Source organism: Capricornis sumatraensis, chromosome 9 (genome assembly GCF_032405125.1).
Source record: "Capricornis sumatraensis isolate serow.1 chromosome 9, serow.2, whole genome shotgun sequence".
Lineage (NCBI taxonomy): Eukaryota > Metazoa > Chordata > Mammalia > Artiodactyla > Bovidae > Capricornis > Capricornis sumatraensis.
Window position 1 is genome coordinate 79,957,299 of NC_091077.1, and position 144,179 is coordinate 80,101,477.

Genomic DNA, 144,179 nt, shown 5'->3' on the forward strand with positions numbered 1-144,179 from the left:
GAAGCCCACTTAGTCAAATCTAAATCTACTGAATCTATACAAGGTCAGCAATAAAAGTGCAGACTGTAATAAAATTGACAGTCCATCGCTGAGATGAAAACAGATTAAAAGTCACTGAAGAAAATTCTATTTAGGAAAAATAATAGTGTTAATTTAAGACAAAGGATACTGGTCAGGAGGCCTTGATGCTAAGAAGGAAATTAAGAATAGAAGTTTCCCATTTGCAGCAACATGGATGGACTTGGAGAGCATTATGCTAAAGCGAAATAAGTCAGATGGAGAAAGACAAATACTGTATGATATTATCTATATGTGGAACTTAAAATATACACGAACTAGTGAATACTACAAAAAAGAAGCAGACTCATATACAGAGAACAAACTAGTAGTTACTAGTAGGGGGGAACTGAGGTATGGGGGAGTGAAAGGCACAAACTGGTAGGTGCAAGATAGGCTACCGGATGTATTGAACAACACAAGGAATCAAGCCAGTATTTTCAAATAACTATAAATGAAGTGTAATGATTTTTTTCTAAGAAAGAAAAAAATTACAATTTTTAAGTTTTAGAAAATTAAAAAAAATATATAAAAATAAACTCGAAGTTGATTACAGATCTAATTGTTGATTACAGATACTATAAAACTGCTAGAGGAAAACACAGGCAGAACGATCTTTGACATAAATTGCAGCAATTTTTTTGCATCCGTCTCTTAAAGTAATGGAAATAAAAGCAAAGATAAACAAATGGGACTGAATTAAACTTCAAAGCTTTTGTACCAAAAAGGAAACCATAAAAAAACAAAAAGACAACCTGTGGAATGGGAGAAAATATTTGCAATCAATGCGACTGACAAGGGATAAATTTCTCAAATATAAAAACAGTTTGTACATCTCAATATCCAAAAAACAAACAATCCAATTAAAACATAGGCAGAAGACCTAAATAGACATTTCTCCAAAGAAGTCATACAGATGACCAACAGGCACATGAAAAGATGCTCAACATCACTATTGGAGAAATGCAAATCAAAACTACAATGAGGTATTCCTTCACATCAGTCAGAATGACCATCATTAAAAAGTCTACAAATAACAAATGCAGGAGAGGATGTGGAGAAAATGGAACCCTCCTACCCTGTTGACTGGAATGTAAATTGGTGAAGCCACTATGGAAAAGAGTATGGAGCTTCCTTAAGACTCTAAAAATAGAGTAACTATGTGAACCAGCAACCCCATTCCTGGGCATATATCTGAAAAAGACAAAAACACTAATTCAAAGAGATACATACATCCTGATGTTTATACCAGTACTATTTACAATAGTCAAGATATGGAAGCAACCTAAATGACTATCAACAGATGAATGGATAAAGAGGATGCAGTATATATATACACAATGGGATACTGCTCAGCCATTAAAAAGAATGAAATACCCCATTTGCAGCAACATGGACGGACCCAGAGATTTCATACGAAGTCAGTCAAAGTCAGCTATCATATGATATCATTTATATGTGGACTTTAAGAAAATGATACAAATGAACTTATTTACAAAAGAGAAATCGACTCACAGACATGGAAAACAAATTTATGGTTACCAAAGGGGAAAGGAGAGAAGATAAATAAAAAAGAAAATGAGAAGGAAATGGGAAATGACCTTAATAAGAAGAAAATGTCACATGAGGAAATGTGGTCTGATATTATCCAGTTTTCCAAATTTGCTGGCATATTGAGTGCAGCACTTTCACAGCATCATCTTTCAGGATTTGAAATAGCTCAACTGGAATTCCATCATCTCCACTAGCTTTGTTCATAGTGATGCTTCCTAAGGCCCACTTGATTTCGCATTCCAGGATGTCTGGCTCTAGGTGAGTGATCATACCATCGTGATTATCTGGATTGTGAAGATATTTTTCGTACAGTTCTTCTGTGTATTCTTGCCACCTCTTCTTAAAATCTTCTTCTGTTAGGTCCATACCATTTCTGTCCTTTATTGAGCCCATCTTTGCATGAAATGTTTCCTTGGTATCTCTAATTTTCTTGAACACCTCTCTAGTCTTTCCCATTCTATTTTCCTCTATTTCTTTGCATTGATCACTGAGGAAGGCTTTCTTATCTCTCCTTGCTATTCTTTGGAACTCTGCATTCAGATGCTTATATCTTTCCTTTTCTCCTTCGCTTTTGGCTTCTCTTCTTTTCACAGCTATTTGTAAGGCTTCCGCAGACAGTCATTTTGCTTTTTTGCATTTCTTTTTTTTGGAGATAATCTTGCTCCCTGTCTCCTGTACAATATCACGGACCTCTGTTCATAGTTCATAAGCACTCTGTCTAATACATCTAGTCCCTTAAATCTATTTCTCACTTCCACTGTATAATCATTAGATATTTGATTTAGGTCATATCTGAATGGTCTAGTGGTTTTCCCTACTTTCTTGAATTTAAGTCTGAATTTGGCAATAAGGAGTTCATGATCTGAGCTACAGTCAGCTCCTGGTCTTGTTTTTGCTGACTGTATAGAGCTTCTCCATCTGTGGCTGCAAAGAATATAATCAATCTCATTTTGGTGTTGACCATCTGGTGACGTCCATGTGTAGAGTCTTCTCTTGTGTTGTTGGAAGAGGGTGTTTGTTATGATCAGTGCGTTCTCTTGGCAGAACTCTACTAGCCTTTGCCCTGCTTCATTCTGTACTCCAAGGCCAAATTTGCCTGTTACTCCAGGTATTTCTTGATTTCCTACTTTTGCATTCCATTCCCCTAAAATTAAAAGGACATCCTTTTTAGGTGTTAGTTCTAGAAGGTCTTGTAGGTCTTCACAGAACTGTTCAACTTCAGCTTCTTCAGCGTTACTGGTCGGGGCACAGACTTGGATTACCATGATACTGAATGGTTTGCCTTGGAGATGAACAGAGATCATTCTGTCGTTTTTGAGACTGCATCCAGGTACTGCATTTCGGACTCTGTTGACTATGATGGCTACTCCATTTTTTCCAAGGGATTCCTGCTCGCAGTAGATAGAATGGTCATCTGAGTTAAATTCACCCATTCCAGTCCATTTTAGTTCACTGATTCCTAAAATGTTGACGTTCACTCTTGCCATCTCCTCTTTGATCACTTCCAATTTGCCTTGACTCATGGACCTAACATTCCAGGTTCCTATGCAATATTGCTCTTTACAGTATCGGAACTTGCTTCCATCACCAGTCACATCCACAACTGGGTGTTGTTTTTCCTTTGGCTCCATCCCTTCATTCTTTCTGGAGTTATTTCTCTGCTGATCTCCAGTAGCATAGTGGGTACCTACTGACCTGAGGAGTTCCTCTTTCAGTATCCTATCATTTTGCCTTTTCATACTGTTTATGGGAATGGCAAACCACTTCAGTATTCTTGCCTCGAGAACCCCTGCTGTTTACCTGGGGCCAAACTATGGTGGAGGTAATGAAGATAATGGTGAAAGTGAAAGTGAAGTCACTCAGTGACTCTTTGAGACCCCATGGACTATAGCTTATCAGGCTCCTCCATCCACGGGATTTTCCAGGCAAGAGTGCTAGAGTGGATTGCCATTTCCTTCTCCAGGGGATCTTCCCGACCCAGGAATCGAACCTGGGTCTCCCGCGTTGCAGGCAGATGCTTTATCGTCTGAGCCACCAGGGAAGCTTGATATATGGTAACCTCCCTCAGAAGATCCCAGGCATGTACTGCCACAGTTCACGCCCCCCAACCTGTAGCAGGCCACCACCGACCGACGCCTTTGCCACAGACTTTTGGACACCCGCAGGAAAGTCTGCTGTGGGGTCACTATTCCTTTCTCCTGGGTCCTGGTGTACAAGGTTCTGTTGTGCCCTCCAAGAGTCTATTGCCCAGTCCTATGTAAGTTCTGGCAGCTCTATAGTGGGGTTACTGGTGACCTCCTCCAAGAGGACTTATACCATACCCACATCCAGAGCCCCTGGAAAAGGTCAGTTTTCATTCGAATTCCAAAGAAAGGCAATGCCAAAGAATGCTCAATCTACCACACGATTGCACTTATCTCACACACCAGCAAAGAACAATACGTGAACTGTGAACTTCCAGATGTTCAAGATGATTTTAGAAAAGGCATGGGAACCAGAGATCAAATTGCCAACATCCGCTGGATCATGGAAAAAGAGAGTTCCAGAAAAACATCTACTTCTGCTTTATTGACTATGCCAAAGCCTTTGGCTATGTGGATCACAACAAACTGTGGAGAATTCTGAAAAAGATGGGAATACCAGACCACCTGACCTGCCTGTTGAGATAACTGAAGCAACAGTTAGAACAGGAGATGGAACAACAAACTGGTTCCAAATAGGAAAAGAGTATGTCAAGGCTGTATATTGTCACCCTGCTTATTTAACTTCTATGCAGAGTACATCATGAGAAATGCTGGGCTGGAGGAAGCACAAGCTGGAATCAAGATTGCCGGGAGAAATATCAATAACCTCAGATATGCAGATGACACCATCCTTATGGCAGACAGTGAAGAAGAACTAAAGAGCCTCTTGATGAAAGTGAAAGAGGAAAGTGGAAAAGTTGGCTTACAGCTCAACATTCAGAAAACTAAGATCATGACATCCGGCCCCATCACTTCATGGCAAATAGATGGAGGAAGAGTGGAAACAGTGGCAGACTTTATTTTCTTGGGCTCCAAAATCATTGCAGATGGTGACTGCAGCCATGAAAGAAAAAGACACTTGCTCCTTGGAAGAAAAGTTAAGTCCAGCCTAGACAGCATGTTAAAGAGCAGAGACATTGCTTTGCTGACAAAGGTCCCTCTAGTCAAGGCTATGGTTTTTCCAGTAGGCATGTATGGATGTGAGAGTTGGACTATAAAGAAAGCGGAGCACAGAAGAACTGATGCTTTTGAACTGAGGTGTTTGAGAAGACTCCTGAGAGTCCCTTGGACTGCAAGGAGATCCACCCAGTCCATCCTAAAGGAAGTCAATCCTGAATGTTCATTGGAAGGACTGATGCTGAAACTCCAATACTTTCGCCACCTGATGCAAAGAACTGAATCACTGGAAAAGACCCTGATGCTGGGAAAGACTGAAAGCAGGAGGAGAAGGGGACGACAGAGGATAAGATGATTGGATGGCATCACCGACTCAATGGACATGAGTTCACTGGCTTGGAGAATTTTGAGAATTACTTTGCTAGTGTGTGAGATGAGAGCAATTGAATGGTAGTTTGAGCATTCTTTGGCATTGCCTTTCTTTGGGATTGGAATGAAAACTGACCTTTTCCAGTCCTGTGGCCACTGCTGAGTTTTCCAAATTTGCTGGCATATTGAGTGCAGCACTTTCACAGCATCATCTTTTAGGATTTGAAATAACTCAGCTGGAATTCCATCACTTCCTCTAGCTTTGTTCTTAGTGATGCTTCCTAAGGCCCACTTGAATTCACATTCCAGGATGTCTGGCTCTAGGTGAGTGATCACACTGTCATGATTATCTGGGTTGTGAAGCTCTTTTTTGTATAGTTCTTCTGTGTATTCTTGCCACCTCTTCTTATATATCTTCTGCTTCTGTTAGGTCCATACCATCTCTGTCCTTTATTGTGCCCGTCTTTGCATGAAATGTTCCCTTGATATCTCTAATTTTCTTGAACACCTCTCTAGTCTTTCCCATTCTGTTGTTTTCCTCTATTTCTTTGCACTGAGCACTGAGGAAGGCTTTCTTATCTCTTCTTGCTATTCCTTGGAACTCTGCATTCAGATGGGTATATCTTTCCTTTTCTCCTTTGCCTTTTGCTGCTCTTCTTTTCACAGCTATTTGTAAGGCCTCCTCAGGCAACCATTTTGCCTTTTTGCATTTCTTTTTCTTGGGAATGGTCTTGATCCCTGCCTCCTGTATGATGTCACAAACCTCCATCCATAGTTCTTCAGGCTCTCTATCAGATCTAATCCCTTGAATCTATTTCTCACTTCCACTGTATAGTCATAAGGGATTTGATTTATGTCACTGAATGGTCTAGTGGTTTTCCCTACTTTCTTCAAGTTAAGTCTGAATTTGGCAATAAGGAGTTCATGATCTGAGCCACAGTCAGCTCCCACTCTTGTTTTTGCTGGCTGTATAGAGCTTCTTCATCTTTGGCTGCAAAGAATATAATCACTCTGATTTTGGTATTGACCATCTGGTGATGTCCATATGTGGAGTCGTCTCTTGGGTTGTTGGAGGAGGGTGTTTGCTATGACCAGTGTGTTCTCTTGGCAAAACTCTATTAAATCTATGCCCTGCTTCATTCTGTCCTCCAAGGCCAAATTTGCCTGTTATTCCAGGTATTTCTTGACTTCCTACTTTTGCATTCCAGTCCCCTCTAATGAAAAGCACATCTTTTTTGAGTGTTAGTTCTAGAAGGTTTGTAGGTCTTCATTGAACTGTTCAACTTCAGCTTCTTCAGCATTACTGTTCAGGGCATAGACTTGGATTACTGTCTTTTGAATGGTTTGCCTTGGAAACGAACAGAGGTCATTGTATCGTTTTTGAGATTGTATCAAAATACTGCATTTTGGACTGTTTTGTTGACTATGATGGCTACTCCATTTCTTCTAAGTGATTCTTGCCCATTGCTGCTGCTGCTAAGTCGCCTCAGTCATCCGACTCTGTGCAACCCCGTAGACAGCAGCCCACCCGGCTCCTCTGTCCCTGGGATTCTCCAGGCAAGAACATTGGAGTGGGTTGCCATTTCCTTCTCAAATGCATGCATGCATGCTAAGTCACTTCAGTCGTGTTTGACTCTGTGCAACCCTATGGACAGCAGCCCAGCAGGCTCCTCTGTCCACAGGATTCTCTAGGCAAGAATACTGGAGTGGGTTGCCATTTCCTTCTCCATTTCCTTGCCCACGGTAGTAGATATAATGGTCATCTGAGTTAAATGCACCTATTCCAGTCCATTTCAGTTCACTGATTACTAAAATGTCGATATTCAGTCTTGCCATCACCTGTTTGACCACACATTGGTGAGTAAAATATCCAGTCTAGGAAGACACATGTCATTTCACACAGTTCATCAGCCTGAATCAGTCACCCGGCCCTATTCAACCACAAGGGAACCAGAAGGTACTCTGCCATCACATGTCCAGAAGAGATAAGAACTAGAAATACTTGGCAAAGAATTCTGACCCCCACAACAGGAAAGCCTGTGTCATCATGTTGAAGCTGTATCAGACTTGAGCTCTGGGCATGACTGTACCATGTATCACCTCTAAGACAGTATCCAAATACAAGTGCTCATCAGTCATTTGGGGTATATTTCTCTCTGATGATTCACAGTCATGCAATATATTATATGCAGAGATTGCATAATGAATAGAAAGTAATTGGTTGGCTCAGTTATGAATTCAGCAATTCTTTTTAAAAGGAATGATTCCATTTTTCCTCTTGGATTATTAAAAAAAGAAACTTGGAAAATAATGGAATACTAGAAAGAAGAGGGAGAAATCACCAATAATTTCACCGTCCAAAAATAGAGTTAATGTTTTAGTGGAATTTCTTCCAAATTTTTTCTATGTATTTTTAAAAACTAGCTGGCATGGTCACCAAAATGACAACTATTTCTTCATTGGTTCCCTTGTTCTGAATAGCTGATCTAACTGGCCCTAACTAGCCGACAATTTTTTTTAAAGATGTTTCAGCTCTTTTCCTTGTAACACTGGTATTTTAGCATGGCAATACAGCACTTAAATGCTAATCAGTAACTAACCATTGCAGGTCACATTCTGTATTTTTGAGCAATGAATCCCTAGTTTAAAAATTGCTTGTTAGTCTCAGACCAGCCATACAACAAGTGAATAATTATAATAGTTATTTTTATATTTTTCTGGTATTTTCTCCACCCAGTTTACTTATGAAAAGGGAACAACTTTGGAAGTTCATATTACAATGAAATTTAAGCCACTAGATTCTAGTTACCTTTCAAAATAATAAAAACTGCTGATGATCCAAGGAATGACTAGTCTAAGGAATAAATTAACCAAATATGTTAGAACTAGGATGATGGCTTTTCCGGAGTCCATTTAAACTAGACTCTTTAGGTGAAAGACAATACATGAAAATATTTCAGTAATTATTACTCAACTTTTTCCAAGGACTCTTCTTCCTTAATATTTTTTCTGGCATTGCATTTGATGTGTAGATTTATTCAACCAACAAAGAAATGTTGGCCAAGCATCTACACACAGCTCTTGTAATTTTACTATACTGCAGCAATCTTTCAGCTGTTTATGTTAATAAATGAAAGAATAACACAATGGATTGTGAACTTCTTCAGGGAAAAAATCATAAATATCCATCTTTATAGTCCTTACAACTTGATAGAGGAAACACCCATAAAAAAATAAATGTGATACAAAGTACAATCTGTATGTGAAAGGTATTTGAGTTTTTGATATATTTTCCTTAGTGTTAGTCATCTAAATCTTTGTATTCTGAAACATATCCTTATAATTTCCAAAAGAAAAGCTACTTAATTAGGTCATGTGAAGATTTCTTGAAATGAGTTGACAAGTAACTTTACAAAATCTTTGTCCTCATTTATATCCCCAACAGGGCATGAGTGCTCATTTCATTCTACGCTCACCAATGGAGTTTACTTACAAAGTAAACAAACTAATTAGATCCACAGGACATGTCTCTTTTGTCTTCTCATTATTAATGAGTTTGAATATTAGTAAAATATGCAGTACACATTTCTTATTTTGTGAATTGACTGTTTATGTCCACACTTTTCCCATTTATCTGTTTGAGGTCTTAGTGTTCTCTATTTCTAGCCTTTGTCCTCACATTGTGCAATACACATACTTCTACCTCAAATAGGCACTTGTATACATGCATCTCCGCTCTAAGACTGTTTCTATAAGGGTTCAGTTTAGTTCAGCTCATTCGCTCAGTCGTGTCTGACTCTTTGCGACCCCATGAATCGCAGCATGCCAAGCCTCCCTGTCCATCACCAACTCCTGGAGTTCACTCAAACTCAGATCCATCGAGTCGGTGATGCCATCCAGCCATCTCATCCTCTGTCGTCCCCTTCTCCTCCTGCCCCCTATCCCTCCCCGCATCAGAGTCTTTTCCAGTGAGTCAACTCTTCGCATGAGGTGGCCAAAGTACTGGAGTTTCAGCTTTAGCATCGTTCCTTCCAAAGAAATCCCAGGGCTGATCTCCTTGCAGTCCAAGGGACTCTCAAGAGTCTTCTCCAATACCACAGTTCAAAAGCATCAATTCTTCAGCGCTCAGCCTTCTTCACAGTCTAACTCACACATCCATACATGACCACAGGAAAAACCATATTCTTGACTAGATGGACCTTTGTTGGCAAAGTAATGTCTCTGCTTTTCAATATGCAGTGACTTCTTTTTATTTATCTGGGAGCAACAGCATACACACAGTAGAGAAAATGCACACTGCACTTCCCAGATTTATTCTTAAAGATTAAATGAGATAATCTAAGCAAAGCACTTAAAGCAGTTTTTGTCACAGCAGATGCTCACTAAACTATTTTAAGAAATCAATAGTTTCACTGTTGAGCTAATCCCACACAATTTCATTTCAAAGTTTAGGAAAATCAAGATGAAGTAGCTTTGAAAGATCACAAACTATACGACCAGGTTGTAGATTTGGATCCTGATTCTCAAATCTTTCACCACAAATTTACATCAGACTGAAATACTCTTGAGATACTAAAGCTCTTGAAATTTCTGAAAGGCCAGTATGAATTGTGAAATTAAAAACCTTTTGGCCACCGATGGATTATTTTCCCTAGTCTGTAATACTCTGCACCCACATAGATGTCTTTTCTTCCATTTAAATTTATAGGAAATTGGTGGTGAAAATAGCAAAGCTCAAAGAAACCCAAATACACATCACATGATTGACGTTTACTTCTCCAGATTAGTTAGCTTTTGTTTTCAGACATTAGAGGCAGCTGCTCGCGTGGCCACTGTCAGAAAAGCAAAACTAAAGCAACTCAGAGGCAAAGACAGAGCCTTTGGGAATGGCCAGTCAGCTGGAGGGCTTAAGGCTTGGCAGTGGGTTAGGAGCGTTTCTGTTGCTGCCAGGAGGAGGCGGGTGGGGTGGTTGCAAAACTAGTCTAAAGCAAAAAAAAAAAAAGTGAGGTTTTCCGGGATAACAGCCGCGCCGGGGGCGGGGGGAGCAGGCCGGGTTGGCTGCCCAGCCGGCGGGTGTGTCCAGTACAGGCCGGAGGACGCAGGAGGCTGGGGGTGGGGGGCGGGGGGGAGCCGCGTCTAGGTCAGCGAAGGACGAAAGAAGCCGGACAATGACGCCGGTCGCCACCGGATCCCTGCTCGAAGGCCTCTAGTGAGAAACCGGCTCCCCACCTACGGCCGATTATCCCGGCATTCGCGAGACCCTAGGGCCTCCTCTGGCATTTCCGGTAAGAAGTCCGGGGCCCGGGGCTTAGACCCCTGCATCGCAGCGCGCAGGCGCCTTGCGATACTGGAGGCCGCGGACGCCGAAGGAGGGGGCGTGCGAGTCAGAGGAAAGCCTCTTCTGCGCCTGCGCTTTCTGTTTTACCCGGGTCGCGGAGGATAGGGGTTGGAAACAAACCTTGAGCCGACGTCTAGTACTCCCTGGACTCCCGGCCGGGGCCGCCCTCCACTCCTCCGCGCGGCGTCTCCGTAGGTCATCCGAGAGCTCCGCAGGGGTGTGGGGAGGTAAGAGTTCCCTCTTACAGGCGTCTTGGCTTCTCCTCACTCCTGTTGCCCTCACGGAGGGGGCGGGGTGGCCGCTGGTCGCGCTGCGCTGGGCGCTGGGTCTGGCCCTCCTGCGCCTCCAGGGTCCGAGCCTTGGGGCCCCAGGAGCCATTCCTTTTCCGAGTCCCCTGAAACTGGCTAGGAATTCAGCATCCTCAAACCCAGCGGCCCCCTCGGTAAAGCCTGGAGGGCCGGACCAGGCTAGGGTGGCAATCACTGCGACTGTTTGCCGGGTCCCACCCACCTGGGCCGCCCGGAGTGCTCGGCGCTGCCCCGGGGAGCGACCCCCTGGGGCCGCGGCGGGTGGAGGGAGAAGCGCCCCCCGTACCCCCGGGCCGCTTGTCCGGCCGGGGTTGGGGTGCAGCGCCTCCCGGAGAGGCTGCCGCTCCCCGGAAGAGAGTGGCAGCCTCAACGCCGAAAGGACTCGGCCCCCGCAGACCGATCTGTCATCGCCGCCCGAGCTCTAGCAAAGCCCGTTCCCGCACCCAGGCATTTTTTTCTCGTCGTTTTAGACCCGAAGGACGCGGCAGTTTTCCTTCCGTCTACGTTTTCTTTTGTATCTTTAAAAATTATAGAAGGTGATCTAACTTTTAAACTGTTAACTTCATTTGTACTACTGTGATTGCCTATTATTATATTCCAGACTGAGGGTGTTCTTCTAGCCCCCACATTTGATAACTATTTTTTTCTTTGACAAAATAGGCAGCTTGTTGATCGAATTAGGTTCCTTAATTTATTGTTTTGAGCTTGTCTTTTGAATTGGCAGAAGTTCAGTGGTTTGATCTAGTAGAACTGATTTTTCACCTAATTTTTTTCCCTTTTTTCTCCCCCGGATATTAAACTGCATGTTTGGTGTAAATTTTTTTAAATATTAAAATAAAGGAAAAGGGAAAATAATCAACTATGATTCCACAGTTAAGGGTAATCAACAATAGTTAATTTTTTACCTGAGTCTTTTCCCCATGGCATTTTCTTAATGAAGATATTTTATATACAGTTGGATTACCCACTTTTCTTGCTTAAAATTATATTTTGAGCATTTCCCCATATTTAAAACAAACTTCATAAATATAACTTTATGATTTTGATTACACTGCTGATAACATGAACCAACTATCTTTTGAAATAGTTATATTACAGGTGAAACTAAATTCCCTGTTAACTATCATCCCGTATGCTAGATGATATGAAAGTATCACAGTTTATTTAATCCAGTGGGTCTCAGGTTCCCTTTCTACACTTAAAAATTATCGAGGAGTAATAGAGTTTTGTTTTTCTAATGAAGTATATATACTACTTTAGAAATTGAAACTGAAAATTAAAATTTTTTATTCATTTAAAATTAACAATAAACCAGTTAAATATATATTAAAATAATGTTTAAAATAGCTATTTTTAAAAATGTATTTTTTTTTTTTCATTTTACATTTTTTATAGATCACTTTAACATCTGGTGTTATAGGAGACAGGTAGAATCTCATTTGGTGTGCTGCCTTATTTAAGCTGAAGCATATTAAGAAAATCCACCCTTGCACAGATAAATATTTGGACAGGAAGGCCCTCATCCCTCCAAAAGATTTGGGGTTTTTAGGGGCCCTCAGACCACAGTTTGAAAAAGCTGATTTAATCGTTCTCATATTGATGAGCTGTTAGGTTCTTTGCAGTTTTCACTATTACAAACACTGCAGCATTGAAAGTTGTTTGTAATTTTTTTTTTTTTGTAATGTATTCTTGAGCATAGTACTAGTGTTTCTCTAGAAGTAGAATTGCTAGGTCATAGAGTATGTACCTAAAAAATCTTGACATAAACATCACTTTTGATGTCTACATAATTTTTTGTGTTCTAATGTTGGTATCTAGATTGTTTTAATTAATGATCTGGCAAAATAGTTTTAGTTGTTTTGAATTATTTTCTTCAATTTATGAAATGAGAATTATTAGATCAAATCTTAGGAATCTTTCTTAGCTCTTTTGGTATATATTGTCATATTGTTCCCCTGACTGAGTATACCAGTTTATTTCTTATCATTAGGGTCTGTGATGCTCTTTTTATCAGACCCTTACCAACCATGTGTGCTTCTATTATTAGAAAGATTGTATTCGGATTTAGTAGGCAGCTAAAGGTATGTATTTTAATTTGTGTTACTTTGATAGTGCAGACTGTACACTGAATTTTTTTCAGAATTTTACTAGTTCATATATTTTGTCTGTTTATGGTCCAGTGTCCAAGTGTTTCTCTAAAAGATTGTAATATCTTTTTATATTATAAGGATACATGTTATCATTTTTTGAAGGAAAGGAACAAAATTAACTTGTTTCCTATTTATAGTAGTATATTTTTGTTAAATACTATAATGGCATATAATATAGATATGTAAAGCTTACATAATCTCAGACACCATTATTAATAGTTTGGTCTTTGCTCCTCTGTATTTTTTTTTCATTGTGCCTTTGCTAATACTATTATTATTATTTTTTACAACTTATTTATAAAAATGAGTTTGTACTATGCATGAGGTTTTATGATTTGATTTTTTCTTTTTTTGTCTTTTAACATTATATATTGGATATTTTTCTATAGAAGTACGTAGAACTCTGGGCAGAGTTCTCTCAGAGTGGCTTTAGGAACACCAGTTGTGACCTTTAGTTATCTGATGTCAGGCTCCTGTCCTCTTCTGTATTCTCTTCCTAGGTGATTTCATCTGTTAACAGCTATGTGCTGCCAATTTCCAAATCTTTATCTCAGACCTCCCTCCTGCATTCCAGATCCTTATATTCAACTACCCATTGGACATCTCCCCCAGGACATTCTCAAGGTACTTCAAACACCAGTCCAAATGTAAACTTGTTTTCCCTCAGTCCCGCTCCTCTTTGTATTGCCCGTTATGGTCAGTGGTACTGTCGGCCACCTAGCTGGTCTTACGGCTCAGAGGTTAAAGTGTCTGCCTGCAATGCGGCAGACCTGGGTTCGATGCCTGGGTCTGGAAGATCCCCTGGAGAAGGCAATGGCAACCCACTCCAGGATTCTTGCCTGGAGAATCCCACGGATGGAGGAGCCTGGTGGGCTACAGTCCACGGGGTCGCAAAGAGTTGGACACGACTGAGCGATTTCACTTCACTTCACTGCCAGCCACCTACTCACTTGTGGTAGCAACCTAGCTAATCCTACCTTTCTCCCTTGTTTTCACTCTCCAAAAGTCACCATTCTTTAGCCACTTTTATATGTTTCCTTTCTGTCTAATCTGTCTCAGTTCAGACTCTCATCATCTCTCACTTGAACCATTTTAGGAGCCTCCTTACTGTTGCTTTTTCGTTCTCTGACAATTCTTCCACGGTGTTGCCAATTTGGTTTCACTCATGAAGAGATTTTTTAAAATCATTTTTGTAAAACTAAATAGTGTAAGTACTTGTTTGTAAAACTATGTGTACTTAAATAGCCAAGTGAGTAAAGGTACTACTTACAACAGGTTATTATGCAAATGTAAATAAAATTCCTTAGAATAGGCAGTATATCTTGTATTTGTTTTGTGTCTTCTCTACAAGGTAGATTACTGGCACAATAAATAAATCTTGATTGAAATGCAAAGTATGTGCAGTTTAATAACATTTCATGTCAAAAGATTTCAGTATCACACTTCCTTTGTGGCTCAAATGGTAAAGAATCTGCCTGCAGTGCAGGAGACCAGGGTTCGATCCCTGGGTCGGGAAGATCTCCTGGAGAAGGAAATTACAACCCACTCTGGTATTTTGTCTGGAGAATTCTACAGACCGAGGAGCCTGGTCAGATACAGTCCATGGAGTGGCAAAGAGTTGGACATGATTGAGCAACTAAGCACACACCCGTCATACCTTTTATAAATTATTAGATTATGATTTAATTATCCTACTCTTTTTGTATCATTTAGGTGCTTTAAAGAACATGGTGCTTAGAAGTACAATGCTATTTAGATAGAAATACTTTGTAAGTAGAAACACTTCATTGAGTATTACTTAATAAATTCTATATTCTTTAAGAAAAATTATCTGGCTTTTTCTAATGAGAGTTGTTTCTTTCAGTTCTGCACTTTATTTTTTTTAATACATTTTGTATTCAAAGTTCCTTTATTACTTTTTGCTATGTTTATTTTTAATGTAATATTTATCAAAAGGATACCTGTACATAATTTAAAAAGTCAAGTAATACTACAAGACTTATAATGAAAAACAGCCCTCTGCCCTCATCCCCTCCCATAAATTCCACTCTGCAGAAGCAACTTTTCTAAGTGTTCCTCATCAGAATCATAAACAGAAAATAATTTGACTAACTGTTTTCTCAGTTCCTCCAAGGGTGGTTTATAACTACAATTGACCCTTGAACAACTCAAGTTTGAACTGCAGGTCCACTTATTCGTGGACCTTTATTTTTTTCAGTAGTAAATAAATACTACGGTACTACATGATCCTACTTGGTTGAATACGTGGATACAGAGGAATTTCAGACACTGAGGAACTGTGGATGTGGAGGGCCAACTGTAAGTTATATACAACTTCATGAAGAGTCAGCTCCTGTAGCCCACTGTTAAAGGGTCAACTGCAGTAACACTAGATGCATAGGAGAGGTGTTAATTCAGTACATAAAGTAGATACCTCAGGGCATTAAGGATTAATTATCTCACAGAACCTTTATCGAGAAATGTTGCCCCACAGGCAGCCATTATTCAACTCTCTTTTCACCTCTAGGTTTTTAAATAACATGCTTTCTTATACAGCTCTCTCTCTCCCCTACTTTGTCCTGCTGCTGCTGCTGCTAAGTCGCTTCAGTCGTGTCCCACAAAGTAAACAAAGAAGTTTTAGGTATTATTTACCAACTTCCTATTACAGAAGATGGGAGTTTAGTTTTGTTATACCAACCTCCACATTTAAACACCGCACTTCTCTCCTTTATGTTTGTATATTATATGTTAATTTTTAGGGGCTTCCCAGGTGGCTCAGTGGTAAAGAATCTGCCTGGCAGTGCGGGAGACAAGGAGCTGCAGGTTCCATCCCCAGGTTGGGATGATCCCTTGGAGGAGGGCATGGCAACCCACTCTAGTATTCTTGCCTGAAAAATCCCATGGACAGAGGAGCCTAGTGGGCTGTAATCCAAAGGGTCCCAAAGAGTTGGACACGACTGAGCACATCGTTTAGCCATGTGAATATTTTGTACAGCTGAGCTAGGTAGTATATTATAATGATATGTTCTTATATAATTTTGTGTTTTTCCTGTAGTTAAAATTATCTTACTTTTTTAATATATCTTTTTTTATCTTTAAAATGTTAACAAACTTTCAGACAAGACGTGATCTTTTGGTAGATTCACACGTATCAGATACTCTGTTTACTTTATATCGTCTCTTCTGTCACCCTGCCTCCATCTTGATGGGTAGCTCTCTAGACCTGTTGCACAGCTGTCTTCCTTTGATGGTCATCTGTGAATTTCTTTTGTCTCTCCCCTGTGGTGGATAGCTTGTCTCCAGGATGTCAGGTGTCTTTCTTCCCTGGTGTCTACTACCTTCATGTTGGCAAAGTACACTTTCTAGTAGTTCCTGAAAATGACCGAGTGGGAGGCACATGTTGACATACCTCCTGCATTGTTTGTGTGCAACGTCTGTGCACATGCATTGCCTTTCTGGCATTATAAGATACTCCATGCTCTTGTATATTTCCTGTCCCAGTCTTAGCGTCAGCCATTTCTGCAGGAACCTTGGTTCCTTTTGTTGAAGAAACACACTGGCACTAGTGTGTTTGTTGCCACTAGGATTGTCTTGGTTTTAGGCCCTTTTAGCTGATGGAGCAAGAGATAAATGGGTTTATGATAATATCTATAAATGTTGTAAGTAAAAAAATATTACAAATGTGTAACCACCTGTGTCCATATTAAGGTGAACATGAGTTTATTCTGATGTCTCCACCTCAAATTTGTTACCATATGGATCATATTCTAGCTTCTTCCCCTTAACTTATCTATAACCTTTAAGAAGAGATGGCAAGAATATACAGAAGAACTGTACAAAAAGGATCTTCACGACCCAGATAATCACAATGGTGTGATCACTCATCTAGAGCCAGACATGCTGGAATGTGAAGTCAAGTGGGCCTTAGAAAGCATCACTACGAACAAAGCTAGTGGAGGTGATGGAATTCCAGTAGAGCTGTTTCAAATACTAAAAGATGATGCTGTGAAAGGGCTGCACTCAATATGCCAGCAAATTTGGAAAACTCAGCAGTGGCCACAGAACTGGAAAAGGTCAGTTTTCGTTCCAATCCCAAAGAAAGGCAATGCCAAAGAATGCTCAAACTACCGCACAATTGCACTCATCTCCCACGCTAGTAAAGTAATGCACAAAATTCTCCAAGCCAGGCTTCAGCAATACGTGAACCGAGAACTTCCTGATGTTCAAGCTGGTTTTAGAAAAGGCAGAGGAACCAGAGATCAAATTGCCAACATCCGCTGGATCATGGAAAAAGCAAGAGAGTTCCAGAAAAACATATTTCTGCTTTCTTGACTATGCCAAAGCCTTTGACTGTGTGGATCACAATAAACTGTGGAAAATTCTTCAAGAGATGGGAATACCAGACCACCTAACCTGCCCCTTGAGAAATCTGTATGCAGGTCAGGAAGCACCAGTTAGAACTGGACATGGAACAACAGACTGGTTCCAAATAGGAAAAGGAGTACGTCAAGGCTGTATATTGTCGCCCTGCTTATTTAACTTATATGCAGAGTACATCATGAGAAATGCTGGACTGGAAGAAACAGAAGCTGGAATCAAGATTGCCAGGAGAAATATCAATAACCTCAGATATGCAGATGACACCGCCCTTATGGCAGAAAGTGAAGAGGAACTAAAAAGCCTCTTGATGAAAGTGAAAGAGGAGAGTGAAAAAGTTGACTTAAAGCTCAACATTCAGAAAACGAAGATCATGGCATCCGCTCTCATCACTTCATGGGAAGTAGATGGGGAAACAGTAGAAACAGTGTCAGACTTTATTTTTGGGGGCTCCAAAATCACTGCAGATGGTGATTGCAGCCATGAAATTAAAAGACGCTTACTCTTTGAAAGAAAAGTTATGACTAACCTAGATAGCAAATTCAAAAGCAGAGACATTACTTTGCCGACTAAGGTCCATCTAGTCAAGGCTATGGTTTTTCCAGTAGTCATGTATGGATGTGAGAGGTGGACTGTGAAGAAAGCTGAGCACCGAAGAATTGATGCTTTTGAACTGTGGTATTGGAGAAGACTCTTGAGAGTCCCTTGGACTGCAAGGAGATCCAACCAGTGCATTCTGAAGGAGATCAACCCTGGGATTTCTTTGGAAGGAATGATGCTAAAGCTGAAACTCCAGTACTTTGGCCACCTCATGCAAAGAGTTGACTCAGTGGAAAAGACTTTGATGCTGGGAGGGACTGGGGGCAGGAGGAGAAGGGGACGACCAAGGATGAGATGGCTGTATGGCATCACTGACTCGATGAACGCGAGTCTGAGTGAACTCCAGGAGTTGGTGATGGACAGGGAGGCCTGGCATGCTGCGATTCATGGGGTCGCAAAGAGTCGGACACGACTGAGCGACTGAACTGAACTGAACTTCCTTCTAAAGGTGGGAGACCTTGCTCCCACCATCAGCCATCCATTTATTTTATTTCATTTCTAGCATATGTGTATGTTGGTTTCAGAATTAACCCATACCCCCATGAGAAACAGTTTTAGAGCAGCAGTTCCCAACCTCTGGGTGGTTTGCCCCAGGGACCAGTTTTATGGAAGACAAGTCTTCCATGGACCAGGATGGGGAGGTTGCTTTCAGGGTGATTCTAGTGCATTACATTTATTCTGTACTTTATTATTATTATATCAGCTCTACCACAGAGGCATTAGATCCTGGAGGTTGGAAATCCCTGAGCTAGAGTATAATGCTTGTGTTGCTTTTAGACTCCACTCATTTCCCAAGGTAGAACTTTTATTTTTCCATCCTTTTCAGCATGTTTGTTTTATATATTCATAATGCATTTACACTTTTTTTTTTCCAAATTCTGTGTTCCATCTGAGTTCTCCAGCCTTCTAAATATTTTTTAAATACATTGAGATTGTTCTTTGTATTATAAAGTTGTATGGGTATTAACAAACACTTAATGTTTTGTATTCACTATTACAGTATTATACAGAATAATCTCACCACTCTAAAAATTCCACTTTGCTTTACCTGTTCAGTCCTCCCCTAGTCCAAAGCACTGGTTCTCACTGATGTATTTACTGTCTCTCTAGTTTTACCCTTTCCAGAATATCATAAAATTAGAAACCTATAGTAGTACATAGATTTTTTTAGACTGACTTCTTTTACTTAGCAATACCCATTTAAAATTCATCCATCTTTTTTGTGGCTTGATAGTATATTTCTTCATATCACTGAATAATATTCCATTGCATGGATGTACCAAGGTTTATTTATCCACTCATTGAAGGACATCTTGGATGCTTCCACGTTTTGGCAGTTATGAATAACATTGCTATAAACTTTCACATCTAAGTGCTTGTGTGGACATAAATCTTTAAATCAGTTGGATAAATACCTAGTATTACTGTTGCTGAATCATATGGTAAGACAATATTTAGTTTTATAAGAGACTGCTAAGGTGTCTTCAAAAGTGACTGTACATGTTACATTCCTAAGTGAAAGTTCTTGCTGCTTGGCATCCTTGGGGCGTTTGGTATTGTCAGGGTTTTTTTTTAAATTTCAGCCATTGTGATAGATACAAAATGATATCTTATTATTTTAATGTGTAGTTCTTTAAAGATAAATGATGTTCAGTGTTTTATCATATCCTTGTTTGCAATTTTTATATCTTTTTTTAAATTAAAAAATAGTTTTATTTATTTCCTTTTTGGCTGTGCCGGGTCCATTGCTGGGCAGGCTTTTCTCTAGTTACCGTGAGCGGGGCTCTTTTTTGTGGTGCGTGGGCTTCTCGTTGCAGTGGCTTCTCTGGTTTCAAAGTACGGGCCCAGGTCGCGTGGGCTTCAGTGGTTGCGGTGTGTGGGCTCAGTATTTGTGGTTCCTGGGCTCTAGAACATACCCTCAACGGTTGTGGCGCAAACTTCGTCGCTCCATGACATGTGGATCTTCCCAGACCAGGGGTCCATCGTGCGTCTCCTGCACTAGCAGGTGGATTCTTTACCACTGAGCCTCCAGGGAAGGCTTTTAACTTTTATTTTATATTGGAGTACAATTATTAACACAGTTGATAATTGTGTTTGTTTTGGGTGTACAGCAGAGTGATTCAGTTATACATATACATGTATCCATTCTTTTTAAAAATCTTTTCCCATTTAGGTTATTACAGAGAATTGAACAGAGTTCCCTGTGCTGTATGTTGTACAGTCACTCAATTGTGTCTGACTCTTTGTGACCCCATGGACTGCAGCATGCCAGGCCTCCTTGTCTTTCACCATCTCCCAGAGCTTGGTCATACTCATGTCCATTGAGTTAGTGATGCCATCCACCCCATGTTATCCTCTGTTGCCTCCTTCTCCTCTTGCCCTCAATCTTTCCCAGTAGCAGGGTCTTTTCCAATGAGTTGGCTCTTCGCATCAGGTGGCCGAAGCATTGGAGCTTCAGCATCATTCCTTCCAATGAATATTCAGGATTGATTTCCTTTCTTATTTGGAGACATATCTGTTCAGAACTCTTGCCCATTTTTAAATTGGATTGTGTATTATCTATTGGGTAAGCGAGAAAGCTCATTCTAGGGAAAAACCCGAATGAACTTTTTGGCCAACCCAGTAGTTATTGAATTTTAAGAGTTTTTGGAGGATTTTAGATACAAGTCCTTTATCAGTTATGTGTTTTGCAACTATTGTCACCCACTCTATGGCTGGTCTTCTCATTTTCTTAACAGTGTCCTTTTCAGAGCAGATATTTTTAACTTTAATAAGGTCCAATTACCAGTTTTTCTTTCATGTCTCATGTCATTGGTCATCACCAAACCCAGGGTTTGGGAAGTTTTCAGCTATTATGTCTTCAAATATGTTCTCTGCTCCATTCTCTCCTCCTCTCCTAAAACTCCTGTAATGTAAAGTTAGTACATTTAATGTCGTCTCAGAGGTCTCATAAGTTGTCTTTTTATTTTTTTTCCTTAATTCTTTTTTTTTCTCCCCTGTTCAGCTAGAGTGATTTCTACTACTCTGTCTTCCACTTCACAGATCTGTTCTTCAGTATCATCCTACTGCTGATTCCTTCCAGTGTATTTTTTTCTTTCAGTTATTATATTCTTCAACTCTGTTTGGTTCTTTATATTTTCTAATTCTTTGCTGGAAACTAATTTCTCACTGTTCATCTGTTCTTTTACCAAGTGCTTTGAGCATTTTCATGATCATTACCATGAACTCTTTATCAAGTGGGTTGCTTATCTCCACTTGGTTCTTCTTCTGGGGTTTTTATTCCTTCATTTGGGACATACTCCTCTGTTGCCTAATTCTGTGTTTTTGGTAGGTTGGTTACACTTCCTGATCTTAGACTAGTGAAACCTGATGTAGAAGATGTCCTGTGGTGTCCCGCACCCACTCCCCTCTCATCCCCAGACTTATGTGCTCTAGAGAGCGTACTCTAGGTGGACTGCAGGGGCCCTTCCTTTGTGGTGGGATGGCTGCTGTGGGCACCCTGGTAGGTGTGGCTGACCTCTTCTTTGGTTTGGTTGCCAAGCTCTAAGTAGTGTGAAGGCTGCCAGCTGCTGGTGGGAGGGGCAGGTCCTGGCATGGCTGGCTGTATGGCCTGGGGTGTTCCAATCATGATGCTGGGCTACTGGTGGACAGGGCTGGGTCATGAGCTGATTGGCCCAGAACTAGTACTGGCTCATTAGTGTGCAAAGCTGGGTCCTGAGGCTGGTGTTGGCCTGCTGGTAGGTGGGGCCGTTTCCTGACATGGGTGGCTTTGAGGTCTGGGATGTCCTGGAGCTGATGCTGGCCTGCTGTTGCTTGGGTCCAGATCTTGTGTCTAGTAAGCCAGAATGATGCTTATCATCACAAGTGTCCACATGGTAGAATGAGCTCCTCAAAATCACTGGTGCCAGCATCTGTGTCCCCAGGGTAAGTCCCAGTTGCCTCCTGAAATCAGCAGTGAGTCTGACACAACCTCCTTTCAAATTACTGCTTCTGCCCTGGATCTCAGAGCATGTGTGATTTTGTGTGAACTCGTAAGTCTCTTATTTCTCGCAGCCCTCTGGCTCTCCTGAGTGTAAGCCTAAAGCCTAATGTTTTAGAGGGCTTGTCCTCTGTTGCAGGACCTCCAGGCTTGGAAACTTGCTGTGAGGCTCAGGCTTCTCATTCCTTGGGCAGAACCTCTGCAATCGTTCATGCTGTTTATGGTTCATTCTCCCAGGGGTATGTGTCTTGACTATACCATGTCTCCACCTTTCCTGCCCGTCTTGTTGTGGGTCCTTCTTTATATTAAGTTATAGAAGATTTTTTCTGCAAGTTCTCATCAGTGGTTGCTCTTTAAATAGTAATCTTGGGACTTTCTTGGTGGTCCAGTGGCTAAGACCCTGCATTTCCAAAGCAGGGAGCCTGGGTTTGATCCTTGGTCAGGGAGCTAGATCCACATGCTGCAACCAAGTTTGCCTGCAACAACTAAAAGATCCTGCATGCCACAAGAGATCGAAGATAACCACATGCCACAGCTGAGACCTGGCACAGCCACAATAAATAAATAAATAAATATTTTAAAAATAAATAGAAATTTTGATGTGTCCATGGAAGGAGCTATAGGTATTTTGTAGATATTCTTTACCAAATTGAAGAAGTTCCCCTCTAATCATAATCTGCTGAGAGTTTTTATCATGAGTGTTGGGTTTTGTCAAATGGTTTTTCTTTTGCATCAGTCAGTATGATTGTTTGATAACTCTTCTTTAGTCTGTTGATGTGGTACATTACATTGATTAATCTTCAGATGTTGAACCCACCTTGTATACCTGGATAAATCCCATTTGGTGGTTGTGTATAATTCAGTTTATGCACTGTTGGGTTCAGTTTGGTAGTACCTTGTTGTAGATTTTTACTTCTATGTTCGTAAGCTACATTGGTCTGCAGTTTCCTTTCCTGTAATGTCTTTATGGTTTGGTGTTACAAGTCATGCTGGTCTTATAGAATGATTCAGGAAGTGTTCCCTCTGCTTCAGTTTTCTGGAGGAAACTTTGGAGAATTGGTATCATTTCTTCATGAAATGTTTGGTAAAATTCACAAGTGAAGCTATCTAGACTTGGTGACTTATTTTGTGGAAGGTTATTAATTATTAATTCAGTTTCATTAATATATGTAGGACTTTAGGTTATCTGTTTCTCCTTGTATGAATTTTGGTAGTTTGTGTTTTTTAAGAAATTGGTCCATTTCATTGAAATGATCAAGTTTGGAGGTATAGAGTTGTTCATAATATTCCTCTATTTTTAAGTGTCCATGATATCAGTAGTTATGACCCCTCTTTTATTTCTGATGTTGGTAATTTGTATTTCTCTCTTTTTAAGATTAGCCTAGTTTATCAACTTTACTTTTGTAAAGAGTTTTTGTTTTCAGTGATTTTCTTCATTTCTCTAAGTTTTCCTGTTTTTAACTTATTGATTTCTGCTCTAATGTATTTAATTTATCTTTTCTGCTGCCTACTTTGGCCTTAAATTGCTCTTTTTCTGATTTTCCAAGATGGAAGCTTAGCATATGGATTTTTAGATCATTCTCCTTTTTTAATATATACACTAAAACTATTAAAAACCCCTCTAAGCACTGCTTTTACTACAGCCTGTAATCCTCACTTGAATTTTTAGATTTCTGCTATCAATTTCCATGATTACTTTTTTCTTCATATATTCCTTATGTATGGCTTCCTATTGCTGTTTCATAGTTGCATTGCTTTTTTCTGAGAATGTAAGTTTCTTTGATGTTTTCTTCTTCCTATATTATCTCTTCCTCCAAGTTCTTTTTATTTCTTTTGGTGTCTGTGTGTTTTCATGTACTTTTGTATATGTATGGTATAACCACAATTTAAAAATGGAAATAGAAGTAATACACTTAAATGAATTAGGATGCCATACCATTGTTACTGAGAATTGTTCTGAAGTTTACCTTGTGCTAGCATAATTAATTGTTCCTTTGAAGATGATCCTTTCTTTCTGTCTCTTCTGTCTTCGGAATTCAAAGTTTCACTATAGAGTAACTGTGGATTCCTCTTTGCAGTCTGTTGAACCATGTGAGGGTTAGGGATGCTGACCTTCTCTTCTGTTAAAAATTCTTCCATAACCTACAGTCAGTCCTCCGTACCCATGGTTCTTCCATATCCATGATTCCACCAACCCTGATTGTGCAGTGTTGCAATATTTACTATTGAAAAAAATCTGCATGTAAGTGAACTATGCAGTTCAGACCCATGTGGTTCAAGGATCAACTGTATTTATGTTGCTTGGTAATGGGTTCCCTGCATCTGTTGTGTCTTTAATCAGTTCTGGAACTCCTGGCATTATCTTTACAAGCATACTTGTTCCATGCTCTCTAGTCTCCTTGTAGGGCTCCATTCTCATTCTGTCATCCGTGTTTCTTAACTTCTTTTTCATATTTTCTTCTTCCCTGTTTCTCTGGGCTTCGTTTGAGGTTATTTCTTCAGATAGGTCTTCAGCTCTTTGATTCTGTATTAAGCTCTGTCTAACCTTTTTAATTCTGTCTTTATGATTTTTTTGAGCCTCGTGTCCCCAGTTTGTGGTGACTATCATCGGTGGCTCTAGTAAAGCGCTCTCATTTGTTGATTGTCTTTTATCTTTCATTTCCCTCTCCTTTTCCTTATTCCAGGCCACCATTCACATGTGTTTAATAATATTTTATCTTTCTGTTTGTATATTATTGCAAAATTTGTATTGTGTTTTACAAAAGTAACAGTTTGTAACAGGCTGAAAGCTTAAAAACTCATTCACTATCAACTATTTGAGGAACATTGCTGGAAGTGTTCCTCCTTCTGCAGTTAGTCTTAATTGCTTTCTTAAGATGTCGTTTAACTTGTCCCTCTATGCTTGAATTTCCTGTAAACATGCAGTTAGTGCTAAAAGCTTGATTAGATTTGGAGTCAGTTACTGTTTTTGTTTTTGAAGGCAGGAATATTTTGTACGTGATTCTGTGTCTTCCACATGAAGCATATAATGTTTGGTTTTTTCACATTTATTGATGGTGAAACAGCTCAACTGGAATTCCATCACCTCTACTAGCTTTGTTCGTAGTGATGCTTTCTAAGGCCCACTTGACTTCACATTCCAAGATGTCTGGCTCTAGATGAGTGATCACATCATCATGATTATCTGGGTCATGAAGATCTTTTTTGTACAGTTCTTCCATGTATTCTTTGCCACCTCTTCTTAATATCTTCTGCTTCTGTTAGGTCCATACCATTTCTGTCCTTTATCGAGCCCATCTTTGCATGAAATGATCCCTTGGTATCTCTAATTTTCTTGAAGAGATCTCTAGTCTTTCCCAGTCTGTTGTTTTCCTCTATTTCTTTGCGTTGATTGCTGAAGAAGGCTTCTTACCTCTTCTTGCTATTCTTTGGAACTCTGCATTCAGATGCTTATATCTTTCCTTTTCTCTTTGCTTTTTGCCTCTCTTCTTTTCACAGCTATTTGTAAGGCCTCCCCAGACAGCCATTTTGCTTTTTTGCATTTCTTTTCCATGGGGATGGTCTTGATCCCTGTCTCCTGTACAATGTCACGAACCTCAATCCATAGTTCATCAGGCACTCTATCTATCAGATGTAGGCCCTTAAATCTATTTCTCACTTCCACTGTATAATCATAAGGGATTTGATTTAGGTCATACCTGAATGGTCTAGCGGTTTTCCCTACTTTCTTCAATTTGAGTCTGAATTTGGTAATAAAGAGTTCATGATCTGAGCCGCAGTCAGCTCCTGGTCTTGTTTTTGCAGACTGTATAGAGCTTCTCCATCTTTGGCTGCAAAGAATATAATCAGTCTGATTTCGGTGTTGACCATCTGGTGATGTCCATGTGTAGAGTCTTCACTTGTGTTGTTGAAGAGGGTGTTTGCTATGACCAGTGCATTATCTTGGCAAAATGCTATTGGTCTTTGCCCTGCTTCATTCCGTATTCCAAGGCCAAATTTGCCTGTTACTCCAGGTGTTTCTTGACTTCCTACTTTTGCATTCCAGTCCCCTATAATGAAAAGGACATCTTTTTTGGGTGTTAGTTCTAAAAGGTCTTGTACTCAATATGCCAGCAAATTTGGAAAACTCAACAGTGGCCACAGGACTGGAAAAGGTCAGTTTTCATTCCAATTTCAAAGAAAGGCAATGCCAAAGAATGCTCAAACTACCACACAATTGCACTCATCTCACATGCTGGTAAAGTAATGCTCAAAATTCTCCAAGCCAGGCTTCAGTAATACATGAGCCATGAACTCCCTGATGTTCTAGCTGGTTTTAGAAAAGGCAGAGGAAGCAGAGATCAAATTGCCAACATCCGCTGGATCATGGAAAAGGCAAGAGAGTTCCAGAAAAACATCTATTTCTGCTTTATTGCCTATGCCAAAGCCTTTGACTGTGTGGATCACAATCAACTGTGGAAAATTCTTCAAGAGGTGGGAATACCAGACCACCTAACCTGCCTCTTGAGAAATCTGTATGCAGGTCAGGAAGCACCAGTTAGAACTGGACATGGAACAACAGACTGGTTCCAAATAGGAAAAGGAGTACGTCAAGGCTGTATATTGTCACCCTGCTTATTTAACTTACATGCAGAGTACATCATGAGAAACGCTGGACTGGAAGAAACAGAAGCTGGAATCAAGATTGCCAGGAGAAATATCAATAACCTCAGATATGCAGATGACACCGCCCTTATGGCAGAAAGTGAAGAGGAACTAAAAAGCCTCTTGATGAAAGTGAAAGAGGAGAGTGAAAAAGTTGACTTAAAGCTCAACATTCAGAAAATGAAGATCATGGCATCTGGTCCCATCACTTCATGGGAAATAGATGGCGAAACAGTAGAAACAGTGTCAGACTTTATTTTGGGGGGCTCCAAAATCACTGCAGATGGTGACTGCAGCCATGAAATAAAAAGACGCTTACTCCTTGGAATAAAAGTTATGACCAATCTAGATAGTATATTCAAAAGCAGAGACATTACTTTGCTGACTAAGGTCCGTCTAGTCAAGGCTATGGTTTTTCCAGTGGTCATGTATGGATGTGAGAGTTGGACTGTGAAGAACGCTGAGCGCCAAAGAATTGATGCTTTTGAACTGTGGTGTTGGAGAAGACTCTTGAGAGTCCCTTGGACTGCAAGGAGATCCAACCAGTGCATTCTGAAGGAGATCAACTCTGGGATTTCTTTGGAAGGAATGATGCTGAAGCTGAAACTCCAGTACTTTGGCCACCTCATGGGAAGAGTTGACTCATTGGAAAAGACCCTGATGCTGGGAGGGATTGAGGGCAGGAGGAGAAGGGGACGACCGAGGATGAGATGGCTGGATGGCATCATGGACTCGATGGACGTGAGTCTGAGTGAACTCTAGGAGATGGTGATGGACAGGGAGGCCTGGCATGCTGCGATTCATGGGGTCGCAAAGAGTCGGACACGACTGAGCGACTGAACTGAACTGAACTGATGGTGAAATTGCTGGATTCATATATATTGGCCTGATCCCACATTATAAAGTTTCCCACCAGCCTTTCGTCCAACAATTTTAACATTCATTGATAGCCATTGCTTAGTACATTTATTGCATTAGGGACTATGAAGAGATGATTTTTAAAATGTTAATATCCTTCTGCATTTATCAACTGGAATTCTTATCTAAAGAACTCTTCCTTAGCAGCTATTTTGTTATCCTAAAATACATTTTGTAAATAAAGTGCAAAATAAATTCTTAGTTCTTTTCTCTTAATATATCAATTTTCAGAGTAATGAGTTACTGCCCTAGCATCCCTCTAGTGAATGGTGGTTTTTGTTTCTGTTTTTAGTATCATTATGATCTCTTGGTGTGTGTGTGTGTTTTAATCCATTTGATTTGTGGTCAGGCCTCATTTATTTGATGTTCACTTGTCCCATTGAAGCCAGTGGGATCACCTTCAACTTAGCCCCTGTGTTTTTATATTGTCTCATTAGTCATTGATAGATTCCTTCAATATCTCTCAGGCTTATTTGGTGGAGTTCCTGCCGCAAATCAAAGGTTCATCTACTTTATTCATAAAGTTAATTTTAGCTTTCTTGTACCTCTCTTGTATGCTTATTTTCTGTTTCTTTAATTTCTGCTCTTAGCTTATTTGTTTTCATTCTTTCTTTCCTAGTTTAAGCATCTAAGTCTCTTCGTATCTGTTGAAGTGCCGCTTTTACTGATTCTCACAAGTTTTTACATGCAGTATATTTTATATTATTTGATACATGGTACTTATAGCTATTTTTAGTTTTCAACTATGAATGCTTTGACCCATGAGTTATCTGGATGAGTGTTTTAAATTTGACAGTAGTTTATGTATACATGTTATATTGTTAAGAGTTTGTTTTCATGTCATTTTTGTATGTATAGAGGAATTTCCCCAAATATATCACAGATTCTTCAAAGCAATACTCTTAAATTTTATTTGTGTCTATTCCCTGACTATGTTTCTTGGCATGCAATACATGGAATTAAAGGAATATAATGAATTAAAGGAACTATCATACTTTGTATTTTTTAGCCACACAAGAATTAAATTCTGAATAAGTCTACAAGTAGAATGGACAGTTATTTTAAAGCAGCAGTCAGTGACTTGGACAGACTTCTCGATGATTTCGAACAGAATCCAGGTTTGTACTATTAATGTAATTTTAAAATGTCAGTAATTAGTACTCTTAGCAAAATATGGTTTCAATTTTGGTCACATGGTTATCTTCCTTAAAACATTCACATATCCCATTATAATGAATTAGTATATTCTTATACTGAATAGAACCAATAGCCAGACATAGAAATAAGAAAACTAGAAGTTTCTTTCCAGATATAAACTTAGGAAAAGAAAGACCTTTAAAACCAGCATATGAACCAGCTAAAAGCAACTTGAGAGTTCTTCATAAAGTTGGTATTTCATTACTATGAGAGTGTTTTCCCCATCTTAGGATGAAGATAAGGAAACTGGTGGGCAGCACAGATAAGTTAGATTGTTTTTCAGCTCTTCCTTAGTCTGGTTTTTATAGTGCAACAGAGTTATTTTAAGTAGAGTTTCTATCATATTATGACATCTACATAAATAAAGGTAAAAACCCCAAATAGTTTAAATCCAAATAAAAATAATTTCTGGAATTATTACCATTCTGCAAGAGAGTAATCTCTATCTCTGGTCTAAAAAAACAAGCTTAGAAGTTGTAGAAACCGTAACATCTTTGTAATAATTTTGATTTGGGTCTCATCACTAACATTGTATTCCTGTTTTAATTAGATGAACAAGATTATCTCCAAGATGCACAAAAGGCATATGATTCTAAGCACTATTCAGTCTCTTCAGAGCTGACTGCCTCACAAGGAACTTCATTGCTACCAAAGGATCAACAGTGCATTAATTGTGTCTCATCAGAAACAGGTTATGAGACAAATCAGATTGCCCTGAGTGAAAAAATACTTGAGGGACTAACTTCTTTACAAAATGAAAAAAATGTAACAGGGCTTGATCTCCTTTCTTCTGTGGATGGCGGCACTTCAGATGAAATCCAGCCTCTGTATTTGGGACGGTGTAGTAAACCTGTCTGTGATCTGATAAGTGACATGGGTAATTTAGTTCATGTAACTAATAGTGAAGAAGATATTAAAAAATTATTGCCAGATGACTCGAAGTCTAGTGCAGATTCCTTGACGGGACTGGATTTATCTTCCGTGTCAGAAACTTTCTGTGTGTCTTCAGCAGACCATGGTAATAATGTAGTCAGAGAGGAACAGAGTGATGTCAGCTCTGAATTACAAAACAGAGGAATCAGTGGAACTACAGAATTTGGTGTAAAAGTAGATACAGCACTTTCAGATTCATGTACTTACAATGAAAAAGAAAATTTAGAGGATAAAAAGATCTCTAATCAGTCAGAACCAGTTGTTGATTTTAACATGCCATCTGCTTTGACTCAACAAAGTTCCAAAGTGTTTGATGCCAAAGACCACCCACAGCACAAGAACCAGCCATGTGAATTGGTAAAAGCTGCTGGGTGTTTGGTAAAAGAGGAGGAAGAGGTGCCAGTTAAAGCTGCCACAGAATGTTTAAAAGAAGGAGGCAGCACAAGTGCTTTGTCTTGCAGTCTTCCAAAAAATGGAGGTTTATGCTTAAATGATTCAAACTTAAGAGATGAAAATTCCAAGTTACCTGACTTTTCCTTTGAGGAAGATAGGACTGCTGTATTTATAAAAGAATCTGCAAAAGAAGACTCAAGAAATTTAGATCTTAATGATAATAAAGATGTAACCCAAGATTCTGCTTCAGCTTTACATGTTTCAAGTGAAAATGCATATTCCTCATTGTCCTGTCTTCCAGTACCTGGGTCTTTGTGTGGATCTTTAATTGACAGTAAAGGTCATGGTGATTTTTTACCCCAGAATGAAAATGAAGACAATGCACAGAATGCAGTGACTGTACATGAAGAAATACAGAAGAAGGTTACTTCAGGTAGGGAATCTTTGAAGGAGACTGATCTTTTGAAACAGGATAAATGTAAAAACATACTTCATCAGCCATTAACTGAAAAGATGGGAGATAGAAAGGTAGATTCTAACCAGATGGTAATTAGAGTTGAATCTATGGATTACCCTGATAACAGCAGTTCTTACACAGCTGCAGAATCTCAAATAGAGCTTTCTGGTGCTAGTGCCCCAGAATCTCCTGATCATTGTGAAGGTCTTACTTTTTCAAGCAGTGATATTGATGGACAAGACTTAGATTACTTTAACATTGATGAAGGCATGAAAAGTGGCACACCAATTAGTGATGCTGAACTTGATGCCTTTCTCACTGAACAATATCTTCAGACGAGTAACATAAAATCATTTGAAGAAAATATAAGTGATGCAGAATCTCAAATGAATCAGGTAGATATGAAAGGCCTAGATGATGGAAATATTGATAATATATATTTTGATGCTGAAGCAGGAGCTACTGGGGAAAGTCCTGGTATTAATATGATTTGTGAAACAATTGATAAACAGAATACAGCTGAAAATGGTAGCCTTTCTTTAGGCGAAAAAAGTACAGTTACAGTTGAACAAGGTTTATCTAGCAGTAAGTCTGAGATTACAAATGAATTATCAGTCTCTGATAGTAACAGTCAATCTGTTCATGTTGGAGGGGCCAGGCCTAAGCAGTTGTTTAGTATTCCATCAAGAACAAGGAGTTCAAAGGAACCAAATAAACTGGATGTTCCAAATATGCCTGAAAGTAAACCCAGGACAGCAAATACCATTGTTCCAGCCACTTGTACTACAGATTCTGTGACTGATCCTCAGGTTAGCTTCGATTCTAATTACATTGATATAGAAAGTAATTTTGAAGGTGGGTCCAGTTTTGTAACTGCAAATGAAGACTCTCTTCCTGCAAACACTTGCAAAGATGGCCTTGTTTTGGGCCAGAAACAACCTACTTGGGTTCCTGATTCAGAAGCTCCGAATTGTATGAACTGCAAAGTCAAATTTACTTTTACGAAACGGAGACATCATTGCCGAGCATGTGGAAAAGTAAGCTATTAAAATGTTTGTCTTTTATTCTTTTGAGGCATTTTAAATGAAATATTATGTGACAGAATAACTGATTAATAGATGATTAAAAGATTCAGTTAATTTAAAATTGTTGTTTTTCATTTATGTGGAAATATATAAAGCCCTGCCATTTTTATAGATGAGGTTTGAATAAATATCACACAGTCATGGGTATTACATACCGGGAAATGAGGAACACTAATTTTTGTGAAATCAAACAATATGTGTCATTTTCTCCCTGACATTGACACATCAGATGTACGGAATTCAGTTAAATTCCAGTTTATCCTTGAATACTTAATTTCAGGACTATTCTGCAAGCTAGTGTTACGCTTGATACCTGAGGTAAACACTGAGAAAAAAAGCAGATTGACTTGCATGAGGTTCAGAACACTGAAGATTACTTCATTTGTGTTCTGTCTTGTCTGAATTCTAAGGCTTGCCTATAGAAATGACATTGCATTTTTTCCCCAGCATTTTCAGCTTTTCTTTAGTTGCAGCAAGTAGGGGCTACTCTTTAGTTGCAGTGTGCGGGCTTCTCACTGCAGTGATTTCTCTTGCTGTGGCTCGTGGGCTCCAGGGTACTCAGGCTTCAGTAGTTGCAGCCCATGGGCTTCATAGTTGCGACTCACAGGCTCTAGAGCACAGGCTTAAGAGTTGTAGCACATGGGGTTAGTAGCTCTGCAGCATGTGGGGTCCTCCTGGATCAGGGGTGGAACCTGTGTCTCCTGCATTGGCCAGCAGATTCTTTACCACTGAGCCACTGGTGTGTGTATGTGTGTTAGTCGCTCAGTTGTGTCCAACTCTGCGACCCGACGGACTATAGCCCCCCAGGCTTCTCTGTCCGTGGAATTCTCCAGGCAGGAATACTGGAGTGGACTGCCATTCCCTTCTCCAAATGTAAACCAGCTGCTGCTAAGTCACTTCAGTTGTGTCCGACTCTGTGCGACCCCATAGACGGCAGCCCACCAGGCTCCTTTGTCCCTGGGATTCTCCAGGCAAGAACACTGGAGTGGGTTGCCATTTCCTTCTCCACCAGGGAAGCCCTCTATTTTTGTTGTTTGTTACAGTTGATTTACAATATTATGAAAGTTTCAAGTATACAACATAGTGATTCCCAATTTTTAAAGATTATACTCCATTTGTAGTTATTATAAAATACTGGCTATATTCCCTGTGCTATACAGCATATCCTTGTAGTTTATTTTATACTTGTCAGTTTGTGCCTGTTAATCCTCTACCCCTGTCTTGCCCTTCCCCACTTTCCTCAGTGGTAGCCACTAGTTTATTCTCTATAAATCTGAGTCTGTTTCTCTTTTGAATAACATTCTACTTTTAAAAGTTAAAGGAAAAAAAAAAAGTTAAAGGAAGGAGACTTCCCTGACAATCCAGTGGTTAAAACTGTACTTCCACTGCATGGAGTTTGGGTTTGATCCCTGATTGGGATTCAGAGATCTCACATGCAATGCAGCACAGCCAAAAAGTTAAAAAAAAAAAAGGGTGGGGTGGGAGTTGTAAAGGATGACAGAAAGCTTTTAAAATTGTGAACTTATTAATTAAGAAAGTTTTTTTCCCTTCTAATTAGCGTAATTGATTTAAAGGAATTCTCATCAGTAATTTTAAATTTAGAAACCTCATTTAAGTAAGACAATAAAAATAAAAAGAATCATTTTAATAATTACCTATGATTACAATGACTAGAAAAATTGTCATGTAATCAGAAAACTGGTGTTTGCCTCAAGTAGGTATAACCATGCTTGAAACAAAATCAAATTTGCTGTTTTATTCTCTTCAGGTATTTTGCGGTGTCTGTTGTAATAGGAAGTGTAAATTAGAGTATCTAGAGAAGGAGGCAAGAGTATGTGTAGTCTGCTATGAGACTATTAGTAAAGGTGAGTATTAACCTGACATATCTTCTTCCAGTAATTGAATATATCTTAAAAACAACTAGATTGTGACAAAGATAAACTTCTTTATTTTCTTAAGGCGAGGACCTAGTGTTGACTTATCTGGCTTAGTTGGGACATCCTAAGGCTTGGTTTCTCTTCTTTTTGTTCCACTCTCACAATTATTACTACCAGTCTGGAAAGGAAGCATTCAGTTTCTGGAATGGCAGTTCATTAACTTTTAACAGGTACCAAGTCCCTAAATGCTGCATTTCATCTGCTGTTTGTTTTTGTCACCATCATTGTCATCCTCATCATCTTAATCTAAGCATTTATAGAATATCTAGCAGTAAGTACTATTCAATCTTATATATTAATAGCTTAAGGCAAGATAACAGTTCCCACCTTATAGAAAATTACAACCTACAGTGGGAATGAAAGATAAGGTAGTAATATTTATAATTTTTATATAAATTCATAGGACTGTTACACTATTTGTACAGTTTCATCTTTTACATGTTTCTTTCCTTTCTTAGTTTTATAATTTTGTTTGTACGTTTAGCTAGTTTACTATTATCAGCAAAAATCTTGGTGGTCTTACTTTAGCTCTCACAGTTGTGTATGTGTCTATATATGTGTATGTTTGTTTTTTTCTTCAAATACACTTTTGTTCTTTTGAGTACTTCTTGGCATTTTTAAAGATTTGTTGACAGTTTAATTCCCAGCAAATATTACTTGGGACTTTTAAGACCAGACCTGTGCACTAGCTCAGGTACTGCTTCCTGTTAGCCAGGAGAATAAATACCTGATAATAATTTGTTTTTCTCTTTTGAATGAAGATAAATTTTTTCAGCAATTCTTCAAAAAGCTCTGATGTGAGTCTGTTAGCCTGAGGTAAGCTGCTTTACTCCCTGCTGTTGACCTCTGCTCTGGAAGATAATAGAGTGTAACTACCAGTCTTTATGAAGAATTTAAGTACTTGTATCTTTTGCTTATGCCATTTCAGTAGCCTTTAAGACTACTGCTGGTAAAAAAAAAAAAAAAAAGACTACTGCTGGTGCTGTTAGCCAAGCAATCTGCTAGAATTAAGAAATCTTAGAGCAAGCTCCAACATGATTCTCTCTCCCCGGTTAAAAATAAAGCAGCCATGAAGATTTGAAACATTCTTTGAGTTGACAAGTCAGATATTTAGGTGAACATTAGAACATACTCTGACTCTAAGGATCCAGGAGAAAAGATACAGTCATTAAAGAAACCAGCTAGGAAACTGAGATCAAGCATTGGTTTATTAAAGAAAATATTTTGAATGGATTTGTTTATTTAGATATCTGTTTTATTTATTCTGTTTTGATATAACATGTAATTTCATTTGTAGCTCTGTTTATCATTAATTTATACACCACAAGAAAACATAAATAAATTACTTTAACACCAACGTTAGGGTTGAAAATAGTAGACATGATCATTTAAAATAATGTTACTAATAGGAGATAAATGACTCAAGGACTCTTTTAAGACAAATTCCAGGAAGAAGAAAAGATAGTTTTGTTATAGACTAGATAATGAGGAAGTGCTAAAACTGTAAGTTTTAAAGAAGCATGCGTGTGAGTGCCATTACATAAACTTAGGGCAGGTTGGAAATTACTTTGAAACTCTGGTATTATGTTTGGATTTTTTTGGTTAGTGGAAGTCATTGCATGAGGGTGCTAATTCAGTGGCGCTTGAAGAGGTTATTGCAGCAGTGGCAGCATTTGTAGCAGATCAGTTTGGAGAAACGCTTACGGGAGAGCTGCCAGTGCTCTTCCATGTTGTTGGGATGAAAAATCATTCAGCAGTGTTCAGGCACTGTTCTGTGCTTTAGAGATGCAGGTGAAAACAAAACACATTTCCTGTTCTTATGGAACTTTTTGATCTCATAGAGCTTATGAATGTGGGGAGTGATGGATAGGATAGCAAAGAGAATATCAGATGGTGATAATATTCTAAATAAAAATAAAAGAGTGTAAGAGGGATAGATGGTAACAGATTTAGGGGCAAGAGGTGGTTATTTTAAAAGGTGGTAAGAATAAGGGTTTATGATACTATGATATGTTAAGCAGAGACTTGAAGGAGATAAGAGAATAAAGCTATATGGAAAAATATGCCAGGCAGAGAGAACAGTAACAGCTAAGACCCTAACCTAGAAGAGTGCTTGCTTCACTGTTGAAGAACAAGGAGGCCTCAGTGGCTGTATCAGGATGAGTAAGTAGGATATTAGTGAGAAATGATATCAGCTAACTAGGAAAGCAGAGGCAGGATTAATAGAAATGTAGACTAAGACAGGGTCTTGTGGGCCACTGTAACAACTTAAATTTTCATTTTAGTAGGGAAGCCATTAAAGGATTTTAAGCAGAAGAATAATGTGATACGATTTATGTCTTAAAAGAATCACTAGGAATTGTACTGGAAATTGACTCTAAGGGTACAAGGGCAAAAACAGATGGTCATATTAAGTAACAGTGATTTTCTTCAGTAGATACCAAACATAAGCCAAAATTATATTGAATTAACTAATTGGTATCTTATACGGAAGTAGAATGCTGCCAACTAAAATAAGGAAGTAAGAATATTATCTTTCCCACATGCCACTTACTGTTCAGCCATTTGATTTCTTTCTCCTTACAACTTGAAAAACAGAATATTTATCTTAACTTACTTTGAAGTTTAAAAACATCTGAGATGAATTTTTTTCCCTTTATAGCTCAGGCATTTGAAAGGATGATGAGTCCAACTGGTTCTAATCTTAAATCTAATCATTCTGATGAGTGTGCCACCATCCAGCCTCTTCAGGAGACTCAAACATCAAGTATACCTTCACCTACAACTTTACCAATCTCAGCACTTAAACAACCATGTGTTGAAGGTAACTAGAAGAAAATTCTGTGTCTAATATTAAAGATAAATTATTAAAATAGAAGTTTTCTAGTATTCAGGAATCTAGTGAGAATAGAGAACCTAGACTAGCTGCCAGAAGGAGCTTAATACAGGGAACTGGTTAGAAGGGTATGTATGTTAGAAGGGTAGAAGAACAAAAGGGTATGCTCAAGTGACGCTCAAGGGTGGAAAAAAAGCTATGACAAACCTAGACATCATATTAAAAAGCAGAGACGGTACTTTGCCAGCAAAGATCCATCTAGTCAAAGCTGTGGTTTTTCCAGTAGTCATGTATGGATGTGAGAGTTGGACTATAAAGAAAGCTGAGCACCGAAGAACTGATGCTTTTGAATTGTGGTATTGGAGAAGACTCTTGAAAGTCCCTTGGACTGCAAGCAGATCAAAGCAGTCAATCCTAAAGGAAATCAGTCCTGAATATTCATTGGAAGGACTGATGCTGAAGCTGAAACTCCAATACTTTGTCCACCTGATGCGAAGAGCCAACTCATTGGAAAAGACTCTGATACTGGGAGGGATTGAAGGCGGGAGGAGAAAGGGATGACAGAAGATGAGATGGTTGGACGGCATCACCGACTCAATGGACATGAGTTTGGGCAAACTCATGGAGATGGTGAGGAACAGGGAGGCCTGGTGTGCTGCAGTCCATGGGGTCTCAAAGAGTCAGACACAACTGAATGACTGAACAAGTGACTCAGAGATTAGTAAGTGCAGGAAGCAGCTGCTATCCCTAGGGTTGGAAGAATGAAAGGGGAGAGTCTGTGTTACTAGAACTCAGTACAGGAATACCAGGAGGTGCTTGGTTCTCAGACTTGGTGTTCATGGATTAGGGTACCACATCATGTGGCTGCTGCTGTTGCTTCTAGAGGAACACCAAGTGGCAAATGCTGGGGCCATTGAGGAGCCTCAGGATTGATGTTAAGATGACTGAAGGAGTGTTCCCAGCTTGACTGATTGATTGATATAAGGAGTACTGAAACTCACGGGACATGTTAGGTATATCTGGTGGTGGTGCTGCTGCAGAGATCCTGGCAGAAACTAGAAACAGAAAGAATTCCCTTCTCTTCCCACCTTTCAGTCTTCAACCAGTGCCTGTCATTAGTACCTGTGACCAGAACCAACTAGCAAGGGGGTCTGGGAATTGCACTTTGCAGATGTCCAAAGAGTATCAAAGAGCGCCATATAGAAGGGTGGGCTTGGATTTGAAAGACAGTGGGTAAATAGTCAGCATGTCTCCCTTTCCTTAAAAATCTATTTTTAAATGTGTATTTCACCACAATAAAAAATGTTTCTTATATCTTCTAAAAAACTTTTAAAGATTTAAAAACCTTTGGGTCCTCTGTTCTTTTTTACAACCTATTGTAGTTTAGGATCTTGAGTAAAACTTGTATAGACTTTTATTTAATTTTCAAATTGAAGTATAGTTGATTTACAGTGTTGTGTTAGTTTCAGGTGTATGGTACAGTGATTCAGTTATATATGTGTATATATATTCTTTTTCAGATTCTTTTCCCTTCAGTTCAGTTCAGTTCAGTTCAGTCACTCAGTCGTGTCCGACTCTTTGTGACCCCATGAATCGCAGCATGCCAGGCCTCCCTGTCCATCACCAACTCCCGGAGTTCACTCAGATTCACATCCATCGAGTCAGTGATGCCATCCAGCCATCTCATCCTCGGTCGTCCCCTTCTCCTCCTGCCCCCAATCCCTCCCAGCATCAGGGTCTTTTCCAATGAGTCAACTCTTCGCATGAGGTGGCCAAAGTACTGGAGTTCCAGCTTTAGCATCATTCCTTCCAAAGAAATCCCAGGGTTGATCTCCTTCAGAATGGACTGGTTGGATCTCCTTGCAGTCCCAGGGACTCTCAAGAGTCTTCTCCAACACCACAGTTCAAAAGCATCAATTCTTCGGTGCTCAGCTTTCTTCACAGTCCAACTCTCACATCCATACATGACTACTGGAAAAACCATAGCCTTGACTAGACAGACCTTAGTCGGCGAATTAATGTCTCTGCTTTTGAATTTGCTATCTAGGTTGGTCATAACTTTTCTTCCAAGGAGTAAGTGTCTTTTAATTTCATGGCTGCAGTCACCATCTGCAGTGATTTTGGAGCCCCCCAAAATAAAGTCTGACACTGTTTCCACTGTTTCCCCATCTGTTTCCCAATATTGAGTGTAGTTCTCTGTGCTATTCAGTACTGTGTATGGTTTTTAACATAAACTATTAGTCTGTAACATGCTAGAAGATAACTGATTGTCAGACAAATTCAAGTATTTCTTTCAACTATTTTGAGTTTCACTTCTCTCTCACTTAACAGCTATTTTCTATTTATCATTGTAACTTACATAATGAGGTTTGGCATGTATGGTTATGTATTCTAACTCTAAAAATGATGAGTCCGCTTTTTAAAATATTTATATATTTTCCTATATTGACTTTAAAATTATTATATTATGAAGCATTGCAAATACAAGAAAGATGCCTTTTAAAATATATCCACCCATGTTGCAGAAATTATATATGAGTCCAATTTTTTCAGCGTTATTTGTATTATGCTATGGAAAGTTGGTGCTTTTGATGATTGTATGTTCTAAAATCTGGTAGGAATTTTCATAACCTTCCTCCATAGATGCTTTTTAACAAAAGAGAACAGATATTTTGCTGACATCTAGTTATTTCCTCCAAATCTGAGAGGAAAATATTAATTACTATTAAATATAAATTAATTATATTAAAAAATGTAAATATCCAACATTATAAGAACAAAACATGTGCTTCTGTTAGAAGTAGAAATTGACCTCCAATACACAAGTGATCCCATTTCTTTTTTTTTAGATTTTTTATGCTTCTTTCTTCTGTTCTTCATACTTTTTTTCCTTTGCTTATCTACCATGCTCTGATCTGTTCCATTTTCCCTCCCGGTGCCTTAGTCCCTAGATTTTATTTGGTCTCCATATCTCCTGTCTATTCTTTTTCTGACTTCAGGATTCCTAGGGCCAGCCCTGCCTTTGTAGGAATTAGGAAAAAAAGTATTCCAGGTAGATGAATCACAAAAAGCCATTTCTGTAGGCCTTGAAACCCTGAAATGCAGGGCTTGCCAAAAGTTATAAAAGGCTTTTGAAAACTTTTCCTGACCTATTTAATATTAAATCATTGCAATATCAAATTAAAATGCTTTACTTTTTTAAACTGATTCTAGGATTATGCTCCAAAGAACAGAAGAGAGTATGGTTTGCAGATGGTATACTGCCCAATGGTGAAGTTGCAGATACAACAAAATTATCATCTGGAAGTAAAAGATGTTCTGAAGACTTTAGTCCTCTCTTACCCGATATGCCGTTGGTAAGGAATCTAAAGAATGATTTGATAATTTAGTAAAATTTTATTTTATAGGTAATTCCTTGCATGATTATTAGAGTCATTTAGTTGCTAAGTCATATCTGACTCTTTGGTGACCCCACAGACTATCGCCTGCCAGGCTCCTCCGTCCATGGGATTTCCCAGGCAAGAATACTGGAGTGGGTTGCCATTTCCTTCTCCAGGGGATGTGCCTGACCCAGGGGTTGAACCTGTACCTTCTGCGTTGGTAGGTGGATATTTTACCACTGAGGCACCAGGGAAGCCCCTGATTTACTAGAGTACTTTTTAAAAAATTCTTTGAGCTTCATTAAATGAGAAACATATGATGTAGTGAATATATTTTAGATTTTATTTTTTAACGTCAGTTTAAGGCAGTGATTCTTAATTTTTTTTTTTTTTATCTTAGGACCCCTTTATGCTCTTAAAAATTATTGAGAACTCAAAAGAACTGTAGATTATGTGGGTTATGTTTATTGATAATTGCTGAATTAAAACTGACAAAAATTTTAAATTAATTAAAAATAAACTCATTAATAGAAATAATATTTTTATGAAAAGTTTTCAAAATAAAAGTGAGAGGAATAACATTGTTTTATATTTTGTGTGAATTTCTTTAACATCTGGCTTAATAGAAGATAGATTCTTACATCTACTTCTAAATTCAGTCTGTTGTGATATGTTGTTTTAGTTAAATTAAATGAAGAAAATCGTGGGACCTCACTGACTTCCTGAAAGGGTGTTGAGATCCCTGGACCACATTTTGAGAACCACTAGTATGGGGAAATAGAACTGAGATTTAGTAAGGCAATTTAGACTAATTTGTTTAATGATTTTCAAACATTCAGTGAAGTATCTGATGGTAGTATATATGTTTATATTTATACAGAGGTTACTAGGTGTTAAATAGAAGACATAGAATCCAAACCCACTAAGAACTCTTAATTGTAAAATAGTAATATACTTACAAAAGCAAGTATGAACATATGAAGTAGAAATCTTGTTTATTCATTAAACAGAGATTTATTGAGCATCTCCTCTGAGCCGGTTACCTGGTTTATCCAGGGTACATACATTAGACAAGATGCACATGTATCCTCTCTTCAAGTTCCCATACCATATAAACTTACGTCGTTTGTCAGTGAGAGTTCAGGAGCTAGGTTTTACAAGGAGCCGTAATTACCAAAAGTATGTTCCTTAGCTAGCACCTACCCTCAATCAGTATTTTAACAAAATGGAATTTTTACAGAGGCTAGTATTACTTGAGTTCTTAAACAGTTCTCTATTGACTCAGGTTTGGCCAGTCTTAAAAAAAAGGGGGAGGGGGGCTTAATTGAAGCAGATTTGATGTATAGTTTATTCCAGATGGCTACTGTTGTGGAATATATCTACCATTTTGCTTCCTAACCACTCCCCTGTCTGCCTTCTCCCCTTTTCCTCTCCCTTGCCACCTCCCAGCCAGGCTTTTTTGTCTATTAGGAGGAAGAATGCCTTGGGTTGAATTAATAAACATCCTGACTTTGTGGTATGGAATAGGATCCTGAAGTTCTCCTTGCCTCCTTTTTCCAGACTATAAAATTAAAGTCATACTTACCTGAGCATATAGTAAAGCTAAACCTGTGTACTTGAATTTAGAAGCAAGATGGTACTGTTTCTTGGGAAATTCGGCTTCTAAAGAATTTCTGAGCCCATTTTGATTTTATTTATTCTTTTTCAAAAGATATCTTTGACTGTCTACAATCAATATTTCACATTTGAGCAGAGACCCTGAACTGATTTGGGCTTTTTCCTCCATATTTCACAGATGGTAAACACAGTGGATCATGCCCATTCTACTCCAGTGGAAAAACCAAACAGTGAGACAGAAGATACAATAAATGAGATAATTCGAAGTCCTACTTCTCAGGTTCCACCTGTGGAAAAACTGCCCACAAACACAGGAACTGAGGGGTTCCCTACATCTGCTGCTTTTACACTAGATGATGATGTTTTTGCAGAAACTGAGGAACCATCAGGTCCCACTGATGTCTTGGTTAACAGCAGTTTACCTGTTGCTTGTAGTTCACATTATAGGCTATTATGTAGTATTGGTGATAATGTTTGCAGTAAGGTTAGTCTTCTACCTGATGATGAGGACAGCTTGCCCCCTCTTTTGGTTACATCTGGAGACAAGGGGTCAGGTAGGAGAGCAGTTATTTACATTTAAAAAGGAGTTTTATTGTTGTTGTTTTTAAAGAATATATCGATGAATTTTGTGTCTGATATATGAAATGTATTTTTTTAAACTTACTGTGGTTGAAATATGTATGATGGCATGGAACACTTAGTTTGCAAAAAGTCTTACTGTATAAAAACAATTCTAAAAATATCTGACCTCTTGAGTTGATTTGAATGTGATTGACGTATCTGAGTCCCTAATTTAAAGTCCGGTACAACAGAGAAATTCATAGCCTTTAAGTCTTGTATTAGTTTTGATTCCATATCATTTTTTGTTTTAAAGATGCATAGTGCCTAAAGAAAAGAATATTGGTTTGGATGACAGAAATTGTAGTTCCTCATCTGCTACATAATATACCTATGACTTGAAGCATGATTTAATCTTTTGGGCCTCAGCTTCCTTTGTAAAAGAAGATAATTTAGGTGGTCTCTAAGGACCTTTCTAAGCTGGAGATTCTGTGGCTATCTCCCACCTTGGAATAGTTCCCTAAGAATACATCTGTGTAACTCCAGGCATTATGCTACATCCCACATGAAATGATTACGTTCTGTGCCTGATAGTGTAGGAGAATGAAGTCTAGGATCTCTATTCTGTAAGAAGGAGCTATTTTCATGATCCTAGTGATAGTGGCAAAAAAATACCGTAAGCCCTGTTCTTTGCATGCCGTTGGTATATTTTCCTGTTGATTGTCAAGTTTTTTCTTAGCCACTTATCGCTGACCTAAGGCATGTCACAGCAAGCAGTATATACAGTTTGGGTCTAGACTACTTTTATAGTTGCAAGTTACAGAATTTATAATTGGAGTGGCTGGCAGATTGGAATCCACTTTAGAAAACTGTCTTAAAAGCTTAAAGGTGCTGAAATTACATCAGTATGCTGTTTAATCAACATATTTGTGCATAGACTATATATATAATTGATCAGAATTTATATGTATTCTAATATTAATATATTCACATAAATTGAAAAGTAAAAATTAGTGGTATATAACAGTTGTCTGGTTGTTGATTGATTTCATGAGATGTGTTTTTGCTTTTTAACTGAGATCAAGTCATTGGTGGATTTATAAATGTGGCTTTTTTGTGATAGGCATATTTAACAGGAGACATAATTATTCGAATTAATATGTTATTTTCATGTTTTAGTGCCTGTAGTAGAAGAACGCCCATCTCATGAACAGATCATTTTGCTTCTTGAAGGCGAAGGTTCTTGTCCTGTTACATTTGTCTTAAATGCTAATCTACTTGTGAATGTCAAGTTAGCATTTTGTAAGTAACGATTTATTTTTCTTTGCCTAATTGGTAAGCAGGATTTCTGAATAATTAATTTGTCAGGTTAAATTTTGATTGACAACTGTAAAAAATAGGCAGTATTGGATATTGATTTTTTAGTCAAATATTACATAAATAAATTTTTCAGTTTTACATGCAGTGATTTTTAAAGTAATAGTTTAAAGATTTTTACTCAGATCAGTCGCTCGGTCATGTCTGACTCTTTGTGACCCCAGGGACTGCAGCACACCAGGCCTCCCTGTCCATCACCAACTCCTGGAGCCTACTCAAACTCATGTCCATTGAGTCGTGATGCCATCCAACCATCTCATCCTCTGTCATCCCCTTCTCCTCCCACCATCAGTCTTTCCCAGCATTAGGGTCTTTTCAAAAGAATAAATTCTTCACATTAGGTGGCCAGAGTATTGGAATTTCAACTTCAGCATCAGTTCTTCCAATGAATATTCAGGACTGATTTCCTTTAGGATGGACTGGTTGGACTTCCTTGCTGTCCAAGGGACTCTCAAGAGTCTTCTCCAACACCACAGTTCAAAAGCATCAATTCTTCGGTGCTCAACTTTCTTTATACTCCAGCTCTTACATCCATACATGACTACTGGAAAAATCGTAGCTTTGACTAGACGGACATTTGTCAGAAAAGTAATGTCTCTGCTTTTTAATATGCCGTCTAGATTGGTCATAACTTTTCTTCCAAGAAGCAAGCGTCTTTTAATTTCATGGCTGGAATCACCATCTGCAGTGATTTTGGAGCCCAAAAACATAAAGTCTGTCACTGTTGGTATTGTCTTCCCATCTATTTGCCGTGAAGTGATAGGATGAGATGCCATGATCTTAGTTTTCTGAATGTTGAGTTTTAAGCCAACTTTTTCACTCTCCTCTTTCACTTCATGAAGAGGCTCCTTAGTTCTTCACTTTCTGCTATAAGGGTTGTGTCATCTGCGTATCTGAGGTTATTGATATTTCTCCCGGCAATCTTGATTCCAGCTTGTGCTTCTTCCAGCCCAGCATTTTGCATGACGTACTCTGCATATAAGTTAAATAAGCAGGGTGACAATATACAGCCTTGACGTACTCCTTTTCCTATTTGGAACCAGTCTATTGTTCCATCTCCAGTTCTAACTGTTGCTTCTTGACCTGTATGCAGATTTCCCAGAAGGCAGGTCAGGTGGTCTGGTATTCCTATCTCTTTCAGAATTTTCCAGTTTGTTGTGATCCACACAGTCAAAGGCTTTAGCATAGTCAATAAAGCAGAAATAGATGTTTTTTTTGAACTTTCCTGCTTTTTCGATGATCCAGCAGATGTTGGCAATTTGATCTCTGGTTCCTCTGCCTTTTCTAAAACCAGCTTGAACATCTGGAAGTTCTCAGTTCATGTACTGTTGAAGACTGTCTTGGAGAATTTTGAGCATTACTTTGCTAGTGTGTGAGATGAGAACAATTATGCGGTAGTTTAAGCATTCTTTGGTGTTGCATTTCTTTGGGATTGGAATGAAAACTGACCTTTTCCAGTCCTGTGGCCACTGCTGAGTTTTCCAAATTTGCTGGCATATTGAGTACAGCACTTTCACAGCATCATCTTTTAGGGTTTGAAATATCTCAACTGGAATTCCATCACCTCCACTAGCTTTGTTCTTAGTGATGCTTCCTCAGGCCCACGTGACTTCGCATTCCAGGATATCTGGCTCTAGGTGAGTGATCACACCATTGTGATTATCTGGGTCATGAAGATCTTTTTTTGTATAGTTCTTCTGTGTATTCTTGGCACCTCTTAATATCTTCTGCTTCTGTTGGGTCCATACCGTTTCTGTCCTTTATTGAACCCATCTTTGCATGAAATGTTCCCTTGGTAGCTCTAATTTTCTTGAAGCGATCTCTAGTCTTTCCTATTCTATTGTTTTCCTGTATTTCTTTGCAATGATCACTGAGGAAGGCTTTCTTATCTCTCCTTGGTGTTCTTTGGAACTCTGCATTCAAATGCTTATCTTTCCTTTTCTCCTTTGTCTTTTGCTGCTCTCCTTTTCTCAGGTATTTGTAAGGCCTCCTCAGACAACCATTTTGCCTTTTTGCATTTCTTTTTCTTGGGGATGGTCTTTATCACTGCCTCCTGTACAATGTCACAAACCTCCGTCCATAGTTCTTCAGGCACTCTGTCTGTCAGATCTAATCCCTTGAATCTGTTTGTCACTTCCACTGTATAATCATAAGGGATTTTATTTAGGTCATACCTGAATGGTTTAGTGATTTTCCCTACTTTCTTCAATTTGGCAATAAGTAGTTCATAATCTGAGCCACAGTCAGCTCCCAGTCTTGTTTTTGCTGGCTGTATAGAGCTTCTCCATCTTTGGCTGCAAAGAATATAATCAGTCTGATTTCAGTGTTGACCATCTGGTGATGTCCATGTGTAGAGTTGTCACTTGTATTGTTGGAAGAGGGTGTTTGCTATGACCAGTGTGTTCTCTTGGCAAAGCTCTATTAAATCTATGCCCTGCTTCATTCTGTCCTCCAAGGCCAAATTTGCCTGTTACTCCAGGTGTTTCTTGACTTCCTACTTTTGCATTCCAGTCCCCTCTAATGAAAAGGACATTTTTTATGGGTGTTAGTTCTAGAAGGTCTTGCAGGTTTTCATAGAACTGTTCAATTTCAGCTTCTTTAGCATTACTGCTCCAGTCATAGACTTGGATTACTGGGATATTGAATGGTTTGCCTTGAAAACAAACAGATCATTCTGTTGTTTTTGAGATTGCATCCAAGTACTGCATTTTGGATTTTTTTGTTGACTATGATGGCTACTCCATTTCTTCTAAGGGATTCTTGCCCACAGTAGTAGATGTAATGGTCATCTGAGTTAAATTCACCCATTTCAGTCCACTTCAGTTCACTGATTACTAAAATGTCAATGTTCACTCTTGCCATCTCCTGTTTGACCACTTCCAGTTTGCCTTGATTCATGGACCTAGCATTCCAGGTTCCTTGCAATATTGCTCTTTATAGCATAGGACTTTACTTCTATCACCAGTCACATCTACAACTGGATGTTGCTTTTGCTTTGGCTCCGTCTCTTCTTTTCTTTCTGGAGTTATTTCTCCACTGATCTCCAGTAGCGTATTGGGCACCTACCGACCGGGGGAGTTCCGGTGGACCACATTTTGTCAGACATCTCCACCATGACCTGTCCGTCTTGGGCAGCCCTAGAGGGCATGGCTTATAGTTTCATTGAGGTAGACAGGGCTGTTGTCCATGTGATCAGATTGGTTAATTTTCTGTGATTGTTGTTTTCATTCTGTCTGGCTCTGGTGGAGAAGGATAAGAGGCTTATGCCAGCTTCCTGATGGGAGAGACTGAGGGGGAAACTGGATCTTGTTCTGAGGGTGGGGCCATGCTCAGTAAATCTTTAATCCAATTTTCTGTTGATGGGCAGAGCTGTGTTCCTTCCCTATTATTTGACCTGAGGCCAAAACTATTGAAGTAATCTTGCACAGTTACACAAGTCATCTTACAGAGTTCAGTTTAAGTTTTGTGAGAACATTGGGGAAATAAGGAGTTTGAAAAGTTGTACTTCATGCAAAGGACAATTAGAAGTTGACATTTTAAAAAAAAAATTAAAAAAGAAGTTGACATTTATAGTTGTATGCTTTTGTCACTTAAGATTCCTCAGACAAATACTGGTACTTCTCAACCAATGGATTGCATGGCTTGGGACAGGCAGAAATTATTATTCTGTTGTTACGTTTGCCAAATGAAGATACTATTCCTAAGGACATCTTCAGACTGTTTATCACCATTTATAAGGATGCTCTGAAAGGTACAGTATTTTATTTTTAACTGTTCAGACCAGAGGATGGATAAATGAGGGGCATTTTTGCTTTTAGCAGTGCTAACTGTACTAAAGGTTTATTTTATGAAGAGATTACTGATTACTTAAAACAGCTTAGTCATCATTTTCAGTCTCCTTAAATTTAGCATTTTATGTAACTAGTGTCTTTATTTTTTTTTTTTCTATTTTAAAAGGTAAAATATATTTACTTTCTTGATCTTTTTATGCGTCTACACAGTAGTCCCCCTTTATCTGGAGGGGATAAGTTCCAAGACCCCAGTGGCTGCCTAAAACTGGAAATGGTACTGAACCCTATTGTACTATTTTTCTGTAGGATATATATACTATATGAAAAATAGCATATATGTATATATACTATAAATATATATATATGTGTGCTGTGCTTAGTTGCTCAGTTGTGTCTGACTCTTTACGACCCTGTGGACTGCAGCCTACCAGGCTCCTCTGTCCATGGAGATTGTCCAGGCAAGAATACTAGAGTGGGTTGTGATGCCTTCCTCCAGTGAATCTTCTCAACCCAGGGATCGAACTCAGGTCTTCTGTATTGCAGGTGGATTTTTTACTGTCTGAGCCACCAGAGACGTCCAAGAATACTGGAGTGGGTAGCCTATCCTGTCCCTTCACAGGAGGGCTTCCCGACCCAGGAATCGAACCAGGGACTCCTGCATTGCAGGCAGATTCTTTATCAGCTGAGCTACTGGGAAAGCCACACACACACCACACACATACTGTTTTTTCATACATACCTATATGAAATTTAATTTATAAATTAGGCAGAGTAAGAGAACATCTGAATTGCCAACATCACTTCTCTTGTGCCTTGGGGGCAATATTAAAAAAATAAGTGTTACCTGAACAGAAGCACAGTGACTGTAACAGTTGATCTAATAACAGAAACTACTGCTGAGTGACTAATGGCCTGTAGCATATACAGTGTGAACATGCTGGGCAGATGACCCAAGGTGTGGTTCACATCCCAGTGGGGCAGAGCAAGATAGCAAGAGATTTATGTAATTTTCCAGTTAATATTTTTGGACCACAGTTGACAAGAGGTAACTAAAACCATAGAAAGGCTGTATAAGATTTGGGGAACATGATGACTTTTCACTTGACCTTGAAGTAAGGAGAAAAATTTAAAAACACCTATGGTTAGAAACATTCTCAAATTTTTGTTCACAATTTCCAGTCCTCAGAAATAACTGAACTTTGTGCACACAAGGTATTTAATGCTTCTTCAAGAGTGAGAGTAAGGAAAATATATTGCTTTTCTTTATGAAAGTTTATATTGGGACATTCAGACTCAGACTGCCACTTGAAAACAATTTAAAGTCTTTTTATTAATGATTTTATTTCTAGGAAAATACATAGAAAACTTGGACAGTATTACCTTTACTGAGAGTTTTCTCAGCAGCAAGGATCATGGAGGATTTTTATTTATTACACCTACTTTTCAGAAACTTGATGATCTCCTATTACCAAGTAATCCTTTTCTTTGTGGAATTCTTATCCAGAAGCTAGAGATTCCCTGGGCAAAGGTTTTTCCTATGCGTTTAATGTTGAGATTGGGTGCAGAATATAAAGGTAAGTTTTAGAATAATAAATTATGTAGGTTCATATACTGACTGTAAATAAGAATTTAACATATCATTAAAATGAATTTTTAATGTATTAGTGGGACTACTTTTGTTTTGATGTACTTTTAAAATTCTAAAACAGTCCTCCTCTGGTATAAGATTAGTCTAGACAACCTTGATATGTTATGAGTTTCTAGATGTTCCTAATTATTATTAACTTACCTTAAAATTTTTTTTGAACTTCAAAACAAAACACAGAAAACCTTGAAAAGTTTTCTTGAAAGTATTTACTGTAAGGAGTTCATTTTGTTATGTTGCCTATATATTAAGAAGGTAAATCATTGTGCCCCACCCCAATTTGTACATACTATAAAGACAGACATAAATGGTTGTGAAGTAATGGTCAAGGCTTATGTATATTTCTAAGGTTCTCTCTAAGCTAAAATATTTCTGTGTTAAACTTTTTTGAATTCACACTTTTCTTTATCCCTCACAAAAAAGAATAATTTATTTATTGCATGTAAAGTATATCACATATAAGGAAAATTTAAGCATTTGCTTCTAATTTAATGGCTATTTTCTTGGAGGAAAATGAAATGTAGAGAAGTTATAAAAGTGACCATTACTATTTCAAAATGGACAAATTCCATGAAAGAGACATACATTTAAATCTATTTGGCAAACTTATTAAACTCTAATTTGAGGGGTGGTCCTTACCATTTAAGATTTAAATACATGATACTATTAAATTGTGTTATAAGAAGTAAAAAATTAACTTTCATCTCAGGTTTTGTACTGTGAACCAAAGAGCTTAAGAGAGAGCATTCTGAGCCACGTGTTTCATCCATTCAGGCTCATGTTTTGTCTCTGATACTAATATTTGAATGTTATTTTTATGGAAAGTTAGTTCAGAATGCTGGCTAATCTTACATCATTATGGAACATAATAATCTATAAATTTGGCCAGTATTTTTACCAGTATCACTTCTATATACTAAATCTGTTTTTCTTATACTGAAAATAGGAAAATCACAGAGTAATATTTTGAGAGACTTCTCAAAATACCAGGTTGGAACTGGAAAGCTATGATAGCTGTTTTGTGGTAATGAGAAAAATTACCAGTTATACACAGAAGTTAATTAGTCTCTGTTTTCTGAGTTCTTTGTGTCTTGCTGGATTTTAGATAGATCAGCATTTTGATGTTACTGGTGTTCATGCCACTTTAGACTAGAATTTGAAATTGTGGGGTGTGTGTGTATGTGTGTGATTATTTTGTTTTAGAAATAATATACCTATGGAGAAGTCCATGGCAAAAGTTAGAGTCCCAAGATTAAAGACTGAAAACTGTCTGAAATTAGTAATTTTCCAATGAGAATTTCCTGCACTTTTATGTTGACACTATTTGGAATATCATTAAATGTTGAATTAGATGATTTATAAAGTCCCTTTGTAACTGACAGAATGTCATTCTAAGTTATAACCTTTTGAAGATTAATTTTTTAGGAAAAATTACCTCTATCAAGTTGCAAAGGATGCTCCCTATTCATATAAAATGAAGTAAAAAAATCAGCCTTTACCTTAATCATATTGTTTCCTATTTTAATGTGTTTTACCACTAACTTACATTTTTTCTGTATTCTCTGTCATCCAAATAACTTAGTTGTCATTTTTTAAAACTAAAAAAATATGTTTGTATGTAGCAAAGATGTAAGTTGCCCTTAATTTTTTTTAAGTAGATAATGTCAGGTGTGTTTTCTTAGAATCTTAAGAAAGTACATTTATATAATAGGTATTAAAGAGGTTTATTTAAATCTGAGCTGAAGACTGAAATTCTCAGTTTAACATGTCTGATTTTTACCATCGTAGAAATAGTGTTATCTTCTTGTTCTTACTTTCCTTTTCTTCCAGAAGTCCTGCTGCATTGTCACCTAGGTACTTTTCTTTTTTGGTGTGCAGTGTTTACAGTGTCCTAGAGAAAGAGAAAAGTAGTTAGGTGACAGATTCGACGTCACTTCTTTGCACTGTCTTCCTACATGTTCCTTTTATCATGCTGATCCAAGAACTATATCATCCATAAATTAACACAATTGAACATTGATTACAATTGCCTTAAAAATCTTGAATTCTTCATACTTTGTTTTAAATTTTCAGAATGTTTCTTTTTAAATTATGAGAATTTTATAGAGGTCCAGCCAGTTATGGTAATTTTCCAGACATTATAATGTTTGTAAACAGCATGTATGATGAAAAGATTAAGTGCTTTGGAATTGGGCAATCCTGGTTACATATCACTTTTACTAGTTACTAGCTTAGAAACCACAAGCAGGGTTATTAACCTCTGTCTACTTCCCATTTGTAAAGTAAGTGTAGATATACTTGCCTGATTGGGTTGTTAATGTGATTTTTTTTTCTTTTTTCTTTTATTTTTAAATTTTATTTTTTTACTTTACAATACTGTATTGGTTTTGCCATACATTGACAGGAATCCACCACAGGTGTACATGAGTTCCCAACCCTGAACCCCCCACCCTCCTCCCTCCCCATATCATCTCTCTGGGTCATCCCCGTGCACCAGCCCCAAGCATCCTGCATCCTGTATCAAACCTAGACTAGCGATTCGTTTCTTACATGATAGTATACATGTTTCAGTGCCATTCTCCCAAATCATCCCACCCTCTCTCTCTCCCACAGAGTCCAAAAGTCTGTTCTTTACATCTGTGTTGTTAATGCGGTTTAAATAGGAATCTGTATATAGAGGTCCCAGTTCAATGTAGCATCTAGTACATCCACAGTATGTGTTAATGTTACCTCTCATTCTGCCCAGAGATCCAAATAAGTGGTATTTGTTCATAAATTTTGAAAAATGAGAATCAACGGTAATAAATTCAAGGCTTCTTTTGGTTTTTGTTGATGGTAACCTGTTTTCTATTCTTATATATAGCGTATCCTGCTCCTTTAACAAGCATCAGAGGCCGAAAACCTCTTTTTGGAGAAATAGGACACACTATTATGAACTTACTTGTTGTGAGTAATTGAACTATTTTATTAAGTATTCTTATATTGTTACTTAACAAATTAATTTAGCAATTTTATATATTTATTTTTTTCTCTTTTAATTTGGCATATTTGGTATAATGAAAGTTCATTTATAATAAATCCTAATTTATTTAACATAAATGAGCTTTTTTGATGAAGTGGTTTTAGAACACATTTCTTCATGTATACCTGATTTAGATTGCCTATGATTCATTCAGCTGCAGTGCTTACACATTTAGGTAATGTGAGATTTACACAGTTGTTGAAGTTTTAGCATGGACCTAACAGAAGCAGAAGATATTAAGAAGAAGTAGCAAGAATACACAGAAGAACTGTACAAAAAAGATCTTCACGACCCAGATAATCACGATGGTGTGATCACTCACCTAGAGCCAGATATCCTGGAATGTGAAGTCAAGTGGGCCTTAGAAAGCATCTCTACGAACAAAGCTAGTGGAGGTGATGAAATTCCAGTTGAGCTATTTCAAATCCTGAAAGATGATGCTGTGAAAGTGCTGCACTAATATGCCAGCAAATTTGGAAAACTCAGCAGTGGCCACAGAACTGGAAAAGGTCAGTTTTCATTCCAGTGCCAAAGAATGCTCAAACTACTGCACAGTTGCACTCATCTCACATGCTAGTAAGGTAATGCTCAAAATTCTCCAAGCCAGGCTTCAGCAATACGTGAACCGAGAACTTCCTGAGCTGGTTTTAGAAAAGGCAGAGGAACCAGAGATCAAATTGCCAACATCCGCTGGATTGTGGAAAAAGCAAGAGACTTCCAGAAAAACATCTATTTCTGGTTTATTGACTATGCCAAAGCCTTTGACTGTGTGGATCACAATAAACTGTGGAAAATTCTTCAAGAGATGGAAATGCCAGACCACCTGACCTGCCTCTTGAGAAATCTGTATGCAGGCCAGGAAGCAACAGTTAGAACTGGACATGGAACAACAGACTGCTTCCAAATAGAAAAAGGAGTACATCAAGGCTGTATATTGTCACCCTGCCTATTTAACTTATACACAGAGTACATCATGAGAAACGCTGAACAGGAAGAAACACAAGCTGGAATCAAGATTGCTGGGAGAAATATCAATAACCTCAGATATGCAGATGACACCACCCTTACGGCAGAAAGTGAAGAGGAACTAAAAAGCCTGTTGATGAAAGTGAGAAATTAAGACGCTTACTCCTTGGAAGAAAAGTTATGACCAACCTAGATAGCATATACAAAAGCAAAGATATTACTTTGCCGACTAAGGTCCGTCTAGTCAAGGCTATGGTTTTTCCTGTGGTCATGTATGGATGTGAGAGTTGGACTGTGAAGAAGGCTGAGTGCCGAAGAATTGATGCTTTTGAACTGTGGTGTTGGAGAAGACTCTTGAGAGTCCCTTGGACTGCAAGGAGATCCAACCAGTCCATTCTGAAGGAGATCAACCCTAGGATTTCTTTGGAAGGAATGATGCTAAAGCTGAAACTCCAGTACTTTGGCCACCTCATGCGAAGAGTTGATTCATTGGAAAAGACTTTGATGCTGGGAGGGATTGGGGGCAGGAGGAGAAGGGGACGACCGAGGATGAGATGGCTGGATGGCATCACTGACTCAATGGATGTGAGTCTGAGTGAACTCCGGGAGTTGGTGATGGACAGGGAGGCCTGGCGTGCTGCGATTCATGGGGTTGCAAAGAGCTGGACACGACTGAGCGACTGAACTGAACTGAAGTTTTAGTAAAAGCATAGTCAATCAGTTTGGTGATTTTGAGCAAACTGGCCTAAGTCATCTCATTTTTACTAGGAACTATTGGATTAGATGATTTCTAGTTCCCTTGTACCTCTAATTCCTCTAATTTTGTGTTTACCTTTTATTATAGAAAAGTATTTCAGTGGACTTTCTTTTATTTATAAATGTTCAGTTAAAAGACCTATTTTGCAAGATGGAAAGAGGAGTGAAAGTGTTAGTCACTCAGTGGTGTCTGATTCTGTGACCCCATGGACTGTAGCCTGCCAGGTTCCTCTGTCCATGGAATTCTCCAGGCAAGAATACTTGGTATCCAGTTCCTTCTCCATGGGATCTTCCCAACCCAGGGTTGAACCCAGGTCTCCCACATTGAAGGTAGATTCTTTACCATCTGAGCCACCAGGGATGCCCCAAAGAAAAGAGTAGAACACCCTCAAAGACTACAGAGTTCTTCCTGAGAATATTTTTTATATTATTATAAAGTAGCTGGAAGGATTAGTTTGTTTGTGAAGTTGGCATTGCTTTCTGGATGGCATTTTGATAGTTATGTATAACAAGTTTAAAAATCACAGATACTCTTTAAAAAAAGGATTTAATGAATGGGTAAATGTCCATGGATAGTAGTTTCAGTTTTATGAAATATCATTGTTTTATGTAGGACCTTCGAAATTACCAGTATACCTTGCATAATATAGATCAGTTGTTGATTCATATGGAAATGGGGAAGAGCTGCATAAAAATACCTCGGAAAAAATACAGTGATGTAAGTGTAATTACTTTATTCAAGTTTTGAAAATAATATTGAACATTAGATTTCTTTAGAAGTGTGTTAAATTTCTTGTTCTGAATTGGACTAATATATAATGGCAGGAAAAAGTTATTGTTGAAATTTAAGGTTTGCTTCCTAGTAAAGGATATATTTAATCCTATTTTTTGTTTTTCTTACTATTTTTATCTGTTTTTTAATTGAGGTAATTTTATCTTAGAACATTTGTTTCTGACTCATTCTCAGGGAGTTGTCCAGACTAAAAACTTGATAAAGGTGGTCAGAAATATGACTCTCTGAATTATTACAACTAATAAAGGCATAAAATGTTAAAAATGTTTCTAAATGAGTTATTTTTTCCCTAGGTAATAAAAGTAATAAATTCTTCTAATGAGCATGTCATTAGCATTGGAGCTAGTTTTAGTACAGAAGCAGATTCTCATCTGGTCTGTATACAGAATGATGGGGTTTATCAGACACAGGCCAACAGTGCTACTGGCCATCCTAGAAAAGGTGAGTATTGGTTCCTAGTGTTCATCCATAAAACCATCTCGAGAAATAGAACTCCTTTCAAAGGGGAAATATATATATATATAGACGTTTTACTTATTTGCTAAATTGATGATGATGAAACAGTGTGCTTTAAATATTTAGCTATAGAAACAGAAAAAAAATTGCTTCTAATGTGTGTGTGTGTGTTATCTTGGGCAACATTAGGTTTAAAGACTTGGAGTACAGTATTTATTTTGATGTCTTCAGGTTCAGTGTGTCTCATATAATGGGTTCTCTGGAGTGTTTTTGCCAGTGTTTTGCAAGCTCTGCTGCAACACCTATTAGCAGGAAGCACAGGGTAGATAAGTGTAAGAATGAATTATAAAACTCTTAAGTGTCCAGGAATGTAAAAATGATAAAGATTACATTACTCAGCTGAATGGTCTCAATGACTGCTGCGATTACCAAATCCTTGTGATACAGATCCTAACAAATTGAATTAAGTAGAAGTAAGTATTCCATAAAATTAATATATTATTATAAAATAACATTTAAAATAGACATTCTGACTGCTAATAAAATTTTTTCCTCTGTTTATAAAAGTATGTATGCTTATTTGTAGTAAGCTTGGAAAACATGTTTCAAGGAGTAGTAAAAAGTGTGAGATATGGCCTTTGTTGACATTTTAAGATATTTCCTTCTTATATTGATATATATGTTAATTAGATGATTTTATACTAGATACTTTATATTGTGCCTGTTTTAACATACCATTGACATTATTTTCATTAAAATTAATGCTGTTAAAATTTAAGAATTTAACATTTATTTGATAAATATGTAGTACAGAATTCACAAGGTATAAGTATTTACACTGTAAAATCTCCTTTACTCCCTAGAACCCCAGACCACCCTTTTCCACTCCCTATAGGCAACCAAACCAACATTGTCAATTTTTGGTATATCCTTTCAGAGACTTCTTGCTTGTGTGTATATTTAAGCAGTACCCCTGTATACACACACCTTTCTTCCACTTTTTTTTCCTTGGCTGCGCTATGTGGCATGGCAGAACTTCTCTGACTATGCATTTAACAAATGTCATATATCATAAAAAGAGCAGTTTAAAACATAATTATTATTGTTGTTGTTGTTTTTTAAATCAGTGACAGGTGCAAGTTTTGTGGTATTCAACGGAGCTCTAAAAGCATCTTCAGGATTTCTTGCTAAGTCCAGCATCGTTGAAGGTATGAGTTTCTTCTTTAAGATTGCTGTAATGTAAAGATGTTTTCCATCTCCTTTTAAAAATGTATTTGATACTTACAAAAGAATATATGTAAGTTACAAAGCATAATACCTCAAACTTATGTGAACCATCAGTCAGCCAAGAACTGGAACATGACTAATATTCGGGTCTACCTCAAGCCTGACAACTCTGCCTTAACCTGCATTTCTTGTCTGTTTATAGCCTAAAGGTCAGTCTGAGGTGAGAGCTTAGGGTCTTCTCAGGTCTGGTCTTAGCATACACACACCCTGGGCGTGCAGTCAGTATTGCACATGCATGAGGCCTCCTGAACTCCCAGATATATGTTAGAGCCTTTCAAAGTACTTATGGACATCTCATTCCCCAGATTTTCCTGTAAGTATTTGCTTGGCCTATTGTTTGCCTCTACTATTATCTGCTGCCACAGGCAGCTATGATGTTGATCACTGGCCGCTAATTGTTTTTGACAGATGCTTCCTGAGAAAAGACTTATTTTCCACCGGGCAAGCTTAGGAGTCCAGTCAAATAAAGACGTTGTAGACAGAGCCTCCTAGGGAGGAGTCTTCCAGAAACCACCTGATCAGTCAAAAAAATGACAGTTCTCCAGTAATGAAATTTTGAACAGACTGGTTCCAAATAGGAAAAGGAGTACGTTAAGGCTGTATATTGTCACCCTGCTTATTTAACTTATATGCAGAGTACATCATGAGAAACACTGGGCTGGAAAAAGCACAAGCTGAAATCAAGATTTCCAGGAGAAATATCAATAACCTCAGATGTGCAGATGATACCACCCTTCTGGCAGAAAGTGAAGAGGAACTAAAGAGCCTCTTGATGAAAGTGAGAGTGGAGAGTGAAAAAGTTGGCTTCAAGCTCAACATTCAGAAAACAAAGCATCCGGTCTCATCACTTCATGGGAAGTAGATGGGGAAACAGTGGAAACAGTGTCAGACTTTATTTTTGGGGGCTCCAAAATCATTGCAGATGGTGACTGCAGCCATGAAATTAAAAGACGCTTACTCCTTAGAAGAAAAATTATGACCAACCTAGATAGCATATTGAAAAGCAGAGACATCACTTTGCCAACAAAGGTCCATTTAGTCAAGGCTATGGTTTTTCCTGTGGTCATGTATGGATGTGAGAGTTAGACTGTGAAGAAAGCTGAGCACGGAAGAATTGATGCTTTTGAACTGCGGTGTTGGAGAAGACTCTTGAGAGTCCCTTGGACTGCAAGGAGATCCAACCAGTTGATTCTAAAGGAGATCAGTCCTGGGATTTCTTTGGAAGGAATGATGCTAAAGCTGAAACTCCAGTACTTTGGCCACCTCATGCAAAGAATTGACTCATTGGTAAAGACCCTGATGCTGGGAGGGACTGGGGGCAGGAGGAGAAGGGGACAACAGAGGATGAGATGGCTGGATGGCATCACTGACTCGATGGACATGAGTCTGAGTGAACTCCGGGAGATGGTGATGGACAGGGAGGCCTGGCGTGCTGCAATTCATGGGGTCGCAAAGAGTTGGACACGACTGAGCGACTGAACTGAACAGTATAAGAGTGTTCCCTTTTCTTCATACCCTCTCCAGCATTTATTATTTGTAAACTTTTTGATGGTAGCCATTCAGACTGGTGTGAGGTGCTATCTCATGGTATTTTTGATTTGCATTTCTCTTAATTAGCAGTGTTAAGCATCTTTTCATGTGCTTGTTGGCCACCTGTATGTTTTCTTTGGGAAAATTGTCTGTTTAGGTCTTTTGCCCTTTTTTTGATTGGGTTGTTTGTTTGATATTGAGCTGTATGAACTGTTTGTATATTTTGGAAATTAACCTTTGACAGTTGCATCATTTGTAAATATTTTCTCCTGTTCCATTTCATTTTGTTTATGGCTTCCCTGCTGTGCAAAGCTTTTGAATTTGATTAGGTCCTGTTTGTTTATTTTTGCTTTGTTTTCTTTTGTCTTGGCAGACCTAAGATGTCTAAGAATGTTTTGCCTGTGTTCTCTCCTAGGATTTTTATAGTGTCATGGCTTATATTTAGGTCTTCAAACCACTTTGGGTTTTTTTTTTTATATGGTGTGAAGGGAGTGTTCTAGTTTCATTGATTTACATGAGGTATCTGGCTTTCCCAACACCATGTCTTGAAGAAACTGTCTTTTCTTCATTGTACAGTGTTGCCTCCTTTGTCAAAGATTAATTGGCTGTAGGTTGTGTGGGTTTATTTCTAGGCTCCTCTCTTTCGTTCTCTTGATCCGTATATGTGTTTTTGTGCCATTACCATATTGTTTTGATTACTGTAGCTTTATAGTATTGTCTAAAGTCTGGGAGGCTTATATCTCCCGAGATTGTTCTTTTTTCAGGATTTCTTTGGCAATTCTCAGTCTTTTGTGATTCCTTATAAATTTTAGGATTATTTGTTAAAGTTCTGTGAGAATGTGATGTGTAATTTAATGGGGATCACATTAAATCTGTAGATTGCCTTAAACAGTATGGCCATTTTAACAATATTAATTCTTCAGTCCAAGAGCATGGAATATCTTTCAGTTTCTTTGAATCATCTTCAGTTTCCTGTATCAATGTTTTATACTTCTCAGTGGATGAGTCTTTCACCTCCTTGGTCAGATTTATTCATAGGTATTTTTTTTATGCAGTTTTTAAAGGGATTTTTTTTTTTAATTTTCTGATATTTCATTGATAGTTTAAAGAAATGCAACATATTTCTGTATGGTCATTTGTATCCTGATACCTTGTTGAAGTTATTTATCAGTCTTAATAGTTTTTGTGTGGAGTTTTTAGGATTTTCTAGATTGAGTTTCATGTCATCTGCATATAATGACAATTTTACTTCTTTCCTTCCAATTTTTATACCCTTTATTATTTTTCTTGTATGATTGCTGTGGCTGGGACTTCCAGTACTAAATTGAGTAGAAAGTCAGTGGAAGTCAAAGTCTCAGTCATGTCCAACTCTTTGTGACCCCATGGATATACAATCTATGGAATTCTCCAGGTCAGAATACTGGAGTGGGTAACTGTTCTCTTCTCCAAGGGATCTGCCCAACCCAGGGATTGAACCCAGGTCTCCCACATTGCAGACAGATTCTTTACCAGCTGAGCCACCAGGTAAGCCCAAGAATACTGGAGTGGATAGCCTATACCTTCTCCAGTGGATGTTCCCAACTCAGGAATTGAACCAGGGTCTCCTGCATTGCAGGCAGATTCTTTACGAGCTGAGCTAAAAGGGATGCCCAAAGTCGCTCAGTTGTGTCCAACTCTTTTCGACCCCATGGACTGTATCCACCAGGCTCCTCTGTCCATGGGACTTTCCAGGCCAGAATACTGGAATGGGTAGCATATCCCTTCTCCAGTGGATCTTCCCAACCCAAGAATCAAACCAGGGTCTCCTGCATTGCAGGCAGATTCTTTACCAGCTGAGCTGCCAGGAAAAGCCTGCCAGCTTTGAGTGGAAAAGCTTGGCATATTGAGTAGAAGTTAGGTTTATTCCTAGGTATTTATTTCTCAGCTTTTTTCTTATTGTGAAGGTGGGAGTGACAATTTACACACTTTTTACATATTGGAGCAGACACCAGAAGTCTTTAGTATTTTTTGGTGGCAGGCTTTCATTTATCTAAAATTGTCTACCTCTCATTTTTCTGAAACTGTCTTTATTTCATTTGCATTTTTAAGGGTATTTTTGCTAGATATAAAATTCTGCTTTGAAAGTCTTATTTTCTTTAAAGATGTCACTTCTCGTGTTTTTTTGGCCTTCATTGTTTCTAGGGAAGTCAGTAATCAGTTCAGTTCAGTTGGTCAGTCGTGTCTGACTCTTTGCAGCCCCATGGACTGCAGCACACCAAGCCTCCCTGTCTATCACCAACTCCTGGAGTTTACTCAAACTCATAGTCAGTGATGCCATCCAACTATCTCATCCTCTGTTGTCCCCTTCTCCCGCCTTCAGTCTTTCCCAGCATCAGGGTCTTTTGAAATGAGTCAGTTCTTTGCATCAGGTTGCCAAAGTATTGGAGTTTCAGCTTCAGCATAATTTTAAAATTTTTCCTTGTATTTAATGTGCCCTTTTTCTCGTCTGTTTTCAGGATAGCCTCTATCTTTGGTTTTTCACCAGTTTTACTGTGATGTGCCTCAATATTGCTTTCTTTGTATTTATCCTATTTGGGATTTATTGAGCTCCATATTTGGCATATGTTGAGTTCTTTGGATGTGTGTGTCAATATTTTTCATCAAATTTTGGGAATTTCATAACCATTTAAAAAAATGTTCTGATCTCTCTTCTCCTTCTGGGAGATATATATGTATGTATATGTATATGTATATCCATATCTGTGTTAGGCTGTTTTCTGTCATCCTATAGAGAAGGAAATGGCAACCCACTCCAGTACTCTTGCTCGGAGATCCCATGGACAGAGGAGCCTGGTGGACTACATACAGTCCATGAGTCACAAAGAGTTAGACACAACCAAGTGACTAACACACACACACACACACACATACATACATACATGCACACGTCTTTGATACTTTTTTATTTTCCTCTTTTTTCTCTGGGTTCTTCAGATTTGATGATATTTGTTGACCTTTATGTTCTCTGATTCTTTCTTTTGCCATCTTCATTGTACTACTAAACCTGTCCATTAAGGTTTCTATTTCAGTTGGATTATACTTTAAAGTCCTAGAATTTGGAGGGAGGGTTTCCCAGTTTCTATTTCTCCATTAAAATTATTAAAAAAATTATTCATTTAGCTGATATTTGCTTTTTCATTCTTTGAATGTATTTTCCTTTAGGCATTTGAATATATTTTAGAACAGATATTTCAGTAATTAAGGTTTTTTTGTATTTAATCCAGTGTTTTGGCCATCTTGTGGTTAATTTCAGTTTTTTCAGTTCAATTGCTCAGTCGTGTCCTACTCTTTTTGACTCCGTGGACTGCAGCATGCCAGGCTTCCCTGTCCATCACCAACTCCTGGAGCTTACTCAAACTCATGTCCATCAAGTTGGTGATACCATCCAACCATCTCATCCTCTGTGGTCCCCTTCTTCTCCCACCTTCAATCTTTCCCAGCATCACGGTCTTTTCCAGTGAATCAGTTCTTCACATCAGGTGGCCAGAGTATTGGAGTTTCAGCTTCAGCATCAGTCCTTCCAGTTTTACAGGGGCTTATAGTGTCCTGTCACTGTCTGGTCATTGCTATGCTCAAGAGACTTTAGATTGTTAGCTTTTGCTGAAGAAGGCTTATTTATATTTAAGCTGGCATTTTCATGTCTGTTTACCTTAAGCCTGTGTAGTCTTTATTTTGTATTTTTGTAGCAGATGAGTCTGTGGATATCCTAAGGTATTTACAGTGTGGCAGGAGTCATTTTCAGAATTTCTTTTGCTTGTAGATTTTGTAAGGGCTTTCTCTTGGCTTTGCATAGTTCAGGTTAATGAGGTTCTATTGTCTATTTTGGTTGGTCTAGACTACCAGTGTTCAAGCTGGTTTGGGAAAAGGCAGAGGAACCAGAGGTCAAATTGCCAACATCTGCTGGATCATCAAAAGAGCAAGAGACTTCCAGGAAAACATGTATTTCTGCTTTATTGACTATGCCAAAGCCTTTGACTGTGTGGATCATAATAAACTGTAGAAAATTCTTCAAGAGATGGGAATACCAGACCACCTGACCTGCCTCTTGAGAAACCCGTATGCAGGACAGGAAGAAACAGAACTGGACGTGGAACAACAGACTGGTTCCAGATAGGAAAAGGAGTACGTCAAGGCTGTATATTGTCGCCCTGCTTATTTAACTTCTATGCTGAGTACATTATGAGAAACGCTGGGCTGGAAGAAGCACAAGCTGGAATCAAGATTGCTGGGAGAAATATCAATAACCTTGGATATGCAGATGACACCACCCTTATGGCAGAAAGTGAAGAGGAACTAAAGAGCCTCTTGATGAAAGTGAAAGAGGAGAGTGAAAAAGTTGGCCTAAAGCTCAACATTCCGAAAACGAAGATCATGGCATCCGGTCCCATCACTTCATGGGAAATAGATGGCGAAACAGTGGCTGACTTTATTTTTGGGGGCTCCAAAATCACTGCAGATGGTGACTGCAGCCATGAAATTAAAAGATGCTTACTCCTTGGAAGGAAAGTTATGACCAACCTAGACAGCATGTTAAAAAGCAGAGACATTACTTTGCCAATAAAGGTCCATCTAGTCAAGGCTATGGTTTTTCCAGTAGTCACGTATGGATGTGAGAGTTGGACTATAAAGAATGCTGAGTGCCAAAGAATTGATGCTTTTGAAGTGTGGTGTTGGAGAAGACTCTTGAGAGTCCCTTGGACTGCAAGGAGATCCAACCAGTCCATCCTAAAGGAGATCAGCCCTGGGTGTTCTTTGGAAGGACTGATGTTGAAGCTGAAACTCCAGTACTTTGGCTGCCTCGTGCGAAGACCTGACTCACTGGAAAAGACCCTGATGCTGGGAGAGATTGAGGGCAGGAGGAAGAGGGGATTACAGAGGATGGGATGGTTGGATGCCATCTCAGACTCAACGCACCTGAGTTTGAGTAAACTCTGGGAGTTGATGATGGACAGGGAGGCCTGGCTTGCTGTAGTTCACGGGATCACAAAGAGTCGGACTCGACTGAGTGACTGAACTGAACTGAACTGAGACTACCAATATCTCCCAACAGTGCTTGAATTCTAGTATCTCTATTCTGTTCCCAACTGTATAATAGCTGTTTTCTGTTGGGCCTCATCTAGGGTCACTGTTGTGTTCTCAGTTCCAGTCCACAGACTCAGAGCGACCCTTGAACACAATCTGCAGGTGCTCCCCGTTTTAGTGTCTTGACCACAGACTTCAGTCCTCCCTAAACCTTTATCTTTGACCTCTCAGCCCAGAAGGACCATCGTAGGTTTAATGGTAACCGTGCAGAAGTTGTCCTCAGAGAGCTTGGACAGTTGTGGGCTTACATACTGAATATTCCTGTAGGAACCATGGTATTGTACTTCCTGTTGTCCAGATATGTTTTCTGACAGTAAACAATCATCAAAATGATTTAAAATATGATTTAAAACTTGTGTGGAACATATTTTGATAGCAAAGTTTATGGCATAGACATATAAATTTATATTAGTAAAAGAAATGTGAAACATAACTCTCATTTTTAGATGGCCTAATGGTACAGATAACTCCAGAGACTATGGATGGCTTGCGGCTAGCTCTACGAGAACAAAAAGACTTTAAAATTACATGTGGGAAAGCTGATGCTGTAGACATGAGAGAATATGTGGACGTCTGCTGGGTAGATTCTGAAGAAAAAGGAAACAAAGGGTAGGAATTTTTTGTTATCAAAATGTAACTGATTTGATGGGGGAGAAAGGATAAAACATGCTGTTGAGAAAATTAAATATTTTATAAATATAGAATTGTACCATTAATTTAAATGCATATACTTTAGTTACTGAATGCAGTATTTTTTCCAGAAATGTACCTAACTAGCATCATGTGTATTTCTTTATCTAGCATGCTGTAAATTATTAAAGGGTGGTCAGTTTGGGAGGGGGCCAGTGATACAATGTGCATTGTGTAGCACTTTAGGCTTGATGCCAGCTCTGAGAAAGACAAGCTACTTTGTCTGCTGTATGGTACCTTGAGACACATACGTATTTTCACCCCAAACTACCTTTTACCAGATATGTATTTCTGTGAAATTATTTCACAATTTTTAAATTTTTTTTTATTGAGGGATAATTGCTTTATAGAATTTTGTTGTTTTCTGTCAAACCTCAATATGAATCAGCCATAGGTATACATATATCCCCTCCGTTTTCAACTTCCCTCCCATCTCCCTCCCCATCCCGCCCCTCTAGGTTGATACAGAGCCCCTGTTTGAATTTCCAGAGCCAAACAGCTAATTCCTGTTGGCTATCTATTTTACATATGGTAATATATGTTTCCATGTTACTCTTTCCATACATTTCACCCTCTCCTCCCCTCTCCCCATGTCCATAAGTCTATTCTCTATGTCTGTTTCTCCATTGCTGCCATTTAAATAGATTCTTAAGTACCATTTTTCTAGATTTTGTATACATGCGTTAGAATACAATATTTATTTTTCTCTTTCTGACGTAGTTCAATCTATATAATAGGTTCTAGGTTCATCCACCTCATTAGGACTGACTCAAATGCGTTCCTTTTTATGGCTGAGTAATATTCCATTGTGTATATATACCACAACGTTTTCATCCATTCACCTGTCAGTGGACGTCTAGGTTGCTTCCCTGTTCTAGCTATTGTAAATAGTGCTATAATGAACAGTGGGATACACGTGTCTTTTTCAGTTTTGGTTTCCTCAGGGTGTATGCCTAGGAGTGGGATTGCTGGGTCATATGGTGGTTTTACTCCCACAATCATTTTTTGTAAGTAATGGAATCCTTTGGATGTTTATTCTGTATTACATTGATCCATTGTAAATACAAACAATTGAATTCAATAATATATGTTTACATTAGAGGCCTTATAGAATATTACTGCCATTCCCTCTTACCCATTTTCTTTCTAAGGGATCTGGAGCAAAAAAGGATGAAGAGGGCTAATGCTGAAGGATTCCAAAATAGAGTTTTTGAAATACATGAGATAGCTTTTCTGTTAGGAGACTATTTAAGGTAGTTTAAACCTTAGGTCTGAATTGGGCATTTGAAAAAGTAGATATAATTTGCTACACAATTTAAAAAATCTTGGTAAATGAATGTGAACTACAGTTTTAATTATTTTGTCTATAATTGAGATGTCTTAACTGCTGCTTTAAATTAATAGCTTTCATAATTTTTATCCTTATTCCATTTCTTCAAGTCTTATAATTCACTTCATAGAAAGCACTTTGGTTAATAATTCTATTACATTTTTTTCTGCAGTGTTATTAGTTCAGTGGATGGAATGTCATTACAGGGATTTCCAAGTGAAAAAATAAAACTGGAAGCAGATTTTGAAACTGATGAGAAGATTGTAAAGTGTACTGAGGTATCTTAGAAAAATGATCCCTTCTGTTTACATGTTGTATTTGGATATATCTTTGGTAACTTGGAGATTTCACAGTATTCAACCTCTGAATGTTTCAGTGCAGCTTATTACACTTTACATTACACCTTGAGACACACATATCTCCACCCCAGACTGCCTTTTATCCACCAGATCTGTATCCCCATAGGATTATTTCAGTTTACTATATGGTGATATTGCCTGTGAACTCACAGTTAAGTTTTGGAAGCATTGCCGTCTTTGTGCAATAACATGTTATTTGACCATAGTGTTTTCATTTTTCTCTTATTTTACAAAAAATAAAATATTTTATAGATATCAGTTTATAATCAGAATTCACAAGTCATTTTTACTTGTTCCAATTTTTAAAAATATGATTAAAGATAATATGAAACTATACCCTCCCAGCCCGTTAGTCTACCTGTGTATTCCCCCCTCATTCTACCTCTTGGATCAATCAATGTTACTAATTTCTTAGGTATTTCTGATTTTAGGTATGTACAAGATACAGAAAATATAGAGGATACCGAAATTACAGAACATTATTTCTTTGATCTTAACTTCATTAAGATGTCTTTATAAGATGGGTATCTTGTAGGATGGACTCATTAATACTCGTCTTTAAACTGAGTTAACAAATCTTTTGTTGCTACAAGTTAACTTTAGGCAAAAACAGCTAAGTCATTCCTGTATCCCCTAACCTTTTAAGTTTTTACTTATAGATCAGCCCAAATTTGGAGAATGTTCTTAACTAGTGAATTTCATGGCACTAACCTTGGAATTTTATTCATAAAGTTCAATTGAAATTAGCAATGGTATTTTTAAAGCTACTTTTAGTGTTAATCGTGATTTGTTTCCTAATTGAATATATTTCAGGTGTTCTACTTTCTAAAGGACCAGGATTTATCTGTTTCAGCAACTCGTTACCAGTTTGCAAAAGAAATCGCCATGGCTTGCAGTGCCGCACTGTGCCCTCACTTGAAAATTCTAAAGAGTAATGGAATGAATAAAATTGGCCTCAGAGTTTCCATGGACACCGACATGGTGAGACATGTTTTTCTGATATATTTCTGAAATGAATATATCTTATATTAAAATAATCAAAAGTTTCTTAACCTTTTACTTCGGGATGACTGGAGAGAACTAAAATTTGTTGAACATTAATATTTGGGATGTACTTCATGTACATCCATCTCCTTTACTGTCCACAGCAGGGGCCCATGAATTTTTTTTTTTTGGCTAAAGGCCAGACAGTAAATAATTTAGGCATTGTGGGCTATCTGTTTTCTTTCATATCTACTTAACTCTGCCATTGTAGTGTGAAAACAGCTATAGACAGTATATAAACAAACTTAGCTGTGTTCCAGTGAAACTTTGTTTTCAAAAACAGTGGGTGGGCCACATCAACTCACAGGCCATAGCTTACTGATCCCTGCACTACAACATTCCTGCTTGATAAGTAGGTTTTTTAATTATGCTGGCTAGATTCTATATTTATGTGATTTAAAATCATGAAAGTCTAAAGTGTTAAAAAGGGGAAATTTCAGTTTTTTCCTCCTGTGTAGGGAAAAACCATTTCTTCCCTACTATTTCTTTCCAGTGTGTCTCTTTTAACTAGTCACAGAAAACACTTGGTCACCAGATGTGTAGAGGCTTTCCCCACCAGTAAGCAATTCTCAGACACAAGCAAGGTATCTTAAGAATTCAACTTAATTTTGACTGATCTACTCAGAGAGGGACTTCCCTGGTGGCTCAGATGGTAAAGAATCTGCCTGCAAAGCAGGAGTCGGGTTTGATCCCTCCGTTGAGAAGACCCGCCCTGGGGAAGGGAATGGCTACCCACTCCAGTATTCTTGGCTGGGAAATCTGGATCACGGACAGAGGAGCCTAGCAGGCTGTGGTCCATGGGGTCGCAGAGTCTGACATAACTGAGTGTCACTTTTTTCACCCAGAGGTAGCATCAGAACCTCCAGGTCTTACCAGACTGCCTCCTCCCCTACTTCATATGCCAGTCACAGCTATCACCTGTGCTTCTGACCAACCAGTTATGGATCGGAAATTCCAATGACCCCCACTCCTCCTTGGGTTTAATTAATTTGCTAGAGTGGCTCACAGAATGCAGGGAAACATTTTCTTGTGTTTGTCAATTCGTTAAAGGATACACAGATGAAGACATACATAGGGCAAGGTCTGGTGGGATCCTGAGCAGGAGTTTCCAGGGATATTATCTCACAAATGTGTGTATATATATATTAGGGCCACCTCATTAAACATTTTCAGAGAGCAGCATTCATGCAATTCTCTAATTTAATTGGTGACCTCTAGAGGTACTAACTCCAGGCTACAATGTAAACGGTTTTGTTACAGGAAGGCAGACCCTTTCCAGGGCCCGAAACCGGGCTCTTGTCTAACACTCGGAAATGAACTGTCTGGGGAGACACATGTGCTGACAGAGCAAGAGATCTTATTGGGAAGGGCAGCCGGGTGGAGAGCAGTAGGGTAAGGGAATCCAGGAGAACTGCTCTGCTGCGTGGCTCGCAGTCTCGGGTTTTATGGTGATGGGATTAGTTTCCGGCAGGTCTTTGGCCAATCATTCTAATTCAGAGTCTTTCCTGGTGGCGCACATTGCTCAGCCAAGATGGTTGCTAGCGCTAGCGAGAGGGATTCCAGGAAGTGGACGGACATGTGGTGTCTCCTTGGTGGTGGCTTATTAGTTCCGTATTCCTTATCAGGATCTCCTGTCATGAAACAACTCATGCAAATAGTTACTATGGTGCCTGGCCAGGGTGGGCGGTTTCAATCAGTGTGCTTCCCCTAACAGTTTCAGTAGAGTTGCTGAGATAATAGCCCTGGAAAGACCTCCTACCTGCCCTTGACTCCTAACACTTTAGACGACTTCCATACTCTGCTTCATCCTCCCTTCCTAATCAGGCAATCAAATGTTATCCATTTCTGTGTATTCCTTGTAATTTACATGTATGAGCAAGTAAGTTTGTATGTCCTTTTTGTTCTATTTTTTCACTTTAAAAAAAAAGCAGTTCTTTAACAATATATCTTAGGGAGATTTCATATAAATTACATACTCTCTTTAAAAGTTGCATAGTAGTTGACTATATAAATGTACCATAATTTATTTAGTTCTTATGCATGTTTAGTATGTACTGCTTGATATTTAAGGTATCAATATTTTGCTTTTGCTTAACTTGTGAGTATATAACATTCCTGGAACTCCCAGGTCCAAGTGTGTACTCAGTAGATAAGACCATATTGTCTCAAATAGAGGTTATGACAATTTATACTTCTGCCACAATTTATGATAGTATTCTTTCTCTCACATTCTTATCAAAGCAGCATATAATCAAACTTTTGAACTTTACCAATTTACTAGGTTAAAAATTGGTACTCCAGTAGTATTTTAATGTGCATTTTTAGCTGCTTCCAACATCCAATATAATAGATTTCACTTCAGGTTTTCATTAGAACAGTCAATCTTTTTTTTTTTTTTTTGGCTGTGCTGTGCAGCATGTGATATCTTAGTTCCCCAACCTGGGATACAGCCCATGTCTCTTGCAGTGGAAGAGTGGAATCTTAACCACTGAACGGCCAGGGAAGTCCAAGAATGGTCAGTCTTCACATGAATAATTTCATATGCTAAAGGTTTGCTTTTCCTCAGGCAGGATGTGTTACAGTTCTTATTGGAAAAAAACTTATATTTTTATCTATTAAAAGTTCCTTTTTTAAGGAAGCAGCTGATAATTATTTGAGTAATTACTGTTAATTTTTTTAGTCATATGTATTAAAATATAATTTTCACCAGCAAAATTCAATTCAAATATTATTTTACAATAAATTAAAAATATTTTTAAGCAGATATTTTTTAAAATACCATGGGGTTTTTGCTTAAGTCATAATTATTCAAAACCTTGGTCCACCATGTGTTTTACATGTTCATAGAGAAGAGACCTGAAGTAAAGTAGTGGCAGTTTTATTTTCATAATAAGAGTGGGAGGGACAATTATAATTTATGTAGTAGATGGGAAAATAAAAGATAAAACATTATTTTATGAATGAAAATATGAAGTATTCAGTTCAGTTCAGTCGATCAGTCGTATCCAGCTCTTTGTGACCCCATGAATCACAGCACGCCAGGCCTCCCTGTCCATCACCAACTCCCAGAATTGACTCAAACTCATGTCCATCGAGTCAATGATGCCATCCAGACACCTCATCCTCTGTTGTCCCCTTCTCCTCCTGCCCCCAATCCCTCCCAGCATTAGTCTTTTCCAATGAGTCAACTCTTCGCATGAGGTGGCCAAAGTGCTGGAGTTTCAGCTTTAGCATCATTTCTTCCAAAGAAATCCCAGGGCTGATCTCCTTCAGAATGGACTGGTTGGATCTCCTTGCAGTCCAAGGCTCTTAAGAGTCTTCTCCAACACCACACTTCAAAAGCATCAATTCTTCCGTGCTCAGCTTTCTTCACAGTCCAACTCTCACATCCATACATGACCACCGGAAAAACCATACCCTTGACTACACAGACGTTTGTTGGCAAAGTAATGTCTCTGCTTTTCAATATGCTATCTAGGTTGGTCTTAACTTTCTTCCAGAGAGTAAGCGTCTTTTAATTTCATGGCTGCAGTCACCATCTGCAGTGATCTTGGAGCCCCAAAAGTCTGCCACTGTTTCCACTGTTTACCCATCTGTTTGCCATGAAGTGATGGGACCAGATACCATGATCTTCGTTTTCTGAATGTTGAGCTTGAAGCCAACTTTTTCACTCTCCTCTTTCACTTTCATCAGGAGGCTCTTTAGTTCCTCTTCACTTTCTGCCATAAGGGTGGTGTCATCTGCATATCTGACGTTATTGATATTTCTCCTGGCAATCTTGATTCCAGTTTGTGCTTCTTCCAGCCCAGCATTTCTTATGATCTACTCGGCATAGAAGTTAAATAAGCAGGGTGACAATATACAGCCTTGACGTACTCCTTTTCCTATTTGGAAGCAGTCTATTGTTCCATGTCCAGTTCTAACTGTTGCTTCCTGACCTGCATATAGGTTTCTCAAGAGGCAGGTCAGGTGGTCTGGTATTCCCATCTCTTTAAGAATTTTCCAGTTTATTGTGATCCAAACAGTCAAAGGCTTTGGCATAGTCAATAAAGCAGAAATAGATGTTTTTCTGGAAGTCTCTTGCTTTTTCCCTGATCCAGTGGATGTGGGCAATTTGATCTCTGGTTCCTCTGCCTTTTCTAAAACCAGCTTGAACATCTGGAAGTTCACAGTTCACGTATTGCTAAAGCCTGGCTTGGAGAATTTTGAGCATTACTTTACTGGCATGTGAGATGAGTGCAGTTGCGCGGTAGTTTGAGCATTCTTTGGCATTGCCTTTCTTTGGGATTGGAATGAAAACTGACCTTTTCCAGTCCTGTGGCCACTGCTGAGTTTTCCAAATTTGCTGGCATATTGAGTACAGCACTTTCACAGCATCATCTTTCAGGATTTGAAATAGCTCAACTGGAATTCCATCACCTCCACTAGCTTTGTTCATAGTGGTGCTTTCTGAGGCCCATTTGACTTCACATTCCAGGATGTCTGGCTCTAGATGAGTGATCATACCATCGTGAGTATCTTGGTCATGAAGATCTTTTTTGTACAGTTTTTCTGTGTATTCTTGCCACGTCTTCTTAATATCTTCTGCTTCTGTTAGGTCCTTACCATTTCTGTCCTTTATCCAGCCCATCTTTGCATGAAATGTTCCCTTGGTAGCTCTAATTTTCTTGAAGAGATCTCTAGTCTTTCCCATTCTGTTGTTTTCCTCTATTTCTTTGCATTGATCACTGAGAAAGGCTTTCTTATCTCTTCTTGCTATTCTTTGGAACTCTGCATTCAGATGCTTATATCTTTCCTTTTCTCCTTTGCTTTTCGCTTCTCTTCTTTTCACAGCTATTTGTAAAGCCTCCCCAGACAGCCATTTTGCTTTTTTGCATTTCTTTTCCATGGGGATGGTCTTAATCCCTGTCTCCTGTACAATGTCATGAACCTCAGTCCATAGTTCATCAGGCACTCTATCTATCAGATCTAGTCCCTTAAATCTATTTCTCACTTCCACTGTATAATCATAAGGGATTTGATTTAGGTATTAACATGCTTAAATAGAATGATACTGTTAAGTAGTTTATTTTATATTCATTTGCTGAACTAAAACAAGATTGCTCACTTTGTAGGGTTGACTTACCAAGATATTTTTTTTTTCCCCAGGTTGAATTTCAGGCAGGATCTGAAGGCCGACTTCTTCCTCAGCATTATCTAAATGATCTTGATAGTGCTCTAATCCCTGTGATACATGGTGGGACCTCCAACTCTACTAGTTTACCATTAGAAATAGAATTAGTATTTTTTATTATAGAAAATCTTTTTGAGTGAAAGAACTGAGTTGTATTATATATTACAAATTGATTTGTTAAAACTAACTCCAGCACTAAGGCTGAAATGCCACAAACACTAAAAGAAAATATGTTTGACGTTTGAAACTTGTAAGCTTTGCTTTTTAGGCAGGAATGATCTTTTAAAAATCATTAGCACAATATTTAAATCTCAAAAAAATGGAAGAGATCCACAGTTTTTGAAGCTTTACACTTTACAAGTACTGGAAAAGCAAGGATTTCTTTTGTCCTTAAGAAATTTGTAGCATTTACTGTGGTGTTTAAATGCTAAAGCCAAAGTATCTGCACTTTTATGCCAAGAACGATTTTAGTGAAGGCTCCTTTCAGATGCAACCTTATGAGGGAAATACCTGTTTTGTTTATATGCCAGTTAAATTACTGGTTTCTAAAGTCTGTTAAAAATGTATTTCAATGGCACAGGCCAGTTTCCAGATCTTACACTTATAATTCTTTGAATAAGGCAGATTAGCTTATTTGTTTAATTGGAGTGGAGACCTACCTCCATGATTAGATAAACAGATTATTTGCATTAAAATCAGAATTTTGCCTTTTTTCTTTTCAAATTATTATTTTATATATATATATGACTTTCTGTTGATTAAATGGGTATTCTTAAAATAACTGTGGGTGCTTCAGGATTTTGTGCTTCTATATTTAAGTATATTGTTTTTATAGCGAGAACATGTGATTTGGTATGTGTTTTATAAATCTTTAATAATTTATAAATAGGTGATATTTTTGTATTGCAGTGCATTATTTTTCCTCCTTTCCTCCCAAAGTATACCACTGTATATACCACTTCTGAGAGTGATTGACGACAGGCCAGATGACCCTTGAAGTAGTCATTATGTAGCAATAAATGAAGCCTGAAACAGGTGTTTTTTTAACTTATCCTTGAAACCTTATAAGTTTCTTGGCAAGTCTGCATATTTTCATTGACACCAATGTATTAAATATAAATTTAAATGGAACTACTTACTTTTGCATACTTTAAATTCTTTATATGGTAATTATTTTTTATAACAGGATACTAACATAAGTTAAAGTCTGTGTATTTGAAACTGTTACATAACTTTCTTTACTTCAAATAGCAAAAAAAATTTTAAGTTCATTGTGTTAAAAAAATCATATTTTAGTTAAGCCTGTCATTTAAGTTATATAAAATATAATCATTATTTTAATGTTTTTTTAAAAAATTCTTATGTGGAATATATATGTTTTTGTATCAAAAACACTCCTGTGTCTCATGAAAAAGAAACTACACTAAATAGCCCTGTTTTAAGAAAAGTATCTATGAAGCATCTCAACTTGAAGACAAAGTCAGGGTTGTAATAACTCAGGATCTTAGGTCTCAGGCTAGGAAAGACAGAATTTGAATCAGTTTGGTCATATGGTTCCTACTAAATCACATCTGTAGTACTAGCCAAAGACATGGCGTGAAGGAAAATATCAGTCTTCTGGAAGTAACTACTTCATAAACAATGTAAAATGTTGCAGATATTAAATAAAATAGCAACATGTAATAACTTGTGAAATTTGTTGACATCATATAAGATAAAAACAAATGCATATCAAACTCAATTTGTTTTCTTTATATATTTGTTGTTTATTTTACAGTATAAGTTAACTGTACAGTCTATGAATACTGAATTTACTTTAAAATAACCGGAAGGTAGAGGGTTCTTCCCATGATGGGATAGCTTTGGATTTGTTTCCATAAAGTCTTTACATTTAATAAAAATTGGAGTTACTGTATCTTTGGAGGCACTAAGGTATTCTCTGTAGATTAATGTTTCTGAATGCATTTGTCATGTTCTTCATTGATACTTAATTTAAAATTTTAATTTTTTTAAAGATGAAGAAATAGAATGGTTCTTTGTACTCAATCTGCAATGATCTATTTTTGGTCTCTTGCCTTTTAAGAGTACTGTTTTTCTCTGAATTTTGAAATACGAAGTAGAATTTAGCCCATTTGTTTTTTGCAGCCATCTGGCAGACTTTCTGTATCTATATGTTTGCTATACACAGAGCACTTTATTAAGCTTCATTGATTGAAAGATGAATAAACTAGTTCTTTCCCTCTTGGAGATGAATGTGTAAAGCAGATAATTAACAAAGAAAAAGTAATTTGCTAAAATAGTAATATGACTTTTGAGTAGCTAGTTGGAAAACAATCCAGGAGGATAGCTGTACAAAAAATGAGAAGGCATGGGCATTAAACTTGCCTTGGCAAGAGTTGAACATCTGAAGAGTAGATAATATGTCAAAACATTGAATTTTCCCTCTTAAGGCAATTTAAAGAGTCTTCTGTGTTGTGTGAGTATCTTACCTTATAATTTAATCATAAAAGAAGTAGCCTGACTATGGTATTTCAACAGCCTAGATTTAAATATTGTTTTATAAGAATACAACTTTTTTTAATAGCAAGCATAACTTTGATAACTTGACTCAGATTTTAAAAGAAAATATCTTGAAATAAACCAGAAACCTCTGAACAATCCTAGGTTTTAACTCTTTTGTGGTTAAAATAATGGTTCATATATAATATATAAACATTAAAAAGTCAGAAATGTTAAAAACTTATCAATATGAGTTTTCCTGCCAACCTTGTATGCATCTATCGTCTCACTCTGCAACCTCAAGAAGTGATTTTTATTATTGTGTATCTTTCCAAGGTTTAGGTACAGTAGAAGCAAATAGGAATATATATTTTTATTTTTTCCTCTCATTTTTTATACAAAATATAGTGTGCTATTTACAGTGTCATCTCCTCAATTTTGATTTATGTGGCTTCTACTTAGAATCTTAAGAGTTTCACTGCTTCTCAAACCACTATTTGATTGATAAAAGCAATCGTAATTGTGGAAAGGCAAGAAGAATATTCATTATTGGGATTATGACCATATGTTTCAGTTAGGAGGACTATTTTTCTCATAACAAATTTTTACAAAAATACTTGCAGGGTTATTTTTAATTTGAGCTACATTTAAAACCTTTTTTTTTTTCCCTCCTATTCAACACTAAGCCTCACCATCTAAATTTATCTTTTACCACTTAATTGACACATTGTTTTTTTGTTTTTTTACAGCAGATTTTTAGTATGTTTAAATCTCTTTATAGTCTGTGTTTTGGATTTAGCTTAGCTTGGAACGATACACAGTATTTAACACCATTTGGAAAACATCTGCATTCGCATGAGAAAATTACAGCCATATTTTCATGTTTTTACAAATGAAGAAATAGGTCTAATTCAAGTGCTTTATTATGAACCTCTGAATATAAAGTTGTTTTTTTCTTTCCCTTTTGGTAAAATAAGATGCTAGCCAGCCTCTAAAATAGCCCACAGAGATCCCTGCCTGTTGGTATTCACACCCTTGTGTAGTCACTTCCCACATTGTACCACTGTTGGTGTTTGTGACTAATAGAATATGGAAGAAGGGATGGGATGTCATTTCCAATATTATGTTATAAGAGTTCTGTGGCTGCCACCTTTGGTGCATTTCTCCCCACCTCTCCCTCCCTGTCTGTCCCTTTCTCTTTCTCCTTCTCTATTGAGTCACTCATTCTTGGGGAAGTCAGCTGCCAGGAAAGTGGAATGGGATCCCTCCAACCCTAGTCAAGACTTCAAATTGCAGCCCCAACCACAATTTGACTGTACCCTCCCAAGGACCATCCAACTAAGCAGTTCTTAGATTTCTGAATCTCAGATATAAATGTCTGTTTTTTGTTGTGTTTTTATTTTAATTGGAGGATAATTATTTTACAGTATTGTGATGGTTTTTGCTATACATCAGTATGAATCAGCCATAGGTAGACATGTGTCCTTTCATCCTGAACCCCGCTTCCCCCTCCCTCCCCACCCTCTCCCCCTAGGTTGTCACAGAGCACCGGCTTTGGGTGCCCTGCTTTATGCATCAAACTCACACTGGTTATCTGTTTCACGTATGGTAATTATATGTTTGAGTACTATTTTCTCAAATCATCCCACCCTTTCCTTCTCCCACTGTGTCCAAAATGTCTGTGGTTTTAAGCTGCTACATTTTCTGTTGGTTGATTACATAAAGCAACTAATATTAGGTAACTGAAACAAAATACTGATATCTTACAGGAGCTCTAAATGAAAATTTCTAAAAGAAAAAAATTGCTCTGACAAAATTAAGCATAATTCTTATCATTTACGGATTGCATGCCACAAGGAGTATGTGCTAAGTGCAGAGAATACCACGAGAAAGAGTAGGTTTGGCTATGTAGGAACAAAGATGGAACTGTGGGAAAGTTTCTCTTTCTCCAAATTGCTTGTTAGGATATTTAGAGTATGCCTTTGCTAAAAACCAAAGCTGATTAAAATACAAAAAGAATCTTAAAACTTCAAAGAGATTTTAAGAGAGCACACAGTGAAAACAAAACACACACACACAAACTGAAAAGGCACATGAGGGAACCAGATTCCAGAAGCAGGAATTAGTAGAAACAGGTAAATTTGTATCATCTTAGATATTAAATTTATGCTTTCTGTGTTTAAAGAAAGTGTCAAGTACCTGTAGACAATGGGAAACTAAAAAGTGATGGAGCTAATTTGGGAAATACAAATGTTGCAAGAATATATAAACATTGGTAAATAGGTTTAATGGCAAAATGGAATATGGCCAATTGGAAGGCTTTATAGTCTGGAGTGTAAAGCAGTGGGTGGCTCATAATCCCAGCCAGCGGTTTGATCTGTTTCGATGTCAGCTGCCACGTGCTCTGCTTCAAGAGGGGAGCTTGTCTTCTGTGAATTTTTTGTACATAAGTATTTGTTACAGATATCTTAGCAGATGCTTTCTATTTCTCTTGCTTGTGCATATCTTGGCTGGCGTTACAGAAAAATAGTGTAAATATTATTTCCTTACTGGGGAATGAGGGTTTTTTCTTCTTTTTTTTTTGGTGGTGTGTGTGGGTGGGTGGGTAGGGGATGGTTTATGTTGAATGTTTAGTTTTTCTTCACGAAACATCATGTTGTGGGATCTTTAGGAAACTTCATACTGTACGAATAAGAAAATAAAATACTTGAAACTTGAAAACAAAAATCAGGAGAAATTAATCAGAATCACAGGTCATACTTCCACAGACAACTCATCTCATTCCACTCCTAGAGGAGGAATACATATAATCTCACCACCTCTACCCAAATTGGGTTAATCAGAACTTATCTTTATACCATTTATTCCTATTTAAATATTTAAATATGTCATCCAAAGCAGCTCCAAACTATCAGGTCAGTGCCCATTTTTCACATTCTGATCTTCATAAAGCCCTGTACATCATCTTTCTTCAATGTATCATGTACCCTTAACACATGAAACCCTTCCTTTGTGGGAAAAAAATGAAAATAATCACACATATTTGTTATAAAATTTTCCAAACACTTAAAAGTAGAGGAAATTTTAATAAATTCCATGTACTCTTCCTATAACAATCCTCAGATTCAAAAGTTAATCAAGATTTTCCACTTTTGCTTCATTTATCTTGATTTCTTTGCTGGAGTAGTTTCAAGATAATCTCAGACATCATTATCTCATGCCACTTAGTCCACTCGCTGTGCTGTGCTTAGGCATGTCCGACTCTTTGTGACGCCATGGACTATAGCCCACTAGGCTCCTCTGTCCATGGCGATTCTCCAGGTAAGAATACTGGAGTGGGTTGCCATGCCCTCCTCCAGCGGATCTTCCCAACCCAGGGATCAAACCCAGGTCTCCTGCATTGCAGGCAGATTCTCTACATATTCCACTATATAGTTCTAAAAAAATGGACAGTGAAGAGTAAGTTTGAGCCAGTTACTATAAAAATCTATAAAAATATTGCCCTAATATGGTGATCAACAGGCCATAAAAACTTTTGTACCACAGCTGGTATCTGCTGCTGCTGCTGGTAAGTCGCTTCAGTCGTGTCCGACTCTGTGCGACCCCATAGACGGCAGCCCACCAGGCTCCGCCGTCCCTGGGATTCTCCAGGCAAGAACACTGGAGTGGGTTGCCATTTCCTTCTCCAATGCATGAAAGTGAAAAGTGAAAGTGAAGTCGCTCAGTCGTGTCCAACTCTTAGCGACCCCGTGGACTGCAGCCTACCAGGCTCCTCCGTCCATGGGATTTTCCAGGCAAGAGTACTGGAGTGGGGTGCCATTGCCTTCTCCGACAGCTGGTATCTAGAAAGTGGAAAGACAACCTGCGGGACTTCGCTGCTGGTACAGTGGATAAGAATCTGCCTGCCCACGCAGGGGACACAGGTTTGATCCCTAGGTTGAGAAGTTTCCGCATGCTGTAGAGTAAGCAAGCCTGTGTACCACAGCTGCTGAGCTCGAGCTCTAGAGCCCTTGAGCTACAACTGAAGCCAGCGTGCCTAGAGCCTATACTCAAAATAAGAGAGGCCACTGCAGTGAGAAGCCTGCACAGCACAACTACAGTAGCCCCTACTCTTTGCAACTAGAGAAAGCCCGCATGCAGCAAAGACCCAGGACAGCCACAAATAAATTACTTTAAAAAAGCCTGTAAAATGGAAGAGAATATTTGTAAATCCTTTCAAAGAATTTTTACAATTCAACAAAATCTCCGCAAATAACCTAATTTTTAAAATGTGCGAATAATTTGAATAGACACTTCTCCATAAAAAATATATAAAAAGCCAATAAGCACTTGAAAATAGTTAAGCGTTATTAGTCACTAGCAATACACAAAGACCACAATGAGATGTTATTTCATATTAATTTCCATGACTATAATTAAATCTAAGTATTGGTGATGATGTGGAGAAACTGGAACCCTCATAATTGCTGGTGGGAATGTAAAATGTCTTATGTAGGTGCTTTGCAAAACTGGCAATTCCTCAAAAAGATAAACATAAGAGTTATCATATGGAACAGCAATTCCACTCCTATGTATATTCTGAAGAGAAATACATCCACATATCATACTGCCACACAGAATTTTGTAGAAGAGTGTTTATAGCAGTCAAAATTCACTAGTAGTAAAAAAATGGAAACAATGCAACGGTCCATCCATTAATTGATGAATGGACAAATAAATGTGGTATATGCTAACAATGAAAATTTATTTGGCCACAAAAAACAATAAAGTACATGCTTCCATAGGGATGAACCTTGAAAATCTGCTAAGTGAAAGAAGCCAGTCACAAAATACTGTATGAGCTCATTTAAATAAAATGTCCAGAATGGGCAAATCCATAGAGCTGGAAAGCGGATTAGTGGGTTCCAAATTTAAAGGAGTACGTCAAGGCTGTATATTGTCACCCTGCTTATTTAACTTCTATGCCGAGTAGATCATAAGAAATGCTGGGCTGGAAGAAGCACAAGCTGGAATCAAGATTGCCAGGAGAAATATCAATAACCTCAGATGTGCAGATGACACCACCCTTCTGGCAGAAAGTGAAGAGGAACTAAAAAGCCTCCTGATGAAAGTGAAAGAGGAGAGTGAAAAAGTTGGCTTCAAGCTCAACATTCAGAAAACGAAGATCATGGTATCTGGTCCCATCACTTCATGGGAAAATAGATGGGGAAACAGTGGAAACAGTGTCAGACTTTATTTTGGGGGCTCCAAGATCACTGCAGATGGTGACTGCAGCCATGAAATTAAAAGACGCTTACTCCTTGGAAGGAAAGTTATGACCAACCTAGATAGCATATTGAAAAGCTGAGACATTACTTTGCCAACAAAGGTCCATCTAGTCAAGGCTATGGTTTTTCCAGTGGTCATGTATGGATGTGAGAGTTGGAGTGTGAAGAAAGCTGAACGCTGAAGAATTGATGCTTTTGAACTGTGGTGTTGGAGAAAACTCTTGAGAGTCCCTTAGACTGCAAAGATATCCAACCAGTCCATTCTAAAGATCAGTCCTGGGATTTCTTTGGAAGGAATGATGCTAAAGCTGAAACTCCAGTACTTTGGCCACCTCATGTGAAGAGTTGACTCATTGGAAAAGACCCTGATGCTGGGAGGGATTGGGGGCAGGAGGAGAAGGGGACGACAGAGGATGAGATTGCTGGATGGCATCACCGACTCGATGGACATGAGTTTGAGGGAGTTGGTGATGGACAGGGAGGCTTGGCGTGCTGCAATTCATACGGTCTCTAAGAGTCAGACATGACTAAGCAACTGAACTGAGCTGAAAGTTCGGAAGAAAATGGGGAGTGACTGCTTTGGATGATGAAAACGTTCTAAAATTGTGGTGCTGGCTCCACAATGCTATGACTACAGTGAATTGTAAATTGTACCCTTTAAATGTGTAACGTTTTGTATCATTAGGAAATGCAGATCAAATACAAGCCAATCAATTATTTCTCCAGAAAGATTTTTCCTTAAGATAAGTGAAGTCATTGAAGTTTAGTGTTCTCTGAAACTCAAGAAATCTTTTGATCTTGAGAAAATCCAGCCTAATTGAAGACACAGTGAGATAATTACAACTCGTCTGGACTTAACGTATGTTAAAATCTGAAGAGTAGGGCGAGAAGGACTGCCATTTGTCCTTTGTGTAACGTGTGCTATTTGTTATCCTAATTTTACAATCGACAGAGTACAACTAGTTACAGTACTAGAATACGGCAGTGATACGTTGCTAATTCTCATCAGTCTGATTCCACTGGCGCTTTTTCCAATCCCAGTTTGGTTGTGCCAAGGAGTTAAAGAGGGCAAAGGCGCTGGGTGGGAGACTCTGATAGTATTTCTAATGAAAATCGTCAGCGAGAAGAGGGGAACAGAAAAATTTTGACTTAGCACTTCAGCCTCCTCATGCAGAAACACTCATTTTTATGAAGCTGTGATTTCATGTCATTTTTCAGGACATCAAATTAAAAAGAAAAAATATATCGAACTTTGGAAATTCGTACCCCACTGCAGCAACTTAGCGTCTCAACCCAGCCTCCGTCTTCCCTGACGTGACGTTCTACAGAACTACTGTGATTACTTTTCAGAAGAGCAAGTCGCGCGACGCTTGGACGCGAACAGCAGCCAACAGGACCGCGCACCCGCGAAACTCGAGCTGCAGCCTCTGCGCGTGCGCATTGCTCCTCAGCCGCTTCCGCCTCCGTCTCGCAGGCCACTCCTCTTAGTCTGTCGAGTCGGGTTTTCTCGCCACAGGTGACGGGTCATCAGCCGTGCCCACCCTCGGCGCCTGCGCAGACTGAGGCTCACTGTCACCATGACAGCGACCGCCGGGGGCCCTGGTAAGCAGGGCTCCCCAGGCTCCGAGTCTGAGACCGTGCTCCACACTGTTGGCTTGCAGTGAGTGGACATTTTCTCCGGCCCGGTGCCGTAGTTGGGGGCCTTTGAGAGTCTCCTCTGGTGGCACTCCTTCCTATTTGGGATCTTCGTGGTTCGCGTTCTCCACGTGTGCCCATAATCAGCTGGCCTAGAGTCTTGGTTCTCAGTGGGGGCGTTAGCGAAAAGCTTTTGGGGTGTTCAAGAATGGCAAGAATATTGTGCCTTTTTGTAAAGGATTCCTTTTTTTCAAAAGAGCAGTTTTAGTTTCTTAGGAATACTAAGTGACGGACCTGGAGGTTCTCCATTCAGCCCTACCTGACATAGGCGTGCGTGCTCAGTCGTGTTGGACTCCGCGAACCCATGACCTGGGATCTTGCAGGTAAAAGTACCGGAGTGGTTTGCCATTTCCTACTCTAGGGACAAATCCATAGCTTCCTATTACCAGCCTTCCTCTTCAGAGTGGTATTTTTGTTACAACTCTGAGCCTGCCTTGATGTATCACAATCACTCAAAGTCCATAATTTACATTGTTCACTCTTGGTGATGCAGGATCTGTGAGTTTAGACACATGTATAATGAATGACATGGTCCATGGTAGAGTATCATACAAAATAGTTTCACTGTCCTAAAAATCCTTTGTGCTTTACCTACTTATCTTCTTCCCCCCAGCCCCTGAATATCAGTGATCTTTCTATTGTATCCATAGATTTTTTTCTTTTTTTTTTGTCTTTTCCAGAATGTCATGTAGTTGGAATCATAGAGTACATCGGCTCTCCACATTGGCTTTTTTTCACTTAGTAATGTGTGTTTAAGCTTTCTCCATGTCTTTTATAGCTTGAGAGCTCATTCCTTTTTAGCAAACAATAATTCTGTTGTGTGAGTGAACCACAGTTTATCCATTCATATTCTGAGAGATATCTTGGTTGCTTCCAAGTTTCGGCAGTTGTAAATAAAACTGCTATAAACCTAAGTGTGCTGTAAATAAAAACTACTAAAAGCATAAGTCTGCAAGTTATTGTATGAACATAAGTTTTCAACTCCTTTGGGTAAATATCAAGGGGTGATTTCTGGATTGTATGATGGGAATATACTTAGCTTTGTAAGAAACCAGCAAGCTTTATTTTAAAGTGGCTATCCCATTTTGCATTCCCACACGATGAGTGAAGATTCCTGTTACTCCATATCCTCACCAGCATTTGATATACTAGTGTTCTGGATTTTGGCCATTTTAGTATGTGTGTAGTTATGCCCTGTTGTTTTAATTTGTGTTTGATGAAAAGTGATGTGGAGCACCTTTTTATATGGTTGCCATCTATCTTCTTTGTTAAGGTGTCTGTTAAGGTCTTTGGCCCATTTTTTTTTTTTTTTATGGGATTGTTTTCTTATTGTTGAGTTTTAAGAGTTCTTTATATATTTAGATTAATAGTCTTTTATCATATATGTTTTTTGCAAATGTTTTCTCCCAGTCTGTGGCTTGTCTTTTCATTCTCTTGATGTTATCTTTTGCAGAGCACAAGTTTCTCATTTTAGTGAAGTCCAGCTTATCCATTATTTCTTTCATGGATGGTACCTTTAGTGCTGTATCTAAAAAGTCATTGCTGTACTGAAGGTCATCTATATTTTCTTCTATGTTATCTTGTAGGAGTTTTATAGTTTTGAATTTTACACTTAGATCTGTTATCTGTATTGAGTTAATTTTTGTGAAAGTATGAGTTCTGTGTCTAGTATTTTTGTGTGTGTGTGAAAACAAAAAAGTTTGTTGAAAAGGCTGTCTTTTCCCCCATTGTATTGCCTTTGTGCCTTCATCGAAGATCAGTTACCTCTATTTATGAGGGTCTATTTGCGGGCCTCTCTGTTTTGGTCCTTTGATCTATTTGTTTATTCTTTCACCAAAACAACACTGTCTTAATTGCTGTAGCTTTATAGTAAGTCTTAATGTTGGATAGAGTCATCACTTTGTTCTCCTTCAATATTATATTGACTATTCTGAGTTTTTGCCCTCCACATATGGAGTTTATGCCCTCCACTGGTCCTTTTGGACCAGTTAGTTGATAGCCACAAAATAACTTGGTGGGATTTTGATTGGAATTGCTTGAATCTATAGATTAAGTTGGGAAGAACTGACATCTTGACAGTATTGACTCTTCCTATCCATAAACATGGAATATCTATCCATTTATTTAATTCTTCTTTGATTTCATTCATCAGAGTACTTATCCTCATGTAGATCTTTACATATTTTGTTAGCTTTATACCAAAGTGTTTTGATTTTGTGGTTTAATGTAAATGGTATTGTGTTTTCAACTTCCACTTACTCATTGCTTTGTAAATAGGAAAACAGTTGACTCTCTTTTTGGGGCGGGGGTCTGCACTAGGTCTTCATTATGACATGCAGACATATAAAAATAACTCTTAAGTAACATTCTGGTTGTATCCATGTTGCTGCAAATGGCATTATTTTGTTCTTTTTATGACTGAGTAGTATTCCATTGTATATATGTACCACATTTTCTTTGTGCATTCATCTGTCCATGGACATTTAGGTTATTTCCATAACCTGGCTATTGTGACTAGTGCTGCTATGAACATAGGGTAAATATTTTTGTTCTTGTTTCTTTGTTTGTTTTCTACACCACACAGCATCTTTAGTGGGATCTTTAGTTTCCAACCAATGATCGAACCCATGCCCCCTGCATTGGAAGTGCATAGTCTTAACCACTGGACTGCCAGGGAGTCACATATCTCATAAACTTCATTTTTAACAGCCACATCAATTACATATTTTATCATGAGGATAAACTGTGATTTAATTACTTCCCATTGTTGGACATTTCTGTTTTAGCCAATAATTACTGTGCCTTTTTAAGATGCATAAGTTAAACATTTTAAAAATGATGACCATATATTTTCTTTCATCTGAGTCTGAAAGGTCTGTGACTGTTGCATATGCTAAAAAGGAACATGTGTGTTTCTATAAGAGACTGCTTGGGAGATAGTGGATATCACAATTAACTCTCCCCTTTCTTTATTCTGTAACCCAGTACACAGAGTGGTCACTAAGTTCCATGAATATTACTTAGAAATTATTTTTATATGCCCTTCCATTCTCTTATCAAATTTTATTTTCTTCCAATGTCTTGTTAGCAGTTTATAATGGCCATCATTAAATTTTTAAACTGTTGTTATATAGAATTAATAAACAATTAATGGAAGACATACTCTCATGCATAGGGAATTTGTAGTTATTTGGTAGGTACTTAAATGTTCAAAACAGTGAACAAAAATTGGGGAGGTAAGGTTACAGATAACTCCTACTGTTTTTCAACCTTTTCTTCTTATGGGGGCTTCCCCGGTGGCTCAGACAGTAAAGAATCTGCCTGCAATGCAGGAGACCAGGGTTCGATCCCTGGGTTGGGAAGGTCCCCTGGAGAAGGAAATGGCAACCTCCAGTATTCTTGCCTGGAGAATCCCACGGACAGAAGAGCCTAGTGGCCTACAGTCCAAGGGGTTGCAAAGAGTCGGATACAACTGAGTGACTAACACTTTCTCTTTCAGGGGGATATGGCATTATATGGAGTAGAACTGATTCAAGTATTTTAGTCTTAACTAAATTAACTCACATTTTAATGCCTAAGTTTAAAAAAAATCTGGTCTGCCAAAAAGTAGTCGAAAGATACAGGAATTATGCATATTTGTACATGCTAGAGAAATCTAGAAATACTAACTCAGAATTTACTTAGTCACTCATAAGTATTGGTGACACTCATAATTTGAAGGCAAATATGCTTAAATGTTGGGCTTCCCAGGTGGCGCTAGTGGTAAAGAACCTACCTGTCAATGCAGGAGACATAAGAGACAGTGGGTTTGATCCCTGTGTGGGAAAGATCCCCTGGAGGAGAGCATGGCAACCCACTCCAGTATTCTTAACTGGAGAATCCCATGGACAGAGGAGCCTAATAGACTACAGTCCATAGCGTCGAAAAGAGTCAGACACAACTGACGCGATTTAGCATGCTTGCATGCTTAAATGTATAATTTAAAATTCTAATGGTTAATATAAATATAGAATGGAGCCTCAGGTGGAGAGTTTAAGTTCTACAAAATTTTGATGTTTTTAATATAGCTTTGGCTTTACATACATTTTACTTAATTATGGGGCTAGAATTGGAGAAGATACCTTGTGAAAATTCCTGCATTAAAATATCTGCTTCTTAACAGTTTTTTTTCCTTCCTGCATTTTTCTTTACATCTGAGGCTCAGACTATCCTAAATGTTTACTGATTATTACTTACATCATATATAGCATGCATGTGTGTGTACTCAGTCGTGTCCAATTCTTTGTGACCCCATGGACTCTAGCCCACCAGGCTCCTCTGTCCATGGGATCCTCCAGGCAAGAATACTGCAGTGGGTGGCCATTTCCTATTCAACATTTATAGCATATTTATATATAAATATATATATATATCTTTATATTTGTCATATCTGAATGTGTGCTGAGTCGTTTCAGTCATGTCTGACTCTTTGTGACCCTATGGACTGTAGCCCACCAGGCTTTACTGTCCATAGGATTCTCCAGGCAAGAATACTGGAGTAGATTGCCATGCCCTTCTCCAGGGGATCTTCCCTACCCAGGGATCGAACCCTCATCTCTTGCATCTCCTGCATTGGCAAGCAGATTCTTTACCACTAGCGCCACCTGGGAAGCCCATCTTGATACTGGTTCTTAATTTTTTAAAATCTTTTCTCAGTTTTATTGCTTTATTTTTCTCCATCAACATATGCTGTGCCCTTTTTATTAAAAAGGTACCCTATAAAATTATTTTTAATATCAATGCTGTCATTTTAGGATCTTGGAGTGAAAATATACTGGAATATTTTCTGAGAAATAACCAGATCACAACAGAAGATGGCGCCCAAATCATCTGGTATCATGCAGCTAACCACAAGGTGCAAGTGAATGAGGCACTGAGAAGTAAGTCAGTATTCCTTGTACTTGGATGAATTCAATTTTTTTTTAATCTGGTTATATTTGCAGGTACCAGAGTCTTAGATGATTCAAGTGTAAATTCTTGGCTAACATAAACATTCTTATAAAAGATGTCATTTTATTTACAAAATGAACAAATTTTCCTAATGGAAGAACTTCCTCATTTTCCAGAAATTATTTTCCTTTACTATGCCTTATTTAAAGTTCTCATGTATCATTACACTTGCTTATATATGCTAAGTCGCTTCAGTCGTGTCCGACTCTGTGTGACCCCATAGATGGAAGCCCACGAGCCTCCCCTGTCCCTGGGATTCTCCAGGCAAGAACACTGGAGTGGGTTGCCATTTCCTTCTCCATTGCTTATATATAGTAGTGATTTAAGTAAAATGCTTAAGATCACGATTGTATGTCACATGTATTTCTGTGTCTTTCACAGCTTGCTCAGGAGAGGCTCAAAAATATTTGTTGAATGGATGAATGAAGCCATTGAATGCTAATTTATAATGCCTTGGGCAGTATTTATGCCTGGGCTAGAAACCAAGCCTTTGGGTTTGCTAACTCCATGTGTAATCTTATGTAGATGAACACTATAGCAGTTTAGTTAGCCTTTTCCTGTGAAGTACCCCTTTTGGCTACAGAAGTGCGGGAGAATGAAGGTGTATCATGAGAGGGATGGGGCATAGCTTGAAGTGCCCTGTTCCAACAGAAAGATTTCCTTGTAATCTTATGCTGCTGCTGCTGCTAAGTCGCTTCAGTCTTGTCCGACTCTATGCAACCCCATAGACGGCAGCCCATCAGGCTCCCCCGTCCCTGGGATTCTCCAGGCAAGAACACTGGAGTGGGTTGCCATTTCCTTCTCCAATGCATGAAAAGTGAAGAGTGAAAGTGAAGTCGCTCAGTCGTGTCTGACTCTTAGCGACCCCATGGACTGCAGCCTACCAGGCTCCTCCACCCATGGGATTTTCCAGACAAGAGTACTGGAGTTGGGTGCCATTGCCTTCTCCGTGTAATCTCATATTTTATTGTAAAAATCTACAAATTTACTCAATTTACACAATTTACACAACCAACTCAATTGTGTATCTGGATAATGTATCTGGATAGTTTCTTTTATTGAAAAGATATTATTTTTAGTTGCTTTTCAAAGGGAAGAAATTTGTCTTCTAATATTTAATACCTTATAATTAAAACAGTGCCTAGCACATAATAACCTAACCGTGGTTTTTTCATAAATAAATTTTAGCAGAAGCAATGCTTAAGGAAAACATTGATTAATGGCTTCCTGGAGCTGAAATGAATAGGGGCTGGGGAGTAAATGCTAGTGGGTACAGGTTTTGTTTTGGAATGATAAAATTTTTCTGGAATTAGATGGTGCTAATGGTTGCACAGGGCTTTCCAGGTGGCTCTAGTGGTAAAGAATGGCACTGCCAGTGCAGGAGATGTTAGAGAAGTGGACTTAATCCCTGAATCTGGAAGATCCCTGGAGGAGGGCATGGCAACCCACTCCAGTATTCTTGCCTGGAGAATCCACGGACAGAGGAGCCTGGTGGGCTACAGTCTGTAACGTTGCAAAGAGTCGGACATGACTGAAGTGACTGAGCACGCACGCATGCATGATGCTCACACAACCTTCTGAATATTCTGAAAACCACTAAATGGTTTTTTTTGAATTATATATCAATTTTTAAAAATAGAAGAAAATAGGAAGAAATATATCTATTATTTGCAGACAATATATGCCGGGGTCCAGCCCCGGTGGATCCAGGGAATTCGAAGGGTAGACGGCGTTGGTGTGGAAAGACTTGTTTATTGATTGATATAAGATTAGATTAAGAAACTACAGTGTAGTAGGAAGATTAAGTGGAGGAAGAGGGCTGAATAGCTTGGTTTACGCAGAAGATGAATAAAATTCCAGACAAGGAATTTGCACCATTTACGCTGGGCCGCCGGCACTCGCTTGAATATCTAAGGGTGCCTCGCCTTAGGCTCCCTTTCGCGCGGGTCTTAACAGCCAGGGCAAGTAAGTAAACTTGGTGGGCCTCCGCGCCCCAGGTGGAGATTCAGCCTGAAATTAAAGTAAAGAGCAGAGGGAGGGAAAGAGACAGAAGAAGAGAGAGAGACACATGGGGAGCCAGATTCCCAAAAAACCAGGCCGAGAGACTAGTCCGAGAAACTGGTCCCATCCTTTATCGTTCAGAAGGCCTTTTATACTTTTGATAAAACATGGAGATCAATGGGTAACACAAAATTATGTAGCATTCGCTACCCAGACTCTTTCTGTATATCATTTTGTATACAAAAGGTCTCAGGTGATTTACATTATCTTCTGGCCAAGAGGCTTGTTAACACTTTTTGGCTCTCTTCCTTAATGAATGTTAATTTTGTTTCCCCTGAAGTGTTTTTCTTTAATCTACATCTCCTTAAAGCACTAAAGTTACATCTCTATAGAACAAAGGTGCAGTGGGTTATAACAAAGAAGGTACTTAACTCAAAGATCTAATGTTGCTAATACTAGGTCTACTACTTGTTTTTCTATATACCAACTATATCTAAAAATAAAGGATATGAAAATTTAGCAGCAAGTAGTGGCTCAACAAATGAAGCCTTTAATCAGTCCTATTCTAAAGATTTTGACTCCTCGGAAGCCCCTACATTCCTAGGATGTTTTAAGCTTCCTGTGCCTCCTGCGGTCAGGAGGCCTCAAACAATCACACGCGCAGCTGAGTCCTGCAGGCAGTCTAGAAAGTCATCAGAGGGGTTTCTGTATTGAAACACTCTTTCAAATGCAGAAGACTAAAGCCCTGAATTGACTTTTTCCAGAAAATGTCAGAAGAGTGGAAAAGCAGAGCACAAAAACCGGCAGATTTTTGTTGGGGTACATGCTTAGGAATTTCCAGAGGGGCCCCTGAAGTCTGAGCACGCCTTGCGTATGTCAGCTTCCTTCCTCATGACCTTGTCACGGGCGGGATTCCTCACACTGGCTCCCGGCAAATATAGTTTTATATTTAGAAAATAAATAGATTCTACAGCTAAATGATTGTAATTCATAAGTTGATATAGACAATCTCAACCTTTTTGACAATGTAAAAATCAAAGCAGAAAATAAATTGGATTTCTCTGTAACAGCTAAAAATTTGGAAGCAATCTTTAAATTTTATGCTTTGTAATAGTAAATGTAGAAGTCTCAGACCTAGAAATAATTTAATTAAATATGACTACTTCTAGCCTTGTTTTAAAAATAATCAATGGAAGTCATTTCCAATTGCTGGCAGTCTGCTGTTGATCTGGGAATTTTTCATTGGTTACTTAGTTTTCAGATAATGTCCTCTTTACTTTTCTCCTAGTCAACCAGAACCCCAAGTTTTATACTTTTGGGTGTTCAGTTCAGTTCAGTTCAGTCGCTCAGTCGTGTCCGACTCTTTGCGACCCCATCAAGTCCCTTTTTTCAGTCCTGGCTAATCTTGAAATTTCTTTCAAATACAGAGGAAAGAAAACAGGTTCCTGGAGACATGTATTACACTGCTTTATCTCATTTCTTCCAGAATATTTAAATTTAGTACAACTGTTATTAATGAAGCTGTTTCTGTTTTCATTAATATGTGATATTGGATTTTCAACAATGTCTGTGATTTAAAAAAGCAAAGTACAGGAGGAACAATGTAGGAGTGCCATTTGTCGACAACAGAGTTGCATTGTCAACACAGCTGATCTCAGAATAGGCAAAATTGTTTACAAAAGTTATTACATATAATGTTATTTTTCATTATAACATTTCTGCATGTAGATTTTTTAAATGTATATTAAAAGAAATGTTGGTTAAAAATAGAAATTATTAAATCTCTTTGAGAATAAAAAATGTAGTTTTTTTAAAAAAACCTTTGTAACATATTTAGGAAAAGTGTGACTATGTATTAGTAAATGTATTGTTCTTTACAACATCAGACTTTAGTTACTATGTAACTAAATGTATTAGTAAAAATATAGTAAATTGCTGCATTAGGAATGTAAATAGTATAAGCAAGATAGATAACTTTAACTTCATTTCTATAAACATATTTCTTTGAGTTTTGTTTTAGTGTAAGTAGCGTCTGTTTGGGATTTTCTTGTGTAGAAAATCAAAAAAACCCAAAGCTGTTTTCTGTTGTCTGGCTCTTGTCATAAGTTGGGGCTCCTGTGGTTGGAGTGTTAATCTTGATGTGCAGACTTCTTCCTGTGACTCTCCCTGAGATGGGAAACATGGTGACCAGGCAGTCTCCCAAAGCAGAGGCATACCCTGACCTTCAAAAGCCTTCTACCCAACAGCCATTGGTGGGAGAATAGGGAGAGAGGCTGGGCAACTCACATAAATGTCTCCAGGCCAGGCTTCCCTCTCTTCTGAGCACTAGTCTCTCCAACTTCTTATTTGCTGTTTTCACTTAGAGAGTTCTTGTGCATCAACAGAAAATTGTATTAAAGATTCACTGAGCATGGCCCCACCCATCAGAACAAGACCCAATTTCCCCCTCAGTAAGTCTCTCCCATCAGGAAGCTTCCATAAGCCTCTTATTCTTATCCAGCACAGGGCAGACAGAATGGAAACCACAATCACAGAAAACTAATCAAACTGATCACATGGACAACAGCCTTGTCTAACTCAATGAAACTATGAGCCATGCCCTGTGGGCCACCCAAGACAGATGGGTCATGGTGGAGAGTTCTGACAAAACGTGGTCCACTGCAGAAGGGAATGGCAAACCACTTCAGTATTCCTGCCTTGAGAACCCCATGAACAGTATGAAAAGGCAAAAAGACAGGACAGTGAAAGATGAACTCCCCAGGTTGGTAGGTCCCCAATATGCTACTGTAGAACAGTGGAGAAATAGCTCCAGAAAGAATGAAGAGATGGAGTCAAAGCATTTAACAACACCCAGTTGTGGATGTGACTGGTGATGGAAGTAAAGTCTGATGTTGTAAAGAACAATATTGCGTAGGAACCTGGAATGTTAGGTCTATGAATCAAGGCAAATTGGAAGTGGTCAAACAGAAGATTGCAAGAGTGAACATCAACATTTTAGGAATCAGTGAACTAAAATGGACCGGAAGGGGTGAATTTAACTCAGATGACCATTATATCTACTACTGTGGGCAAGAATCCCTTAGAAATGGACTAGCCCTCATAGTTGACAAAAGAGTCCGAAATGCAGTGGTTGGATGCAGTCTCAAAAATGACAGGGTGACCTCTGTTTGTTTCCAGGGCAAACCATTCAGTATCACAGTAATCCAAGTCTGTGCTCCAACCAGTAATGCTGAAAAAGCTGAAGTTGACGGTTCTATGAAGACCCACACTACCTTTTAGAACTAACACCCAAATAAGATGTCCTTTTCATTATAGGATACTGGAATGCAAAAGTATGAATTCAAGAGATAACTGGAGTAACAGGCAAATTTGGCCTTGGAGTACAGAATGAAGCAGAGCAAAGACTAACAGAGTTTTGCCAAGAGAATGCACTGGTCATAGCAAACACCCTCTTCCAACAACACAAGAGGAGACTTTACACATGGACATCACCAGATGGTCAATACTGAAATCGGACTGATTATATTCTTTGCAGCCAAAGATGGAGAAGCTCTATACAGTCAGCAAAAACAAGAGTGGGAGCTGACTGTGGCTCAGATCATGAACTCCTTATTGCCAAATTCAGACTGAAATTGAAGAAAGTAGGGAAAACCACTAGACCATTCAGGTATGACCTAAATCAAATCCCTCATGATTATACAGTGGAAGTGAGAAATAGATTCAAGGGATTAGATCTGATAGATAGCCTGAAGAACTATGGACGGAGGTTCCTAACATCGTACAGGAGACAGGGATCAAGACCATTCCCAAGGAAAAGAAATGCAAAAAGGCAAAATGGTTGTCTGGGAGGCCTTACAAATAGCTGTGAAAAGAAGAGCAGCAAAAGGCAAAGGAGAAAAGGAAAGATATACCCATCTGAATGCAGAGTTCCAAAGAATAGCAAGGAGAGATAAGAAAGCCTTCCTCAGTGATCAGTGCAAAGAAATAGAGGAAAACAATAGAATGGGAAAGACTAGAGAGGTGTTCAAGAAAATTAGAGATATCAAGGGAACATTTCATGCAAAGATGGGCTCGATAAAGGAAGAAATGATATGGACCTAACAGAAGCAGAAGATATATAAGAAGAGGTGGCAAGAATACACAGAAGAACTGTACAAAAAAGGTCTTCATGACTCAGATAATCACGATGGTGTGATCACTCACCTAGAGCCAGACATCCTGAAATGTGAAGTCAAGCGGGCCTACGAACAAAGCTAGTGGAGTTGATGGAATTCCAGTTGAGCTATTTCAAATCCTAAAAGATGATGCTGTGAAAGTACTGCCCTCAATATGCCAGCAAATTTGGAAAACTCAGCAGTGGCCACAGGACTGAAAAAGGTCAGTTTTTATTCCAATCTCAAAGAAAGATAATGCCAAAGAATGCTCAAGCTACCACACAGTTTCACTCATCTCACATGCTAGTAAAGTAATGCTCAAAATTCTCCAAGCCAGGCTTCAGCAATACGTGAACTGTGAACTTCCAGATGTTCAAGCTGTTTTTAGAAAAGGCAGAGGAACCAGAGATCAGATAGCCAACATCCGTTGAATCATCGAAAAATCAAGAGAGTTCCAGAAAAGCATCTGTTTTATTGATTATGCCGAAGCCTTTGACTGTGTGGGTCACAACAAACTGGAAAATTCTGAAAGAGATGGGAATACCAGACCACCTGACCTGCCTCCTGAGAAGTCTGTTTGCAGGTCAGGAAGCAACAGTTAGAACTGGACATGGAACAACAGACTGCTTCCAAATAGGAAAAGGAGTAATTCAAGGCTGTATATTGTCACCCTGCTTATTTAACTTCTATGCAGAGTACATCATGAGAAATGCCAGGCTGGATGAAGCACAAATGGAATTAAGATTGCCGGGAGAAATACCAGTAACCTCAGATATACAGATAGTGCCACCCTTATGACAGAAAGTGAAGAAGAACTAAAGAGCCTCTTGATGAAAGTCAAAGAGGAGGGTGAAAAAGTTGGCTTAAAACTCAACATTCAGAAAACTAATCATGGCATCCGGTCCAATCACTTCATGGCAAATAGATGGGGAAACAAGGGAAACAGTGAGAGACTTTATATTTTAGGGCTCCAAAATCACTGCAGATGGTGACTGCAGCCATGAAATTAAAAGACACTTGCTCCTTGAAAGAAGAGTTATGACCAACCTAGACAGCATATTAAAAAGCAGAGACATTACTTTGCCAACAAAGGTCTGTCTAGTCAAAGCTATGATTTTTCCAGTAGTAATGTATGGATATGAGAGTTGGACTATAAAGAAAACTGAGCATCAAAGAATTGATGCTTTTGAACTGTGGTGTTGGAGAAGACTCTTGAGCGTCCCTTGGACTGCAAGGAGATCAAACCAGTCAATTCTAAAGGAAATCAGTCCTGAATATTCACTGGAAGGGCTGATGCTGAAGCCGAAGCTCCAATACTTTGGCCACCTGATGTGGAGAACTGACTCGCTAGAGAAGACCCTGATGCTGGGATAGGTTGAAGGAGAGAGGAGAAGGAGACGACAGAGGATGAGATGGTTGGATGGCATCACCGACTCGATGAACATGAGTTTGAGTAGGCTCAGGGAGTGGGTGATGGACAGGGAGGCCTGGCATGCTGCAGTCAATGGGGTCGCAAAGAGTCGGACCCAGCTGAGTGACTGAACGGAACTGAATGTGCATCACATTCTTAATTATGTCTGCTAACCTGCATTTCCTATGATCCTTCCTCTCTCCGTAAATGGCACCATAATCTGCATATATTCTTAAACCAGTAATCTGGGAGTCATCTATTCTTTGTTTTTTGTTTTTTCTTGTATCTACTCTATTGGACATTATAATTCTATTCCAAAATACATTTTGAATTAGTCCACGTCTCTCCATCTCTTTTGTCTTCACCCTAGTCCAAGCCACCATGATCTGTTACCCTTACTACATAGCTTCCATTCTTATTCTTAAAAGAAACCATCAGGAACATAATTTACAGGGAGCCTGAGACTCTTGACACTGCCATTTAGCGATTTGTTTTTCTACCCCTAGGAAATGAATGGAGTTAATAAATGGAGAAACTGACTATTACTTTTAAGGAATTCCAAAGCCTATGTATTCCTTTACAACAACACTGATAGACAAGATGGAATGCCTGCATATGTTATACTAAATACCACTTTGCTGAGTTATAAAATTAGCCAGAAGCTTGACCTATTTCATGTTAAATATAGCTCTCTTTAACTTTTTTTGAGAAACTGCCAAGCTTTTCTGAAGCAGCTGAGTAGGTTCTTATATTTTAACCAGCAAACTGAATGATGTTTCCAATTTCCGCATGTCCTTGTCAACATTAGTTATTGTCTGTCTTTTTCATCATAGTCGTCCTAGCATTTGTGAGTTGGTATCTCATTGTAGTTTAGATTTGCATTTCCCTGAAGATTAATGATGTTGAGCATCTCTTCATGCACTTATTGGAAAATCACCTGTATGTGCAGCTGAGCAACTTTTTCAGCCTATTTCCTGCCTGTAGAAATTGGAGAGTTCATAGACTTCTTTTCAAAGTCCTTCAAGTTGGGCTTAAGCAGTATGTAAACTGAGAACTTCCAGATGTACCAGCTGGGTTTAGAAAAGGCAGAGGAACCAGAGATCAAATTGCCAACATTCCTTGGATTATAGAGAAACCAAAGGATTTCCAGAAAAAACATCTACTTCTGCTTCATTGACTACATTAAAGCCTTTGATGGTGTAGATCACAACAAACTGGAAAATTCTGAAAGAGATGGGAATACCAGACCACCTTACCTGCCTCCTGAGAAACCTGTATGCGGGTCAAGAAGCAATAGTTAGAACCTGTCATGGAACAACAGACCGGTTCCACATTGGGAAAGGAGTATGTCAAGGCTGTATATTGTCACCCTGCTTATTTAATGTCTATGCAGAGTACATCATGTGAAATGCCAGGCTGGATAAATCACAAGCTGGAATCAAGATTGGCAGCAGAAATAACAACCAGATATGCAGCTCATACGACTCTAATTGCAGAAAATAAAGAGGAATGAGAAAACCTCTTGATAAGGGTAAAAGAGGAGAGTGAAAAAGCTGGTAGAACTCAACATTTGGAAAACTAAAATCATGGCAACCAGTCCCATCACTTCATGGTAAATAGAAGAGGAAAAAGTGGAAGCAGTGACAGATTTTATTTTCTTGAGCTCCAAAGTCACTGCAGATGGTGATCGCAGTGATGAAATTAAAAGATGCTTACTTCTTGAAAGGAAAGCTGTGCCAAACCTAGACAGTGTATTAAAAAGCAGAGACATCACTTTGCTGACAAAAGTCCATCTAGTCAAAGCTATGGTTTTTCCCGTAGTCACGTATGGATGTGAGAGTTCCACCGTAAAGAAGACTGAGTACTAAAGAATTGATGCTTTTGAACTGTGGTGTTGGAGAAGACTCCTGAGAGTCCCTTGGACTGGAAGGAGATCAAACCAGTCAATCTTAAAGGAAATCAGTCCTGAATATTCATTGGAAGGACTGATGCTGAAGCTGAAGCTCCAATACTTTGGCCACCTGATGCGAAGAGCTGACTCATTAGAAAAGACTTTGATGCTGGGAAAGGTTGAAGGCAAAAGAAGGGAGTGGCAAAGGATGAGATGGTTAGATAGCATCACTGACTCAATGGACATGAATCTGAGCAAACTCCAGGCGATAGTGGAGGACAGAGGAGCCTGGCATACTGCAGTTGATGGGGTTGCAAAGAGTCGGACATGGCTTAGCAACTGAACAACAGCAACAACAGGCCTCTTTTCATTTTAACTCTCTCGCTTTGTTCAGGTCCAAGTCTATAACAGCTCTATTAAAAATATACTGGGATTTTTATATATCAAGTTATAAACCATCCCTTTAGTCAAAAGCCTTACTGCCAAATCTCTTTGAGGCAGGTCTCTCTCTGCTTTGGTTTGCTAGTTAGAGTGCTATGGGATAACACCCTTAAGATTCTATAAATTCTTTTATCTAGCTATATTGGTATCCGAGGCTCCATATTTCTTAGGTCTTAATAAAGTGTCCTGTCGTTGTATCCTTCATTTGGCCTTGATCCTGAGGCTATAGTTTCCTAGCAGCATCCTGGACTTGACTTTTGGACTGAGACTTTCTCTTCCTTTGAGAATCTTTCGCCAGATGGAGAGAGTGGTTTTATTTTCTAACTCACACGAGTTCTGAGCTGGAAATATTTCCTCTTTATGCTGCTTAAAATCTAAACAGCTAATTATTTGACTCAGCTCTTTCTTCCCATCCTTTATCATAGGAGCTAAAAGAAGCCAATTAACGCTTTCAACATTCTGCCTGGAAACCTCCTTAGCTAAATCCACAAATTCATTAGGTATCCTATCTATCTTCCACCAGTTGCTACAAGTGCCAGTGTTGCCAGAAGTTTCACCACGATGTAAAAATAATTTTCTCACTGCTCTTCCAACCTCTGTTAACAGTGCCTTTCTAGAATCTGCTGGATCCCAAAGCCAGTGTCACACATTTCAGTGCCCCGCATCCAGATAACTATTTCTGCATGTTTTCTATTACTGTGTAATAAATTACCTCCCAAACTTAGTGGCTTCAAATAACAGTGACTTATTTTTCCTGATTTTGTGGGTCAGATAGTGGTTCTTCTCTTCCATGTGGAATAGGATGAGGACATGTTGCTGCACTTGGCTGTTGCTCAGCTGGGCCTGGAAATTTTGCAGTGGCCTCACTCACATGTCAGAGACCTAATGCTGTCTGGCAGGCATGAAGCCTTAGTTTTCTTCTATATGACTTCTCTCTCTCTCTGTGTGGTTTCTGAGTCTTCAGAATTCTTACCTGAACTTCTTTACGTGGTAACTGGCTTTCCAGAGGACAGAAGCAGAAGCTGCCAGACCTTTTAAGAGCTAAGCCTAGAACTGACAGTTTTGCTTCCAATTTCTTTTGTTGGTCAAAGCAAGTCACAAAACCAACCCGGACTCAAGGGGAAGAGAAAGAGATGAGAAGATAGATAGCAGGAATTGTTGTCAGACATCTTTGAAGTTAGTCCACCAAACCCTGCTAAGTCACACTAGGTGACTAGTGAAGCTTCTTACCCATTCCAGGGATGTGTGCTTTTACATAGTAGCTAAGCTTTGGGTCAAAGAATTGAATCTATAGCATAGAGTTTCAAACATAAACAATAAACATCTGTAGTTTCTAATTTCAGGAAGGAGAAGATAAAAGTACTATTTGTGTTCTCAGAAGCTTCAACAAATACTTACGAAGCCTCCTCTTGTATACTCACTTTGCTGTGTACTAGGAAGAAATTAAATATTAGGACAACAGTTTGAGTGTGACCTAGGCAAAGATATTTAACTCCTAACCACCTGTTTGCTCGTGACTAACAAACAAGGGCAACGTGCAAGGCCTGACATAGTACCTGGCACTTAGTTATTTCTCAGTAAATATTATTTTCTTTCCTCCTTTTTATCTTCCTCAAAAGGATACTGGACATGCCGTCTGCTGTAGTCTCTATTAACACTAACATAGATTCTTTTATGTGGACAGGTACTGCTCATATGATAGAGGCTGATGTCATTCTTCCAAGTGAGGGATCAGAACATGGCCAGCCAATCATGGCCCATCCTCCAGAAATAAACAGTGATAATACTTTACAGGAATGGCTGGCTGAAGTTATTAAAAGCAATAAAGGCATAAAGCTGGATTTTAAGAGGTATTTGTACAAACATGTTCAGTCTCCTGGTTGTTATAGAATAACAATAAGGGGAAAAAAATCAGTAACTTCATATATTTATACCTAAGTAACTTTATACTTTATCTAAACTGAAAATGGAATTGCAAATTAATATTTTTCAGGAATGGACCAAAGATCCACAGAGTTTTCTGCTAATATTGTTTCTTGGGAATGTTTTGAGGCTAAACTTAAGTTAATTTTTATAAAGGAATTTATCATAACTGACCATTGTAATAATAGAATGGTAAATTTTTTTTCTATGTGAATAACTCCCAATACCTTTCAAAATTTTTAATTGGAGGATAATTCCTTTACAATGTTGTGTTAGTTTCTGCTGTACAATGAAGTGAATAAGCTGTATGTGTGTGTGTGTGTGTATATATGTATATATCCCCTCTCTCTTGAACTTTCCTGTCCCCCACCATCCCACTCTTCTAGGTCATCACAGGGCACCGAGCTGAGCTCCCTCTGTTACCCAGCAGCTTCCCATTAGCTATCTGTTTTGCACATAGTACTGTATATATTTCAGTGTTACTCTCTCAATTTGTCTCACCCTCTTCTTCGCCCACTATGTCCACAAATCCATTTGAAAGAAAGTGAAGTCGCTCAATCATGTCCGACTCTTTTCGACTCCATGGACTGTAGCTCGCCAGGTTTCTCCGTCCATGGGGTTTTCCAGGCAAGAGTACTGGAGTGGGTTGCCATTTCCTTCTCCAGAGGATCTTCCCGACCCAGGGATCGAACCCAGATCTCCTCCTTTATAGGCAGATGCTTTACCGTCTGAGCCACCAGGGAAGTCACAGAGCAATACAAGTTCACAAGTCCAGAGAACAGTACATTGAAGATGCTACTTTCACTAAGAAGTAGTCAGAGACAGAGTTGGCAGTAGTTGGGTTAGTTAATGCATTTCCTACTTGATTTGTGTTATTTTATTTGGGAAATTATTTGGAATTCTTTAATTACTGAAGCGTTTCTTAAAAATAATGTTTTAGAAGCATTGATAATGAAGAGAGCAAGATTAAGTATCATTTCCTTCTCCGTGTCTATCATGAAAAGTTTTACTTTTGTGGTATTTTGGCAGTGTAAAAATTATAGGTAGAGCCAGGGATTTATTGTGACACCATAAAAGCTCTTCATGAGACCCATGAAGGCAACTGCTATGAGAATCTAGGATGTGTGGTAAACTTACTTTATCTTTGAACAGTTATTTTAAAATTGAATCACCTCAAGAAATGAATAAGGATTGGAAATCTTATTCATAGGGTTTTAAAAAACCTAATAAGTATTTAATCATTAATGCTCAGCGAGCAAAACTTTAGATCTCCTTGCCTTTTCATTTGTTGTGGGGCTAAATATACTAGTAAACCTCTTTATACTGTGAATGAAAGCTATTGTAAGATCTTAAAGCTTTTAGAATGGTGAATAGTCCAACTCCATTTTATTGACAAAGGAACTTAGTCCAAAAGAGGTTATGTGACAACAGCTAAACTTGAGAGCTGAGCTAGGACCAGATTCCAGGTTTCCTAGAGCCAGTCCTGTGTTCCTTTGATGGTGGTTTAGTCACTCAGTTGTGTCTGACTCTTTGCAACCCCATGAACTATAGCCCACCAGGCTCCTCTGTCCATGGAATTTCCCAGGCAAGAATACTGGTGTGGGTTGCCATTTCCTTCTCTAAGGGATCTTCCCAACCCAGGGATTGAACCAGCATCTCCTGCATTGCAGGTGGTCTCCTACATTACAAGTGGATTCTTTGCCGACTGAGCCACCAAGGACCATGAAATAAAGTATTTAATCCTTAGTGCTTGGCGAGCAAAACTTTAGATCGCCTTGTCTTTTCACATGCTGTTTTCTTTTTTTTTTTTTAATGTTTACCATTGCGTGTAGACTTGTTCTCTGTGAAATATATACTTTGACTCCTCACCAGTCAGATCAGCTCATTCATTCCTAAATGCTAGCAGTCACCAGTAAAAGGCTGTGCCATTAGAAAAAGACTGCATGTTTTTTGATCATACATATTTGAAGGGGAATGAATTTAACTAACAATTATGTAAATACATACTGTGTGTCAGACACAGTTCTAAGAGTAAGAGCGTGCTCAGTCACTCAGTTCTGTCTGATTCATTGTGATCCTAGGGACTGTAGTCCGCCAGGCTCCTCTGTCCATGGGATTTTTCCAGGTGAGAACACTGGAGTGGTTGCCATTTCTTCCCCCATGGTCTAAGAGCATTGAATGTTAATTCGTTTAATCTTTACAACAATCCTAAAACGTAGGTTCTTCCTATTCTCATCTTCCAGATAAAGGAACAAAGGAATTTATAGATTAATTGGGAGAGAATTGTTATTTCAAATATTTATACAGTGAGTCTTCCAGGCTAGGAATATAGTATATTATTCTTTGTAGTAAATGTTGTATTTTGCTGTTGGGCAAAAGTTTATCCTGTCTTTTTTTTTTCTCCCCAAATATGGCGTTTCCTCCACATTTACTCTTCCAGAAGAATTTTGTAATTATTTTGTAAAGTTCCAGAAATTAAAACTTAATTTTTTCCTAAGTAAGATTTTGTGTTTTTCTTAATATAGGTTTTGTTTTTCTTAATGGAAAGGGAAAGTGGCGGTACTATAGTCTTTTGTATTAGTGATAATTAAAACATTTACCTGTAAAAGAATATTAAAATATTAATAGTTAAATATTAAGTTATAATATTTCATTAATAATTAATGGTTAATAATTAAAATATTAAATAGTTAAATATTAAAAATATTTAAAAGTATATTAAAATCTTACTTCATTATGTTCTGTGTCATAGGTCTTTATGTCTAACTGTGCAGTGCTTTGCACGTGGTAGACACCTAATATATGCTGTTGCAATGTCAGTTTGGGGGAGAATGTGTTGAGACTAGATATCAGATGGTGAGCCATCGTTGAACAGCCTAATGTCAGTTTACTAAATTGAGAAAGGCTAAGAAGCTTCCTGTTGAATATAAACGGGAAGTTAGTGATTAACCCAACTCCACAGACACCAGATTTCTTAAGAAAGCAGAATCGTTTCTAGAAAAGGAGAGGAGGTCAGCTGTGAAACATGTGTGGATTAGTTTAAGGTTTCCTTCTACTCCACTTCTGAAGAGCAGAACCCCACCGGCACTTAGCTGCTGCTGTGGGACTTGCAGATGAGCCAGCTTTGGAGTAATAGGTATAAGTTGCTTAAGTACCTTGTAATAGGTACAGGTAATAGGTAAGCAAGCTTCAGAGTAATAGTACAAGTTGCTTAAGTACCTTGTAATAGGTACAAGGTACTAAAAATGAGGGAATTTTGTAGGAAGTACAGTTGGCCAGATCTCAGAATTGTGGTTTTTAACACAGCGTTGATATCATTCAAGGCAGAAAGCATTTGAGACAGAGAAATGACAGCATCTATATTAGAATCTGTTAAGGTCCTGCATTAGTGTTTATTAATCCACTTTAATCTAGGGCCCGAATTTCAGGGATATAAGAATGAGAAAAAAAGCAGCTTATTACATGGGAGCAGAGTTAAAGAGAGGCTGATTTCCTCTGGTTTTAGTGAACAGTATCCTTGCTCACTAATAAATATGACCCTATAGAAGCAGAAGAGATCAAGAAGAGATGGAAAGAATACACAGAACTGTACAAAAAAAGAGTTTAATGACCCAGCTAATGACGATGGTGTAGTCTCTCACTCAGAGCCAAACATTGTGGAGTATAAAATCACTTAGGAAGTGCTGCTGCCAATAAAGTCAGTGGAGATGATGGAATCCCTGCAGAGCTATTTCAAATCCTAAAAGATGATGCTATGAAAGTGCTGCTCTCAATATGTCAGCAAATTTGGAAAACCCAGCAGTGGCCGCAGGACTGGAAAATGTCAGTCCTCATCCCAATTCCAAAGAAGGGTAGTACTAAAGAATGTTCAAACCACCAGACAGTTGCACTCATCTCCCATGCTAGTAAGGCTATGCTCAAAATCCTCCAAGCTAGGCTTCAGCATTACATGAACTGAGAGCTTCCGATGTCCAAACTGGGTTTAGCAAAGACAGAGGAACCAGAGATCAAATTGCCAACATTGCCTGGATCACAGAGAAAGCAAGGGAATTCCAGAAAAATATCTATCTCTGTTTCATTGACTATGCTAAAGTCTTTGACTGTGTGTATCATAACAAACTGTGAAAAACTCTTAGAGAGATGGGAATACCAGACCATCTTACTTGTCTCCTGGGAAACCTGTATGTGGGTCAAGAAGCAAAGTTAGAACCCTGTATGGAACAACTGAGTAGTTCGGGATTGAGAAAAGAGTACGAAAAGGCTGTTTATTGTCTCCTTGTTTGTTTAGCTTATACACAGAGCACATTATGCAAAATGCCAGGCTGGATGAGTTACAAGCTGGAATTGAGATTGCTGGGAGAAATATCAACAACTTCAGATATGCTGATGATACCACTCTAATGGCAGAAAGCGAAGAGGAATTCTTAAAAGAGTCTCCTGATGAGGGTGAAGGAGGAGAGTGAAAAAGCCAACTTAAAACTAAATATTAAAAAAACAAAGATCCTGGCATCCGGTCCTTTCACTTCATGGCAAATGGAAGGGAAAAGGTGGAAGCAGTGACAGATTTTTTTCTTCTTGGGCTCTAAAATCACCGTGGATGATAACTACAGCCATGAAATTAGAAGGCGATTGCTTCTTGGCAGGAAAGCTATGACAAACCTAAAACAGTGTGTGAAAAAGCAAAGACCAAAAAAAAAAAGCAAAGACATCACTTTGCTGACAAAGGTCCATATAGTCAAGGCTATGATCTTTCTAGTAGTCATGTACAGATTTGAGAGCTGAACTATAAAGAAGACAGAGCGCCGAAGAATTGATGCTTTTGAACTGTGGTGCTGGAGAAGACTCTTAAGAATCCCTTGGAAAGCAAGGAGATCAAACCAGTCAATTTTTAAATTATTATTTATTATTATTTTTTTTTTACTTTACAATATTGTATTGGTTTTGCCATACATCAACATGAATCCACCATGGGTGTACACGTGTTCCCAATCCTGAACCCCCCTCCCACCTCCCTCCCCATACCATCCCTCTGGGTCATCCCAGTGCACCAGCCCCAAGCATCCTGTATCCTGCATCGAACCATGATATTATACATGTTTCAATGTGGCATACACACTGAGGAAACCAGAATTGAAAGAGACACGTGTACCCCAATGTTCATCACAGCACTGTTTATAATAGCCAGGACATGGAAGCAACCTAGATGTCCATCAGCAGATGAATGGATAAGAAAGCTGTGGTACATATATACAATGGAGTATTACTCAGCCATTAAAACCAGTCAGTTATAAAGGAAATCAACCCTGAATACTCTTTGGAAGAACTGATGCTGAAGCTGAAGCTCCAATACTCTGGTCATCTGATGTGAACAGCTGGCTCATTGGAAAAGACCCTGATGCTGGGAAAGACTGCAAAGGCAGGAAAAGAGGGCAACAGAGGATGAAATGGTTGGGTGGCATCACTGATGCAATCGACATGAACTTGGGCAACCTCCGGGAGATGGTGAGGGATAGGGAAGCCTGCTGTGCTGCAGTCCATGGGGTTGCAAAGAGTCAGACATGACTGGCGACTGAACACAGTGAACAATGATGCCATTATTAGTTTCTGCTCATAAAGTAGGAAGCCCAAAAGGAGTGAGGGAAGAGTGGTGGAGGCATAGGCAGAAGGACTCCAGTCCATTAAGAGGAAAAGTTGAAGACTGACAGGGGGTGCTGCGTGTTCTCCCTCCCAACATCCACCTCCCAGACTCTTAGTCCCCCCAGTCATTGTGTTCCTTAAAAGCTAATTTTCTGAGAAATATGCATAGGCCTCAAAGATTCAGAAGCGATTCAAGATTGCATGTACTGTAGTTTTCCAATAAAGTTTGTATTTTTTAAAAGTAAAAATTATATTGGCTGTTCAAAGCCTTATTATTTCAAAATGTATTCGTCCAAGAAGACGTCAGGAAGTAAAAGGAGTGAAGTTGCTTTTTAGTTGAAAAGTAACTAAAATATAGTTGTCTTGAGTTCTCAGAAAAGATGTTTACAGTAGAGGAGAAAAATGAAGTTTATAAAAGCTTTAAGGAAATGTTTTAATTTTACATTTTGCAGTCATTTTTAGAAATGTGTTTGTGCATCCAGACTCTCACAAGAATACATATAGGGAAAGAGGCTCTTTTTCCCAAGGTCATTAGCCAGTGTTAGAGACATAGTGTCTGAGTGCACTTTGGGTATTTTCATAAACTGGAATTTGCAGGTTGTGAGTATGTTTAATTTTTAAATCCTATTTATACATTCTTTGATGAGTGAATGTTTGTGTCTTTTCTTAAATTGTTTTTATACTGAGTGATCATAATACAGGGTTTTGAAACTTCTATCTACAGGTAGTGGCATTATTCATACATTTATAGAACCTTTTAAGTACCTTCATGAATAATAAGTATAAATCACTATTTTAAGATATGGCATATGTTAACTTTCCCCTCTGGTGATATCTAATCTTTGATTTTATTTAATTCAAGGATTATGATGTTATACATTTATTATGAATTTGAGAATGTTAAAGCCACTAGTCTAAAAGAACCTTTTACTTTTACTTTAGGAATGTATCTCATTGACAAATTGTTTTTAGTTTGGCAGCTGTAGAACCATCCATGATGCTCTTGGAAAATGTCAAGAGGTATCTGAAGCGTCCAGTGTGGATTAATGCTGATGTTCTTCCTGGTCCAAATGGAAATAGCAGAGTAGTGGATGCAAAGCCTTTTATAGACACTGTGACATCCTTCTTTCCAGATGTGACATTTTCCCTGGGTTGGACAACAGGATGGCATCCTGAGAAAGTCAATGAAGGTGATAATTTAAAATATGTGTTCCTTTTATACATTCAGATATAAAAGTAATACCTTTAATACAAAACCAAAACCATGTTCTATAAATCCAAGAGCCTAATGGAGAGAAAGATCTGGCCCTAAAGATGTGTGTATGACTCTTCCTTCTGTTATTTCAGATCGATCTCGTTCACTGGTGACATTTTGTCACCAGGCTCCCACAGAAAATATTTATTTGCAAGGTCTAGAATAACCAAAGCTGCCTCTATACATACTTTAAGCAAATTCTGAGTTGGTCTCTTTGTACTTGTAGAGCATTCTATACTCTTTTTTTTCTTTTACTTTGAAGCAAACTCTCTATGTTGGATGAAAGATAAAGAAGTGGTAATAAAATCTTTTTAAGTGATGTAAGGCCAGAAGTAGGGGATGTGTGGTTGAAGAGCATAGATTCTGCTCCCTTGATATTAGAAGGTCCTCGAAATGTAGACTGCTAGAAAAGAAGCTTGGTGCCCTCACACTCTCTAGCTAGACAGAGGGTGTGGGAGGCCATGAGACTTTGCTCTCAGGGAAATTTCTTCTTTTTCTTCATGTACTCTTTTCGATGGACCTGATATTCAGCTTCGTTTTCCTCGATGAAACTTATTACGGTATATGGATTCATCTTTTTCTCCATACATCTCTATTTAATGATTGTCCAGTAAAATCACTAATTAGGGATCCTAAATCAGGGATCCAGTAAAATCAGATGCTCTGGGACACCTGAACACATGGTAAAAATAATTAACCAAGAAGATATTTAGAGTTTATGGAAATGTTAGCCTTTATCTTGTGTTTAGGGCGTTTTAAAATTTACTTATTTGCTATTACTGTCTTTAGATGTAAAGTTTTAAAATCTAACATGAGATCAGAGTAACTGCTATCTGGTTGCGTAGTGACATTTAGGTTATAACCCCTGGGCCAACAAATGATATAATCGAGAGAAAAACAGTATACTTTAAATTTGTTCTATTTTAATTTTCTAATCATTTTATTCGTGTCAGTAAAGGATATAGCCTATAATTCAAAGTGTTTAAAGAAGGTAAACAGAAACGATTTAATAGCTTCCATACTGCTTCTGATCTCTTTTTAGTCACAGTTTAGTCTAACTCTGACTTTAATCTCAGGCTTGAACTGAATTAAACCATGTCTGGGTCTTTAAGTCATGTTGGTGTTGAATGTTTCCAGGCTACTTTTCCCCTGCTGGCCGATGGTCATTACCACCGTGTGTTTTATCTTCCCTTACTTCTTATGCTACAAATTTTAGGAAAGAGAGTTTATGTTTGTAGTAATGTAAGTAATAGCTTATGTTAGCAGCCCCTTTTTCTAATTAAAAAGATACAATTTTCTAGATTTTAAAAGAAAACAGACCTTTCCCTTCTTTCATGAGGAATTTAGCTGCTATAGGCTTTTAGTAAATTGTTCCTTTACAGACCAATACTTTTTCAACCTACTTTTGATAGAGTTTAGGGGTTATTTTTTAAATATACATTTTTTTTCTGAAGCTGTTTATAAATAGGCAGATATATTTTCCACAATGTCTAAACTTGATTTAAAACAGAAAACACACATATAAAAGTCAATTCAAATACTATTTCTATTTTAGATAAAATGTGTAAGTAATTTGGACTAGCCCCCACATTTAAAAAAAAATTGAAGTTAATTATTACCTAAATAGCTCGTAAGTACCTAGCAACCATCTTTTTCCTGGAAAAGAAAGCTTAACACAAGTGGAAAATCTAAGTTTATAGGGTATATGAATGATGCAGAGCCTTAGAATTTTAAATTATATATATATAGTGCCAACATTTCCTTTTTTGTACTTGATAGATTAATCAATTCTTTTCTAAGGTTTCAATTTTTTTGCTTGATTTGCTCTCGTTCACTTGTGACATGACTTTAGATGTAATTTTTTTATCTGCATCCCACTCAAAATATTTTCCTGCATTAAGTGGTATACTACTCTCTCTGAATCCAAATGGAAATTTTAATGAATTACCTATGAATTTACATATTTCATATATAATTTAATTTTTATCCTTTCCTGGTGGCTCAGGTGGTAAAGCGTCTGCCTGCAATGCAGGAGACCCAGATTTGATCCCTGGGTTGGGAAGATCCCCTGGAGAAGGAAGTGGCAACCCACGCCAGTATTCTTGCCTGGAAAATCCCATGGTCGGAGGAGCGTGATAGGTTACAGTCCATGGACTTTTTCTGAATCCAAATGGAAATTTTAGTGAATTACCTATGAAGTTACATATTCATATATAATTTAATTTTTACTTAATTGACTTTTTAGGATTCTGGTGAGAAAAGTTAAATTTCTTTCTTTTCACTTCAGGTTACAGTTGGACAATGGTGAAAGAGATGGAATATATATGTAACGAGCTAAATCAACCTGTAACATTTCCTGTCAGAGCAGCATTAGTCAGGCAGTCTTGTTCTCAGCTACTTTGGCTGTTGAAGCAATCACACAGGTATGTGTAAGTTTGACAGTGCAGTGTGTACATGTGAGTGTGTATGAAAGATGAAAACTGATCATACAGACAGTGTGTGTGAGAGAGAGACAGAAGATGGACGCTGATTCTTGTCAGTGCTCAGACTTCCTCCCTGAATGAAGCTTCTTGATGAATCTTAATATCAGGTCTTTCACCTCTATTCCACACGAAACCTTTTGCCCATAATATGTACCTAATTTGTCATTTTTTTCAACATACTACACATTCACAAAAAGTTATAAGTGGATACAATAATTTCCCTTTGAATTCTGTCATAATTCCAAGTCTTTTCCACATAAAAATTTTGTTATTTTAAAAATTAATTTTTTTTGGCTGTGCAGCTTGTGAGATCTTAGTTCCCTAACCAGAGATTGAATCTGTACCCTCAGCAGTGAAAGTACCAAGTCCTAACCACTGGACTGCCAAGGAATCCCCCAAATTTTGTTATTTTATCATGTCATAAAAATTTGTTGGACCATGTATTAAATATTATAAAGCTACAGATAGTGAAACAGTTTTGATACTATGTTTTTTAATAGGCTAGTCAATAGGACAGCAGGGAAAGCCCAGAAATAAACTCAGCTCTATCATGGAACTTAGGATAGGAAAAGGCTGGTATTTCAGATCACTGGTGCAAAAGTTCAATAACTTGTATTGGGACAGGCAACACTGTAGGAAAAACAAAGTAAATGACCTTCCTTAGTCTTCCTCCAAAATAAATTCCAGATGAATTAAAGACTTGAATGCCAAACAATAAATGCATAAAGAAAACACAATTGATGATTTTTTTTTTTGTATATATAGTTTCAGAATGGAGAAGACCCTTCTTGTAAGGCACAAAACCCAGAAGCAGTAAAAGGAAATTTTGATACATTTGAATACATAGAAATGAAAAGATTCTGGTAAAACTGCCCTCAACACATATGTTACATGGTTGTAAACAATTCTAACAAGCAAATAATTATCACAAATCATCCAGAAAAGGATCTAGTTTGATAATTCACTATATTTTAGAGAGTAAGAGAAGCATATACCCAAATATTAGAGAAATATCCATATTCCTATGGGTAGAGTTTTTACTAAATGCTTTTTCAGTTTTTATGAAAATAACCCTATTTTCTCACATTATATATTAATAAAATAAATTATATTAGCATTTTGTCTATTGAATCATCCACACATCCCTCTTGAGATTTATCATGCTTTTATAGTCTGCTGAATTTTATTGCTAATATTTTAGTTAGAATTTTGGCATTTTAAAGTGAGATTGGTCTGTAGTTTTTTTCTTTCTCAGTTTTGGGTATCAATATCATGGGCATTTCATTAGAAAAAAACTAAGGACCTTTCTTTCTTTTTACATTTCCTAAGATGTTAAAAATAACATTCAAATAGCCTGTACTTGAGTTTGAATAAACTCAATGTTGAAACCAACCTGGTGCTTAGTGTTAGAGGCTCAGTCGTGTCTGACTCTTTGTGACCCCATGGATAGTAGCCTACCAGGCTCCACTGTCCATGAAATTCTCCAGGCAAGAATACTGGAGAGGGTTGCCATTCCCTTCTCCAGGGGATCTTCCCAACCCAGGGATCAAACCTGGGTTTCCAGCATTGCAGGCGGATTCTTCACCATCTGAGCCACCAAAGAATATAAATATAATTTTTATTTTATTTTTCATCCACTGTTTTAAGGGTGACTAACAGTTAGAACTGGACGTGGAACAACAGACTGCTTCCACATAGGAAAAGGAGTACGTCAAGGCTGTATATTGTCACCCTGCTTATTTAACTTATATGCAGAGTACATCATGAGAAACGCTGGACTGGAAGAAACACAAGCTGGAATCAAGATTGCCAGGAGAAATATCAATAACCTCAGATATGCAGGTGACACCACCCTTATGGCAGAAAGTGAAGAGGAACTAAAAAGCCTCTTGATGAAAGTGAAAGAGGAGAGTGAAAAACTTGGCTTAAAGCTCAACATTCAGAAAATGAAGATCATGACATCTGGTCCCATCACTCCATGGGAAATAGATGGAGAAACAGTGGAAACAGTGTCAGACTTTATTTTGGGGGGCTCCAAGATCACTGCAGATGGTGATTGCAGCCATGAAATTAAAAGATGCTTACTCCTTGGAAGAAAAGTTATGACCAACCTAGATAGCATGTTCAAAAGCAGAGACATTACTTTGCTGACTAAGGTCCGTCTAGTCAAGGCTATGGTTTTTCCTGTGGTCATGTATGGATGCAAGAGTTGGACTGTGAAGAAGGCTGAGCGCCAAAGAATTGATGCTTTTGAACTGCGGTGTTGGAGAAGACTCTTGAGAGTCCCTTGGACTGCAAGGAGATCCAACCAGTCCATTCTGAAGGAGATCAACCCTGGGATTTCTTTGGAAGGAATGATGCTAAAGCTGAAACTCCAGTACTCTGGCCACCTCATGCGAAGAGTTGACTCATTGGAAAAGACCTTGATGCTGGCAGGGATTGGGGGCAGGAGAAGAAGGGGACAACCGAGGATGAGATAGCTGGATGGCATCACAGACTCGATGGATGCGAGTCTGAGTGAACTCCGGGAGTTGGTGATGGACAGGGAGGCCTGGCGTGCTGCGATTCATGGGGTCGCAAAGAGTCGGACACAGCTGAGTGACTGAACTGAACTGAGCTGTCATAAAAATAATATTAAGCCTACACAGAAGTTGCAACATCTCCTTTACCCATGTTCCCAAATTGTTTATCCATTCTTTCTTCCTCTATCCTTCTCTCTCCCCCATCTGCTTTTCTTTCTTTTTTTCTGTTTTTTTTTTTTCTGTTATGATGTCTCATATCCTGAAGTCCTACAGTGTAGACTTAACCCACACAAGAATGCACTTCTGTATTTCTACTGTGTAGCCTCCCAACCAGGAAATCAGCATTAAGGCAAAACTGCCCCTATAGTCTCCAGATTCCATTCAAATTTATCAGCCATTCCAACAATCCTTATTTCCTTGTGGTCTATGAAACTCTCTAAGAACATGCACTGGATTTAGTTTGCATCAGTCTCTTTCAAAATTCTTCCTCAGTTTTTCCTTTCCTCTCATACATGTAACAGTCTTAAAGACTACAGGCCCTTTATTATGAAAAATATCCTCAGTCTCAATCAGTTCAGTATTTCCTCATGCTAGATCTCAGGTCTTGCATTCTCGGCAAGCTAATCATGTTCTTGTCCCAATTCCCAAATCAGTCACCTCTTCAAGGATCCCTTCTTGATTATAGTAGCAGGTGGTATTTAGAAAGCAAAATCTGGGATTTTAGTATAATCATTGCTCCTAGAGTATCAATGCTTCCAGGACTGTTAGGGATAGGAAAGAATTCTTAAGCAAGACACAAAAATCATTAGCCATAAAGGATATGTTTGAGTAATTTGAACACATTAAAATTTGGAAATTCTTGCCATCAAAAAACACCATGAAGAATATGAACAGGTTAGGCAGAGTTGGGGAATATTTTTGTATATCAAAAGGGCTCTAATCAGAATTTATAATGAATTCTGTATTCTACTGTGTGCACATCAGAGTTCATTTATTATTGAGTGATATTTGGATTATTTCATGGTTTTGTCTATTGCAAAAATTGGTGGTGTGAACATTCATATATATATATATGTACATATACATAAATGTGAGCACACACATACATCCTGGTGCAAATGTGCCTAAAGATTATGTAAGGAAGGAATTTCTAGAAATAGAATTTCTAGGTCATAGGGTGTTCATATTTTCAATTTTAGTGGATACTGCTAAACTATTTTCCAAAGAAAATGAATAAACTGTGGCTACATGTTTCAACTTGAATACATTTCACAAAAAATATTCAGCAAAAGATGCAATACCAAAAATATTACATCCCATATGATTCCACTTATATGAAATTTATTAACAGGCAAAAATTAAACTGTGTTGTTTAGGATGAATATACAGGTGGTAAAGAAGATGGCAACTGAAAAGTCTAGGTTGTGAGAACTCCCAGGGAGAGGTGAGGCTGTGATGGGGCTCTGATATCCAGGTGTCTCCTAAGGTGCTGGCAAGGTTCTTTTCTTGGTTTGTGTTGTGTTACACTGGAGTTCACTTTATAATAATTTGTCAAAATTTGCATTTATGCTTTATGCATCTTTTCCTATATGTGTTATTTCACAGTGGAAAGAGCTTTAAAAATGAAACCTGAGAGGTGATTTGAATGAATGCAATTTAAAATACCCTTAGGCAATTTTATTTTTCCTATTTTAGTTTGTATACCATAGTGGGAGGATTAAAAGAGGCAAAATAACACTGGAAAGCTCTTCTTTTAACCTAAATTCATATCTCTCTTTTTATAAGGTTTGTCTCCATGGTGCTTGAATAAAGTAATAAAAATGCCATTTTAGCAAAAATATGTTTTTAGAGTAATTCTTATTTTTTTTCCTGTGTTCCCCACTGTAGTTTAAAATTCTTTTGGGTTTGTCACATAATACTCTTATGGAGCAAAGTCCAAAGTACTTTCCTTTGTTACATTTCCAGAATGGTGTTATCATCCTTAAGGACAGTAATGTGTCAGTGTAATAACAAGAATATATATATTGGTTAGACAGTTTTCCCATCTTTAGTAGAACAACTGCTTTGGAGATTTTCTCCTGGAATCTGACATGCTTATGAGGAAAATAAATATGAAAATACTTAAGAGATTTGCATTTCTCTAAATTCTAATAAGAACAGTGTAATAGTAATGTCACCGGAAGAAATGAAAATATATGATTTAAGTAGCATTTGAATTTCTGAGCATATTCTTACATCCATAATCAGTCTGCATATATTATTATTGTTTTTTGACTCCAGAAATAGATCTAGGTTTATTCTCTTTGGTGTTGTTATATCTCATACAGAAACCCCCAGAAGGGATAGCAGGGCCCCTTAGAAGTGGATATGAATGTTGGGAATGTCAGTGACAATTGTATCTCTTCCCTGTCCCTTCCAGTCATGATTTTGACTCTGGCCTGGCTACTGAAGAAACCAGGTTAGAGCTGCGGTTTTGTGTAGGGAACGGATTCCTTGATCAACAACACAATCTCCTCTGTTCTTTTGTCCAAAATTGGGCCTATTTACAGTGCTAACCATTCTGAGTTTCCAAAGTCATATGAGGGTTACCTAATTTAGGCAATAGCGATGTGAATTTTATTCTCTCTAGCCCTTTGATGTTGATGAAGGAATGAAACAGGAAAATACAGTTCCACCAGTGCTAATTAATTTTTCTTCTATGTGAATTTGGGTTAGAGACAAATGAGGGTGACTGTGTTTAGGCTTGTTGGAATTCTTCATCACTGTTTCTTATCCTTCTCTATTAACTATATAATTCTGTTTTGTTTTGATGCAGGTACAGCCTGACCATTTGGACTGGAAAAAATGATAGCTATTCTATTGAAGATTTACTTTTTATTAGAGATCATTTTGACAAAAAACGAGTTTTCTATGACATCTTGGAACCACAAAACCATGAATTTAAACAAGCCATTGGAATCAAAATTAATCTCTAAGATGAAAATTCTGCTAAATTATTTCATGTTTTGCTTTTGCAATCCTTCCTTGTCTGATCTGAATTAATTACCATATAAATTATGATGACTGATTTATGTTCCAGTTCATCAAATCAAAAAATACTTATTGAACGCTTACTCTGTTTAGGCCTCTGTCCTTATAATACTGTACCTACCTACAAGATTTGGAAAGAAGAGATTTCATTGGGCCTTATATAATAATGATTTAGGAAAATGAATCTTTAAAACCATTAATGAAAATATTTTGGTATATTGAAAATAATGGAAAAAATCCACTTGTCATACAGATACTAAATTACATGTTGGTGTTAGCATTACAGAGATTCCATAAAAATATGCCATCCTCTTTTATTTTCCCTGGAGAACTAATTATTTCAGAGACTACAAAGGAGAAAGAGGGCTTTAAAAACGTTTTCAGCTTTCACAGGGTTGAGCAGTTTTCTTATAACAAGATCAAATTTATTTACTGAAAGCAATGAGGGTTAAATTAGGATGTATCTAGAATTTCCTTATTGTTCAGAGCATCCTGACAGCCATATATTAATGAGTTGTTTTGTATTCTTTGTTTTGATCATAGTATCTTATCTAGAGTGAGCAAAATACTATTGGAGAGCAGAATTTTAATCCTGGTAATCTATTATTTGTTTTTCAAGATTTTCACCCATACCACCTTGTCCCAGGCCCTTGTTCCACTACTAGAATTTTAAAAATTATTTCCTCATGACTTCATTTCTCACATTACTCAAAGAAACCCTGGATAATTCTGCTGGGAAAAAAAAAAAAAACTTTAAAAACACCTCTTTCTTTATGCCAAATCAAAAACCTCTAGGGGATTCTTAAATTCAACTTCATTGAATTTTGCTCTTTCAATACCCTTCCTAATATAGTCCCACTCTAAAAGTTAATTCAGTGTCCTCAGTACAGTGCTTTGTTTCAAAAATGCTTACACCATCAGTAATCTCCAGATTTTACTTTTTAACGATTACTTTTAACTGATAGTGTTCGCTAATTGTGTCAGACATTGTCGTTATGTCTCCTTAGCTAGACTATGAAGTCCTTCATGGTGAGAGAACATTCTTAATTATCTTTACAGTATCTGGCATAGTCCTGAGCAAGGTATTCAGAAAAACATGTTGCTTCTTTGATTTATTGAAAAGTACTGTAGCAATGAATGTCCTAAGATATGTAATTTGTCTTTTATCAACCATTTCCCCCCAGAGGATAAAATGGTGCTGTGCAGAGAAAAGAGCTTGGGTTTTGAATTCAGATAGACTTCCCTTACAGCCCCACCTCTTTCCCTTACTAGCCATGGATTTGAGGAAATATTTAACCTCATTGAGTCTTGATTCCTTCCTGTATAAAATGGGGGCAAGGGGCAGGGTGGAGGATGAGGATTCTCTTGTAGGGTTGTTGTGAAGATTAAGGGAGATTCTTGCAATGGAAGCATGTAGCTCAGTGTTTGTCTCATAGCAAGTGCTCAACAGATAGTCCCTTTTTATTAGACTTACCATGTGATCATACCCATTGTAGATAGATGGCAGTAAGAGATATAACGTGAAACATTGTACACACGCAATACTTAAAGAGAATGATCACATTCTACTTTAAATTTTAGCTACAACTGAATATGCTGCTGTTGGTCAAACAGCAACTAAAACTTCACTTTCCATGGTGGTTTGCCAAAAGCAAAAGGTGCAATTTCATAATTATAAAATTATAACAATTGTAGCAAAGAATAACTCTTTTGAAACTATGGTAAAAAGTATTGTTTACATCATAAATGTTCTAAAATGACCCTGCTTAGCTTTCACAAAAAGAGTTGAATTTATAAATGAACTACATTTAAGTTTAAAATAAAATTCATTTGCCCAGATTATTTTTACTATTTATCTGGCCCTCAATAATATTTTTTAAAGTATTAATCTTAAAGCCAAATGCTTTTGTATTGAGAAATTTATCAACTGAGTGTTATTTAGAGTAAGATTTAAAACTATATTTTAAAGTGTTCTCGGTAATGAAAGGGCTTCCCAGGTGACTCACTGGTAAAGAATCCACCTGCCAATTCAGAAGATGCCAGAAATGCTGGTTTGATCCTTGGGTGGGAAAGATAACCTGGAGGAGAGAATAGCAACTTGCTTCAGCATTCTTACCAAGAAAATCCCATGGACAGAGAAGCCTGGCGGGCCACACTCCATGGGGCCCCAAAGAGTCGGACGCAAGGGCACACACAGCAGCAGGAATAAAAATTATATAAGAGAATTATAAAATTTACTCTGTTGAAAGTAAAATTTAAATGGATTATGGTCCATATGGAAAACAAGGATAACGATTCCTCCTTCACACCCTACACAGATAATAATTTGAGTTGGATCTTAGGCCTAAAAGTGAAAGCTAAATCTATAAAGCATTTAGAAGAGAAGGGGAATGTTTTCATGACTTAAGGTAATTCTTTCTTTCCTTTTTTAAATTTCAGCTTGACTGAGATAAATTGACACATAAAATTGTAAGGTATTATTATTAAATATTTGGTAAGACGTTCACAGACACAAGTAAATGATTTAATAACACCTTTTTTTTCTCTCCAGATTCTCTGGTTTAATGTATTAAGATCCCATAGCATCCAAATGCAGTTTCTCAAGCCTGCAGAGCAATCCTCTCCCTAGAAAATGCTTTTGTACAAGATCCAATTGTTCAAAAAATCAGAGCTTTTAAAAGAAGTGTGGCTTATGGCCCTGTAACAGTGATTTGATTGCTGAGCAACCAGATGCGTACTTATTTATCCAGTGGGAAATTGTTGCAAGTTATTCAGAACAGGTTGTTCATTTGCTTGTTTGTTGGAGCTAGGATTTTAGATTTTTCCTTGTAACTAAAAAAGAAAACAAAACAAAAAACAAACCCAACAACAACTGAAATACTTAGTGAATATATAGAAAAATGCAATATTTCTCATTTTGAAATTTAAGATGGGAGTCTACCTAGTATGAGCTTACTATCTTACAAGTTCATGAATCAATGCAAGGAACATTGTGTGTTAGAAAGATGAGAATAGTAGTGCTGAAGTACTTTTTAATCTAGAAAATGAGAGTATAATGAATAGTGAAACCAAGAAGAACTGATCACAGGTCTTGAAGAAGTGGGGCAGGATCCGGGAGCGCTTGGCGGCCTCAGCAGCAGGAGTTCAGGGGCCTTGTTCCAGCGTCCCACCTCAGAGTCACTCTTGTAGTCTTCACTGTGATTTCCTCTCTGTTCCTCATACATCTGGACTGCCATGCTTTGGTCCAGAGACCTTAATTGTTCAGTCACTTGTGTCTTTCATGAGGGAGACATGTACTTCAGGGCTCAGTAGGGACTTGGGTGAGGCCGGTGTGGTGGAGGGAAAAGGGACACCTAATTGATGTTTGATTTCCTGAAGCAGGGCAAATAATTCAGAAATGATTTCTATCCCAAGGCTCTTATCGTCTAGTAGGGGGAGCAAAAGTGAAAGCGAAGTCACTCAGTCATGTCCGATTCTTTGTGACCCCATGGACTGTAGCCTATGAGGTTCCTCCATCCATGGAATTTTCCAGGCAAGAGTACTGGACTGGGTTGCCATTTCCTTCTCCAGGGGATCTCACTGACCCAAGGATTGAACCCAGGTCTCCAGCATTGCAAGCTGTCTGAGCCACCAGGGAAGCTCGAGGTACAAAGGAAGCCCAGTAGGGGGAGAGAGACTTGTAAATAGTAAGTTGAATATTTGCTGTAACTCTTGTAATGGAACTATACTCCAGGTTGTGGCAAGAGACAGCAGTCTGTTCTGATTTGGAGAGAATACTTGAGTTGTGTTTAGTAAGATTCACCATGTAAACAGAGGGAATGGTCTTTCTGACAGAAGCACATGAGCAGAGGAACTTCTAAGGAGGAAAACCTTGTTCAGAAAAGTTTTTGTGGAGTCACTAAGGAGTTCCTTTTCTCTCAAGCTGTAGGAGGCATCATACCATTTTAAGCAGGGATGTGTTATCAGTTTTGAGTGTTACAAAGATGATTCCAATGGCATGAGAAGGAAAAGGAGATGACGCCTTGAATTAAGGTGGAAGCAAAAGGGGATGGGAAGGCTCAAGACATAGAGAAAAGTTTAAGAAGGAAGAACTTTTAAGACTTTGTAAACTAGTTGACTGAGAAGTATAGGGGAGAAGGAAGAATCTAATAATACATATTTTGGGCTCATGTAACAGAGGTTCAGGAAGAGCCACTGACCCAAACAGGACAAGACAGAGGCTAGATATTGCTATCTTTCTCAGTGATTTGTCAACATTGCTACTTGATACCAATTTGGAAAGAAAAATAAAAAACCCATCTTCCTGCCTCTGAACTCACCTCCCATCTACGGTCATACCACACTGAACACACCCAATCTCATCTGAACTCATCTCCCATTTTGACTTTAGGAAGAATGCTCTTTAATTCAGGTTTCCCAGGTAGCGCTGGTGGTAAAGAATCCATCTGCCAGTGCAGGGATGCAAGAGTGGAGGGTTCAATCCTCAGGTCAGGAAGATTCCCTGGAGTAGGAAATGGCAATCCACTCCGTATTCTTGCCTGGAAAATTCCATGGACAGAGAAGCTGGTGGGCTATAGTCCATGGGGCTGTAAAGAGTTGGACGTGATTGAGCTCTTTAAATCTACCAGTTTCTTAACTACACCCACTCCCCAGTAACTGCTACTTTACTACATATATTTAGATTATGTCATAATTTTAACCAACAAAAGCTACCCTATGGTCTAACCATCAGAGAAGAGAGAAAACAGGCAAACCTTGGAAACTGCTCATCCAACCGCCTGTCCTCGAAGGGAGGCTTTTTTGTTTCTATGCTTCTGCTTGCAAAAGGAACCAGTCTGACTAAATCAGGCAGTTGAGTTGTTCTGGGGTTGATAGAGATACCAAGGGAACATTTTATGCAAAGATGGGCTCAATAAAGGACAGGAATGGTATGGACCTAAAAGAAGCGCAAGATATTAAGAAGAGGTGGCAAGAATACACAGAAGAACTGTACAAAAAAGATCTTCATGACCCAGATAATTACGATGGTGTGATCACTCACCTAGAGCCTGATATCCTGGAATGTGAAGTCAAGTGGGCCTTAGAAAGCATCACTATGAACAAAGATAGTGGAGGTGATGGAATTCCAGTTGAGCTATTTCAAATCCTGAAAGATGATGCTGTGAAAGTGCTGCACTCAATATGCCAGCAAATTTGGAAAACTCAGCAGTAGCCACAGGACTGAAAAAGGTCAGTTTTCATTCCAATCCCAAAGAAAGGCAATGCCAAAGAATGCTCAAACTACCGCACAATTACACTCATCTCACACGCAAGTAAAGTAATGCTCAAAATTTTCCAAGCCAGGCTTCAGCAATAGGTGAACCGTGAACTTCCTGATGTTCAAGCTGGTTTTAGAAAAGGCAAAGGAACCAGAGATCAAATTGCCCACATCCGCTGGATCACTGAAAAAGCAAGAGTTCCACAAAAACATCTATTTCTGCCTTATTGACTATGCCAAAGCCTTTGACTGTGTGGGTCACAAAAAACTGTGGAAAATTCTTCAAGAGATGGGAATACCAGACCACCTAACTTGCCTTGAGAAATCTGTATGCAGGTCAGGAAGCAACAGTTAGAACTGGACATGGAACAACAGACTGCTTCCAAATAGGAAAAGGAGTGCGTCAAGGCTGTATATGGTCACCCTGCTTATTTAACTTATATGTAGAGTACATCATGAGAAACGCTGGGCTAGAAGAAGCACAAGCTGGACTCAAGATTGCTGGGAGAAATATCAATAACCTCAGATATGCAGATGACACCACCCTTATGGCAGAAAGTGAAGAGGAACTGAAAAGCCTCTTGATGAAAGTGAAAGAGAACAGTGAAAAAGTTGGCCTAAAGCTCAACATTCCGAAAACGAAGATCATGACATCTGGTCCCATCACTTCATCGGAAATAGATGGGGAAACAGTGGAAACAGTGTCAGATTTTATTTTGGGGGGCTCCAAAATCACTGCAGGTGGTTATTGCAGCCATGAAATTTTAAAAGACGCTTACTCCTTGGAAAGAAAGTTATGACCAACCTAGATAGCATATTCAAAAGCAGAGACATTACTTTGCCAACAAAGGTCCGTCTAGTCAAGGCTATGGTTTTTCCAGTAGTCATGTATGGATGTGAGAGTTGGACTGTGAAGAAAGCTGAGCACCGAAGAATTGATGCTTTTGAACTGTGGTGTTGGAGAAGACTCTTGAGAGTCCCTTGGACTGCAAGAAGATCCAACCAATCCATTCTGAAGGAGATCAGCCCTGGGATTTCTTTGGAAGGAATGATGCTAAAGCTGAAACTCCAGTACTTTGGCCACTTCATGTAAAGAGTTGACTCATTGGAAGAGACTCTGATGCTGGGAGGGATTGGGGGCAGGAGGAGAAGGGGACGACAGAGGATGAGATGGCTGGATGGCATCACAGACTCAATGGACATGAGTCTGAGTGAACTCCGGGAGTTGGTGATGGACAGGGAGGCCTGGCGTGCTGCAATTCATGGGGTTGCAGAGTCGGACACGACTGAGCGACTGAACTGAACTGATAGAATCTTCATAAAGGCTGGTCATTGCCCTTTCTTCTTTATCCCTTGTTGGGGTCACATAATGTAGTAAGAATTTAGAAAATTTAATTGAAGTATTTAGTGTGAGAGTCTGTTTCCACTTTGTGAATTCAAGAGCTAATCAAAAAATTCTGAATTAAAGTTGAAGGTTGTGATCTCTTCACAGGGCCTATTGAGCTCTGTCCCTAAGCCAAGGTTTCTATAAGGTCTTTCATGACTTTCCCAGGGCTTTCTCCTGGTGCACATCCTCTGCTAGACTACGATTATTTTATGGGTTTGTGTTTTGCCCTCAACTGTGCTGTTGGGGGAGAGGTTATTCATCATTTTTGTATGATACCTGGTCAGAACAGGCCCTTAACAAATGATGGATGAATGGTTGATGGATGACACAAAACCTCAGCAATTCTCTTAGATCAGTGGTTCCTAATGTGTGGCCCACAAACCCCTCAGCGTCCCTGAGATGCTTTTAGAAGGGAGATGAGATCAAAACCATTTGTGAAATTGCCCGTCTCACTGTGTTGACATTTGCACTGATGGCAGAAAAAAGAATGTTAGGTCCAGCCGTTGATAGTGGTGTGCTGTGCTTAGTCACTCAGTCGTGTCCGACTCTTTGTGACCTCATAGACGGTAGCCCACCAGGCTCTTCTTGCCCATGGGGCTTCTCCAGGCAAGAATACTGGAGTGGGTTGTCATGCCGTCCTCCAGGGGATCTTCCCAACCCAGGAATCAAACCCAGGTCTCCCTCATTGCAGGTGGATTCTTAACTGTGTGAGCCACCAGGAAAGCCCTTAGCATGAATCAAATTCATGGCATCGACTATCAGTCATAATCTCCACTGCCCCACATGTGAAAACAAAAAGAACACAGGAATATCATCGATGATTCAGCAATAATCAGTCATTTCAGTAAATCTTGATCCTGAGTACATATCTTTTTAAGATTCCATGTGATGGAATTGAGGTAGAGTACAGCTCTGTTGTACTGAAGTTCAGGACTTGTTTTAAAGAAAAGCCCTTGATGCAAACTGAACCAGCCATTTTTTTCATGGAAAAAATATTTACTTGAAAGGACAACTGACAGCCCAGTTACTTAGTCTTGGGTAATTGGCAGATATTTTCTCAAAAATGAACAAAGCAAGCTTGTCACTTAAAGGAAAACAACTGACAGTATCTGCCGCCAAAGATAAAACCTGAGGTCTTACACGTAAAATCAGAATTTAACTAAACTTGAACCATTGTTGTGAGCTTGACAGTTCCCAATACTTAAGGACTTTGATATCAGTGGTAATATTAATAAATGTTATTTTTTTTAATGTTACATACTGCAATGGGTCAACACTTAGAATATCTGCATTAACTCAACGAATCATTGTTTTACAAATTACTAGTGCATGATATTATAAGGTCTTGCTTGGATAAAGAATCATTCAAAGTGCAAGTCAAAGCAGGGAAATTTAATGTAATAAAAAATGAAAATGGTGTGGCTTCAGATTCTATACTACAACTAACCGTTTAAGAAACTACCACCTACTCAACAACTATGAGTACAGTATCAAGAAAGATGATCTATAATTATCTGAAAAGGGTATTAAATTATTCCTTCCTTTTATGTATATCTGCATGATGCCATATTTTCCTCATGTTTCCACTAAACATTTTACAACAGATTGAAGCAGAAACACAGTTGAGAATCCAGCTGTTTTCTATTAAGTCGAACATTAAAGAGACTGCAAAAGCATGAAACACTGCCACTCTTCTCACTAAATATATTTTGGAAACTGTAGTTATTTTCATAAAATATTAATGCTAATGTGTAATGGGTTTGGCATTTTAAAACAATATTTTTAAAATGGCCCAGTTTTAAATTTCAATGTAGTAAATATTGATACACATAACCCAGATATACAAAATAACAACGAAAACCACTTGAGGTTATAATTTTTTATACTGTAGAGTTCTAAGACCAAAATGTGTGAATGTCTCAAGGTGTTTCAGGTGTTCAGCATTTGTGGATAAAAGGTTCATGCCATTTCTGCTTGATAATTCTAGCATTGTTTCTTAAAGCTGTAAAATCTATGTCAGTCAGTCATTTCAGTCACTCAGTCGTGTCTGACTCTGCAACCCCGTGAACTGAAGCCTGCCAGGCCTCCCTGTTCATCACCAACTCCCAGAGTTTACTCAGACTCATGTCCATTGAGTTGGTGATGCCATCCAACCATCTCATCCTCTGTCGTCCCCTTCTTCTCCTGCCCTCACTTTCCCAGCATCAGGGTCTTTTCAAATGAGTCAACTCTTCGTATCAGGTGGCCAAAGTATTGGAGTTTCAGCTTCAACATCAGTCCTTCCAATGAACACCCAGGACTGATCTCCTTTAGGATGGACTGGTTGAATCTCCTGGCAGTCCAAGGGACTCTCAAGAGTCTTCTCTAACACCACAGTTCAAAATCATCAATTCTTCAGCACTCAGCATTCTTTACAGTCCAACTCTCACATCCATACATGACCACTGGAAAAACCATAGCCTTGACTAGAAGGACCTTCATTGACAAAGTAATGTCTCTGCTTTTTAATATGCTGTCTAGGTTGGTCATAACTTTCTTTCCAAGGATGTCTTTTAATTTCATGGATGCAATCACCATCTGCAGTGATTTTGGAGCCCAAAAACATAAAGTCTCTCACTGTTTCCACTGTTTCTCCATTTATTTGCCATGAAGTGATGGGACTGGATGCCATGATCTTTGTTTTCTGAATGTTGAGTTTTAAACCAGCTTTTTCACTCTCCTCTTTCACTTTCATCAAGAGGCTCTTTAGTTCTTCTTCACTTTCTGCCATAAGGGTGGTGTCGTCTGCATATCTGAGGTTTTGATATTTGTTCCAGCAATCTTGATTCCAGCTTGTGCTTCTTCCAGTCCAGCGTTTCTCATGATGTACTCTGCATAGAAGTTAAATAAGCAGGGTGACAATATACAGCCTTGACGTACTCCTTTCACAATTTGGAACCAGTCTGTTGTTCCATGTCCAGTTCTAACTGTTGCTTCCTGACTTCCATACAGATTTCTCAAGAGGCAGGTCAGGTGGTCTGGTATTCCCATCTCTTTCAGAATTTTCCAGTTTATTGTGATCCACACAGTCAAAGGCTTTGGCATAGTCAATAAAGCAGAAATAGATGTTTTTCTGGAACTCTGTTGCTCTTTTGATGATCCAGTGGATGTTGGCAATTTGATCTCTGATTCCTCTGCCTTTTCTAAAACCAGCTTGAACATCTGGAAGTTCACGGTTCATGTACTGTTGAAGCCTGGCTTGGAGAATTTTGAGTATTACTTTGCTAGCGTGTATTAGTATTACTTTGCTAGATGAGTACAATTGTGCGGCAGTTTGAGCATTCTTTGGCACTGCCTTTCTTTGTGATTGCAATGAAAACTGACCTTTTCCAGTCCTGTGGCCACTGCTGAGTTTTCCAAATTTGCTGGCATATTGAGTGCAACACTTTCACAGCATCACCTTTTAGGATTTGAAATAGCTCAACTGGAATTCCATCACCTCCACTTGCCTTGTTCATAGTGATGCTTCCTAAGGCCTGCTTGACTTCACTTTCCAGGATATCTGGCTCTAGGTGAGTGATCACACCATTGATTATCTGGGTCATGAAGATCTTTTTTGTATAGTTCTTCTGTATATTCTTGCCACCTCTTCTTAATATCTTGTTTTTGTTAGGTCCATACCATTTCTGTCCTTTATCGAGCCCATCTTTGCATGAAATTTTCCCTTGGTATCTCTAATTAAATGTATTTTGTGTCTAAACATATTCAATCCTTGAAAAATAGTTTTATTAGTCTGTATTTTTTTATTTCTTGGCCGCACCACTAAGTTGTGGAATCTTAGCTCCCCATCCAGGGACTGAACTCTGCCATTGGCAGTGAAAGCTCAAAGTCCTAATCACCAGACAATCAGGGAATTCCCTATTAGCCTTCAAATTGAAATATATATACACAAGCAATTTTAAGATTCAAACAGTACAGAAATATGTTGAAGTTGTTTTTTAGTTAAAAGGCTGTATAAAATAATGACCCATTTGTAACATTGTAGGGGAAAGAGAATAATTATAACCTTTGTCTTACAAACTTATCAAATGTTTTCGTTTTTTAAAATTCCCTTATCCTTGTATTTATGATAAGAAGCAGTAAAAATGTGAAGTGTGTACTATACGCCAGGCATTGTACTAAAGAACCTCTGTGACATGCTATGATCACTGATAAAGATACTGTCTCCTGATACACTCTTCAAAGCTGAAGCCTTAGGTGTCAAAGCTGCCTTATAACTCTCTTGGCATGAACCATGAAGTCCTTGTTTTGATAATGATTATCTTCTTTCTGGACCATATTTTCCATTTTGATCCAACTGATACTGCTTTAGGTACTGTCTTGTTCTGAAACATTTTGGATGTATTAATAGGATCCCACTGAAATTATCTCAAATAACTGAGGCTAGGGAAGAACTTACCATAAGAGAAATATCCAGAAAATTCAGAGAAATGTTGAACACCTAGGTGGCAGGAAGGGCAAAAACTAAGACCACTGTCCTAAGCAACTAAGACAAGGTCCTCAGCAGTGGGAGGTCACAAACTCCAGTGTGCCACAAGACAAACTCAGATTACTGAGAGAAAACTCCCACTGGTTCATCCCAGTTTGTGCCTTTGTTCCTTTGGGTCACTTGTCCATCTTTCATCCAGTTTACTGTCTGGGAGTAAGGGAACCAATGGGATGATATGATACCTTAGGCTGCCCCTTCTAACAGAAGGGCAGAAATAGCCAAGAATGTACCTGGTGGTGTACTCCCATCTCTTCATTCTTGAGAATTCGGATGCCTCAATGCTCCATTTGTGTGGAACTGGGATAACCTGCATTTACCACTGGCTAAGAGGAGAGTGAAAAAGTTGGCTTAAAGCTCAACATTCAGAAAACGAAGATCATGGCAACTGGTCCCATCACTTCATGGGAAATAGATGGGGAAACAGTGTCAGACTTTATTTTTGGGGGCTCCAAAATCAATGCAGATGGTGACTGCAGCCATGAAATTAAAAGATACTTACTCCTTGGAAGAAAAGTTATGACCAACTTAGATAGCATATTCAAAAGCAGAGACATTACTTTGCCAACAAAGGTCTGTCTAGTCAAGGCTATGGTTTTTCCTGTGGTCATGTTTGGATGCGAGAGTTGGACTGTGAAGAAAGCTGGGTGCTGAAGAATTGATGCTTTTGAACTGTTTGGAGAAGACTCGAGAGTCCCTTGGACTGCAAGGAGATCCAACCAGTTCATTCTGAAGGAGATGAGCCCTGGGTGTTCTTTGGAAGGAATGATGCTAAAGCTGAAACTCCAGTACTTTGGCCACTTCATGCGAAGAGTTGACTCATTGGAAAAGACTCTGATGCTGGGAGGGATTGAGGGCAGGAGGAGAAGGGGACGACAGAGGATGAGATGGCTGGATGGCATCACCGACTCAATGGATGTGAGTTTGAGTGAACTCTAGGAGACGGTGATGGACAGGGAGGCCTGGCGTGCTGCAATTTGTGGGGTTGCAAAGAGTCAGACACAACTGAGCGACTGAACTGAACTGAACTGATGATAATGCAAGGGGGTCCCCAGTGAGTTCCTCATATTCTACCCGTATTTATTCCAACCAGTGTCATGAAACCTTTTTCTCCTGTGAAGGAACCAGGAATGATCAGATGGTTATCACAGTTTCCATTTTGGTGGACTGTGATTGAATCCCTTGGTGGAATTGTTCTTCCCTTGAATATCAGATTCCTCATATTTATAGGACCCAAGGCTGTAGGGATAATACAGAATTTTTTTTTTAAAGAAATTGAGAAGAGCCTTTTGAAATGTGTTGCCTGACAATCAAAATTTATATTTATGCCACTAAAGCTAACAATGAATAAACATGAAAATAAAGCTAAGAAGTTGCATGGATGACTGAATTCAAAAAAGTAATTTCAATCATTAGTTTTCATCTTGTCCCAATGAATCTAGAATTGTCAATAAGTAAAGCCTTTCTCAAAAAATCTTCAAGGTTGATAAAACTTTGGTGGTTAGTCAATCAGAGGAATCTCTTTTGTTAAATCTTTGATTAACATCTATCCTCAGCCTATTTCCAAAAGTGACTGTTATCTTCCTAGGATAGGTAAAATATTTGAAATATTTTTGTAACTTCAATTTTATGGCTTTAGTTGTTTTTCTTAATCTGGAGGATTTGGACCAAGTCAGTCATCAGTCCTTTCAGTATTAAGGTCAGCTGTCTAATCTCAATTGAGTCCCACGGGATGACTTTACAACCAGGCTCAAACAACCTCAGCCCGTAAAATGTTCCTAGGATTGACAGAAGACTAAAAACTCTTCCAAATATGGCCAAAAAAGTTAATATTATTTTCATGTTGGGATAAGAGTGACAACAAAAGTTATTCTTTCTTAGTTTTCTATTTACTCAAAGAAAATGTATATGGCACAATTTCTTTTCAGATTATGTTAATTTTTATCATTAGTATGTGTACTAAATACTGAAAAGTAAAAAATAGCACTGATACTCAAAATGACATTTAAATCTTTATTGATATCATTTTGGTTATGAACTAATCGAACTACATATTCTTCCAAACTGTATTCTTACAACTTAAAGCCAAGAACTTTTCTCAGTATTAAAACTTCCAAAAAGGGTTGAGTTACCTATAAACATCAGGCACGATTCTAAGTTCTGAACCAAAAAATACTTTTAATGCAATTAATATTAATGTTTTTCAAAACATTAAATGGAAAACTTCCAGTTTCCATTTATTTTTCAAATAAAAGCCACAAGAAATTAATTACTATGTTATACAACTTGCTTATATCAAGTTATAAAGAAAAGCATCACGTCAATTGCTAGGACCTCAAATTAATACACTTTAATTTTTTTAGGTTCTGTATAGTTTGATTTACTCTTTGTTGTAAAACTGCTAACTTGAAATAAGGACTCTGTATAGACACCATATTTTGAAATCATGTAGCTAATATATCCATAATATTTTATGATAGTAGCATCACATTCATTTATTTTGTTAGAAATTATTCACAGGTCCTAAATACTAGATGATTAGAATGTCACACTAAGGAAATTACCCTTATTATTCTAATTATATAAATATCTAATAATTATCTCAGAAATAAAAAGATATTCTTTAATATTGACCAAATACTTAATACATTTTGTAATTAAATTTCTACTGGCTTTCTGTATTTTAGCTAACCTAATATAATCTAATAATCAGTTTTTCTTTTTTACAACAAAGCAAGCATTTAGTTTCTCTTGTGATAAATCCCAAACTTTTTTTTTTTTGGTTATCTTTAGAAAGACAAGAATAGTTTGATACAAGAAAACAAGAAATGTTTTTAACAGTTGTATTATCTTGTCATTGGGAATCTACAACTAAGCTTCAAAAAACAATAACAGGGATGAAAAAATACAGAGAAAGAATTCCATAAAATAACATTAAAAAAAAAGGCAAAAACTCACTCTAGTAGTTTTGCCTGGAAAATTCCATGAACAGAGGAGTCTGGTGGGCTACAGCCCCTGGGATTGCAGAGTTGGACGTGACTAAGCATGCGCACACTGAACTGAACGGCACTGCACTAAGATATAGTAATAGGTAACCAAACCGCAAGTAGATATAGCAGTGGATTAACACACTGGAGAAACATGTATCAGAAACATTCAACAGATTCACAAAAACCAAAAAGAAGAGAACATCAGCACACAAAAATGAAACTCATCAAACTACAAAAGGAAAAACAAAAATTAAAAGAAAGGAACAAAGAAGAAACAAAAAATTACCTGGAAAACAAGGTTTACAAAGGCAATAAATACACACCTATCAGCAATGACCTTAAATGTCCATGGATTAAATGCTCCAATTGAAAGATGCAGAGTGGTTGATAGGATAAGAAAACAAGAGCCTTCAATATGCTGCCTACAAATGACCCGTCTGGGGGGAAGGACACACATAAATTTAAAGTAAAGGGATGGAAAAAAGATATTTCTTGCAAACAGGAATGACAAGAATTGGAGGCAGCAATACTCATTTCAGAAAAAACAGACTTTAAAACAGATGTCATAAAGATAGATAAAAGACATTATATGAGGATAAAAAAAAAATCTGGATCCACATTGAGTTTATGGACTAAAGAGTTAATATTATTCCAAAATGCCTTCATGTTTTAAAAAAATCAATACTCTATTACACTGTACATATGAAGGCTCATTGAACTATTCTACTTTTGTGTGATTGAAAATGTCCGTAATATGAAATAAGAAAAAATGTTCTGTCAACAGCAAATGAACAGAAATGTTCCTTTGACTAATAATCCTATAAATTCAATACTGCAGAAGCTTAGTATCTGGAAGAAGTTTCAGTAAACTCTGTCACAATGTCAAGCAACAAACTAACATTTTTGTTGTTATAATTTCTTTTCACTGCCTCTAATATTTTATGTATTTTAAATGTATTTTATTCTTGCTTTAGTCTTACTATATTTGCTTTTGGGAAATAGAATAAAAAGCAGAAAAGATCCTATTTAAAAAAAAGGCAAAGCAAAAAATAGCACACAAACATTTGGCATAGATTATAACTAGCTTATAAAACTCAGATCTGCCATTTTGACACTGATTAAGCTGACAACACGTTAGCTGCCTTGTCTACTATATTGGTTGACCATTAAAAATATTAATTAGATTGTCACCTACCTGGAGTCAAGATTTTTCAGGAATTAGTTCATTCTTTCTCTGTAGCTTAGGCTTATTGATCATAGAACACATTATAGCTGTTAATGTTTTCTTTTATGATGTTGGCATCATGGCAAATTACAATCTTGAAATGCTTTTTAAAAAATTACTGATTTGAACACAATGTTTCCTAGTAAAATTTTGGCAAAACTGAAAACTCTTAAGTTATCTCCAACATATGTAACCTTCTTTGTTTGCTTATTTTTGTTTAAATTAAAAACTTGGACCACATAAAGTTTGTTAACTATGGAAGGTTTTTAAAAAAAATCGGTTTAGTTTTATTTGAGAGAATCTCTTTTCAAAAATTATCTATTATTTGTATATCTACAGTGCATAGTATGATGGTACACAGTACATTTTGATAACCCCTAACTATTATGAACTACCCAATTAAAAGTTTTAAAAGGATGAACATTTGAATCTTCTAGTTCCGTATTTCTCTGATAAAATGTGAACAAAAATGTATTTTCTAGCCATGTCTTAAAAATTAACTAACTGCTTAATTTGTTCTGTTTGTAATGATTGTCTCCTTAACAACATCTTCTTACTTTTGAATTCTTTGGGGAAAATAGGAACTGTTGGCATAAGCACTTTTTGACCACAAGAAAGAAGGCTGGAAATCTTGTTGCTGACATTGATATCTGAGATGGGAGGGTGAGGGTTCACATTTAAGGGTGGCAGGAATCCTGGTCTGGTTTGTAAACTGTTGTGATCTAAAGGGAAAGCTCCTGAACCACGCCTTTCTAAAAGGGCATGAGTTCTCCTGCTCAGGGGACCTGGGGGGATATTCTCCAGCAATTCTTTAGACCCTGATAACAAGGAAGAAGATGGCGAAAGAATCTTTTTCTTTCCTATAAGTGCTTTGCCTTCGTCTGAAGCTGCAGGGGTAAGACCAGCTGAGAGCTGGGAATCAGAGCTGTAGTGATTTGCTCCTGAGTTTCTTTTTTGAACTATACTTCTTAGGGTGGAAGCAAATATTGTCTGGTTAGAGTCTGGGTCCTGATCCACTGGGATGTCAATGCATTGCTGATTTCCTTCCGAAAAAAATGACTGATGATTTACTTCATCAAATGACATCTTTCTTGAGCTGGCCTGATCAAAGGCTCTTAGCAAATGCGCAGTGTCTTTTACATCAATACTTTGGTGCCTAGTAATGAATCGCTTGGAAAGTGCCAGCCGGTTGGCTTTGTAAGATAATTCTTCCTCTGGAGTAATATCCTGAAGCTCCTCTTGTAAGGAGGCCACTCTGTGCATTAATAAAGGAGGACTCCTGATCCAGTGAGGAGCCTGAGGGAGCTTGGGCCCATTAGGGGTTAGAGCAGGCTTCCTCACAGGGGAGCCTCGATCCCCAGTATCATCACTGCTTCCTGCAGGCTCCAGATCTTTAAAGCCAAAAAGTGTCGTTTCAGTTTCAGAAGAATGTGAAAGTGGTGATGAGGCTGTTTTTAAGTCTATTTCTGAAGGACTGGCACAGGTGGCTGGAGTATGACACCCATCCATACCCCCAGGAGGCATATTTAAGTACTGTTTGGTGGTGTGCCTGCCAGAGGGCGATTTTGCTGTCGTTATGATAATGACCTCTTTCCCCTTTGCCTTGCAAGCACTAAGGAGAACTTTCAGGGTCTCTCTATCTTCTGAATTTATCGCATAAACCAGGGCCGAGGAACTAGAATGATCTTGCAAGCTGAGGTCAGCCCCGCTCTTTAGGAGCAACGAAACAACTTCAGGACCAGCTTTTTCTAAGCAAGCATGCATTAAGGCAGTTTTCCCAGATTTGTCCTGTATGTTGGGATCAGCATTGTTTTCTAACAGGTACTTAACCATTTTGGCTTTACTGACACTCTGGTGATCAACATGTTTGGTCTTACAAGCAATCATTAAAGGTGTTTCCCCACGGTCATTGCTCTCATTGATGTAGGCGCCGCCTTCCAACAAGAGTCTTGTAAGGCGAAGCCGGCTCTGATGGACCGCTTTAATTAGGGAATTTCCATCACTGGAAATTTCTACACATTCATCCATCTTCAAAAGTCAGAATCAATACCTGGTTATCAAAGAAGATGAGGAACAAAAGATTAGTTGGAATCAATGTCTCAATTTATATTCATGTTGTTATTCACAATTTCTGAAATATGTCTAGAGAAAGAAGACATAAATAAGACTCTTCTTTAATAAATACAGAGCAAAATAGTGAATTGCAAAATTTAAAAATAATTTTAGAATAGTAACAACCTTCAGGGCATTCAAACTAAAATTTACTTTAAAAATCTTCATTGAATATTTATGATATAACACTAGCCTGGTATTTCTCTAAATCCCACATTAACTAAATAATCATCATCTTATTTTCTACTTGGAAAAAACATTTTAAAAATAATATTAAAATGCAAATTTAAGCAAAAAAGCCAAATTTCTGTGTAACTGCAACTGAATCAACTAAAATATAGCATGTTTATGATAGCTTAATATAAAATACTTCTTAGTATTAAATTACTTAAACATGCTCTTCAATTAAATAGTATAATTAAGATCTAGATTTCCAATTTGAGAGGCATTTTGATGTTTCTTTTAAAGGATGAAAAATATCTGGACTACAAGATGTTAGAAGAACTGACGTGTCTGACACTGAGATAGGAATGATGAGCATGTGATTATGCATTTTTCTTGATTCCATTATTTAAATCATATTCTGACTAGGTTACAGGATTAGCAATGTACTATTGGGTTAAATTTTGACAGCTGCTCCAAAGGAGTTTTCTAGGCTAACACAAATGAAGACACGTAGACTTCATAGACATTTTATTGTTATCATTAAAACGGAAAATGATTTATATTTAATTTATTTAAATCATTTAGATTCAAACTCACTCAGCAGATAATTTCATTAGGTGGTAAGAATTATATCTTTATCGAGAGCCAAGGAAATGTTAGTTTTACAACAGTCCTTGAAGCTAGGGATAAAAAGCAAATAAACGTTTATGTAATATTTAAGTCTATTTCATTTAACTTGGTAGCTCTGATAAATTGAGAAGGATTATTTATTCTACTCATTTACTTTTAAGATTAAGGATATTGGACATGAATTTCTATTGGATAGTAAAACAGATAATAAATATGACTTCTCCAAAGAAAGAAGAGATGAAGACAGCAGAAAGAAAGTGAAGAAAAAAGGGATCGACATGTACACAGAAATTAATTCAGTGATAAACAGCTATAAGCTCTTAATATTGTGATGGGCGCTGAGCTATAATGGTACAGGCCCCAGCCCTGAGGAGCTTATACAGCTGTTTGGAACAAGCAGCTGGTTATGGGTTAAAATCAGGAGAACACACAGACTTTAACAGTGTGAGGATGGAATGGGGGCTTCACAGAGACCAGCCATTTGAGATAAGCCTTGATGACTGTGAAAGAGTTTGGCAGGCAGAAAAAGGGGGAATGGACAAGTAGAGACCACTCCTGTGAAAAGACCTGAAGACTTTAATTAGCACAGTTATTTATCACAGATCAGGCTATATACCAATACAATAATCAACCTTAGGAAAATGCTTCAGCAGATGATTATGTTTAGGGTGATATGGCAGAACGAACACATCTAATTTTTAACCCTGCCTGAAACCCCCTGAAAGTAAAGATTTTTTTTTTTTTTAGAAAGACGTAAACTCTCAAATATAGCAGGAAAAGGACAGAAGATGACAGCAACGTTTTGGAAGCCAGAAAGCAAGCGAGCCAGGTTGACTCAGCCAACCTGAAAAGGCTGTGTGCCTCAAGTCATCGGGGCAGAGTTGAGAGCTAACCCGCGTACACTACAGGATCCTCGGAAGAGGCAGCAGTTGGAGGCTCTGGAACTACTAGTGAGCAAGTGGAGAGTACAGCCCTCCTAGAGGGTTAGGAGAAGGACTGTGAGAGAGGCAGTTAGATCCCTGGGACTTGCTACAAGAAGCGTGGTGGTCCTACCTGAAACTTGTTAAATGTGCAAAATCTCAGGCTCTGACCCCAGATCTACTGAATCAGAGCCTATGGTTCAACTAGATCCCCAGGTGACTTGCATGCACAGTAAAGTTTGAGAAACACTTAGCTACTCCAAGCCACTTGGAGACAGAAGACTGTCATCTCCCAACTCAAGAGATGTCCAGTTTACTCTCCACACACCGTAAAACGGAGAATCTCTGGACTGCGAGACACTGGGTATATCTGAGGATAAGAAAACAGGAGAATAAGTGACTGTATGCTTCTTGTTTAGTCACTAAGTCACGTCCGACTCTTCTATGACCTCATGGAGTGTGGCCTGCCAGGCTTCTCTGTCCATGGGATTTCTCAGGCAGGAATACTGGAACAGGTTGCCATTTCCTTCTCCAAGGGATCTTCCCAATTCAGGTACTGAACCCTTGCAGACCCACATCTCCTGCACTGCAAGCAGATTCTTTACCACTGCGCTACAACAACAATGGTATGCTTACTGACCATCAATATGAAAGGACTCACAGCACTGCCCCCCTACTCAGCTTCAAGAAGGACCGCAGCCATGTCTTTATTCTTCAGAAGAAAACAGAATAGGCTTCTCTCAAGAATGTGACCTACCAAGGAGAAAATACCTCGAGTACTGATCACAGGGATTCCTCAACATGCCACCCAAATCATCCCACAGGGTGATATTAACATCACGCACATGCTCAAAGCGTCACATTAGCTTTTTAACACAAGCCCTTTAATCACGAGCATGCAAACAAAAAAGCCTCTTACATTAAAGGTAGAGACCAGAACAAATAGAAAATGTAAGCTGGAGAAGTCCAGAAAACGAAAGCTTCCAAAACTCATTATCCTCAAAAGGATAAAAAGATATTGTAACCATGAAACAAGGATACCAGTCTATTAAAAAGAATATTCAGAGACCATAAAAAGCTCTCAAAAGATAAAAACATGACACAAACTGCGAAAGTCAATAGAAGGGTTGAATAATAACGTTGATAAAATCTCTAACACAGTCAAGCAAAAAGAATAGAAAGAAAAAAATGAGAAAATTAGAGGACTAGATCAGAAAATCCATGATCCAACTAACAGAAGTTCCTGCTAGAGAGAATCGTGGGGGTGGAGGAATGGGCGAGCAGGAGAGGAAATGATGAATAAGATCAAGACAATTTTCTAGATGTGAAGGACACAAGTTCTTGAATTTAAAGGGCCCAATTAGAACACAGCACAATGGATGAAGACAGACCCTGACCACAGCACATGGTTGTAAATTTCCAGAACACTGAGAACAGAGAAGATTCCTCAAGTTTGGAGGCAAGTAAAGGGAGTGGAATGGATAAGTCACCTCGTAGAGGATCAAGAACTACAATGGACCCAGATATATCAACAACAATAATGAGAGACAACAGAGGATATCTTTTTTTTTTTTTAATGTGAAGGATAAATGATTCCCAGGTTAGAATTCTCTACTAGCTAAACCATTAGTCAACAATTGGGAATCACTTTCAATTGAATCCCTATTCACTTTCAAGAATCTACTGAAGAATACGATCTATCAAGATGAAATGGTGGAACAAGAAAGAAGAAACGAGATCTGGAGATCATCAGAGGAGAAGCAACAAAGATCCCCAGGAAGATGGTGAGATGCCAGGATAATGAATGTGCACAGGCATCCTCTTTGAGATCATACTGCCATTTTACCATCTTGTTAACTTAGGACCAAATGCCCAGGTGAGCCTGACCTCAGTTCTTTACCCGGCTTGCTTTCTCTTCACCATATCTCTGCTCTCCCCTCCATGCTCTGCTTTCTGGGGCAACCAATGACGCTCATTTCAGCCCTGCTCAAATGTTCTGCTTTGACCTGCTCTGAGATCTGAGGATAAGTCATGGTGTGTGTGTGTTTATGTGTGTGTGTGTTAGTTGCTCAGTCATGTCCAACTCTTTGAGACCCTATGGACTATAGCCTGCCAGGCTCCCCTGTCCATGGGATTCTCCAAGCAAGAATACTGGACTGGGTAGCCATGCCCTTCTCTAGGGGATCTTCCTGACCCAGGGATCAAACCTGGGTCTCCTGGACCACAGGCAGATTCTTTACTGTGTGAGCCACCAGAAAGCCATGAACTTAGGAGGAGAAAGACTCAAAACCCACTGCCTTCGGATATCCAGTATCTGGTCGACACTGTAGCCTGCCAGAGGCCTTATCACGGTAAATCCATGTTTCCCAGGATTCACTCATGACTTTGCCCAGAAGGGCTCTCGTAAACACTCAGGGATGCTGAGCTGAACTGAGATCCAGAGAGTGTTCAACTTATCTTCTCCTGAGAACTTTTTGCCATATTTTGGCAATACTGATCTTCCTTTATTCAACTAATTTGTGCTTGCTACCTAGTTTACCAAAAAATAGTCTACTTAAGGATTATATACAAGTGGGAAACTGGGGAAAAAAGAAGCAAAGGGAATGATCTACACAATAGTTAAGACCAAGTGACCTCTTGGTGGGGATCAGGAGAATAATGCACTTTGGGAGGGACATGGAGAGGTTTTTAAGATTCACGTGATGTTCTGTCTCTCAACCTGGATGGTGTGTATATAGGTGTCCATTTTATTTTTATTCTTCAAATAGTATATAGTTCATATACTCCTCTATACGATACTACTATTCTCTATTGTAAAATGAGACATGTATACAAAAAAGAACATAATATTTATGTAAGAATGTCTCATAATTAAAATTTATAAAGGGCCTATTAGGTTTCAGTTTTCAAAACATAAATCACTTTTTGTGGTGTTTTCAATAGTATTTACACCTAGACTTTCAAGGTATTTCAGCTAGTCAGCTCCTATAAACAGTATTCAAAAGGATATACTTATTCATTTCCACTTCAGTTTCATTAATGATGTTAAGCAAAGAACAACCACTCAATATATGTATCTATAAATACAATGAAAGTAATACATAAAATACATTATTTTTGTCCTCTGTGCAACCTTCTAAAAAAGCTATTCCAGAGCCAGAAGTACCTGCAACCTAGGAATTTATGGTTGGCTGACAGATTGGGGCCCAATTCAGAGGTCTATTCAGAATGTGAAACACCTGAAAAGAGCTCACATGAGACAGTGATCACAAAAAAACCTTCTTTTAGCATTTCTCATATATTTAAATGAATTTAATAAAGCAAAGCAATTTATAGAAATGAGCTGGAACATAATATAAAATATAAAAACTACTCTGTAACTGCATTCAAGAAGAGGTAATAGTATCAATCATGTAAAAACACCTCTGACCAAAAGTAGCATTTGAGAGAGATATTCAAATGAGAACCAGTTGCCAGATACCAGATTTCAGTATTAAATATAGTTTCTAGTATTGGAGCCAAACCTCTTTCTTTTTTTTTTTTTTTAAAGTTTTAAAAGAATCTTTTGGAACAACATCCAAATTTTTTCACCTATCCTCATGTACAGACCTTTCTTCACAGTGCTAAACCTGGCCACTTCCTGCCATAACTTTCTCTCCCACAGGGAAAGTTTCCCTCTCACTGGGAGAAGAAGGGGAGCTGGCTGGGATGTCTAAGCCAGGCAGTGGTTCCGCCGTGGTCCTGTGGAAAGAGAAGATGCTGTGGGCTCCAGGGCTGGAAGTGGCACCACTAGCTGGCGGCAGCTAGCAAGGATGGCTATCATGCGGCTGTAGGCAGATCCTGCCCCTGAGTACTGCCAGCTGTCAAAACAACAAGGCCTAACTTGCTCATTATAAAGACTTCTAAGCTACTGGATCATCGAAAAAGCAAGAAATTTCGAGAAAAACATCTATTTCTGCTTTATTCACTATGCCAAAGCCTTTGACTATGTGGATCACAATAAACTGTGGAAAATTCTGAAAGAGACGGGAATACCAGACCACCTCACCTGCCCCTTGAGAAACCTATATGCAGGTCAGGAAGCAACAGTTAGAACTGGACATGGAACAACAGATTGGTTCCAAATAGGAAAAGGAGTACATCAAGGCTATATACTGTCACCCTGCTTATTTAACTTCTATGCAGAGTACATCATGAGAAACGCTGGACTGGAAGAAGCACAAGCTGGAATCAAGATTGCCGGGAGAAATATCAATAACCTCAGATATGCAGACGACACCACCCTTATGGCAGAAAGTGAAGAGGAACTAAAAAGCCTCTTGATGAAAGTGAAAGAGGAGAGTGAAAAAGTTGGCTTAAAGCTCAACATTCAGAAAATGAAGATCATGGCATCTGGTCCCATCACTTCATGGCAAATAGATGGGGAAACAGTGGAAACAGTATCAGACTTTATTTTTGGGGGCTCCAAAATCACTGCAGACGGTGACTGCAGCCATGAAATTAAAAGACGCTTACTCCTTGGAAGGAAAGTTATGACCAACCTAGACAGCATATTCAAAAGCAGAGACATTACTTTGCCGACTAAGGTCCGTCTAGTCAAGGCTATGGTTTTTCCAGTGGTCATGGATGGATGTGAGAGTTGGACTGTGAAGAAAGCTGAGCGCTGAAGAATTGATGCTTTTGAACTGTGGTGTTGGAGAAGACTCTTGAGAGTCCCTTGGACTGCAAGAAGATCCAACCAGTCCATTCTAAAGGAGATAGGCCCTGGGGGTTCTTTGGAAGGAATGATGCTAAAGCTGAAACTCCAGTACTTTGGTCACCTCATGCGAAGAGCTGACTCATTGGAAAAGACTCTGATGCTGGGAGGGATTGGGGGCAGGACTGTAGTCCCTAGAGGAGCTGTCCACAGGGATTCTCCAGGCAAGAATACTGGAGTAGTTTGCCATTTCCTTCTACAGGGGATCTTCCCAACCCAAGGATCTAACCCAGGTCTCCTGTATTGCAGGCAGATTCTTTACCAACTAAGCCACTGGGGAAGCCCACCATGTCTCTAACTCACAGGCTATTTAAATAACATAAAAATTTTGAAATGTTGTTTACCTAGAATCTATAAATAATGTCTGCAAACATAAATGAAACTTAGTAAGTGAACTATGGAATAAGATACCCCTTTAAGGGCATTTTCCTTATAATTTCCAAATACAATAATTTCAGCATTAAAGATATGAGTAATATAAGGTATTAATTATTAAACAGCTGGATAAATTGCTTTCCTTTTAAAATTAAATTGTCTTTAACAAGGCTCATGATTCATCATGGCATATTTACTCTACTCTTTAACAGCCTCACTCAATCTTCTTCAGGGGATCTTCCCAACCCAGTGATCGAACCCAGGTCTCCTGCATTGCAGGCATATTCTCCACCATCTGAGTCACAAGGATGGTCTCCATATCCCAAGGCCCTTCTAAAATTACCGTTTATTTTTTTTAAAGATATCTATTCTGAAGAACAAAGAAAACTTAAAGAGGGTAGTATCAGATGATCAATTTCAAACATGCTGAGGAGGCAGAGGTGGGGGTGGCATGGTTAACTGCATTAACATAGTAGAAGCTACATCGTAAAGCCCCCCAGGGAGATAGCCCCAGCGAGAAGGGAGCCAGTTTACCAGCAGGACCCCAGAAGCTTAGGACATGGAGGTTCCAAATGACACAGAAATTGGCAATGAGGCACAGGGCTGAACATGACAGGATGGTTGGATAGAACAACTGGACCCCCAGAACTTTACACCACCCCAAGTAGATAACCACTCTCCTAGGCAAGAAGTGAAGAGCTGTTCTCTAAACAGATTGATTAGGAAGGCTTCAGCCTTGGAAGTCACGTGCTGAAAACGGAAGAAACTCTATAGGCTACATGGTGCAATTCCCTGCTCGCTGCCCTGACACCAGGGTAATGGGAGGTAGGAAAAAGAAGTAAAAGGCATTGGATCTCAGAATTATGAGCCCTATTAAAAAATCTCTATAGATAAATGAAGCAATTCAAATCATAACCACATTCGCCCCTCCAGACACCCACTCTAAATGGAAATAGCAAGTTACCTGAAAATGTTATTCAAAATTTCATACTTCACTTATGTCTTTTCTCTCCTTGGATGAGTTTTCTGTCAGCCAGCTGTCAGTTCCTACTAAAGGAAATCAAAGCTATTCAGAGCTACATAAATACCAATAATTTGTTCCACACATCTCTCCCATTTGGAGTCTAGTTTTTTAATTCCCTGTTAAGGAAGACATCCCCACAGTGTTTGTGCAGTTAATCATGTTTCACTGATTATAAATCTGTTAAGTGTTAGGAGTGGATTCTACGCAGGGCAATCCTGTGTGTGTGCATTTTCGCACACACACACACGCACTCACGCACACAGGACGCAGCCTGCCCTGCAAGGACTGTTGAGCTCTGGCATTTACCTGGTCTGCCCCCTTCTGTGCTGAGGTCTGCCCCATTGATGTGGCTGAGGGGGGAAAGGTCCGAGAACTCCCAGAGTCACTTCTCTTACCCTCCTGCTCACCAGGACTTAATAGATGTTCCCATGTTCCTTCTCTTATGTCTCCTTGTATCTTAGATACCGGCTTCCCCCACTTTATCCCCACTTTAGGAATGGGGAAACAGAGGAAAGTAGAGTTCTGTTTTGAGTACCTTATTTGTGTGGTATCTACGGACTTCCCTGGTGGCTCAGCAGTACAGAATCCTGTAATGCAGGAGACACGGGGTGGGGGTTCGATCCCTGGGTCAGGAAGATCCCCTGGAGGAGGGCATGGCAACTCACTCCAGTGTCCTTGCCTGGAGAATCCCCACGGACAGAGGAACCTGGTGGGTTATGGACCATAGGGTCGTAAAGAGTCGGACATGACCAAAGTGACTGAGTGCGTACAACCTTCATTGCCACCGGGGCCAAGGTGCTTTAGAAGTCATCATGGAGATAACAGGCTTCGTCTTCCCTGTGGCACTTTTCTCCCCTGTCATTCAGGAAGAAATTTTACTTTCCTTTGAGCCTCTTAGTCCACCTCCAAACAAGATCTATGCTTCCTCCCAAAAAGTTATTAATATTTATCTGGCCATGGTGAGGAAGGGCAGCAAGGGGCGGGGGCGGGGGGGGGGGTTGGAAATTAACAAATGGGTTTCAAGCAGGAAACTCAGTCCCTCACCTTTGCCCCAGGTTACCCTGTCTTTGTGCTGCGTACAGGGGACCAGAGCATGCTCAGAGGGGGCAGCAGGCAGTGTGTCAAAGCCTGGGGCTCTGTCTCCTCCCAAGTTACCAGCCCTGGAGAAGCTGTTCCTCTGAGCCTCTGTTTCTCCATTCCTAAAATGGGGATAATATTTACTGACGATGACTGTGAGGATTTTAGAAGATCCTTATATATTTGCCACTTAGGAATTCAATCATGACAGTTTCTTAACATGCATCACTAAATGTGAATGCTCTGGGCTAGGGGGTCTGAGAATGGGAGCTAAGGTGCCTATAACCAACAGGTCCTCCACCTACTATGGGCCTAACATGGAGAGCTTGCTAATTAGATCCCAGGCTCCACTCCCCATAGGGGGTGCTTCTTGTATACACTTGCAAAAAATCTGCGACCAACTCGTCCCCCAGTCCCACTTCCTATTAGCTCTCAGTCCCTGCCCGAGGCTCCCCACCAGGCTGTCTCCATCATTCTACCTCCAGGGCATCTGAGGCTTAACTCTGCTGCGGGAGCGAAGGGCAGAGACAACTGCCCTGCCTCAGAGTGGGCAAAGAGAGCCCACAGGTCTAGAGAAGAGTACAGCCTTGAGTTACAGCAGCCGAGGTACTGGAGGTCTCCTGCCCTACCCTTCCCAGACAGGTCTGAGAAAGTCCAGACTTGCAGTGGGCGGCCCAGGCCAGGATGTGGAGGCCAGTTGCACCTGGAATAAGGCAAGCCTGCCTGCCACCAGCAAAATACGTGTCTCCTTCCCTATGCAAGGCAAGGGACAAAGCTAGAACAAAAGATGCCACTGAGATTGTCCCAGGGAACGTCATGACTTGCCAGATAAAGTGTTCTCTGGCACCGGGCTCCTAAGAAATATTTAGAAACGACCCAAGCTGGTAAGGTTTGCTTTCTTTCCCACGGGTACCCTCAAAGGGCTGGTTACTTCTACTTACTGCAGGCGACCCCAGGTCTCCGGTGCTGGGCCCTGGGGAAGCTGCACCCCCACACCCCTCTGCAGAACCCTCACCCCCGCCAACCCCGCCTTCCCAGCACACACACATAAAGACATGCAAACCTATACCTCCAAGTCTCAGGGAACCAAGGTGATGGGATTTCCAGGCTGCCGAGGATTCTGGCGGCGTCTTCACAGTCCTCGCGGCCTCCGGAACGGAGTTGTTGCCTCAGTTTTTCCCGAGAGCGGGGAGGGAGCGAGCCCGAGGAGCTGTCGGAGAAGGGCACAGGAAGGTGACTGGGGCGACAGCGTCGGGACACCGATGGGGGCGGGGTGCGCGTTTCGTCGCCTCTGCTCCGAGCCAGGGCACAGCTGGCAGGCTGAGGCGATGGCCATCCACGAGAAGGGGTTCTGACCAGAGTCGCTGCGGAGCTGTCCCCGCACTGCCCGCCCGGGGGACACGGCCCTCCTTCTGGGAAATAGCACGCCCGAGAAGAGAAGCCATTGCCCCTCTGCTGGGGACAGGCGCACCTCTGGACCCCGGTTCTCCGACAAGGGGCCTGGGGTCCTGGTGCCAAAGCTGTATGGCCCCAACAGGCTCGGGGGGCCCGGCTGCCGGCCCCTGTGCGACTCGCATTTGTGAAGACAGTGACTGCAAACGGCTCCGCAGCCCCAGCTAACCCGCGCCCCGCGCCCGGCCCGCACCTCCCACAGCCAGGCGGCCGCAGGCACCTGCGGAGACGCGCCCAAGTCTGCCCCTCCGACCCGCGCGCTCTGGCAGTCGAGCGCGCGCCGTTCCCGCTGCGGCGCCGACCCGCGCCCGCGAGGCCCCTGCCCGAATCCTCGCAGATATCCTGCGGCCGCCGGCTGCCCTCATCACTTCCCCAGCGCTGCAAGGCCAGGCCGAGAAGGACGCGAAACTCGCTCGCCCGCGGGGTCCGAGCCCGCGCCGCCGCAGAGCCCCCGCCAAGAACGGGCGGGGACTGCGGGAGGCGCGAGTGTGGGTTCCGCGGAGCGCGCCCGGCTCGGCGGGGCAGAGTCTGTGGAAAGGACCCTGCGCTCCGGCGGCCCTCGGTGGGCGCCAGGGCTCCGCAGTGTCAGGGCGCGGGAGATGCCGGCTCCCGGGGCCCAAGTATACCCGGCGGGGCGCACGGAGGCCCTGGGCCCGGGCTGCGCGCTCCGCGCCCTCCTCCCGGCAGCCGACACGCAAACCAAAGTTTTCCTAAGTGCAGCCCGCACAGCCGGCGCCGCACACTGACCTGCGACGCGCTGTCGAGTCGGCGGGGCGCCTCCCGCCTTCCCGGTTCCGCTCCGACCCTTCGCGCCGGTGGACCCAGGGCGCCGTCCGGGCTGGGATGTTGTTTCCGCTGGCTGCACCGCCGCTCGAGTCGCAGATCCCGGTAGGTGCAGCTCTGTCCCCGACCCCGCTCGGCGGAGAGATGCGGGCAGCGGACCCGGAGCTGCGAAGCGTCGGGGCGGGGGCCGGGAGGCGCGCACCTCGCCAGAAGCCCGGGCTGCGCCTCGTTTCCGCTGGGAGTGACGCGCGGGTTCTGGGCTGTGCTGCAGGTGGGGGCGGCGGGGCCAAAGTCTGTTCCGGCCCCGGGGGCCGAAGTGTGGCCTGTGAAGCCCCGCCTTTTGTCCCCTCGAGTATCCTCCACCCGATATCCTCACACCCCAACGCGGCCACCGCGCTTTGGCTACAGCGATCTTTGGCTCAGAGCAGGGGAGGCAGGGTTTGTTTCCACTGCGGGGCGTCGGTCACCCCGACATAACTGCTCTTGGTTCCCCCTGTCCATATCTGCATTCCTCCTTCTAGTTCGTATCCACACGGCTGGTCCACGCGTCCGTCCCCCACGGACTCTCGTCCCCTTTCCCGTCCCTGTCCCCTGTTTTGGTAAAGCCAGAATCTCACTTCAGGTTGAGGCATTCGTGGGAGCAGCTGTTGTTTCGTTTTTGTGAGTTTATAACTTGATTCTAGTATTATCAAAACATTAATACATATTGACGTATATTTTACATGTGAAACTCCTCTATGGAATTAAAAAGAGACGAATTTTAAGAGAAGCAATGATTTGAAATTATTTATCAGGAATCACCTGGTGGAGAAAGGACCGTGACGGTCTTTTGTGGTTGTTCAGATGACATCAGTTAAACATAATTTGTAGTTTAGAGTTCTTAAAGGGGGAAAGTAGATTTAACTCTGAGCGGATTATTTAGAAAAATGATCTGCTAAAACTGGCCCTTTGGTAAGTATATGTTACGTTCATAGGTTATTTTAACCTAGAGTTGAGTTCTACGGAGCTGGAGTCCTAGGTTTGGATTGTCCGTTGCCCACATCCATTTGTTTGCAGAAATCAGAGGTCACAGGAAGGGACTGGGCAAATTTGCATGAAGGCACAGGTCTCCTTTTCCCCATTAAAAAAGTTTTTATTAGTGTATAGTAGATACTTGGAAAATACCTTGATTCTGGGAAAGATTGAAGGCAGGTGGAGAAGGGGACGACAGAGGATGAAATGGTTGGATGGCATCACCAACTCTATGGACATGAGTTTGAGCAAGCTCCAGGGGCTGGTGATGGACAAGGGAAGCCTGGCCTGCTGCTTCCACGGGGTCAAGTAGAGTCAGACACCACTGAGGGACTGACCTGAACTGAACTAAACTGATAGTAAATATTTAATAGGTATGCTTTTCACAGTTTCAGTGATTTTACTTATACTAACACATCATTACGGAGAAGGCAATGGCAACCCACTCCAGTACTCTTGCATGGAAAATCCCATGGATGGAGGAGCCTGGTAGGCTGCAGTCCGTGGGGTCGCAAAGAGTCAGACACGACTGAGCGATTTCGCTTTCACGCATTGGAGAAGGCAATGGCAACCCACTCCAGTGTTTTTGTCTGGAGAATCCCGGGAATGGGGGAGCCTGGTGGGCTGGTGTCTATGGGGTTGCATAGAATCGGACACAACTGAAGCGACTTAGCAGCAGCAGCAACGCATCATTAACATCCAGAGACAGACTATTGCCAGTTCTCCAGAAGACTCTTTTTTTCTCTCTTCTAGGGGGCAGGGTAGTGACTTCAACCAGCATAGATTACTTTGGCTTATATTTACGCTTTATAGCAGTTGAATCATGAAGAATATACTGTTTCTGGCTTCTCTCTCTTAAGACTATGTTGAAGAGGTGCATACTATCTATAGATGTAGCTTGTTCATACTTTTATTTATTTATTCATTTTTGACAAGCAGTGCAAGGGAAGAGTCTTAACCACTGGACTGCCAGGGAAGTCCCTAGCTTGTTCCTTCCTTTTGCTGTATAGTATTCTACTGTGTGAATGTCCCTCAGTTCACTCATCTTATTACTGATACACATTGGGGTAATTATTACAGATAATGCTGCTAGGAATGTTATAGCAGATGTCTTTGGTGAACATATATATACATTTCTGGTTGGGTATGTACCTAGGAGTGGAATTGTGAGTCATAAATAGGCATATGTTCAGCTTCTGTAAATATTGCCAAATAGCTTTTCAAAGTAAATTATCTAATTTTCACTCCTATCTTATTAGTTTCTTATTGCTGCAGGGGTTCCCGACCTCCAGGATCTAATGCCTGATGATCTGAGGTGGAGCTGATGTAATAGAAATAAAGTGCACAGTAAATGTAATGTGCTTGAATCATCCCAAAACTATTCCCCTCAACCCAGTGCATGGAAAGACTGTCTTTCAGAAAACCGGTCCCTGGTGCCATAAAGATTGGGGACCACTGCTGTAAGAGCTAATCCACTTCCTTGCCTTTTCTTCTTTCTCGAGGCGGCCTGCATCCCTCAGCTGGCGGTCACTTCCTCCCTTCACATCTCAGTTTCTCCCTCGACTCCGCTTCCACTGCCACACAGCTTTGTGTTCCTCTGCTTCCTTCTGTCCTCTTGCTTCACTCTCAGAAAGACTTTTGTGATAATACTGGGCCTACTCAGATAATTCAGAATAATCTCCCATGTCAAGATCCTTAGTTTAATCACATCTTGCAAAGTTCCTTTTGTAACATATTCATAGATTTCAGGGATTAGGATGTACACCTCTTTGGGAAAGGCATTTATCAGCCTACTCTACCTGTCATCAGGGTATTGGAAAAGATGGAGAGAGGCTGGACTCGAGGAAAGAAGGATAGTGAAGCCTTGGGATACACGTCACACCTCCCTTCGCCTTGGGAGGATTGGTGCTGTTGACTTGGGTACTGTGCCAGGGCTGGTAGGCAGGAGAGGGAGGCTGATGCTAGAACATCACAATCCTGGACCACCCACATGTCTGAGGCAAGAGGCTTTCATACAAGGAATGAGAGTGCAGGTCAGTAGGCCCAATAGTCTGGGCCTGGGTACCTCGCTGAGTGAAAGGTTGGGAAAGGCTGACTCTCCTCTGTGGGATCTGGGAACAGGAAG

General features: G+C 39.0%; 3 protein-coding genes across 5 annotated transcripts; 2 read left to right on the forward strand and 1 right to left on the reverse strand.

Moving 5' to 3' along the window:
* Positions 1-10,291: 10,291 nt before the first annotated feature.
* ZFYVE16 (zinc finger FYVE-type containing 16) lies at positions 10,292-73,691 on the forward strand. 2 transcript variants are annotated; one of them, XM_068981444.1, is made up of 18 exons: positions 10,292-10,405; positions 28,444-28,552; positions 29,182-31,451; positions 33,268-33,364; positions 36,099-36,260; positions 39,486-39,628; positions 41,448-41,823; positions 43,007-43,129; positions 46,800-46,955; positions 48,345-48,569; positions 51,504-51,586; positions 53,998-54,102; positions 54,471-54,618; positions 55,761-55,841; positions 63,018-63,180; positions 64,764-64,869; positions 65,764-65,931; positions 71,143-73,691. In XM_068981444.1, the coding sequence occupies exons 2-18, from the start codon at positions 28,483-28,485 to the stop codon at positions 71,305-71,307; spliced, it is 4,641 nt and encodes a 1,546-aa protein (XP_068837545.1). In that variant the 5' UTR covers positions 10,292-10,405; positions 28,444-28,482; the 3' UTR covers positions 71,308-73,691. The 2 variants fall into 2 exon arrangements, with proteins under 2 accessions (XP_068837545.1, XP_068837546.1); XM_068981445.1 differs by lacking the exon at positions 10,292-10,405 and adding an exon at positions 10,575-10,685.
* Positions 73,692-80,446: 6,755 nt separating this feature from the next.
* FAM151B (family with sequence similarity 151 member B) lies at positions 80,447-114,111 on the forward strand. Of its 2 annotated transcripts, none has more exons than XM_068980554.1 (6): positions 80,447-80,951; positions 85,422-85,547; positions 97,200-97,365; positions 104,048-104,265; positions 106,618-106,753; positions 112,151-114,111. In XM_068980554.1, the coding sequence occupies exons 1-6, from the start codon at positions 80,933-80,935 to the stop codon at positions 112,308-112,310; spliced, it is 825 nt and encodes a 274-aa protein (XP_068836655.1). In that variant the 5' UTR covers positions 80,447-80,932; the 3' UTR covers positions 112,311-114,111. The 2 variants fall into 2 exon arrangements, with proteins under 2 accessions (XP_068836655.1, XP_068836656.1); XM_068980555.1 differs by having other exon boundaries at positions 80,511-80,535.
* A 14,127-nt stretch (positions 114,112-128,238) lies between these two features.
* ANKRD34B (ankyrin repeat domain 34B) lies at positions 128,239-129,777 on the reverse strand. Its single transcript, XM_068981468.1, has one exon. It carries the CDS (start codon positions 129,775-129,777, stop codon positions 128,239-128,241), a length of 1,539 nt encoding a protein of 512 aa, XP_068837569.1.
* Between the last annotated feature and the right edge of the window lie 14,402 nt (positions 129,778-144,179).

Bases quoted from the DNA above. Each gene is read 5' to 3' on its own strand.
- ZFYVE16 (XM_068981444.1), top strand. From the start codon at position 28,483: ATGGACAGTTATTTTAAAGCAGCAGTCAGTGACTTGGACAGACTTCTC. The intron at 46,956-48,344 runs GTACAGTATTTT...TTTTATTTCTAG, and splicing joins TTATAAGGATGCTCTGAAAG to GAAAATACATAGAAAACTTG. The intron at 48,570-51,503 runs GTAAGTTTTAGA...TCTTATATATAG, and splicing joins ATTGGGTGCAGAATATAAAG to CGTATCCTGCTCCTTTAACA.
- FAM151B (XM_068980555.1), top strand. From the start codon at position 80,511: ATGACAGCGACCGCCGGGGGCCCTG. The intron at 85,548-97,199 runs GTAAGTCAGTAT...TTATGTGGACAG, and splicing joins AGTGAATGAGGCACTGAGAA to GTACTGCTCATATGATAGAG. The intron at 106,754-112,150 runs GTATGTGTAAGT...GTTTTGATGCAG, and splicing joins CTGTTGAAGCAATCACACAG to GTACAGCCTGACCATTTGGA.
- ANKRD34B (XM_068981468.1), bottom strand. From the start codon at position 129,777: ATGGATGAATGTGTAGAAATTTCCAGTGATGGAAATTCCCTAATTAAA.